Raw genomic sequence first — 144,179 nt, 5'->3', positions numbered from 1 at the left:
TGGGCTCACTTTCATGGTGTATGTTATTTAATGTAGTACTAAGTAAAGAAAAACTAGCATTTTAAATTCTTAGCATGAAATTCATGATTTATCTTTAAATTATACAGTGTCACTTTTAAATGCAAATATAAAAGCATTTAACTTGTATGTGGAATCACCAAAATTACACAATTCATATTTCGTTGCTTACGAGTCCATACGCATTTCATCCTTTCTGGAATTCTGCTGCACAAACCTAACTCAGCTGTTGTTATTTTACTTTGTGAGGCATTCACGATCTAGAACATTTTCTACCTTCCAGTTATTGATGAGTAAGAAAGAAAAAGGAAGAAGAAAAAAGAATTATGGTTGCCCTATCTCCTATCTTGTCTTTTCCTTCTATCTCCGTATTTTCAGCGTAACCGGCTGACTAACACAGGGACGTGATGGGAGTAAGAGAAGATATGAGAGGGTTTCTTGGTAGTTTGTGTTTCTTAGAGTGCTATTTCTTTCTTTCTGTTTTCAAAGCAAATTCTGATATGAAAGGAAAGTGTGGCTTCTTGGTGCTGCCAGCATTCTCACTTGCTGACTCATGGACTTAACATGCTTATGTTGTACTTGCTTTGACTCTTGTTGAACTCCCTCACATCATGGGCCTACTGGAATTCAGTGCTTATGGGCATCACAAGTGCCATTTGCAAAGGGGGCGTCAAGCAAAGGTTAGAAAGATCCATATCCCATTCAGTTCCATTTACAAAACACAAGTTGAAAGATAAAATTAAGAATCTTAACATAGCAGAGCATTAAACCAAGTATGGCCATCCTGAATGAAGGGTCCTATGTGGAGCCTGCATGGTAGCCTACTCATGAACTTTGGCTACAGGGAGCTGGTCTCCATACTACTATCCTCTATGTGTTACTATAAGAGGATAGGCAAGTAGGATCTCCGTGGCTGGCAGATATGGCATATGGTAGGGCTCACCAAAGAATTCTTTGACTTTCTTGTTTCCTCACTTCTCCCTTCTGAAGAAATAGCAGTTCAGCAGACCTTCAAAAAACCTTTGGGATGATCAAATGAGGCAGAATCACTGTAGGAGATAGTGAAAATGATCATTTGCTGTCGCATACTCCTCTTCTGGTGAAAGAATGAGTGATCCTTGGCTGGGTTGGGCTTGGCTTGGTCTCTAGCCGTAGGAAGATATATGTGACTTGCCATGGCCAGTTGTGGCAGCAGGCTTAGGAAGGCTAGTCTAAGGGTTCCAGGGAAGGGAGAAGAGGCCAGTTTCCCAGTCACTGGTGGGAGGAATGCAGCACTTGCCTGTATTTGTCCCTTGTTTTCCTGCTGCTTTTGTTCTCTGAGCTAATTCCTGTTTGAAGAGCTGATATTTAATTCAACAGCCCCCCATGGAGCCTTGCCTGTGATAGAAGTTTCTAAAAATCTCTCAGTCAACAAAATGATAACAGCTGGTCTTTAAAACTCTGGGAGCTCTAGACCAGGGAGGTGCTGGGGGAGGGAGAACCAAGGGAACTAGGGTTTGGGGCTGGGGAATGCACTATTTGTTAAAGATAATGAGGCAAAAATGTGACAGAGGTTTTTATTACAAATAATAGACAGAAGTCTTCAAACAACAGCAGAGAGTCATTAAAAAAAGAAACAGAGTTAAATGATTGTCTAATTAGCAGGCACCAAGAAGGCAAAATTTATTCCATTAGAACTTCTTAAGGGAGAGTCAATAAATTCACAGCTGGGTGTTCACTTTCTCAGGAATGCCGAGAATGTGGATTTTCCTGGTGCCAAATTGTTCTTCCGTCCCTTTGCCAAGCTTCCTTTCTGATTAACTCAAGGTGAGTCTTGCCTCAGCTGCTTAGGCTCAGTTGCTTTACCGAACCATGTTGTTAAGTTCTGGCCCAAATAGTGAGCCTTTAAGGAGTCAGGAACCACAGGGACCACTACTATTAACAGAGCTATCGGCTAACATTCATACAACCAAGCATGTTGACATATATGATTTCATTGAATTCTGGTAGCCGTTCAGTAAGGGAGACTGAGCCTGTGTAAGTGAATGTTTGAGTATGGATGGTGTGTTAGCTTGGGCAGCCATAACAAACTACCATAGACTGTATCACTTAAACAACAGAATTTTATGTTCTCATAGTTCTGGAGGCTAGAAGTCAGAAATCAGGGTGCCAGCATAGTGGGGGGAGGTTTGTATTCCTGGCTTGCAGATGGCTGCTTTCTGTCTGTGTGATGGAGAAAGAGGGAGGGAGGGAGTCAAGGACAGGGGGTAAGAGAGACAGGACAGTGAGAGGGAGGGGAGTCAGGGGGAGGGAGAGGGAAAGGTAGAGAGAGATGTCTTTCTTTTCCTTTTCTTATAAGGCCACCAATCTTATCCGATTAGGACCCCATCCATGTGACCTCATTTAACCTTAATTACCTCCTAAAGGCCTTTCTGCCAAATACAGTCACAGTGATGGTTAGGGCTTCAACATAAGGATTTGGGGGAGACATAATTCAGTCCATACCAGATGGCAGCCACCTGGTGAGAACACAAACCATCTGCAGCTACACAGCTCATGGTCTGCATTAAAATAACCTTATTCCAAGAATCTCTTGCTCAGGAATGTAATGTTACAAATAATTATTATTTGGTTAAGGAACTTTCTGAAAATCCATTTATCTGAGTAAAAGATTATTCAACTAATCTCTCATTAGAGTAGATAACCCCATGTATCAGGACGATACATCACTTTACCAGACTCATCAAACCACTGTTTATTCTTTTAAAAAAATGTTTGTTTGTTTGTTTTTTTTAATTTTTTTTTTCAACGTTTATTTATTTTTGGGACAGAGAGAGACAGAGCATGAACGGGGGAGGGGCAGAGAGAGAGGGAGACACAGAATCGGAAACAGGCTCCAGGCTCTGAGCCATCAGCCCAGAGCCTGACGCGGGGCTCGAACTCACGGACCGCGAGATGGTGACCTGGGTGAAGTCGGATGCTTAACCGACTGCGCCACCCAGGCGCCCCTGTTTTGAGAGGGAGAGCACAAGCAGGGAGGGGGAGAGAGAGAGAGGGAGAGAGAGCATCCCAAGCAGGCTCCATGCTGTCATTACAGAGCCCAATCCCAGGAACCATGAGATCATGACCTGAGTGGAAATCAAGAATTGGATGCTTAACTGACTGAGCCACCCAGGTTCCCACCACTGTTTACTCTGTAAGACTGTCTTGGAACTCTCTCCTTGCTGTTTCAACTAATCCTAAACTATGTCAGGAAGTTGGCCTAATGACATCAGTCCCTTGCATTGAAATACCTGCCTTAAACCAGAACCCCAAATCTCATAAATATCCTTCCTAGAAGGTAAATCTCTGTCAAGAGTGTATTCTTCCTTCCTGCAGTAAGCAATGAACTTCAACTTTGCTTTATCAACAAGTTGATTAGGTGGTTCTATCAGGAAGTCAGCAGTCAACATTTGTTTGCACCTTGGCTGCCTTCAGCACTTCCTAGCTGTATGAGCTTGGTGCCCTCATCCATTTTCTTGATGCGTTCTTCCCCCAAACTAGGCTGCCTGAGAGAAGTAAAATATTATAAACTTTTGACTTACAATGGAATTATTTATCTGATTTCCTCCATTTCTAAAATGTTAGCAATAGTGGCTAACAGACACATGAAAAGATGCTCAGCATCATTCATCATTAGGGAAATACAGATCAAAACCATGATGAGATACCATCTCACACCTGTCATAATGGCTAATATGACTGGTGCAGCCACTCTGGAAACCAGTATGGAGGTTCCTAAAATAATTAAAAATAGAACTACCCTGTGACCTAGCAATTGCACTAGTAGGTATTTATCCAAAAGATACAAAAATGCTGATTCGAAAGGGCACATATACCCCAATGCTTATAGCATTGGCTGAATTATGGAAAGAGCCCAAATTTCCATCTGCTGATGAATGGATAAAGCATATGTAGTATATATGTATATGTAGGTACATACACACACATATATGCATACATACATACATACATGCACACAATGGGATATTACTTGGTGCTCAAAAAGAATGAAATATTGCCATTTCCAACAATGTGGATGGAGCTAGAATTATTATGCTAAGTGAAATAACTCAATTAGAGAAAGAAAAGTATCATATGATTTCACTCATGTGGAATTTCAGAAACAAAGCAGATGACCATAGGGGAAGGGAAGGGAAAATTAAAACAGAGAGGGAGGCAAACCATAAGAGACTCTTAACTATAAAGAACAAACTGAGGTTTCCTAGAGGGGAGGTGGATGAGGGGATGGGCTAAATGGGTGACAGGCATTAAGGAGGGCACTTGCTGGGATGAGCACTGGGTGTTATATGTAAGTATTGAATTACGAAATTCTACTTCTGAAACCAATACTACACTATATGTAACTAACATGAATTTAAATTAAAAAAAAATAAATAAAATGTCATCAACTGTAAAATATAAACTTAAACACGTTGGGGGACAAAAAAAGGAACACTGCTATACTAAGTATACACATTGGTTTTAATATGCATACCAATTTCAGAAATGATAAAATGTAGGAAAAACTGTTTTAAAGATTAAATTTATAGTTTTCTTCTAAAGCCCACAGAGAGCTTTGGTGGGAAGGATGGAGGGTTTTCCTGAGGTACTTTTAAACCCATCACTACAGCTGAGTAGTTTCTGATTCCCTTTTGGGGGCAGGCCAGCCCAGCTTGGGGAAAAAGGCAGTGAGCCTAAAATCATGTCCCATATGTTTGAGTTCCTCATGGATTTTGGTCATGGTCCCTATGTTTGCAGACACTTGGAATGTGTTTGCTGCAGGCTGGAACCGGCGTTTGCTTAAGGGAGGCCTGGGAGAGGGGCCCTCCTCTCACAGAGCTGGCATTATGCTTGGCTGTGCTGACAGAAAGTATTGATTCAGCCATCATTTCCTCTCTTACAGAGGACCTTTGCTCTGTCTCCACTCATTGGTCTCCTTTATTCCTTAGTCTTACCTCATGGCATATTCATGGTCACTGCAGATAATTTGGGCTGTTAAGGCACATCTTATATAGTACTTCCCAAAGAGACATCCACAGAGCAGGACCAGTATGTAAACGATGAGATAAGGATAGAAATTGAGAACATTTAGACATATTATAGTAATTTGACATTACCGTGAAACCCAAGCAGATGATCAGTGACATCATCTTACTGAATATCAGGGTCTAGAAACCAGTTCAGGTGTGTTACACCCATAGTGAGTTGTATTCGCTTCAAGATAACATACTGATCATGTGCAGTAGACCACATACTGGCTTGTAGAGGGCTGAACGTCAAAAACAAACAAAAACAAGAAAAAACGACCCAGAGCCACATATCCCATATGTGGCCTATAACCACAGATATATTGAGATATACTATTATAAAAACTAGTTATTTTTATCTGGAAGCTATACTTGGGATTTCAGCACCTGCTGCTATGTATGTAAGATCTTGGAACACTGACCTAGACACCAAGAGTTCCCAGCTCAGCTGGTTGAGAATGGTTTAAGTTTATAAAAATTTTTTTAACGTTTATTTATTTTTGAGACGGAGACAGAGCATGAACGGGGGAGGGTCAGAAAGAGGGAGACACAGATTCTGAAACAGGCTCCAGGCTCTGAGCTGTTAACGCAGAGCCCGATGCGGGGCTCGAACTCACGGACCGCGAGATCATGACCTGAGCCGAAGTCGGCCGCTCAACCGACTGAGCCACCCAAGCGCCCCAAGAATGGTTAAAGTTTATAATTCACTTGTCATTATTCTGCATACAAAATATGATGCTATATTAAAAACTTTCTAGATGTGGACATATATGGATTGCCTATTCCTCACCTTCATGAAAATATAATTTGAAGCAAGTTTTCAATAAACTGTAGATCTTAGACATAGATCAGCATATTCTCTCTAGCTGTGGTATTGATCAGAACATGACCTTTGACTGTGGCCTCACTGGCCTCACTACCAGAGAGAGTAAGAGGCCTTTCTGGGCTGTCAGGGTTGGTGTTCTTTTGGAGTTAACAAAATAAGTTTTTTTTTTTTTTTTTTGCCATAGGCTTTCCTTTAGCTGTTTTTCTTCATCAAAGCAGAGGGGTAAGATGCCCTTTTAGCAGTCATTGTTTTTACAGGTCAATTTTCTATTTTGTCCTTCTTCCACTAAGAGAAACAAACTGTCACAATGTCTCCTTAGTTAAAATAAAACTACACTTGATTTAAACTGAGCATTCCTATCAGAGTTCTTTCCTTTCTTTATCTCCAGTAATCCTTTAGCATTCTTTAAGTTTCTAACAATACCTGACAAAGTCGTTTGTTATGTAATATCTATAAATTTTCCTGACAGAGTAACTTAAATAGTTTCAAGTAGACTCAAAATGCTCTTAAAAATTTTTTTATAGTGTAATTTCCTTACTTGCCATATCTGTTTTTCCTTCCTTCCCTCCCTTTTATCATATTTACTTGGGAAATTTCTCCTGATCCTTCCAAGACACTCCTTAGGTTGTATAGTGTAATTAAGAACTCGGATTTATCAAGTTCCCACATTTACTAGCTGAGTGACATGTGTAAATTACTGTACTTAGCTTCCCTGTGTCTCCATTTACTTAACAATAAAAAGGAAAGATAATACTACCTACCTAATGGGGATTATTATAAGGGTTAAGTGGGATAATTCTTCTAAACTAATAGATATTAGGGGCCCAATAAATATTAGCTATTCTTACTCTTAGGAAACCTTTCTAATGGGTAAACTTGGCATTGTTTCCTTTCCTCTAAAACTGAGCTCATTGATCCTCCTGGGCTACCACATTGCTCTATTCTTCCTTTTAATGTTCTGCCATGTGTCTGTCTCTCCCACTAGACTTTGAATTTACCCAAAGCAGATTTGTGTTTTCATCTTTGATTCTACAGTATCTTATCACATATCAATGAATATTTGTTGAACTGAATTCAAATGAGCTTCTCTCTTCCATCTTTCCAGCACATTGGCATTTTCAAATGCAAGGCCAGTGGGAATGCTTATTTAAAGACAGATTCCTTGGTCTTCATAGAATCAAAATTTAGGATTACTGAGAATCTTCATCTTTAACAAGCATCTCAGGATTCTTAAGCTCAATAAACCACTGACCTTCGTCTTTTCAGTGTGTCCATGTTGGGCAACTTCTGTATGTCTTAGACCTGTGTCCTAGACTCTGCCCGTAGACTCTGTAGTGATATGCTTCCTCTTAGTCATCATTAATTTACATTGCGTCTGGCTAATTTCAATCCTCATCATCTGTTGGCCACAATCTTGCAGTAGCATTATTTGGCAGACAGACCCTTCGGTCCCCATGATTCTTGCTTCTAAGCATCCATCTTGTTTGTGGACAGGACTTGGGACTTCCTCTAACCAGTAGAATACAGAATCATGATGGGATGAATGTGATTACATTACATAGATGAGTCTCCCTCCTCTGCTGGCTGTGTTGGGAAACCACATGTGCCAAAGAACTGTAGGCAGCCTCAGGGGCTGAAAATGGCCTCTAGGCAACAGCCATCAAGAAACTGAAGCCCTAAACTCTATAATCACAAAGAACTGAATTCTGCCAACAACCTGGGTGAGCTGGGTGGAAACATATTCTCCTTCGCCCATCAAGCCTCAGATAATATCATATCCCTGACAACACCTTGCTTATAGGTTAATTAGACCCTATGTAGAGGACCCATCTGAGTCTGGACTCCTGACCCAGAAAAACTGAAATAATAAATGAGTGTCCATGCAAGCTGTTAGGCTGTGGTAATTTGTTTCATAACCATAGAAAGCTACCACACATTCTAATTAGTGTTCTTAATTTCTTCTCTCTTATTTCCCTTCCATTTCCTATCCATCCCAAAGACTTTCCTTCCTACCACGTATAGAGACTCTGAATAACCAACTCATATTATTTCCTATCCCCAAAATTTTCATAAACTCCTCAATCCCTACAGAAGAAATTACAGACTCTTCAGGGACTGGACTGTACTCTCCTTGTTCTCACCTCAAATGGCCTTTCCAGTTTTGTTTCCCACCAGATATCTCTGTGTCTTGTATCCCAGAGATAATTTATATGTACCTTACACCTTCACATTTGAGGCCTTTGCTCAGATTCATCCCTCAACCTGCAAAGTCTTATCTTTAATTCTTTCCTGTCAGTGTTTTTATACTATATCCATCTTAAATCCTTCCCTCTTCCTTCCATGCAGAATGAGTTGTCATTCTGTGGGGCTTCTGTAAACATTCCTTGTACCTCAGGCTAGCATTTGTTTCATTCTGTCATATTTTCTAATTAGTCATTTGTGAGGCAAATTTATAAGCTCTTTGGGAACAGGGACACTGTTGCCTTCATCCCTTCTGGAGAAGAGCATTCTGCATTTTCTCGGACCTCAGTGTAGACTTCCTGTGTATTCTTTGGCTGATATTTGCTTAATTTACTAATCCAAGTTCTACGAAGATATTTTCAAATATTTTAAAAGCCCAAAAGTCCTTTAAAACTGAGGAAGGGAGTAAAGAGGTATTAAGCCCAGATCTAAGAAAAGCACTGTTATGAACCTAACACTAGAATTACAGTCAATTGTGATTCTCAAAAGCTCAGATTGTTAATAGGTCCAGAAAGAACCAGGGTCTCCACTCTACCATGATGGTATACATACCACATAAATGAGTTCTCCAAGGCTGTTGAACTCCAAGTCAAAAGTGAAGCTAGACCTATGTGGTTGAGTTTCCCTTTTCTCCTGTGTTTGAGAATAAAGCATTAAGAGGGATGTTAAGGAAGTAGTCATAGCATCTAGTATCTTAATAGACAAAATATCAACCTAGGTTTTCATTGGTATTATTAGGGAGTATGATGGTTAATTTTATGTGTCAAGTTGACACATAAAATTGTGCCCATATATTTGGTTAAACATTATTGTGGTTATATCTGTGAGGATGTTTCTGGATAAAATTAATATTTCCATTGGTAGACTAAGTAAAGGAGATTGTCTTTCCCAATGTAGCCTTATCCAATCTGTTGAAGGTCTGAATAGAACACAAGGCTGACTGAAAAGAATTTGCTCTTTCTGCCTGCCTTTGAGCTAGGACAGTGATCTGCCTTCAAATTCAGATTTGGATTGGAACTATACCATCGACTCTCCTAAGTTTCCAGCTTGCTGACATAATTGTGTGAGCCAATTCCTTATAATAAGTCTCTTCTCTTGGGGTAGTAAGTTGTATTCTAGTAACTAGTAACCTGTAACCATCTATATCTATATCATCTCCTATAGGTTCTGTTTCTCTGGAGAACCCTGTAGAGAGGGAACATGGTTTACAGGCTATAGAAACTATTATTTTGATGAATCAAATCAGTTAATCAGTTCTTTTTTTTTTTTTTAATTTTTTTTTTTAACGTTTATTTATTTTTGAGACAGAGAGAGACAGCATGAACGGGGGAGGGTCAGAGAGAGGGAGACACAGAACTGGAAGCAGGCTCCAGGCTCTGAGCCATCAGCCCAGAGCCCGATGCGGGGCTCAAACTCACGGACTGTGAGATCGTGACCTGAGCTGAAGTTGGACGCTTAACCGACTGAGCCACCCAGGCGCCCCAATCAGTTCTTTTTTAACATCTGTTAGATTCAAAGCAATGATATGGACTAAGTACTATATAGGAGGACTGTGAAGATAAAGGAGTTTTCAGCCTTACAGTAAGTTTTTAAACGTGCTCTTAAACTATCATAAGGCAGGGATTTTAAGAGCCATGAGAGAGGTTTCAGTGGAAGGGAAGGCCACTTTGGCCAGCCAGTTAGAGGATGGCTTATAATACAGGCAGCACTAACTTGGGCTCAGTTTTCTGTTAATGTTACTCAATTTTCCAACTACTGTCCTTGTCTTATTTATATGGAAACAGCTTTCAACTCCTCAGGTTAGTGTAAACATTCATAGGACATGTTAAAGTCATGAAGGCACTATTTAAAAAAAATATTTATTTATTTTTGAGAGAGAGAGAGAGAGTGAGGGATGGGCAGAGAGAGGTGGGAACAGAGGATCTGAAGAGGCCTACGCACTGACAGCAGCAGGCCTGATGTGGGGCTCAAACTCAGGAACCATGAGATCATGACCTGAGCCAAAGTTGGATGCTCAACTGACTGAGCCACCCAGGTGCCCCATGAAGGCACTATTCTTAATGAAGTTTTAATAGTCATTCAATCAAATAACAGCATCAAAATAAATAGAGCAAAAACTATCAAGGGGAAATAGACCAAAACACATTAGTACAAGTAGACTTTAATAACTTTTCCCCAGTCCATTGACAAATTAAGTAGACAAGTAATTAAAGATGTAGAAGATCTAGAAAACATAATTAACAAGGTAGACCTAATATAAGTACATCAATCTATAGTGTACCATTTTCTGAAAACAGAAAGTACCTTCTTAACAAGTGCTGTGGAACATTTACAGAAGTCGCCTGTGTTAGGTCCTAAAGAAGGATTCCAAAAACTTTCAAAACCACAGACAACATTCACAGAATCCAATATAATAACATGAAAGATTAATTACTAAACTAGGAAACAAGATATTTCTACCATTTGTACACTGAAGCCTCTTTCTTAAGTTGTTCTTAGGTTAAAAGTAAAATCAAGACTGGAATCAGAAAACATCTAGAAAATGAAGAATATGAAGACATTACATATCAGAACATGAGGAGTATAACTAAAACTAAGCTTACCAAAAAAGGTGTGGTTTTAAATATTCATAGTGATAAAGTGGAAAGAACAAAAAGACAAACATTAGCCATCTGTGAAACTACAGAAAGAACAAAATTAGTAAATACTCCTAAGTAAAACAGAAGGAATTAAGAAATAAATTCAGAATTCAAAAAGTCAAAAACAAAATGATTGACTAATAAATTTAAGAACTGTCTTATAAGTAAACCCATTAAAATAAACAATCAACTAGTTTAATAAAGATATGCAGTAAAGAAAATACCATTTGCTGACATTTCTGTAAGTATAAGAGAAAGTCATGCACAGAGTGATGCTGCAGGCTCAGTTTCTAGGCTCTGTTTGCTGATATGGGTCCTTGTTTTGACTTGTAGCTCCTAGTAGCGTCTTTCTGGATAGGCGTGTGCTGGTTGGTCCTATTTCCCCTTGGGAAAGAAGACATTGGCTGCCCATGCATTACAGGGATTTGATTGTGGATCTCAGCCTCTCGAGGCATCGTGAGCCATCTCTCCTTTCCTCCCTGCCTTTTCTGCTTCTCTGTTCCTCTGATATGAGTGCCACAGAATGAGAAGGCCCTGGAATGGAGATCATGCTGCCTGAGTTCTGATCTGCTACTGTACATTTCTGCTCTTAAAGTGGGTATTCTCAGATCAAAATCTCAAGCAATTGGAACCCAGTTTCCTCTTCTGCAAAATGAAGGAGATCGGATCGATAATTTCTGAAATCGCTTACAGAGATAATGTTTTTAGGTTCAATATCTTTTGATACTCAGTGTCTTATTCTGACTTCAATGGTTACCTGTTCCTCGGTTGCCCTGCAATCTCTTCCTCCTCCAACCTAGTGAAGTGTCGGGCAACCAGCCAGAGGACACCATGGCCTCAGATTTCTTTGACTTGGGTAAAATTGTTTTTAAAAATTTTGTCAGTGAATTTTTTCCCATGAAAATTTGTATGAAAATTTTTTCATTGGTTTGTTGTGCCTGTTGACAGTGAGTTCAATAGGAACTGAGCTAAACTCTAGGTGCTTCTTTTACAAGCCATGAAATGTATTATCATTTCCCTTTATTGAATCCTGCTTCATTCTGCCCATTTTCATGTGAGTTCAGGGTGCCACAATTGACCAGAATGGCCAACCATTCCAGATTGTTTTTCTTCCATACCTAAAGGGGAAGGTATTATATATTATGTATTTGGGACTTTTTCAGAGTTAGTCCACAGACAGTAGAGCTACTATCAAAAACTTAAAAACAAAAGCGCAACCTTCTCTTCTATTCCCGTGAAAAGGTTGGAGGAGGGGCAAGTTCTGCAGACACTGACCTACAAAGGAAGGAGGTCTCGAAAAACAAATAACGCAGTGAAGAAATGGGCAGAAACCATGAATAGACACTTCTCTAAAGAAGACATCCGGATGGCCAACAGGCACATGAAAAGATGCTCAACGTCGCTCCTCATCAGGGAAATACAAATCAAAACCACACTCAGATATCACCTCACACCAGTCAGAGTGGCCAAAATGAACAAAATCAGGAGACTATAGATGCTGGAGAGGATGTGGAGAAATGGGAACCCTCTTGCACTGTTGGTGGGAACGCAAACTGGTGCAGCCACTCTGGAAAACAGTGTGGAGATTCCTCAAAAAATTAAAAATAGACCTACCCTATGACCCAGCAATAGCACTGCTAGGAATTTACCCCAGGGATACAGGAGTACTGATGCATAGGGGCACTTGGACCCCAATGTTTATAGCAGCACTCTCAACAATAGCCAAATTATGGAAAGAGCCTAAATGTCCATCAACTGATGAATGGATAAAGAAATTGTGGTTTATATACACAATGGAGTACTACACAGCAATGAGAAAGAACGAAATATGGCCCTTTGTAGCAACGTGGATGGAACTGGAGAGTGTGATGCTAAGTGAAATAAGCCATACAGAGAAAGACAGATACCATATGGTTTCACTCTTATGTGGATCCTGAGAAACTTAACAGAAACCCATGGGAGAGGGGAAGGAAAAAAAAAAGAGGTTAGAGTGGAAGAGAGCCAAAGCATAAGAGACTCTTAAAAACTGAGAACAAACTGAGGGTTGATGGGGGGTGGGAGGGAGAGGGGGTGGGTGATGGGTATTGAGGAGGGCATCTTTTGGGATGAGCACTGGGTGTTGTATGGCAACCAATTTGACAATAAACTTCATATATTGGAAAAACAAAACAAAACAAAACAAAAACAAAAACAAAAAACAAAGGAAGGAGGTCTTTATGAGAACAGACTTTGCAGCATGTTTAACAGCTCTTCCTCCCAGATTAGGTCTGCTTACTAAGATACTTACCAGTCTTCCTGTGCTAAGGAGCCTGCATCTGTGTCATTATTATTATTATTATTATTATTATTATTATTATTATTACTCTCTACTGAACACGGAGTGCCTGCTCTCCAAGAATACCAGCTCCTTTCTGCAAGGCATCACCTTTTGTGAGCCCTTAATACATGAAAAGAAAGCGGACAAAGAAGGGGAACTCAGTTTGCATTTGGAGAGTGAGATAGGAATAGAGGATAGAAGAGAGTTGACTTAAATTAAAAAAATTATAAAATTCATTTAGACTTGCATGCTGAAGTGTTTCTTTGCTGCTCTTTCTGATTAGAGAGAGTGTCAGGGAATAAGTGATGAGCCAGCAGGCTTTGGGGTGAGGATGTGGCTTGCTCAGTGGTGGGACTGCATTTTCCGCTTTCTTTTACCATCTATGTGAGCTCAGTAACATAACTACTTAGTGTGAGTAGGAGGAGATGGGGAAGGAGACTCTTCTAAATCAGTAGTGTCTGTGAGATTGTTGGTATCGATTTTTCCTCCTGAATGACACAATTTAAGTGACTCTTGACAGGAATTTTCTTCTTGATGACAATTGACTTCTGATTGCCTAGACATCTCACAGCCACTAGCAGGAGAGACAGGGAACACTCAGAGTGCTCACCTGCAAGGGGAAGCTCAGAGTTTCTCCAATTCCTCTCAGGCTTTCCTCACTATGATGCCCCTAAACTGCTCCCATGAGGGCCCAGGTGGCAGCAAAAGAGAATTATGACAAAGGAGACAGGCCTGTCTGTTGTGGACTCTTGCTCTGATGAGCTTGGCAATTCTGATAATTCCCGACACATCTATATTAGTTTATCATCATCGTCATCATCATCATCCTTTAGGGTGGACCTGCAAAATTTCAAAGATATACAGATAGAAAGCAAAAATATTTTTAATCACCAGGGTAGTTTGCTTGCAGGTCACTAAACATAAGAATGGCTGGTGAATCTTTTTTCATTCTGTCCATTTTCATCCAAGTTCAGAGCTATCATGTTTAATGAATAAACTTGGGAATTACTGATTCACATGTCCAGGTGTTATGCAAAGTGGAATTTATATGCAGCTTGCTGGACTCATGACTAACTGGGGAGATGGAAACAGTCAAAAGACTTATTTTCCTGACACTCTCTGGTTAGAATATAAAAGCAGGGATTGAACCATCAGGAATATTGGAGACCCCCTTTGCTTTACTTTTTTGGACAGGACAATGAAAACAGTTATGTATAATGCCTACTCTACTTCCGGTGAGAACCTGAGGCAGCCTAAATTAAAACATGTAAAATAAGAGAGGTAAATCATAGATAAATAAAGAGAGCTCAGAAATCTAGATGAGGGACAAAAGGTGTTGTACTAGAATGCAGTTAATGCAATTGAACACCCACCTTGGCTCTGATGGAAAGCCAATAATAATAGCAGTAGTAATAAGGATAACAGTAATGGTTGCCATTTTTTTGTACCAGGGGTTTTTTAGTCATTATTCTAATCTTTACAACAACTTCATGAACAGCAGTGATAACAACCCAGAGGCTCAGAAAAGACAAGTGATTTGACAAGAGCTACAGATAGAGTAAGTAATGGAGGCAAGATTCAAATTCAGAACTTTACAAGTTCAAAGCACATATTTTATGGTATAAACTGTCTTTGCAGGACACTAGTTGCTGTGTGGGCCACAGGACGAGTTACTGAGATCCGAGATGCCTGGAAGCTCTAGTAAAGGCACAGTGTTGGGAAGAAATACCCAATCTTAGAGCCATTCACTAGTGAGTTGTTTTGGAATGTTGATTGCACATGTGTAAGAGGAGGCTTTCTGGGGTTCTTACTGCTTCAGTTTCTGGGAAGAGAGCCCAACTCTGAAGGCCTTTGGGAAATTATCTTCCAGGGTCCATATTTCCATTGTAGGGAATACAAAAGAACCACCAAAAGTACAGTGGTTAAAAAAGAACCACTAGAAGTACAGTGTGGGTTTCACCAACTCTACAGGGGATGCTTTAGTTGTTCTATGGTGAGATAGGAAGAAAGGCTCACAGCTTGACCTCCACATGATGGTCTGAACAAGAGGAAGCTAAGCCTGGCCTGGTTACCTGATACCACCATCTAGATGGCATAGCTAGCTAAAACCCTACATACCAGAAACTAGGATTATGGTTAATTGGGAGTTGGGGGCTCTCGGTGGCAATGCTTTTTTTTTTTTTGACAAAAATATACATAAATGGTAAGTATGTTTGCAGCCATAAGAGTCTCTGTTCTGTAATAACCATGTTAATGTTCTCATAAAAAGATATGGGGCAAGAGCAAAGTGACAGAAAGGCTGATTAGCATTTTATGACAGAATTAAGCTGCCTGACAAATAACTCACTGGTTTTACAGCCCAGAAAAATCTACTTTCAAATGCCGGAGGTGCTAGGATGTTTTTGTTCATTTATTTGTTTTTTATATTTAACTGTCAAGGTGTCCTGTGTGCAATTTGTAGAAAAACAATGAAATTGTGTTAGTAGTAAATATGACGATTAGTGCTAATACTTATTAATAATCCATTTGCTCCAAAATTTCTGTAAAAGTTACTATCTTCAGCTACAGGATTTTTCAACATACAATGGTTTAGAAGTGGATGAAGATGTTCAGACCACTACTCATCAGTGTCCTGATTCATATGATGGGTTTTACAAAATTGAACACTTCTTCCATATGTTCTCCCCAACTTTGGGGAAATCTCATTGAAGCTGCTATTTTGTGAGTATTAAAGGGAAAACAACTTATGCTTTGCTCAAGATACCAGATTCTAGATTAAGAACTCCTTCTACACTTGCAGTTTTGTTACAGGTAAGGAATGGCAAGGAGTATAAAAAGGAAGACACCTTGCTTAATTCAGCAAAGTAAATGTGTATTAAATAAAAGATTAGGTTTTGTTTCTCAGTAGCTGGTTTTCTCATCTGCAGATAAAGGAATCACCCTAGGTTTCCTTAATTGCTGGTTGTAGATGAGGATATTAGTTCTCATTTACTTCACTGAGAGCATAATATTAATATATCTAAATTATCAACATTAAAAAAGAGTAAAAAACTTGCTCATAATTTTACCCTCCTAATAGAACACTGGTGATATACTACATCATGTATTTGAATACAAAGGGTGCAAAAATTCATCTCCTCTTTGTAATCATCCAACACGTTAGGTAATTGTTGGGGGTCTGCCTTGTGTCTAGCACCATGCCTGGTAGCTAGGGATGCAAGAAGACAATCTAGTGCCTGCTCTCCAAGAATTTCATTCCATTTGGGAAGACGAAATGATTGAATGAAACAATTAGTGAGCAATGCAGGGTTATATAATAAAGTGATATAAGATGTGGATAAAAATTATGCAGTTACTGTGGTCTTCATTGCATATGTAATTTATATATATATATATATGTGTGTGTGTGTGTGTGTGTATATATATATATATATATATATATATATATATATATATATATATAACACTTTATCCATTCTAATTGGTAACAAACACCTACTGGATTGAGAGTCGGGACGGTAGTTCTGGTTGCCACTTTCTGTGACTGAATAATCAGTGAAATGAAAGAATGAAAAGTGGAATACAATTGTAATCATAGTAAATTTGATTAGTTGCTGATATTTATTAATAATCCATTTGCTCAAAAATTTCTGTAAAAATTACCATATTCAGCTATAGATTTTTTCAACATAAAATGGTTTAGAAGTGGAAGAAGAAGTTCAGACTAAGAATAAAAGACCAGTAATAAGCCACTTAACATATCTTTTTTTTCTAGATAAAATGAGGAAGATAGGGAGGTCTAGATGACCTCCAAAGACCCTTCTTGTTTGGTATTTTATAGCTCATGACTCTGGCTATTGTCATTGGGATGATTTCAGTTCTGCAATGATTTCAGTTCTTTCCAGAGAGCCTGGGAAATGGAGACACTTGGAGAGTGCTTCTCTGAGGTAACATGGTCTGTTAATCTTTCCTCATAAGTGGGGTATGGGGCTCCAGACCTAAGAGGTTTAAGATCCTAGCCTGGATAATGATGGGGCTGGAATGGCCCTTGACTGCAGAGTGTGGAACCAAGATAGATCTGGCAACACCAATTCCAGGGCAACATTGGAATGAGGAGTCTAGGAGTCTGATCAACCCAAGTATCAGTTTATAACCAAACAAAGTACCAGTTGGCAGAGATAGAAACTTAATGAGGGGAAACTGGATAGCAATCAGGTAGTGAAACAGAGCAGAGAGTCAGAAGCAGACTCTGAAGAGGTTTTCTGATCCCAGGAATGTAACTATAGGATGAGGAGGAAGCTTTCAATTTTAAGAACAGATGGAAGAGACTGTCGCATAGGCTGGAAGTGTGGTAGCCATCTTCATATGGTGCTTCACATGGACCTGTTTTTTTCTTGCAAGCATGGGACAGACACATTGATTCATGTTTCTTGTCTTATCCCTTCCATGGGCAAAAGCGGGCCTCTGAAATGGTGGTTGTTTGTGGCGGAGGGTGCAGCTCATAGCTTGGGTGTGAAGATTTCTCAGTTCCTACTCCAAGTGTCTTTCTTACCTCATCCAGTCTCCATACTACACTAGCATAGTGATTTTTCTGTAGTATATTGTCTCTGACCTTGCCACTTTTCTGCATGAGAACCTTAATAGCTATCTCTGTCAAAACTTAACATTTTAAGGTCTTCTACAATATGGCTTCAGTTTACTTTTTCAACTGTATCGGCCACTTCTACCATGTAAGTATACCATATATATTTTGGCCAAATTATGGCCCTTAGTGTTTCTCAAATATATATTGTCTTTTTCCACTACTGAGCCTTCATTTATGCCAACCCTCTTTCCTGGAGTGCCTTTTCCCATTCAAAATCTTACCTATGATTCAATCCAATTTCAGTTTTCTCTCGTAAATCTCTTCAGAATGCTTCAATCACATATAGCCTTTCTATCCTTTAAATTTATACGGTCAGTTCTCCTTCCCCTCACTTTGGAATTTATTATTTCTACCTTATATTTCTCTTATTTCTACATTTGCCTTTACTGTCGGATTGTGGCCTTATTTGGGGAGGAATCATGCGTCTTCAGCATCCTATATGACACCTGATACATGGTAAGTTCTTCTATGTCTGTTGAGGTTCTGATCCAGGCTGGGGGCAAGTGGATATACATTAAGAAAAAGGAAAGATAATAATATGAAAGCAAGAAGTACGTCAATTTAGACTTCTCTTTTTGGGGGCATTATTCATTTTTGCAACATTATATCCAGCCTTTCCCCCTCCCTGCCATACATACTTTTGCTATAAAACATAAAACAGTGTAGGAAAAACTGAATTTGTTTTTTTCACAATCACTAAACGTATGCAAATAAATACAAGCCTATCTTGAATTGTTAATCCTTCAGTTGGAACAACTCATTTAAACTGCCCAAACAATTGTGTCCAAACCCATGTGCCTGTTTCAAGCAAATTGCTGGAATGCAAGGGTTTCAGAAGAATAAAAATGCAGCTCATTCCTTTTTCCTTCTCTTCCTCCTCCAGGGAGCACACCTCCAATTATTTTCCAGCATAAATAAGCTGACTTCTTAAAATTAACTTTGTAATGCTTACTTGAGAAACTTCTTTCATTCATCTTTGTGACTCTGCTTTTTGGCCCCCATGTTGTGCTCCCAAATGCTATAAGCCACTTGATGTAATTTTCTCCACAGTCTTCCTCTTCAGACTTCCTGGGTTCAAATCTCACTTCTGCCAAAGTACTGGCCCTGTGACCCTCCACTACCTTGTCTCTCTCTCGCTGCTGCATTTCCTCATCTCTAAAATGGGAATGATGATAATCAGGTTGTGGTCAAAAGAGTACATGAATAGTATGTGCTGTGTAATAAATATTAGCTGCATTAACTCTTACTTATTGTTAAGCTTAGAGCTGACCTAGTCCTCTAGAGCTGTTTAAACTCTAGTGCCATGTGGCTGTTTCTTGGTCCAGTTGTCATCCATGGTGATTTCTAGACTGTCTTTCCCACTTGTCCTACATGGAGCCACTTCTTTTCCATCTTGTATCTGTGCAAGTTTTTTTCTCCCTCTTTTTATTCCCAGAGGTACCACTATCCTCTTATTTGTATGGAGACTTCATTAGGCTCTGACAGGTACCTCCCTTCATTGTCTTAGATTGAGAATAGTAATGGCTAATATCTCATGCTGCACTTTGGGTAAAGGCTAAGAGGAAAATTTCCACTATAAATGGCACTGTGCTATTGGTTAGAGGCATAATGAAACTTTTTACCTTTCCCTGTAGCATTCAGGGAGACGAGGCAGGGCCTTGGTGGAGGAGCATTTTGATTTGAAAGAGCAAATCTAACAACAGCAGAGAGACTGAGGGAAGTGCTGTTAGGCTGCCTTCCAAACACACCATACTGTTGATTCTAACAGTAAAGGGGCTCTCTTTCTAATCACTTGGTTTATATTTCTCAGCCCTCTTGACAGAGGCAGTGGAGATGAAGGCCGCTATTACAGATGCGGCTTGTGTGCTGGAGTTAGCCAACTCCTGAGATTAAAAGTAAATTAGAAAAAAATGTATGTGATTTGTGCTTCTTGGGAAGCTTTTCACTTTTGTCAAGGGGTAAAAATAGCAAAGTTAATGCATGCTCTTTTCCTTTGATCAGTCCTAGTCAGGACTGAAACCAAACTGGATTGGAAACTCTTTGTACCTTTTGACCCAAGACAGAGCTGGGCCCACAGTGGGCACTGAGTGTTAGTTGGCTCTGAGTTGCCTGCCTACCCATTAGCTGTTCAACTCATCCTATTCAGAACAACTTTCATCCTCTTATTTATTAATAGTTCCTAAGCTGCTACAAATGCAGTGTGTATGTAGCATCCTAGGTTTAATCGGTTTTTTAAAGATAAATGATCATCTGTTTTTTTTTTTCTGGAATGCAGTCCCTTTTCTTATGTAATCAAACAAAACAAAACAAAACAACAATGGCCCTTTTTGTTGGAATAGTACATTGAGATTTCATATCTTATTTATATTTATCGCCAACATTCATTCTTACCTATCACTCCCTCGTCCCTTTCAGCCTGTTTTTCTTTCCCAATGACTTTCTGTGCTTTGGAATAATTCTTCCTGAGATGAGGATGTTTTAGTTTATATACAGTTTCCATTTTTTTAAGTTTAGTCTTTTCTTTATGTATTTAAATCCTTAGGGCTTTGTTTTCCATTTCTAAGTTTTCATCATGTGCACTGTTTTCCCATCCAGTATTATCAGCCTTGCTGGCTAATGTCTTCCCATTCCTGGTTCATGCAACTAACTGTGAGCACAGTGGTAGACTCTGAGAAAGCCCCTGGCAAATACTTAGTAATTTGTTAAGTAATAAGCTGAAGGCATGATTAGATCGTTTCCTCTGGGGAGACAGGGAAAATTTTCAGATACAAACTGAGAAGGGGGCATTCCATGGATGGTCAAATCTGCCTTCATCTGTTAAAATTCATAGTGTTACTCATTCTGGCTCTTTTGCCAAAGCCATGGCGCCTGCTCTGATTTCTGGGATTAGGAAGGGTGAAGAGTGAGTGAAGCTAGGTGGAAAGAAAGGGGGTTTGAGGACGAGTGAAGGGATGGTCATAAAAAGATGAGGGTTGGAACTAGGGCCAGCCCTTTCCAACTAAAAGAGACTTCAAATTAATAACATCTGCTCATTCACACTGGCCTCATCAGCCTGGCAGAGCAGAAGAGGAGTTGGTTTTGGAGTGAAACTGCTTGGGTTGGCATTTCAGTCTAGGAACCTGTTAGCTGTATGATCTGGAAAGTAATTTAGACTTATCTTTCTCCCTCCTTTCCTTCTTCTCCTCATCTTTCTTTCTTTCTCTCCTCTTCATTTCCTTCTTTTTGGGAGGAGTTGTTGGAACCTACTTCACTTGCAAGCACACTTTTTCTGAGCTACTGTATATATGTATTTTCCTACCTTCAGACAATCAAACTTTATTCGCATTTTGCATATGAGGTAGCTGTGATCAAGGAAAGTTAACTATTTTTGCTAAAGTCCCCAATCAAATAAGTGGTGGAAGATGGTTTTATTTTATTTTGTTTTGTTTTGTTTTGTTTTTTTAAAGTAAACCTAATACATCCTGTGTGGGGCTCGAACTCATGACCCTGACATCCAGAGTCACATGCTCTACCAACTGAGCCAGGCAGCTGCCCCAAAATGATTCTTTAAACCCAGTGCAATACTTGTATACCATACCATATGGCTTGTATTAATCAGAGAATAGGTTGGGTTATATTGCAGTAACAAACAACCCCTAATCTCACTGGCTTACATCACTGAGGGTTTTCTATTTTTCACCCATGCTACCTTACTCAAGCAGTGGGATTGGGTTTGTTTTGCGAGCCTTTTTTTTTTTAATGTTTATTTATTTTTGAGAGACAAGAGAGAGAGAGAGAGAGGGAGAGGCAGAGTATGAGTGGGAGAAGGCAGAAAGAGAGAGAAACACAGAATCTGAAGCAGGCTCTGAGCTGTCAGCACAGAGCCCAATATGGGGCTCAAACTCATGAACTGTGGGATCATGACCTGACCTGAAGTTGGATGCAGAACCAACTGAGCCACTCAGGCTCCCCTGTTTTTGAATCTTTATTTCTTGACCCATGCTGGTTGAGACACATCTGTCTGGATCATTACTAGTTTTATTGCATAAGGAAAAGAAGTCGTGGAAAGTCAAATGCTTGCTCTTTAAGTTTCTCCCAGAAAATATCACACTTCTGCCCTTTTATTTTTTTTTTTTTATTTTAAAAAAAAAAAATTTTTTTTTCAATGTTTATTTATTTTTGGGACAGAGAGAGACAGAGCATGAACGGGGGAGGCGCAGAGAGAGAGGGAGACACAGAATCGGAAACAGGCTCCAGGCTCTGAGCCATCAGCCCAGAGCCCGACGCGGGGCTCGAACTCCCGGACCGCGAGATCGTGACCTGGCTGAAGTCGGACGCTTAACCGACTGCGCCACCCAGTCGCCCCACTTCTGCCCTTTTAATGGCCAAAGCAACATACATGACCAAGCCTGACATCAACTGGGTTGGGAAAGTATAATCCTTGTCAGAGATGAGCAACATATTTTGGGGAATAATATAATCTCCCAATTTGCTTTTGAAAGTGTGGTCTAAAAAAAAAAAAAAAACAAAGTGTGGTCTATAAACCAATTGATCAATATCACCTGGGAGGTTATGCAAAATTCATGTTCTTAGACTTTGCCTGAAACCTAATAATCAGAATCTGCCTTTTAACAAAATTTCCAGGTAATTCATTGCCATTAGTCTAGCATACTGCACAAATGTTAGTATTTTCTTAAAATTTTTTATTTTTAAGTTTTTTATTTTTATTTTTTATTAAAAATTATTTTTTATTTATTTTTTTAAAATGTTTTCTCATTTTTGAGAGAGAGAGAGAGAGAGAGAGAGAGAGAGACAGAGCGCGATTGGGGGAGGGGCAGAGAGACAGGGAGACCCAGAATCTGAAGCAGGCTCCAGGCTCTGAGCTGTCAGCATAGAGCCCGATGCGGGGCTCAAACTCACAGACTGTGAGATCATTACCTGAGCTGAAGTCAGATGCTTAACTGACTGAGCCACCCAGGCACCCCTAAAAAAATTTTTTTTTAAATGTTTATGTTTTGAGAGAGAGAGAGAGAGACAGACAGACAGAGACAGAGCATGAGCATGGGAAGGGCAGAGAGAGAGGGAAACACAGAATCCAAAGCAGGCTTCAGGCTCTGAGGTGTCAGAACAGAGCCTGATGCGGGGCTTAAACCCACAAACTGCGAGATCATGACCTGAGCTAAAGTCAGAAACTTAACCAACTGAACCATCCAGGCACCCCTAAAAGGTTTTTTTTAAAGAAACGTTGTATATATTTATGTTATATGTATTTTCCAAATTTATGAGATATTTTCAACCAGTAAAAGTACAAAGACTGATGTAATGGAATCCATGGACACACCATCTACTTTGTCTAATTTTAACATTTTGTATTTTTGCTTCGTATATTTAAAAAAAGCATAACAAGTTCAGTTTTAGTACAACGTGTATATTTCCCTATTCCCATTTCTTCTCTCTTTTCCTGAACCTTTCATGGTCATTTTTGCAAATTTTTCTACTTCATGTTTATGGGAAATCAAATAGCTATGTCCTGGGTTAGGAAATTATAGGGAACGCATTGCAAAGCAGAAAACTGCTTTCTGGCCTTGCTGAAACAGCAGCCACACTTCACTTATCTAGTTAATGTATATCTAGGGTGCACTCACTTCGCTTATCTAGTTAATGTATATCTAGGGATTAGGTCCTGCCTATACTCATAAATTCCTTAGACCATGTTATAGCATGGAATATTTTACCCTGTCTTAACTTGTTTTTCTGCACGTTTTCAGTATGTTCTTACTGGCACGTAGCCCACTGACGTATTGCACATTGTTTCCCTAAATGCATGCTCAGTAAATACGGGAGCTTGAGCACAGCTCAGGGAGATTTCCCTTAGCCTCCCTCTCTCCTCTCTTGACTTGCATGGAGTCTTGAGTAATCCTTTCTGCCGTCCTCGGCTTTGCTGGACAAAGCTGAACCCACGCATGTTCATGAATCTGTAAGAATTTATATTTTTAACCTTTATACTAGTAATATCATAGGATAAATATCTGACTGCAGCTTGCCTTTGTTGCTCAACATTGTTTCTGAAATGTATCTTTATGAACATAGTTATAATTCATTCATTCACTCATATTTGTTCATGTTACTGATTGCATAGCATTCCATTTACCTTAGTTTAGAGTAAGGTGATGTTTCTGATGATATACATTTGCTGCTTATAGTTTTTTTATCATTACAAATTTTTGCTATAATAAGTATTTCTGAATATAAATTCTTATATACTTTTGTAACCGTTTCTCTAGGACATTCACCTAGGAGTAGTGTTGTAAGGTTGAAGATACATGTATGTTTAACTATATTGGATTTTACCATATACCTTTCCAAAGTGGTTGTATCAATTTTTATTTCTACCAGCTATGTAACTGAGACTCTTTAAGGTGATAGCTTTGAAATGGGACAATATTATTGTCTTAACTTTCAATTCCTTAAGTACAAGTAAGGTTGAACATTTATTTTGTGTATTATTATGTCTTTTGGTTGGGCTTTCTATGCATTATCTGTTCACAAAAAGAACATGTTACTGGGTCATTTTAAATTGTAATCTACCAATCTTTTTTTTTTTAATTTTTTTTTAATGTTTATTTATTTTTGAGAGACAGAGTGTGAGCGGGAAAGGGGCAGAGAGTGAGAAAAAGACACAGAATCTGAAGAGGCTCCAGGCTCTGAGCTGTCAGTACAGAGCCCGACATGGGGCTCGAACTCACGAGCCGTGAGATCATGACCTGCGCTGAAGTCAGATGCTTAACCGAATGAGCCACCCAGGTGCCCCTACCAATCTTTTAACTAACAATTGTAACACATTTATTGTGATTAATACAATAATTGATTTCATTTCTCCATCTTATATTATGCTTTTTCTTGACTGTTCTTGTCCTGTTTTTTCCCTTTTTTTACTGCCTTATATTGATTGTTATTTTTATCCATTTTCCCTTTTATACTGTTTGAAATTCATGCCTTCTGCTTTCAGTTTTTAAAGGTCATGCTTAACATTTTAAATGCATGTTTGGCTTAACAAAGTCTCTATTCTTTTCCCAACCAACAAAGAATCTTGGAATATAATTGTCCTTTTTCTTTTTGAACATTTATTGTTCAGTTTTAAGATTTGTCTGATTTTATATTCACCAATTATATTATTATTGGTTTTATAATTAATGCTTATTTAGATTAACTGCATTAAAAATTTATTTGGTCATTATTCTTTCACGTAGTTCAGCCCTTCCTTGTGGGTTGAGAATCTTTACTAGAGTACATTATTGGTTCTTTGAGCAAGTATTTGTTGGTGGAAAGCTTTCTGACTTAATGTGCCTAAAGTGGTCTTTATTTGAGTCTGAATGGTGGTCTAGATTGATGAAGAATTCAAGGTTGGCATTATTTTCTTTCAATACTTCAATGATATTATTCCTTTGTCTTTCTGTTTCTACTGTTGCCATTGAGGAACGTATTGTTGGTCTAATTGTTCTTTTGTAGATGACCTGAATTTCTCTCTAGATGCCTTTAACATCTCCTCTTTGCTGTTGTGGAGCTTCACAATGGATATCTAGGCATGAATTTATTTTTACTTATTCTGATCATAAATAATTTTATATCCTGAAGTATGTCTTTCTTCAATACTCGGAAATCCTCTTCTGTTCTCTTTTCAGCTAATGTTTCCCATTTCTCTCTGTTTTCTCTTTTGGGAACTGCCTTTAGATATATGTTGGGCCTTCTCATTTTGTCATCCATATTCCTAACACTGGTTTATATTTTTTATCTCTTTGGTTCTCCAAATGTAATTCTCAGTAATTCCCTCACAGATACTTTCATGGTCATTATTCTTTCTTCAGGTATATCTAATCTGTTTAACCTGTTAACTGAGTTTAAATTAACCATTTAAAATATTTATTTTGTAATTTACCTGACAATTCTATCATTTGAAGATCTTACGAGTCTAATTCTACTATATGTTTTAGATGCTGACTCTTGTTTACTGAGGAGATTTTCTTTACTTATTTTATTATTTTGTAGTTTGTATTGTTACAAGTTTTTATTATAAGCTAATTCAGCAGTGCATTTTCTTTTTTCTTTTTAAAGATTTTATTTCTAAGCAATCTGTACACCTAACACGAGGCTTGAACTTACAACCCTGGGATCAAGAATCACATGCTTCACCAACTGAGCCAGGCAGGTACCCCTCACCAGTGTGTTTTCTATTTGAATCCTATTTGGCCTGGGTGGAAGCCATGTCCCTTTCGTTTGTTTTTCCTTCCAGGTGCTCCAGGGGCATTAATAGCTCAGAAATCATTTTATGGTTCCTGGAGTATGAGAGTGGTAAATTTACACTCAATACACTCACAGAGACACTTAACTGGTTATAAGTTATTAGGGTAAACTTTAATTTATTTCTAACAGTGCCCAGGCCACAACAGAAAAAGCTTTTTTGGTATTTCTCTGTGCTAGTAGATAGGTTTTTTAAGTTCACCCTTTTACTGAATTTATAGCCCATTGAGGTTTCTATTGAGGTTTTATGTGAAGTGACTTAATTCCAACTCTGTGCCTTACTTTATCTCCTGGCGCTATCCGGGCATAAAATCCAAGGGACTGGTTTACAGAAAGCAGGAATCCTCACCACCTCCCAGACTGCTGCTACAGCAGCAGCTCGCGTACTTACTCCTGTGCATTCAGATCCCTCTTCGCTTGTAGTCCTTGGAATTGTCACTTGGTTTGTTACATGCCCAGCTCTTTAACAGATGTTTATATTATTTTAGCCCATATTTTCTGTGTGGTTTTTGGTCAGGAGATTTGTTTGATTTTCTGGTTCCCCAAACAGAACTCCCACTTAACTTCTTTAAGGTACTCTAGTTTATTTTTAAAAAGTCAATACATACTTTGCAGCTTTTCTTAAGGATTGGATATAATATATGCAAAATATCTCTCAGTGTCTGGCAGTGTCTTGCACATAGTAGATATTTGACAAAATGGTTGTTACTATTTTTATTATTCTTAACACATGAATAAAACATGAAAAAATAAGCCATGAAAATATGTTGTGGATTATTTATTATCATTAAGAAAGCACTTCTGGGAATATTCCATGGAGTAATAACTTGGATTGGTGCCCAACTCTTGATTAGCTTTTTTAAAAAAAAATTGTTGAAGGCCTACTGTGGGGTTAGGACTCTTATATTTTATAGGTTTCTCAGTTCTTAGTATGGGATACATTGGCACCTTTAAACCATGTTCTGCTTTTCTTGAGAAATTTTTAAAGTTTACATTGAATTACAAAGCCATTATTAAGGATACCACAGGGATTAACTTTATAATCTATCATTGTGTCTTCACTTAGCTATCTGGCTGTGGTGTCATCTCCTACCCGCTTTGTACTTTCTTTTGCCAATTCAGTAAAACACATTGTGTATTTGTGTGTACCATGTACATATTGTTTAGGGCAATGTGAGGGATACAGGTGTAGCTTAGGAACATGTTTTCATGATATCTTAGAGTCCGTTTGGAAAGATAAGGTATCTAAAATTATAAATAAGAATAATAACTAAAAGTCTATGTACCAGGATCAGCTAGGGGGGTTCCAAGAAGTAGAAAATGTGAGCCTAGGTTTGTTAATAGGGATGAATCATTCTGGTAGGAGAGGAAGAGCGAGATTATTCAGGCCATGGAAACAGTATGAGTGGAGGCAAGAGGGAAGCAGCTTGGTGTCAGGAAAAGGAACTCAGTACCCAGTGATAGAATATTTTGATTGAAGTTCTGGCAGCGTGACCTTTTATGCCCTAATCTGGCTCTAATATTATCCTCTTTGAGGAATTTTGGGGAGGGACATTCTCAAGGCATTGGGTAATATATCAGTATAATTGAGAGAAACCCAATTAAATTTTTTTAATGTATTTATTTTTGAGAGAGCATGAGTGGGAGAGGGGCAGAGAGAGAGAGAGGGGGACAGAGGATCCAAAGCGGGCTTTGCGCTAATAGCAGTGAGCCTGATGTGGGGCTTGAACTCACACATGTGAGATCTTGACACTTAACTGATTGAGCCACCCAGGTGTCCTGAGAGAAAACCCAATTTAAACTAGCTTAAATTAAAAAAAAAAAAAAAGAAACATGTTGGTTTACTTAACTGAAAAGATGGAGGGTCTCCCTTCGTATGTGGTTTGATCCAGAGGCTCATAAAGTACCATCTGGATTTGGTTGTCCTTTATTCCTCAGCTCTCTTTCCCTTAATAGTTGGCTTCAATATCAGGTTCCATATGATAGCTGTTAGGGGAACTGGGTTTCCATCTCATGAGGTTCCAATCTAGTGGAATTCAGTAGATCCAACCAAATATCATTGCACCTCATTAGTCTTGTTTGGATTATTATCCCAAGGGCATATAATAAAATGCCTAGAAATAAACCAAGTAGGTAAAAACCTGTACTCCAAAAGCTATAAAATACTGATGAAAGAAATTGAAGATTGACACAAATGGAAAGATGTTTCATGATCATGGATTGGAAGAACTGATATTGTTAAAATGTTTATATTACCCAAAGCAGTCTGTGGATTCAGTACAGTCCCTATCAAAATACCAACAACATTTTTCACAAGACTAAAACAAATAATACTAAAATTTGTTTGGAGACATAAAAGACCCTGAATAACCAAAGCAATCTTGAGAAAGAAGAACAAGCCCGGAGATAACACAATTCCAGGCTTTAAGATACGCTACAAAGCTGTAGTAATCAAAACAACATGATACTGGCACAAAATAGACACAGATTAATGGAACAGAATAGAGAACTCAGAAATAAATCCTTGCATATATGGACAGTAAATCTGTGGCAGAGGAGGCAAGAACATGCAATAAGGAAAAGACAGTCATTTCAAATGCTGCTAGGAAAACTGGACAGCTACATGCAAAAGAAAGAAACCAGACCACTTTCTTACACTGTATGCAAAAGCAAACTCAAAATGGATTAAAGACCTAAATCTGTGACTTGAAATCATAAAACTCCTAGAAGAAAACATAGACAGTAATATCTTTGACATTGGCTGTAGAAACGTTTTTCTAGATATGTCTCCTCAGGAGAGGGGAATAAAAGCAAAATCAAACTACTGGGACTACATCAAAATAAAAAGCTTTTGCACAGCAAAGGAAACCATCAACAAAACCACAAGACAATCTACTGGATGGAAGAAGGTATTTGCAAATGATGTATTTGGTAAATGGTTAATATCTAAAATCTGTAAAGATTTTATGAGACAACACCAAAAAAAAAAAAAAAACCCAAAACAAAACAACCCAAATAATTTGAGTAAGAAATGGGCAGAGGACCTCAACAGACATTTTCCCAAAAACATGCAAATATCCGCCAGACACATGAAAAGATGCCCAACATTATTACTCATCAGATAAATGCAAATCAAAACTACAATGAGATATTTACACGTGTCAGAATGGCTAAGATAAAAAAAAAGACAAGAGGTAACAAATGTTGGTGAGGATGTAGAGAAAAAAGTCTTTGTGCACTGTTGCACATGAAAACTGGTGTAGCCACTGTGGAAGACACTATGAGGTTCTTCAAAAAATTAAAAATAGAAATACCATATGATCCAGTAATTCCACTATTGGGTATATACCCAAAGAAAATGAAAACACTAATTCAAAAAGATATATGCACCCCTGGTTTTATTGCAGCAGTATTTACAATAGCCAATGTATGGAAACAACCCAAGTGTCCATTGATACATGAGTGGATAAAGAAGATGTGGTGTGTATACACACACACACACACACACACACACACACACACACACACACACACAGTGGAATATCACTCAGCCATAGAAAAGGATGAGATCATGCCATTTACAATAACATGGGTGGACCTAGAGAGTATAATGCTAAGTGAAATAAATTAGAGAAAACCAAATATCATATGGTTTCATTCATGTATGCAATTTAAGAAACAAAAGAACAAAGAGGAAGAGACAAATAAAGGACATGTGATACTCATTAGGCCAGATATGAATCAGAACACTTGGAATGGAGTTCTACTTGAAGCATATGGATTGAGAGAAAAAGAGGGACTAGTTGCTCAGTTGAAATGTTGTCTCTGATTATTTTTAAAGGGGTAGATGGATCCTGGCAGTCAAAATAATGCAGAGAGCGGAAGGGGTTAATATATGGACAAATATTACAGATAAATCCTTATCACATCTTGGGCAACAGTCCCAGTCTCTGTGAGACTCAGTGTTCCTCTTTGTAATGGCCCTTATAAGAAGGCTTGCTTCGAGAACTCAAAGAGCTGGTGAATGGGAAAATATATTTGTAAATTATAAATTACTGTAAAAATATAAGTTGTCTATGTGTTACATGGATAGGAATAGGCAGAAGAAAATGAGGCGGTATGGGTGGACTTTGGATATGCTAAATTAATGTTTTTAGATGTGGCCCCTAGGAATCACTAAAGTCATTGTCATTGCAAAAGACAATGCTGTGTTTATATCATATGGTTGATCATCTTGTTCTCCAGAAATTCTTGTGCTCTGTCTTCTCTCTTCCTCTATTCAGATTTTTTCTCCCTCATGAATGTAGACTAAGCAAACATTAGGGTTCTAGATTATCTTTAGTAATTACCTGGGTCTCTCATATCACCTTGGAATGAATGAAAGATAGGAAGAGAATGGAAAGATTTCTAGGCCCTAGATTTCTCTTTTATTTCTTTTATTCTCTTTTATTCTCTTTTATTTCTTGTTGAAGTTGAAAATGCTGACAGTATGTCCTGTATTGTTTTACAAATAAAGGTGTTTATCCTTTGCTCTACCCTGTTTTCCCAACCTCATTGCTCCTTTATATTCTCTGGATTATAAAGTATTGCTAGATATCCAGGGAGCTGAAACTGCATTATCTGGTTGGCAATCCATAATAGACAGGAAATCAGGTTATTCCTTTGAAAAGATTTCATAGGAAACAAGCCTGTGAGCCAGCTCTTTCAGACTCTGAACTCAGATAAATTGGATAGATTTTCTTTTCTGTCTCCAAACATAAGACAAAATTTGGGATGATTCCATTGGAACAATAGCTATTCTCCTTAGGCAGTTTATATTTTGTATGACTATCCAGCTCTGCCTATGACTCTTAAGATCCTTTTTTCCGATAACCTACAGTGTGCTTCTTGCATTTTGTATCCTGTGTCCTCTGTTCGTTGCAACCATCCCTCCTCTCTCATGCAGATAGGCTCTTTACGTCAGTGAGAAGAGAAGAAGTTATGTGTTTTCTACTCAAGTGTTAAGAGAAGGTAAAATGGATGGCTGTGGGCTGGCTCTTGAGTAGTGGATTGGTTTGAATTGCTGGATGAGTTTGTAGTCTGATTCTGGGTCTCTGGTTTGGAAAACAAACATAACAATTTAATTCTTCACATTTAAAACAGTGTACAAATTTTTTTTTTAATTTCAAACTTTTATTTCAGTCTTGTTTTTCATAGGGCTGAATACTTGGTCATAGTGGTGATATCAAATATTGCTGGTATCCACTTACACAATACTCATTGGCTCTGTGAAGACTGAGTATGGCCTCTGACTCATGGCTGAAGTAGCCAGATGGAACACTAAGAAAGGGAACGTTGCTGATCTGTGGCTCTTAACATGAAGGTAAAAATCAAATGCAGAGTTGCCTGACTGTTGAGGTGGTGGTTTAAGTCACGTGGGCTGAAATGGGATGCCTGGGTGGCTCAGCTGATTAAGCCTCCATCTCTTGATTTCAGCTCTAGGTCATGATCTCACGGTTCATGAGATCGAGCCCTGTGCCAGCCTCTGTGCTGACAATGTGGAGCCTGCTTGAAATTCTCTCTCTCTCTCTCTCTCTCTCTCTCTCTCTCTCTCTCACACACACACACACACACACACACACACACACACACACACACACAGTCTCTCTCTCTCTAAATAAATAAATAAACTTAAAAAAATTAAATCATATGAGCTGACGAATTGAAGCAAGAATAATTTTTGCAAGTTTTTAATCGTAAACCCTCCATTTGCCTATATCTAGGAAGCTGACTATTTGCTGATGCCCACCAGGTTTTCACTCTGGAACTCTGAAAGCCTCTTTTTGGGCTTGGAAGCCACTAAAAAGAAGGAGGAACCTAGGGACTCTCTTGCCCATCTACCACCTAGGCCAGAGGCTGAGAAACTATATTTTGAGTTTAAATCCTGGCTCTGCCACTTACTTACTGGATAACATTGAACTAATTACTTAACCTCTCTCTTAGTTTCTTCACTTGTAAAATGGGGATTATAGTAGTATTGTACCTGTGTTATAAATTGTTAGGATTAAATAAGTACATTCACGTAGAATGCTTGTAAACTAGCACACAGGAAGACCTCAATTGTTTAGTATTAATTGATGTTAGTTGTTATTATTATTGGTTCAGAATCAGAAAATATCCTGTGACATCAGATGGGAGAAGCATTTTTCCTTCCAAGTTCTCAGTTATGTTACATGAAGTCTTTTCTGTTTATTTTCTCATAATAACCTCTTTTACCTGACATGCTTTAATTCAGCATGTGGATGTAAACACACATATGTGTGTGCATGTATGCATACACTTATGCATGTGTATGCTAGTTTTGACAGGGAAATTTTGATTGCAAGAAGAAGGAGAACCTCACCTGAGCTAGCCTAAGAAAAGGGAAATTTGAGTTTGATCACAGCAGGCATTCAAGGGTAGGAAACAGAGGCCACAAGAACACAATCTAGAATGTTATACCGTATCATTGAAGCTACCCCCTTTGTTTCTTTTCTAACTGGATTCTTTCTGTCTCCTGTCCCATGATTTTAAGACTCCATAGATATATTAAAAATTTCTTGTGCATGGGTTTATTCTGGGTTGTTTTTACTGGGTCAGTTAGCTGTGTCTAGGGGAAAGGCAAACAGGCTATAGAAATTTAAGTAGGGGAAGGTTCTCTCTTGGGTGAGTTTCCAGATAAGTAGGACGTTATTGGAACTATTGATGTAACTGGTAATCAGCCAAGCTCCACTGTGAGGTACCAACTTTATAGAATTGTTAGGATTATATGAGTACATAGATACAAAATACTTAGAACACAGCACATAATAAGAGCTCAGGGCTGCTTACTTTCTTTGTGTCTTGGCAAGTTACTCCCTTCCTTCAGTTCTCAGTCCCGTTATCTATAAATGACAGTCTTAGCCTAGGTCCTAGATACTGCTGTGGAGCATGGTTCTACCTAAAGATCAGTTGATGCTTTAAGTGATCAGTGATGTCTGTGTTTCTTCCTCATCTTATACAACTTCCCAGAGTAGGTTCCATTGCTGGGCTTCTCATTAAATTTCTTTCTTTTACTGGTGTGAATAATTAATTGCCACTATCATTTAGACTCCTAGCAACAAAGTTCTGTCCCACATCTCCTGTGGTGCAGCATGTACTTCCTGGGCAGATGAAGAAATAACAGTATGTGAGAAATCTGTTAGCAATTAGCACGGCCAACTGGACTTTCTCAGGAGGATACACAGCATCCCCCCTCCAAGAACAAGGACTCTGCTCCTCCACACCAAAGAGAACCATCTGATGTGCTCAATATTTAATAAATGAACAGAAGCTCTAATGAGGTGGAGACATTATACATGGACAGTTTTCTCCTGAGGGATTAGTGGGGCAAGCTTCCTCCTGAGATCACATCAACTGTGCTGTTATGATTTAACCAGAGGCCTTGCCTCCTCCAGCAGGGGAGAGTTCACAGCTCATTTTTCACCTGTCTGGCATAGCCTAAGATGTGCTCAGTCCTCTAGTCTCAGTTCTAGAGTCTGGCTTGAAAGATGCGGTAGGAACCCTTCACCCTTCCCTGTGGTTGTTAACTTCTCCGTGTGAACTTGATAATTCTCTCTCAGTGGGGAGTTCTCCCTCCATGGTGGAAAATTCCACGTGGGTCAGTGAACACAGGACAATTACGTTATTAAAAAACTTCAAAAGTCTAGTTGTGGGCTGGATATGGGAACAACACAGGACCATGGATAAACTGGTGAAGTTTCTGAGACTAGAACTTGGATGGCTGTGACTATTCAAATGCTGTGGGTCAGCTTTGGTGCACACACATCACTTGGTCTCCTTTCCTACAGGGAATGTTGTGAGCTCTAGGCACACATTTCCTGCCACTTAACTGTCTATGTGTAGGTCCACTGGAAAGCAGGTAAACATGCTGACTCAGAACACTGAACCTTGGGTGACGCTGAGGAGGATCACATGGCTCTTCTGGTTCTTTCTCTTGGTTTTGTTCCATGTTATCCTTCTGTTCTCCTGCCCTGTCCAATTCTTCCCACTGCTCTGGTTTCTTTTCTCCTGCTTTTTACCTTTTGCCAATCATCAAAATCTCAGGACATGCCACTGTTGCGGTGGTGATTGCCAATATGGGAAACCATGGACTATTTTATTGAGGTTTATGTTAAAGAGTTGATTCCCTTGACATCAGGAATGGTGGATATGAGAAAAAGACTGTTTTCTAAGCAAGTTTTAGCATCACCCTTCTATGACTGACAGCTTCTGTCCAAGTTTTGATGATTTTATATGAACTACTTCACACCAGTAATAGGAGTGGTAATGAGGAATCCTTATGTATGTGCAGTGGTGGGGGAAGGAGGGTAGTTTGTGAAGAACTGGGGTGGAAGGGGTAGTGGGGAGTAAAGGTTGCTTATAAGCCTAGGAATTACTTAAGATAATAAACCTCTGTTATTGAAAGTTTGGGATTGAAAAGGGAATAATAAAATAGTAATCAAAAATGTGCTAAAATGAATTTGATGCAAATGAGATGCAGAGAGTGCCCTGGATGTGTTGGAAGAGGATGTCAGATAATTGGAAAGCGTACATTCTGGCCTACGCATGGCCAGTGCCAATCTCTTCAAGAATTCTCTGGAGCCTCTTACTGCAAAACCATTTTAAGCTGAACAGGGACTTTTTTTTTTCTTCCTGTCAGTTAGAGAGTTGTGAATTTTTATCTATTTTAGTGTTTGTTCTATTGGGAAATGGACAAGTTCTGGAGAGGAATCAGGAACAAGTGTTGGCAGGCACTCCATACTCTTCCTGAGTTCAGCCAAGTCACCTTCATCTAGCAACTGCCTGGCATGAGAGAAGACATGGTGGAGGAGAAGGGACATAGGTCTAGGAAAGACCAGACTTAAGGCACCCAGTTCACACTGACCCCTGATCTTTGTTCTGTGTGTGAGGGTTCTTCCTAGGTTGGGCCTGAGGAAGAAGAACAGCTAATTAGATTGGTCAGATTTCTAAGCTGCCTTTAGCAATAGGCAGGGTTCAAGTCATGTAGCCATGTATGGTGTTCTCCCTTATATGACCTCCTGCCACTAAGCTGATTACTAAATTGAGTTTGAGCCTTTCCTGGGAGCATCTATCTCTGTCTGTCTCTATACACATGCCACTGAGACAAGATCATCCTTGTGTCCAGGGAAAAGATAGTAAGCACTTAGCTTTCGGGTATAGGGACAAGGACTTCTGCAGCGATGCAGTTCTCAGCCCTCAAGGTCCAGCCCTGTTTTGTCCAGAGGGCTTTGCGTTGCAGCACCAGGTCCTGGCCACCACTATGCTTCCCCTCTGTCTGCTGTTTCTTAGGTTCCTTTGAGCTTTCCCAAGGGCTGGTGGGTACAGGTGCCTGGCAAAGTAGGATTTAACATAACCCTCTCATTCTTTCTGAAGGCCTGGCAAAATCAGTCCTGCTCTTATCAGCAAAGGACAGAAATTTTGCCAAATTTACTCTCTCCAAAAGGATTAAGTTATTCTAATCTAAAACCAGAGAAAATGGAATGTGATTGAGTTTTAGATATGATAATGTGGTCTGCTAATGTTTATCTAGGCAGAGATAATAAGCCAGGATATAAAGCTGTGGGAACAAATGTGTGAGGGGTCAAAAAAGAAAAAAAAAAAAAAGGATTTCAGACTCAGAGGAAGGCTTTTGGTGCTTACTGGAATGGTTGTATACCAAGGAGAAGGAAATCCTGGTTTAGGGAGATTTGATGGGCAGAGTCCAGGGCAGCCAGCTGTCAAGTCATAATTATAAATCAAACAGTTAAATGGAAAGTGGGTTTTACCTTAGAAGAGAGAATGTTCTTTTCTGGTAACCAAAGGACCTGGGTCCTAGAGAAGAGGCTAGAGGAAAGAAGGAATATGAAGGGAAAACTGGAAAAGGAGATCTGTTTGGGTGTCTGAATCTTTCATAAACCAAGCTCTCTTCCCACTAAGAATAAAGTACTCTGGGTGCTTTAATCTGTAGGGTGTGATTTGTTAATATGCACAGGCTGGGAGGGCACATTTTCCAGAGTAATGGTGCAGTTTGCCAGGATGAAGGGTAGTGATCCCAGGAGCACGGTGTTTGGGAAAGAACAGCTTATACCCTGGGTGAAACCAGAAAGTAACTCAAAATGTAGCCACTGAGTGGTGAAAAGAATCTTAAATCATTTATGGGTTCAAATCTTGACTATGCCAATAATTAAAAAGCACCTTGGAAGAGTTTCATTTCCCTCTCTTGGCATTAGTTCCTTGACTGCAAATGAGGAGCTGGTTATATGACTGTGAAGCTCTCTTTAGCTCTTTCTGTGCTCCTGTAATTTGTTTGGGAGTGCTTTGTCATAGGGATCTTGCATCTTCACTAAGCACACCACAGGCTCTCCATTTCTATTGTCAACTCAGCAGCAGCCCTGCTCCCTTCTGAACACTCAGCGACAACCCCTACCTCCCAACCGTGATTGCATGATTCTGATTCTTTGGAACTATATTTCCCAGATTCCCTTTTCAGCAGGTTCTGTGCTAGATTTGGCTGATGGGAGAGCTACTTTTATAAGATTTAGAAGCCAAAGAGAAAAAGGCCATGAGTTACTGAGGTAGCTGTGAGCAGCATATGGGCTATGTCAGTGGTTTCTTGGCATTCCCCTGAGAATCAACTTCTTTGGTGTTACAGGCAGCTGAGATCATTGGTAGCTACTTCCCTGTGATTCTTGCGCTTGTAGATCTTCTGAAAGCTAGCACCAGCCTCCCGGACCTTTGAACCTCCAGCCCTTAACAACTATTTTGTGAACCTCTAATTCTCCATATTAAATCTCTTCCTGCTTTTGTAGTATCTGATTTCCTGATTGTTACAGTTAGGGTTCTCCACAGAAACAGAACCAGTAAGATGTGTATATGCATAGAAAGAGAATAAGAAATTGGCTTATGTGATTGTGGAGGCTGGTGAATCCAAAATCCATAGTGTGGACTGGTAGGCTGGAGACTAGCAGCACCAATGGTAGAGTTCCAGTCTGAGAGCCAGCAGCCTGAAGACCCAGAATGGGAGATGGTGCAGACAAAGTTCAAAGACAGTCTGCTGGAGAATCAACTTTTGCTTGGGGAGGCTGGTCTCTTAGTTTTATTCAGGCTTTCAACTGACTTGATGAGGCCTGCTTACTTCATAGAGAGCTACCTCCTTACTCATAGTTTCCCAATTAAAATTTTAATCTTATCCTAAAATTCCCTCCAATTTCAACACATAAAATTAACCATCACACTGATGAAATCCTGTTTGATAAGGCTGTAGGATCCAAGAAACAGAACCTGAAATATGAAATGTGGTACTGGTTATCCAATTTAGTTAGACCTGAAATGAGAAATGATCAGGGAAAATTGGAATGCTGGTAGTCTATGGTGTTTGGTGGTAAAAACTTAGTTTTCATTTATACTTTACCATAAATAAGTGCCTATTGGATATAATGCTTCAGGTGACAAAATGTCTGTTGTGATAGAGTGTTATGAAGGAAATAATTAGTTGTACGGCTATGGGGGATGGATGGTTCTCAGTGCATACGAGAGCTTAATGAAGATATGGGATCCTTAGAATAATTGCACATTTGGATGGATTCATTTGAATATTTGGACTTCGAACTCCAAATCATCCTGAACCTCCCTTGTCAGAAGAAGCAGTTCCTTCTTCCATCTCTCTGGTGGTTTGTCTCCTCATTCTTAAAGGTCCTGGAGTAAAATAACCTAAGATAGGAGAAGCTTACCCCCGACTATCTCATTTCCAGTAGACCCAAACTAATATTGGAACTCAGCAGCCTCTGGGGATAAGACACAATCTAAACTTGGAGGAAATTGCATATTCACCAAAAGAAGATTTTATCAGTAGATTCTTTAAACTTTATACCAAGGAGTAAATATTGTGGTGTTGGATTAGGCTGACTTTGTCAAAATAGATTTGAAATTTTATCTCAAACAACTGAAATTGACTTTAACAGTTGCTCACTTGGTGGACTTAAGTGTGGACTCAATTGTGGCTTGTGGTAGATGCAGTTGAGATGCTAGATTTTCCTGACTAAAATGTAGAAGAATAAATCTAAAGGCTTAACAACAGAAATGTTGGATTAGGTTTATACATGACTCCCTTGCTCCTTCATCAGGAGGGCCTAGATAACATTCTCTTAACTGAAGTGTGGGTAAAGGCATTAGTATTTTTGAAAAACTCATTAGTGGTTGTCTTCCATAGGCTGAGAATGGTGCTGGGAAATATCATGATTACAATGAACTCCCTTAAATAAATAGGGATTTAGATCCTGGAATGTCAGGGAGCAAATGATAACGTTTCAACACCAAAGACATGGGGTGAGTGGTTATGGTAATGAACAACAGTGCCAGAGCACTAGTAATCATAATGATTTTATACAGAGAGATTTGGAGGAATAGGTAGTTAATCTTTAGGACTAAAATGGATTAGAAGTCTACTAGAGTCTTACTTGATCTGAATAACTGAAAAACTGTACATCTAGTGAATAGGGAAACCTGACTTGTTTCACAAAAATGGTGATTAAATTCCTTTCACACAATTTCTATGCTGGAGATAGTTGCAGAGCTAATGATGCTTGAATGAAAGGAGGAAGTCTCCCTTTGAGGAGGAACCCTACAGGACTGCCACAAGTATATACATTTGTTAGTCCTCCTGGCCTTCCCCAAAATGTTGTGCAGCCAATTTCTAGGAATTCTGTGCTCTTGGAAAGTGAAAAAAAAACAACATATTTTTTGTAATTCCTAGACTTTAGTTCTGAATTGATACTGTCTACAGGGCTCCAGTGTACTACTGTGATCTCCCAGTTGGAGTAAGGATTTATAAAATCAGTTGGTACATGGATTTTTGGCTTTAGTCACTCTCTCAGTGAGTGCAGTGCATCCACAACCCCACCTGTGGTTAGTTTCTCCAGTTCCTGAATGCATAGTTAGAAATGACATACTTAGCCCCCTGGAAGATCCTTCTTTGGCTACCTAACTTGTAGGGTTAGGACAATTATTGTAGGAAAGGCCAGACAGAAGCCCATGGGACTGTCTCTCCCATACAAATAGTAAACCAAAAGCTATATTCCCTTGGGAAATTAGAGAGTTAGTGCTACTATAAAAGCATTGCAAGATGCTAAAGTGTGATTCTCATGTCATCACCACTTAACATGTGTATTTGTTCTACACAGAACACAACTAGATCTTGAAGAAGGACAATGGATTCTGTTAAACCTAATCAAATAGTAACCCCAGTTTCAGCTACTTTTTTTAGATATAGTCTCTTTCCAAGAGCAGATATCTGCATGTAAAACTATTCTATTTATGGCTTTGGCTCTGTTGTCCTTTTTGGTATTCATATCCATCTTGTTTTTCGTATCTTGTGTGCTCATCGATCCATCCATTGTTTTTCTTTAGCAAAAGACCATTAGATGCTGTTATTTCCCTGACAGGGACAGGAGTATGCCTACTTTTGTGTACCTCATGCCTATGTCAATTCTCAGACTCTCTTATATGGAGTCTGCAGGAACCTTGATCATCTCAGTAACCCATAGGCCATCATATTAATCTTCTACATTGATGACATCCTACCAATCGCTGAGGTGAGTAGAAAATATATTAAGTGTCCTCACCAGCATATGGGCGGTGGAAATATTAGGGTTCATCACTTTAGAGCAGTGTTACAGGAGCTCAGTGATCTGCGATGTTGAGCTGATCAATGTGTTAGACAAGTGGCTGCATTTTAGATTCCCAGTCACTAATAAGGAAATGCAATATTAGTTGACCTCTATGAATACCATGTTTCAGTGTGATGCTTTGACTTTTACTAAATAACTCATAAGACTGCCAGTTTTGAGTGGAGCCCAGCAAGAGAAGGCTGTGCAGCATGCACATACAGACCGTAGTGTTAAGGTGCCCTGCAACTTGAGTCTTAGAAAATCAGATCCTGTGGAGTGTCTGTGACAGATAGAAATGTTTTCTGGAATTCCAGGAAAATACTGAATAGAAAATCACAGGGATGCCTGGGTGGCTCAGTTGGTTAAGCATCTGACTCTTGGTTTCAGCTTAGGTCATGATCTTGAGGTTTGTGAATCTGAGCCCCAAGTCAGGCTCTGTACTGACAGTGTGGAGCCTACTTGAGATTGTCTCTCTCACTCTCTCTCTGCCCCTGTCTCTTTCAAAATAAATTAATTGAATTAAAAAAAATTAAAATCACAGTGCAGGGGCAGCTGGGTTGCTCAGTTGGTTTAGCGTCCAGCTTTGCTCAGGTCATGATATCACATTTTGTGAGTTTGAGCCCCACATCAGGCTCTGTGCTGGCAGCTTGGAGCATGGAGCCTGCTTTGAATTGTGTGTGTGTGTGTCTCTCTCTGCTCCTCCCTGCTCATGCTCTCTCTCTCTCTCTCTCTCTCTCTCAAAATTAAATAAACACTAAAAAATAAATTAATTAGAAAAATCACAATGCAGACCCCTAAAGTTATGAAATACAATCATACCCTGTTGAAAACAACTCTGTTCTTTTACCAGGCCAGGATCTTTGACCACTGGACAGTATGTGACCATGCAACCTGAATTACACATCATATACTGAATGTTTTCTGATTAACCAAGCCATTAAGTTTGGCATGTGTAGCAGCATTCCATAATTAAGTAGAAATGGTATATCTGAGATTGGATTTGAGTAAGTCCCAGAGGTAGGAGTAAGTTGCTTGAGCAAGTGGTTTGAACTCCAGTGGGATCTACTTTTTCCATATTGCTGCCTCTTCATCTCACACATTATGGACTCAAGGAAAGCTTCTTATGATTATTTGACTAGAGAAGGAAAAAAACTGGGGTCTCTGATTTTTGGTGATTCTTTCTGATGTTCTGGTAACAGAGAGGAATGGACTGCTGCTGCATTGCAGGGGTGGCCCGAGAGGACAGTGGGAAGGGAAACCGACCTATGGGAAGAACTTTGATAGATAGTGAGAGGTATAGGTCTGTACTGGGCAGTGGCAAAAATTTTGGCTGGTAGGATCAAGAGTAGAGACTTGGGGATAGGGACCTCTGAGGAAGAGGGCCTTTTGGAAGGCATAGGATTAAGAGTTACCTTAAGGATATCCCATAAGGATTAAGTTGTTACCATGTCACTGTTCACCAAAGGGCAACTGCTGTGGGGAAGACTCTCAGTAATCACAGGGACTAGATGATCTGTTCTGTGATGGCTGTCAGCTTCTTTTCCCAGTTACTTCACAACTTGCTCATCAACAAAGTGGCCATGTTAGCATGGGTAGACATTATTTATTAGCTCAACAACATGGATTTTTCCTCACCAAAGCTGATCTGGCTGCTATTGCTGAGTGCCCAAAATGTCAGCATGTCAATGGCAGAGACCAAAGCAGAGCTCCCAATATGGCAACATTCTCCAGGAGGACCAGCCAGCCACCTGGTGGCAAGTTGATTACATTGGACTCCTTCCATCACTGAGGGGGCAGCAATTTTTGTCTCCCTGGAATAGATGCATAATATGGATGTTGGTCTGATGTCCATTGCTGCCAGCACCACCATCTGTAGACATATTGAATGCATTATTTCACTGTCCTGGTATCACACACAATATTTTTATTCTGACTAAGGACTTTTATTTTGTAGCCAAAATAATAAATAAAAAGAAAGTGAGGGAAAGAGTCACACCCCTGGGATTCACTAGTCTTATCTTGTCCCTCATTCACTCAGAAGCAAAAGCAGTAAATACTCAAAACTAGAAATGCACATATTATACCATTTATCCCACTACCAGAATATAGGTCTAGAAGAACAGTTATTGCTTCCCAGCTCCACACGTTTGGACTCTGCTGATTTAGTAGTCTTAGTTCACAGATCTCTTCACTAGAGGATACAACATTGGTTCTTTCTGAAAGTTGAGATAATAGTCTGACCATTTAGGGACTGTCTCTACCACTGAACAAAGAGACAAAGAAGGGAGTTATTGTATCACTGGTGGTTGATTGTGGGTATGAAGGAGAAATGGGAATACATAAGGGGAATAAAGCAGAGTGTGTCTCGAGCCTAGAGGATTTACTTGTGTACAGTCCATATTCACTGGTTAAGTTAATGTAACTCTACAGTAACCCAATATGGGCACCTTTAGAATGAAATTTGGATCGTTGCAGCAGATAAATAGGTATGACATGCTTAGATGCTGACTTATTATAAAGAGAATATGGAATGGATGGTAGAAGAAGAAAGTTTAACTATGACCTTATGTCCAGTTGTAAAAATGAGGACTGTGATAACTATGTACTTTTTGTTTTTGCTTTGATACCAGTTTTTTCTTTGTATCTTCTCTCTTTTCCGTGGTTTTATATAAGATGTGTTAGTTGGGATTAATTTTATTTTACTATCTGTTTAGTTGTGATTAATTTTATTTTAGTATCTGTTAAAGAAGTTCTGTGAATAAAGGAGAAGAGGAATTAACACTGCCCTGAGACGGATATAGTTGTTTTTTTTTTCCCAGGAGAGGATGAGTGTATCTACATTTGTAAGAGAGGTAGATGCATCATTTTAGGGAGACATGTGAAGTCGTTTCTAACATTGGTTGGAAAATAAATATGGTCAAAAGGATTTTATGGATTTCAGTTGAGAAAAGGGGTAGATTGTCTTGGATAATTTGTTACCGAATCAGCATCAACTTTCCCCTTACACAATCATAGGAAAGCCTGAGAACTGCATTTCCCAGCCTCTCTTACTGGCCTAATCCCAGGTTATATTCTGTCGAGAAGCACTCCTATGGAATTCAGAAGAGGTAGAGAAGGAGAAGCCATTACTCTTTGGCAGCAGCTGTGGGCAGACACATAATCACAACGGTTGTGGACATAGTGTTTAGCCAATGCTCTGGGCATCCTCCTGGGAGTCACACACATTGTGCTGCAGGCAGCTGTGGCCACTGGCAACAGCTTCCTTATGATTCATGCACTCTTGGGTTTTCCAGAATATGACAATGGCCTCCTTGACCTGTACTCTCTCAGCCCTAACAAAAATTGTGCCTTCTTCTAATTCATTTATGAAACCCCCTCTTGCTTTTAATATCTTGAGGCAAGGCTATCTCCAAGAGTTATTACTAAATGAAACCATTTTTGACATGTCTAAAATTAACCTCTTCAAAATGTTGAAAATTAGGATTAGTTTTCCTCATTGGAGCAGTTTCTTTCTTGAGGGCCAGGGCCCCTGGGAGGTCTTGGTTTAATGCTAGGAATTTTGAATCCTTAAGTGTACCAGCTACTATATTTAGAATAAATTAAAAGTAGGGTGGTTGTACAATTATATTCTTTTTCTCTTAACACCTCCCCCCCAACATACATCAACACACAAAGTTTTCAATTTTGTATATTGGGTAATAACAAAAATTTATTTTAAAGCATTATTGACATTATTATAATTTTTCTCATTGATTTTTTTTCAGTTAGTGAATATAAAAATTATGCCTGTTCTGAAGTGCAGATCTTTAAAATATTTTGACTTCAAAAACATTTCCCCATACTAAAATGATTGATTTCTACTGCCCTCAAGTACAAAATATCTGCGTGGTTTCCCTCCCATCCTTGAGTGTGGTGAAGGAAGAGCGCAGCCACTTATAGACAGAAAGCATGAGGTTGTGTTATGTTTCTTGCTTCTTGCGGACTGTGAAATCTTGGATAAGTCACTTTTTCTCCTTGAGGCTCAGTGACCTCTTATACACAGAAGGAATGAAAATAGTTGTTAGAAGTAGCCACATGAAATAAAATATTTAAAAACCATGTAATGCAAGTGTGTTATGCCGTAGTCAACTAGTCCTGGAGAAGTTCTGAGCTGTTTAAACACATATGATAAGCATGTATCGGATTCTTCTCTCATTAACCCAGGTTTACTTCAGCCTGCATTATAGACAAAAATAATCAGGGTAGTGTGAGCAAAGATTGTTTATACCTTATGGTTTGTTTATTTTGCAGTAAGATTTTTTTTTGCTTACTGCTTATTCTTTCCTTGTTGTGTTAAAGTTATTTTGTTTTATATTCTAAGCTAGCACAAAGGGAAAACTTATCATGAGAGTATAGAGAACTTATTATGGATCCCAAGGGCAGGGAAGCAGACTTTAATTAGGGCATTGAATGAGGAATGGAATATTTGTCTCCTTCCAAAAGTCTCTTTGTTTTTCTGGGACCTGCTTCTCTGATCTACATGGAGGAATATGATTCATTCACAGCTCCTCAGTTTACATGTTACTTTTCTAGCAACTGACCTGGAAAAAAAGCTAGATATTCTTAGTCCTAATAACAAATTTTGAATTGAGAAAATCTGATTGAATCTTCTTGGGTCAAATGCCCATCTCTGGTCAAAAAATGTAGCCAAAATGACAGGCTCATGGATTTAAAAAAAAGCTGCTGGAAACCTACTCCAGTGGGTGAACATCAGTAAATGTAGCCAGTGTGAGCCAGAGCACAACCCCAGAGGATCTGTATAAGTACCTGAAAAATCACTCATGGATAGAGATCACAGAATACCCCCTGAAATGCCAGGTCCTCATAATTTATGTGATGAGCTCTGTATTACTCACTTGCACATCCATTCACGTATTTATGTATTTACTGAGAGCTGGCTAAGTGTCAGCACTCTGTTAGACATTGGGAGACTGTCCTGGGGTAAGTATAAAAACCTATCTCACAGTGTTTGTAGCTTCATTGTTGTTTATTAAATTCCAAGCCTACTAGTAATCCTAGGTCTGAGGCATTTTAATTCCCATTTTATAGATAAAGATGTAGAGATGCCAGCTTTCCTGGCACAGAGTCAGGGCCCTTTCTGTTCCACCATAGATGACAGGTTATTTTGTGTACCAACTTTTGATATACCAATTGTAAATCATTTTTGTCACTGCATTCTATCATAGATTGTCCCAAGCAGTTCTTTTCAGAATTATTTTCGTTACTGAATATGTTTGAAACTAATTAAAGTATACTTTTAAAAAGTATTCCATAATTGCACTGGGCCTTCTCCCAAGTTATTTTAAGTTAGTGGGGTCACTATTAATTCAACCAACTATATTAATAAATGCATGAACATTTCTTGTACATCTATCACATCCAACGAGCTCTAAGCTAAAAATCAGATTTTAATATTTTATAGATGGGATAGGATTTTAGCTCCTAATTACTCATTTGCCATGTTCTCTTGTACCGGGAGAAAGAAGTTTATATTATGTTGTAGTGCTCAGTTGTCAAGAGAAAGGAGGAAAGTAATAATGGCAGACTATGATGCCGCATGTAAGCTGAGTCCATATGTATTGTTCCAGACATGATTACTTGTTAACTCTTTGTGCATTCTCTCATTTAATCCTCACAAACCCCAGTGAGGGATTATTATCCCAATTTAATGAATGGGGAAACTATGGTTCAGAAAGATCGAGACAGTTGATCAAGATCAAAGAGTCACAACTTGTAGCAGTTTTTTCCATTACAAAGCTCCCGCTCTCTCCACCACCTGATCGTGATTCTAAGATCTGCAGAGATGAAATTCCAGAAGTCCAGCCAAGAATTTATGAAAAGCTTCTCTCTAGTCAAGAATTTCTCCAGTTCTATATCAGACTATTTCTATGATGCAGACTCCTTTATTTGAGGATTTTCCAGGATTAGTTAGATAGTAGAGTTTTAAAGAGGGACTCTTTTAGAACCCAACTTGAATTAGCTGAAGCAAAAACGGGTCTCTGGAAGGACAAAATGAAGGAATGTTCAATATCCAAGGCAGTGCTGAGTACCTGTCTAATGCTACTTGTGAATCTATGCTGGCATTAAAAAAAAAAAATGATGAGACAGATAAGGCTTCTTTACAAGTTGCTTATGTTGACACTCCTCGTCTCAACTGTCTGCATCAGTCATGGATTTACTTCTTTACAGCATCACAACCAAAGAAGAAAGGGGGTTGAGAGTGAGATGGGACTTCTCTCTCTAAGCTCTGGCTTTTAAAATATTTCAGAAGACCTTTGGTGGGCCCAGTTTGGGTCTCGAGTCTTCTCCTTGGCTTAAGCACTGTAGTGGGTGTAGAGAGGGGAGAAGAGGTGAGGGCCACTGTCTTATCCTGTCTATAGCGGGTGGGGGCTCTACAGTCCGAGGGGAAATGGGTGCTGGGAAGAATGCGCAAGTGTTCCCTATGAGAGCTGAGAAGAGAAAGCTGCGACAGTCTTCCAGGTTACAAGGACATATCTTTGGGTCAGGGAGAATTTGATCAGCAGGAAGTATCTGTGAGGGCCATCTCTGCAGTGTGATGTGCGCACGTCCTGTACCTACTCCCCACTCTAGTGAGCACCTTACGGATTTTTTTTGTAGGGTCAGAGACAAGAACTTCAGTGTTCATTTGAATTTGTGCTTCCCTGATTTTGGCTCTAGCCCTCCCCCCTCCACTCTGTATTCTCTCTCCAAAGGCCTCCAAATGTTCTTAAATTATTTTTTTAAAACCTACAATTAAAACAAATCTGTTTATCTCCGAAGCTTGTTGGTTCATTATGGATTCAGAGAATAGTTTTCTGATTTATTTCCTCTGTTTGGGCTTCTTCTGCCCTGCTAGTGGAATTTGAATCTAATCTTTGTGATCAATTATAATTAATTAGGCAGTATTCTTCCTCAGTAATGGTGACTATAGAACGGTTATGGCGATCTGTGTGTTTCTCTCACTCCAAGCTGTAAGTAGAGATCTGTTTGCTAGATTGCTGTTAATTAATCGTTTAGTTTGTCAAAACAACACAATAGGCTTAAAAATACATATTGATAGTACTGCTGCTGACTGCTACTTGTGAATCTCAGCTGGCACCAAGAAAAAAATTGACGAGAACGATAAGACTTCCTTACAAAGTTGCTGATGTTGGTGTGTAAATCTGTGTCACTTGCTGGAAATGTGTATGGTTCTGAGACTGTATATTTATTTTTAGGACGTACGTGCACGGGAGTCTAACTGATAACTCATGAGGACAAATGTACCATCTGTAATTTATTTCACATGGATGTAAACTGGCAAGTTGCAATACGGCTGTTCTTCAGAGCTCCAGATGATATTCATAGATAATACAAAGACTTCATTTTAATCAACAGTATCGATCTCCTCCCCAATCAGACTTGGAGCCCCAGTACACCGTACCTTACTATATTTTTTCCCAGTCACATTCAGCTCTTGGAGCAGAGGTGCAAGGAAAGAACCCAAGTATTGGCAGAAGCCAGTAGAGGCGAGGAAGAAGCTCTGGGCCCAGGCAGGTCTTGAGCTGGATATCGGACAACAGGGTCATAGCTTTCAGGGGGTTCCTACAACATCTCTACTAAAGAGGAACAATAGCTGTTTCTGGTGTCAGGCAAGGGAGTGGGCCTAATTCCCCTTGCCTACTTTGGGCCGGTGTTCTCTAAGTAGCAGAGAGGGGGGTTTCATAGGCTATTTTTCAAAGCAGTACAAGTCTAGGGCGGACAGAGAAGGAGTGCAGGGCTAAACAGCTTTGGTACCTGCACCTGGTGATGGATACAACTCACATCATTTGACTTGGGGCCTCACAGGATGGAAGGCTACTGGGTAGTGGGGGAGAACTGGGATCACTAGCTTGAGTGAATTGGACCAATCGGTTTGTTAGATGTAGAACGGATAGGTTTACAGAGAATCTGAGGGGACACCTCAGTATATATCAAAGCATGACGTTGGGAGAAGCAAATATCTTCCCCACCCTATTCCAGGATACTGGCCCCATGCCCCTGGAGGTTAAAGTTGTTTTGTGTTTTGATTATTTGTGTTTTATCTTCTTTCACTTTAAATTTTGCTGGGTATTTCAGTCTTAGCTTTATCTCTAATTGCATGTGATAAACACTGTCTCTAGTTCCAGGAATTTCATTCACTACTGGGGGAGTATGGAGTCATGGCTAAGAGCCTGGAGTCTCTGGCCAAATCACCTTGGCATAAATCAAATTGCTTTGGCTTTGAACCTTGCTCATTGCATAAACTTGGACAGAGCAGTTAATACTCCATACTTATTTTCTTCTACTTAAAATACACTTTTAATAATAATGCCTACTTCATAGTGTTCTGTGGATTTAAAACGATTCATGTTGAGGATTTAGACAAATTTCTAGTGTGAAGCCAGTACGATGTGCATATACTAGAGAAGCAATACATTGGAGTGATTGAGAGGGTGGACTCTAGTAGCCGGGCTCCATGGATTCATGAAATCATAGCTCTGCTACCTACCTGCTGTGTGGCCTTGGGTGTGTCACCTAATTTGTGTCATCTGAAAATGAGAGCTGCATCCCAGTGTTGTTGTGAGAATTAAATGCATGAGTATATGTAGAACACTTACAGGAATACTGCCTCAAATATAGGAAACTTAATATATGTTACCTGTTGTGACGGTTATTAAGTAAATATGGGAAGAATTTCTTGATTCCGGGGATTGTGTGGGAGGTGGCATGACAGTGGTGAAGAACATTCGTTCTGGAGATGACTGTTTTCTACCTCAGTTCTGTCATCTGGAAAATGGCAATAAGAGTAGAACTAAACTCAACAGGGGACAATGTGTGGAGTGTGACTAGACCTAGTTGGAAAAAGAAAGCTAGCTAGGTTAATCCATTGCTCTTCCAATTACTGTGGAGGCTGACACCTGCCTCTCCTACCCACAAGGCAGTTCTTAAGTTCTCAAATAGCTCTGGAGCCTTCAATATCCCAGAGTACTCCTGAGCTCCCACATTCCAGAGCACAACTGTCTCTTCACTTCCCTCAGCAAGGGTCTTCTTGGGCCCACCTCTGGAGCCCTTTATGCTCTTGCATGCATATGGCTTTTGGCAGTGTAATCTGGGTTGTTTTTTTGTTTTGTTTTTTGTTTTTTTTAGTTGGAAAAATATCTCAACTGCTCAAAACAATTTAGGGATGCTAGAAGACATATAGGGTTTTGCTAAACAGAATCAAAATCACAATAGCTACTGAGCGCTTACCATATAACAAGTACTGTGGGTATATCCTTTTTAAAATAACCACTTTATTGAGATATAATTTACATACCATAAAAGTTACACTTTTTAAGGTCTGCAATTCAGTGAATTTTAGTATATTCACAGAATTGTGCAACTGCCCCCATATCTCATTTTGGAACATTTCATCACCACAAAATAAACCCTGTAGCCTTAATTTCCATTCCCCCCTCCCCCAAGCCCCTGGAAACCACTAATCTGCTTTCTGTCTGGTTGTATTTGTCTACTCTGAACATTTGGTATAAATGGAATCATATAATACATGGCCTTTGTAGATGGCTCCCCCCCCCCCCCCATTTAGTATAGTGTTGTCAAGATTCATTCATATTATAGCATGGCAGTACTTTATTTACTCTGTTCATTTTTACTTTGGACTAATATTCCATTATATATATAAAGCACATTTTGTTTATCCATTCAGCTGGTAGACATTTAGGTTCTTTCCACTTTTTGGCCACTGTGTATAATACTGCCACAACTATTCATGTACAAGTTTTGTGCAGATGTGTTCTCATTGCTTTTGGATATATACCTAGGAATGGAATTGCCAAGTTGTATGGTAACTCCGTATATGTGATCTTTTGAGGGACCCCAGCATGTACTCCTTTACCTACATCATCTGAGTTGATTCTGACAGTGCTGCTGTGAGGTGGTTGTCGATGGACTCAGTATACACACTAGAAAGCTGAGGCAGAGACTATTTAAGTACCTTGCCCACATTTACACAGCATCGCTGTGTGCTACTTGTGTCTCCGGAGAACTGTTAAGGATTCTGAGAAATTTGGTCACTGTATCAGCTCTAAAGACAATTTGAGGGGAAGGATTTTCAAAGACAAAGGGTATTGGTAGTGGCTGAGGACATAGAGTAACCCTATCTCATGTAAACTTGGGATTTTGAAGGAAATTAAACTTGAAGGAAGGGGGTTGTGTAAAGTACCCTGGGGTGATGTCTACCAAATTAGGCTATTATTTGGAAAATGACCAAATAATTAATAAATGGCTCAAAACATATATGGCTCAGTGTCAGCTTTGGGTTGAGAAATTTAGTATAGAATCTAGGTACCGATATGTTGACAGTTAAAATAGGTTGGAAATATCCTCTCCCAGTTTGTGTTTGTCTTTTAGTTTTCTTTATGGTGTATGATGAAAAAAATATTTTACTTCATTTTTAGAGCAATTTTCGGTTCACAGTAAATTTTAAGGGGAAAGTACAGAGAGTTCCTTTATACCTCCTTTCCTGCACAGCCTCCTGCCTCCACTTTCTCTCTCTCTCTCCTTTTTTTTTTTTGTTTATTCATTTTTGAGAGACAGAGCACGAGCAGGGGAGGGGCAGAGAGAGAGGGAGACATAGAATCCAAAGCAGGCTCTAGGTTTTGAGCTGTCAGCACAGAGCCTGATGCGGGGCTTGAATTTGTGAACTGCGAGATCATGACCTGAGCCAAAGTTGGATGCTTAACTGAATGAGCCACCCAGACGCCCCCTGCACCACTTCTATACCCTGCCCCAGAATGGTACATTAGCTACAATTGATGATCCTACATTGATACATCATTGTCACCCAAAGACTATCCTTTATATTAGAGTTCACTCTTGATGTTGTGCATTCTGTGTATGGGTTTAGATAAATTTATAATGATGTGCACTCATCATTGGATCATACAGAATATTTTCACTGCTCTAAAATCCTCGATGCTCTGCCTATTAAAGTTTGAAATTTTGGTGTAGTCAGATTTGTACATCTTTCCTCAGGGGCACAGACTCTGGAGGCAGGTTTCCTGGATTCAAATTGTAGCACTGCCACTTGCTGGTTGTGTAACTTTGGCCCAGTTATTTAATGTCCTAGTCCTTCAGTTTCCTCATCTATGAAATAGGGATAATCATAGTGTCTACTCAATTGGATATTGGGAGGACTAGATGGGATAATACATGCAAATGCTGATGGTGGTGCCTGGCATATAGGAAATGCTCTTTGAGGGCAGGATTTTATTACTACGTGCTTTGTGGTTTGTACTTTTATTGTCTTGTTTAAGAAACCCTTCTTTACCCTGAGTCATAAAATTTCTCTCTCTTTGATGGTTCCTTATATGTTGTTTAGTTTGTCCTTAGTGAAGTTTTCAAGTCTTACTAGTTGTTTTCTTGCTTATGTTTTTAAGCTTTTACTTGTAAGCACATAATAAATGTAAGTAATTTATATTCTGTCCCTGAATTATATCTAAAGTGTTTGTTGGTAGGTCTGTGGACAGACTCTTGCTTATTTCTACTGGTGTTTTGTTAAGGAGCCTTTTTATCTGTGTGTGTGTGTGTGTGTATGTGTGTGTGTGTGTGTGTGTGTGTGTGTGTGTGTGTGTGTGTGTGTTTTAACTGTGAGCTTATTATTTGTCTTGGAACTTTTACTGCAAGAATTCTTTCAGGCTTGGGTTGAAAATACATTTCCTCTGAAGAGGATTATAGTTCATTCACCCAAGGATTGGGGGTGTTCACCAACCTGGGATCACTTTAAGTCAAAATTTTCTGAGTAAATTTTTCAGATAACATGATTATGAGGGCCGGCTTGTTGTTACAAATGTTCAGGTAATGTGAATTCTTCATATCTATCCAGTGCCAGAATTGAGAGTGGTGGATCTCCTTTTGTATGGCAGCATTAATTTCTCATTTACCATCTCTCTGAGGGGGAGGCTTTTGGAGACTCAGGGTTTTATCCCACGTTCTCCATACCCACTACTCATGTAGCTGATGATGGGGAAGCTTTGCAGAAGCTTAGCGTCTTTAGGGCGCAAGGGAAGGCTTTAAGGAAAAATCTTGTTCTGGTGCTTCCTTATTTTCTAGGATTCTTGATTTCATTTCAGTTTTGGACTTTGTGGATTCTTTTTGTGTCACTTTAGCAGAATGTTTAAAAACGCATTTCTCTCTGGTTCTTGTCTGGTGTTTTAGTTGCTTTTATTAAGAATAGTTATTCAGAGTATTTACTTATGCCAGAAATGGGTTATCTTCATCCTTTCTCTGCTCCTCACTCTCCTTCCTTTTCTTCTGTTCCCCTCTCTTCTTCCTGCCCTCTCCCCTTCCCTCTGTAGCTTGCCTGTAATGGTTCAGCAAAACCAGCCTTATCCTAGAAGAGGAGGTATAAAAATCAAGGCCTTTTATATGGGTGATGGGCTTAATTATCCTAGCACCGATTTTCCTGCAGATGTTTTATTTATTGAATTATGTGTAAATAATGCTCTAACTCCTCTTAGCAAAGTACAGTGCTTTATTCATTATTATATCTACAGTGAACTAGAGAATTATCATAAAGCAATCCACTCAAACTTTCCTTCTGGGTGCGTATAAAAATAAATCACATTTACGGGAATATAAACTGTATAAGTTAACCCTGTCTGTATCCTTAAGCCTTTGACTGTATTCCGTTCCGTTCCTGTGGGCCAGGCTTTCATCTCTCTAATCTTTGGACATTCCAAAGTTTCTTAGGGAATTCTGAAGTCTTTTTCTTTAGAATTATTGTAAACCTTTTCTTTAAAAGTCTTAACCTGTTTTATTCTCAGATCTCTAAATTGACTCCTATCTGGGGATCCGCTTTCTTTCTTTCTTTTTTCCCCCCACCTCTGGGGGTCAGGAGTGAGCATAAAGGCTAGTTGAGTCTGAACTGCAGTGGTTGAATTGCAGTCTTTGCAGCCCCCATGCTATAGGTTTCTCCCAGAAAGACTATCTCGGTGGAGTTGATTTTGTCACCCAGACAGAATGGACTGATTTGACTTTCAGAAACCTTTCAGATAAATTTAGCCTGGAGCTAGGATTGGAAGATCATATGTCACTCATTTGCCAAACATTTATGAAACACACACTGTGTTCCAGGGATTATGGTGCTATGTATGAGGGATTGGAAATGTAGTTATCAGTAAGCCAGATTCCTTGTATCAGTATATCAGATTATCACATTGTATACCTTAAACTTGCACGATGTTATATGTCAGTTATGTCTTAGCAGTGTTAGAAAAAAGTTAGAAAGATTCCCTGATCTCGGAGAGTTATGATTTAAGAGGGATAGCATGTAGAACTCCCTAATACTATGTATTCTAAGAGAAGTACCATCTTCGTCTCCAACTCTCCCGCCCCCTTCCCAAAAAACCTCTGGAGACTTGGTTCAATGAATATGCAGTATTTATAAGGTTGTGATCCCAATAGTGTAACTCTGGTCCCAGAGTAGTTTTGTGTTTAAAAAACCAGGACCTTGAGCTACATTTTGATATTTATTCAATATCATTCTTAAATAGTAAGGATTCTTGGCAATGTCTGCTAAAATGGTTTGTTTATGTTATTTTCTAATCCCCCAACCTTGGAGTGTCTTACTCTTTAATACTCCAGAGACTCCATCTCCCCCATCCTGATAATGCCACCATGTTTATTCAGCCCCCCTCTCCTCCTTTGTGCACACAACTGTCCTGGTAATTATAATTATTTTCCTGATTGCTTTTCTTATGATAACCTTCCTGAGCAGCTTTGGATTTCTATTCAGAGGACAGGGCTTGGAGAAAAGTCTAAGTAGGCAAAGGGGGAAGTTGTGAATAGGAACAAGTTAATTTCTTTATCTTATCATATTTACTTGTATAAAATAAGTCCTCTTCTCAAGTACATGAGTTATGACCTGGTCTTTGTCTTGAGGGGTAATAGTGTATTGTGGCCCATATACAGAAATGTGAATACTCGAAAATGCCAGTTTTCAAGGAGCCTGTGACTCAGTCATCACATTTTGAAAGTAGAGTCATCTTATTGGCCAGTAAGACAGTAGGGAAGGAGGTGTCAACTGTTACTAGGGTGGAGGGGTGGAATATATGGAAGAATGGTCTGGTAGGATTAAGGAAGACAAGGTCTAGAGGGGCATGACTGATAAATTATAAAGTGGATATAGAGAGCCTAGAAAGAGAGACACATGATCAAGGAATTGTCTGCCTGTGGAAATCACAGGGTTATGGACTCCAAGTTTCTTTTTACTTCCAGTGCACATTGCTGTTTTCTAACACAAGGCTCATGTCCCCTTAAGTGCATCTCTGTCCCTGACCTTGACAGACTAGCATGAAGCAGATAAATTTCAGCATTCTTTTCACATAATGGAGATCTGAGGGGACAGAACATTTTACTATATAAATGTACTTGGAAGTAAACTGACATGGTATCTTATGTTTTGGGTAGTGGTGGGCTGTAAACTTCTAACCTTTCCTATATTTAATCACAAGATTCTATGTTTTAGTCTTTTCTTCAGGGTCCCTCCATTGGATCCTACCAGATACATGAAATTACCTGAGTATGTGGGGAACCCTTCCTGGTGAAGTCGTAAGGGTTTCTCACAGTTCTCAGGGAAGACTTGTGCAGGCTATTGTCGCTGTTGACATTGATTATAGACTAGAGGATTCACGTCAGCCCTGTTAGTACTGTTGTTTCAGCCCCTAAAAGTGTGCAGGAAATATATTGCTTCCATGTTCTGTGGTTCTCTTAGCCTGTCAAAGCTACAGCAAAAATATCAGAGACTGGGTGGCTTATAAACAACAAACATTTATTTCTCACAGTTTTGGAGGCTGCTAAGTCCAGGATCATGGCACTGGCAGATTTTGTGTCTAGTAAGAATCTGCTTCCCCAACGAAGGCCATCTTCTCACTGCATCCTCACATGGCAGAAGAGCAGGCTAGCTCTCTGGGTTCTTCTTTATGAGGGTACTAATCTCAACTGTGAGGGCTCTGCCCTCATGACCTAATCAACTGCCAAAGGCTCCACCTCTCTTTATCAACACCTTGAGGGTTAGGATTTCAACATACAGATTTTGGGGGAGACACAAACATTCAGACCATAGCAGTGGTCATTAGCAATGATGGTGACTTCTCTGTCAGCCCCAGAATTTGAGGATACTGCATGTCAGTCCAGAATTGGATGCTCTATGATAGGTACTTAGCTGTGATCATGTAAGAGTTTTAAAAAATGTTTTGAAAAAGTAGGATATGGTTTTAGGAAAATTAGCCATATGTAAAAATATAGAAAATCATCATTTGTATCTGACCCCATGTACCTTACACTAAAATAAATATGAGATGGATTACTTATTTGTGTAGGTAATCAAAAAAGAAACTTGAAACAAGTAGAGGAAATATTTATTGAATTTGTAGGATAGAGAACATTTTTTAACATTATTAATTATTGAAAATGATCACAAAGGAAAAATTAATAGATTTAACTAGATAAAAATTTTAAAGTGTGTGTACACCAAAGAATATAATATAGAGAATGAAAAGGCTCACTAAAAACGTCAATAAATATGATAGAAAAAGTTAGCATTCAAATATATAAAGAACCCATAAAAGGATAAGAGAAATATTAGAACTCAAAAAGTGAAAGAGCTAAAAAAAAGTATGTGAACAAACAAGTTGTGAGAGAGGAAGTAAAACTGTCTATTAAGAAATTGGAAAAAAAGTGTTCACCATTATTAATTACCAGAAAATTACACTTTAGAACAATTATGAAATACTACACTTTGTCCAACAAAATAGAGATTTAACAACAGTAATATAGAATACTGACAGGAACATATTATAACAGAAGGCATTTGATATTACATATTAATTTAATAATTGGTAAAAACTTCTGTAGTATTATCAATGAGTTTCATTGATTCAATTAATAACATAATTAATTGACTTAATATATTTGGGTTCCTCCAAGTTGGGAGCATAAATATTTATAATTGTTAGATCTTGATGGATAGACCCCCTTAATTATGATATAATGCCCTTCTTCATCTCTTGTTATAGTCTTTGTTTTAAAACCTAGTTTGTCTGATAGAAATATGGGTACTCTGGCTTCTTTTGATGTCTTTTAGCATGATAGATGGCTTTCCATCCCTTCACTTTCAATCTACAGGTGTTGTTAGGTCTAAAAGTGAGTCTCTTGTAGGCAGCATATAGATGAATCTTTTTTTTTTTATTAATTCTGATACCCTGTGTCTTTTGATTGGAGCATTTAGTCCATTTAAATTCAGAGTGATTGAGAGATAGGAATTTAGTGCCATTGTGTCACCTGTAGAGTTGGTGTTTCCGGTGATGTTCTCTGGTCCTTTTTGTTGCTTTGGCTTTTCTTTTTTTTTTCTTTCTTTTTTTTTTTTTTTTTGCAGGGCTGGTTTAGTGGTCACAAACTCCCTTAATTTTTGTTTGTCTGGGAAACCCTTTATCTCTCCTTCTATTCTGAATGACATCTTTGCTCAATAAAGAATTCTTGGCTGCATATTTTTCCCATTCAGCACATTGAATATTTTCTGCCACTCCCTTCTGGCCTGCCAAGTTTCAGTGGACAGGTCTGCTGTTAGATTATATGTCTACCCTTGTAGGTTAAGGACCTTTTGTCCCTAGCTGCTTTCAGAATTCTCTTTTTATCTTTGTATTTTGAAAGTTTCACTACGATGTTATGGTGTTGACCTGTTTTCATTGATTTTGAGGGGAGTTCTCTGTGCCTCTTGGATTTAAATGCCTGTTTCACTTCCCAGGTTAGGGAAGTTCTCAGCTATAATTCAAATAAACCTTCTGTCCCCTTTTCTTGCTCTTCTTCTTCTGGGACTCCTATGATATGGATATTGTTTTGCTGTATGTTTTTGCTGTGTTGCCTAAGTCTACCTTTGTGATCTAATAGTTTTCTTTCCCTCTTCTTTTCAGCCTCATTATTTTCCATACTTTTTTCTTCTTTTTTAAAAAAATGTTTATTTACTTAGAGAGAGAGAGAGCAGGAGAGGAGCATAGAGAGAAGGAGAGAGAGAGAATCCCAAGCAGGTGCCTTGCTGTCAGCACAGAGCCTGACACGGGGCTCAAACTCACAGACCGTGAGATCATGACTTGACCCCAAATCAACAATCAGACACTTAACCCACTGAGCCAGCCAGGCACCCCATAATTTTTTCTTTTATATCACCTATTCTTTCCTCTGCTTCTTCAGTCCTTGTTGTGACTATATCCAGTAAGTTTTGCATCTCAGTGATAGTATTTTTTATCTCAGCCTGACTAGTTTTTAGGTCTTTGATGTCTGCAGCAAAGATTTCCCTGATGTCTTCTATGCTTTTTTCGAATCCAGCTAATAGTCTTATGACTGTTCTAAATTCTTGTTTGGATATATTGCTTATATCTGTTTTGAGCAAGTCCCTTGCTATGATTTCTTGACCTTTCTTATGGGGAGAATTCCTCCATCTTGTCATTTTGGCTAAGTTTCTGTCTTTTCATATTTTGAAAGCTTGTTATATTTCCTGCACCTGAGAGTAATGTTGTATTAAAAAGGGATCATACACTGTCCAGGGCCTGGTACTTCAGGAAGTGTTTCTGGTGTATGTTATATGCCCTCTGCTGTTTTGGCTGCTTTTTCCTACTGGTAAGTCTCCTACAGAGCTTCTCTGTTCTTGCAGTGGGGAATGTTTGGATCTTTAACTAGGTGTGCTTTGATTTGTTTGTTAAAATAAGCCCAGAAAAAAGAAGAGAAAAAAAGCCTGCTCCAAAAAAACCCAAAAAACAAAAAAAGAAAAGGAGAAGGAATTAAAAAAATAAAGAAAGAAAATAAGCCTGATTCCAAAGAAAAACAAAGGAAAAAGAAAGAAAAAAAAAATAAAAAGAAAAGAAAAAAGAAGCTGCTCCAAAAGAAAATGCGAAAGGAAATGAAAAAACAAACAAAAAAGGATAAACTTGATTCCAAAGGAAAAAAAAAAAAAAAAGAAAAAAAGAATAAGCTTGTCCTATTTCCACCAGAACCGCAGGTTGACGCTTTGAAGCTCTCTGTTTTCAGTACACTTGGTACACGCAGGTGCTGCCTGTGCTGGTCTTGTGGAGGAGAGGCCTGCTGCGCTGGCTCAGAGTCAGTAAGTGAGCAGTTGCCAAGCACAGGGTGGGTGGGGTTTGGTGTAAGCAGGTCCCGCCTCCACTGGGGCCCATTGTATTATTCTCTGAAGCTTCACCATGTTGGTGTTGAGGGGGAAAATGTTATCACCCCACTCTCCAGTCCCTGAACAGGAGAATCTCACACCCTCCCTGTTCAGGAAGCCCTCACAGAATAGCTAGGGGAGTCCACGTACCCTGTGCCACAGCTTTGGCTCATGCTATACTCTCTTCCATTTATTTATTTATTTATTTATTTATTTATTTATTTATTTATGACAGATCACGTGTGAGTGAGGGAGAGGGGCAGAGGGAGAAAGAGAAAGAGAATCTTAAACAGGTTCCATGCTCAGCACAGATCCCATGACTGTGAAATCTTGACCTGAGCTGAAATCAAGTCAGACACTCAACCAACTGAGCCACCCAGGCACTCCCAACTCTCTTCTCTTCCGAAAGTACTGCATGAAGGGGAGTTCTCTCCTAGTGCGACCCAACACCACGCTATGCACTCTGGGGCCAGCACCCTTTCTCCCAGGAGTTGCATGCCACAGCTTTACCCAGAGAAAGTCATGCACTTCCAAACCTCAGATTTTGAGCTTCACATGCTGTTTGCAAAAAACACTTGCAACGCTCAGTACCTTTTGTTCCCCAGTCTGTGGTTCTGGAGAGGTTTCTCTTCTTGTGTGAACCTGATGCCGCACTCACTCAACCCCTCTCTCTTTCACTCCCTTTTGTCTTCTTGGAAAAGGTTCCCTCCCCTTGGCAGCACTGCAGTTTTTCTCCACCCCAGTTCACTTCTAAGTACCTGGCACCTGCCCTGCTGTCTCCCTCCAACTGTGGAGATCCTTCTGCCAGTCCTCAGATTGATTTCCAGGTTGTTCCTAATGATCTGACCTTAATACAGCTGTGTTTGAGGGACAGGGAAAGCCCAGGGTTCCCCTACTTCTCCATCATCTTACCTCCTCCCCATAGTTGTTAAAAACTTCTGAAAAGTAATTTGGAAATATGTAGCAAGAGCCTTTTAAAAATTGTTATCTCTCATTCCAGTAATTGAGTTTTATGCATTTTATTCTATGGAAATAGTAAATTTTAAAAGCAAATATTAAGCTTCTAGGAAGGTAGATATACTTTTTCCTATTCATCCAACTAAGTACAACATGAAAGCAGTAACCTGGCACTAGTACGTCTCCCAGCCAGATTCATATCAGCAGAGGCTTAGTAGGGAGACTGAACTCCCAACCCTGCCCAGATGAAATGAAGAGCCCATTTACCTGAGTGTCAGTGAAAGCTGAATGGATACCTGGACTCCTAACCCCACCTTGAAGTAAAAAGGTGTGATCTACCCCTTCCCCTGCCAGAACGGTGCCCAGAAAAACTAAGTAAAAGAAATTTTAAATAAGATGCAGAGTCTTATAATATCCAGAATGTTTAGGTTTTAATAGAAGAATCACTTATCATACCAAGAACTAGAAATATCTGAACTGAGAAAATGACAGAGATGTTAGAATTACCTGACAAAGATTTTAAAGTCACCATCATAAAAATGCTTCAAGAAACAATTGTGAACATATTTGAAACAAATGAAAAAATAAAAAGTGTCAGCAAAGAAATAGAAGATATTAAGAGGAGCTAAGTGGAAAATTAGAACTGAAAAATACAGTAACTGAAATAAAAATCTGAATGGATGGGCTCAATAGACGAATGGGGGACACAGGAAAGAAGCAGTGAATTTGATAATAGAACAATAGAAATTAATCTAAATGACAGTGTGAAAAAGCTTAAAAAAATGAACAGAGCCTCGGACCTGCAAGACCAAAACAAAAGTATAACATTTGCCTCATTGGGAGTCCTGAAAAGAAAAGAGAGGATGGGGCTGAAAAAGCACTTAAGGAAATAATGGCCCAAATCCCACAAATTTGGTGAAAGACATAATTTATAGACTCAAGAAGCCGAGTAGATCTCAAATAGAATAAATCTAAAGAAATCCATGGATTTCTAAAGAAATCTAAAGAAAGACACATCATAATAAAAAACTGTGTAAACTGAAACAAAGGAAAAATCTTGAAAATAGTAAGAGAATAATGACAGCTTACCTGTGGGGAAATAACAATTTGAAAGGCAGCATATTTCTTACCAGAAACATGAAGGCCAGAAGGAAGTAGCACAACATTTTTCTAGGGCTGGAAGAAAAGACTTGTGAACCCAGGATTCTATATTCAGTGAATGTATTCTTCAGGAATGAAGAGGAAATCAATACATTCTCAAATGAAGGACCTCTAATAGAATTCATCACCAGAAGACCTACCTAACCATTATGGCTAAGGGAAGTTCTCACTCTAAACAGAAAAGAAATACTAAAAGAAGGTGTCTTGGAATATCAGAAGTGAAGAAAAAACAATGGAAAGAGCAAAAAAGAAGGGTAAATACAGTAGATTTTCCTTCTCTTCTTGAATTTTCTGAGTTATATTTGGTAGTTGAAGCAAAAATTATAACACTATCTGATGTGGTTCTTTTTCCTTTTTTCTTTTCTTTCTTTCTTTCTTTCTTTCTTTCTTTCTTTCTTTCTTTCTTTCCTTTCTCTTTCTTTTCTTTCTTCCTTCCTTCCTTTCTTTCTTTCTTTCTTTCTTTCTTTCTTTCTTTCTTTCTTTCTTTCTTTCTTCTTTCTTTCTAGAGATATAGAGAAATGCATGCATGTGTATGTAGGAGGGGCAGAGGGAGGAGAGAATCTTAAGTAGGCTCCATGCTTAGCACAGAGCCAGATGTAGAGCTTGATCCCATGACTGTGAGATCATGACCTGAGCTGAAATCAAGAGTTGGAAACACTTAATCGACTGAGCCACCCAATTGCCTGTCTGATGTGTTTATAAATGTACACAGAGAAAATATTTATATCAGTTATGCACAGAGGAAATAAAGGGATGTTAAGGTAGGTAAGGTTTCTAAACTTCACTTAAGCTAATAAAAATGTCAGCACCGGTACATTGTGATAATTTGTGTATATATAATGTAGTATCTAGAGCAACCACTAACAAAGCTATGAATCAAGACAGAATTCTAAAAAAAAAATGTTCAGTTAACTCACAGGAAAACAGGAAAAAGATAACAAAGACATGGAAGTTAAAATAAATATACCATAGCAATAAATGGAAAATTTAAGCCCTGACATATCAATAATTTTATCAAATGTAAATGGTCTGAATACACCAATTAAAAGAGATTGGCTGAGTGGATTTAAAAAATCTGACCCCACTATATGCTATATATAAAAATCTCACTTCAAATATAATTATACAGGCAAATTGAGAGTGAAATGATGGAGAAATACATATCATACAGATTTTAATCCCAAAAAGCAGGAGTGGCTATATTGGTATCAGATTAAGTAGTCTATAACACAGAAAGTTACCAGACACAGAAAGCGACATAATATAGTAAGAAAAGAATCATTTACCAAGAAGATATAATAATCCTAAATGTATATGTGCCAAACAATAGAAGGTTGTAATATGTGAAGCACAAACAGGTAGAATTGAAAGGAAGTCTAAATAGACAAATCTGCACTTATAGTTGGAATCCATACATACCCTTTTCTCAACAATTGATAGAACTAGACAGAAAATCAGCAAAGCTTTGGAGGAATTCATTGTCATTAAACAACAAGATCTAATTGACATTTATAAAACACATTATCTTATACCAGTAAAATACATGTTTTTTACAAATGTTCATGGAATATGTCAATATAAACCATATCCTAGGCCATAAAATAAAATTCAAGGTAATTTTATTTTGAGAGAGAGAGAAAGAGAGAGAGAGAAGTGTGAGCAGGGGAGGGGCAGAGGGAGATATAAAGAGAAAATCCTAAGTAGACTCCATGCTCAGTGTGGAGCCTGACTTTGGGCTCAGTCTCATGACTGTGAGATCACGACCTGAGCTGAAATCAAGAGTTAGGCACTTAACTGGTTGAGCCACCCAGGCGCCCCAAAACTCGATAGATTTTAAGTAATTGAAATCGCATAGACTATGTTTTACCATCACAATGGAATCGAAGTAAAAATTATTAATAGAGAATTGAAAAAGATCAAAACATTTAGAAACTAAACCCAATAATTGTAACCCAGATGTCAAAGAGCAATTCTCATTGTCATTAAAAAACCCTGAACTGCATGAAAATTTAAATCTACTATATTGAAGTTTATGGGATGCAGCTAAAGCAGCATTGAGAGAAATATATACCACTAAATGCTTAGATTAGAAATGATAAAATATCTAAAAGCAGTAGTCTAAAGTCCTAGAAAAAGAACAAAATAAACCTAAACTAAGTAGAAATAAATAAATATAATATCAGAAATAGAGAAAATCATTAAAAAGAAAAGCTCATTTTTTTTATTTATTTATTTAAAAAAAATTTTTTTTTTCAACGTTTATTTTTGGGACAGAGAGAGACAGAGCATGAACGGGGGAGGGGCAGAGAGAGAGGGAGACACAGAATCGGAAACAGGCTCCAGGCTCTGAGCCATCAGCCCAGAGCCCGACGCGGAGCTCGAACTCACGGACCGCGAGATCGTGACCTGGCTGAAGTCGGACGCTTAACCGACTGCGCCACCCAGGCGCCCCGAAAAGCTCATTTTAAAAAAGATCAATTATATTCACAAATCTCTGAAAGGTTCTAAAAAACAAGGAGAAAAGAAACAAATTACCAAAATCAGGAATGAAACAGACTGTCACTACAGACCCTAAAGATATTAAAAGGGAAAAAAAAAGGGAATACTATGATCAACTCTGTACACAAAATTTGACAACTTATGTGAAATGGGCCACTTTTTTGAATAGCACAAACCACTACAACTCACCCAAAATGAAATACTGTTGATTCTTGAACAACATAGATTTGAACTGTGTAGGTCCACTTATAAGTGGAGTTTTTGAATGAATACCTGATAGTACTGTAAATGTATTTTCTCTTTCTTATGATTTTCTTTCTTTCCTCTAGCTTACTTTATTATAAGAATACAGTATACTATATATATATATATATATATATATATATATATATATATATATAAAATGTGTTGTTTATGTTATTTATAAGGCTCTGGTCAACAGTAGTAGGCTGTTATTGGTGAGGGTTCTGGTCAACAGTAGCTATTAGTAAATTTTTGGGGGAGTCAAAAGTTATAGTGGATTTTTGCCTCAGCAGGGGGTCAGCACCCCTCACTTCTGTATTGTTCAAGAGACAACTGTAGATGATTCGAATAGCCCAAAAAAGGAAATTGAATTTGTAATTTAAAAACTCTCAAAAAAGAAATCTCCAGGCCTAGATGGTTTCATTGGAGAAATAAATCTACACTAGTTGTGGAATAACATGAGTTTTACATCTTCTACACCTTCTCTTCCAGGAAACAGAATAAGAGGAAAAACTTCTTAATTCATCTTATGAAGCTCGTGTTACCTTGACACCAAAACCAAACGAAACCAAACCAAAACAAAAAACCCCCAACAACTATAGGCCAATGTCCCTCATGGAATGTAGATGTAAAAATATTTAACAAAATATTAGCAAAATGATTCAGCAATATATAAAAATAATTATCACAATGGCTTTATTCCTGGAATGAAGCCTGATTTAGTATTCAGCAATAGTCAAGGTAATTCAGTATACCAAAAGTTAAAGAAGAAAATCATATGAACATATAAATTGTTGCAGAAAAAAATTTGACAAAATCTCCTCTCAAAAAAGGCAGGAATATTAGAATAATTATTGGGAGGATAAAAATACATGGTATAGATTTGGCGAAAATATTCTCAAATCACATATTCAACAAACAACTATTACCTAGAATATATGAAGAACTCTTAAATCTCAACATTAAAAAATCAAATGATCCAAATAGGATATAGTTAAAAATCATGAACACATATTCCGCTGAAGAGTATATGTAACTGGCAAAGAGAGATATGAAAAGATGTTTAGCATCATTATTCATTAAATTAAAACCACAATTACAACCACTACACCAACTCATACGTTGTTAGTGGGAACGTAAAATGGCACAGCCACTTTCGAAACATAGTTTGACAGTTTCTTAAAAGACATGAAGCCACCATATAACCTGGCACTTGAACTCTTAAGGGTTTGTCAAAGATAAATGAAACCTTATGTTCACACACACAAAAAAATCTGTACGTGAATGTTTATCACAGCTTTATTTGTAACAGCTCCAAACTGGGCACACGCCAGATGTACTTCAGTGAGGAATGGTTAAATAAACTGTGGTACATGCATAAACAATGGGATACTACTTAGCAATAAAAAGTGCTGTTGATATGTGGACACTTGGGTGAATCTCCAGGAAATTATACTATGTGCAAAAAGCCAGTCTCAAAATGTTACATATGTGCAGTTCATTTCTTCTTGAAGTCACGTAATTGCGTAAATGGAGAATACAGTAGTGATTGCCAGGGACCAATAAGGAGTGTGTGTATGAGGAGGGAAGTGGAAGCGAAGTGGGCATAGCTATCAAAAGGTCAGCGTGGGGGCGCCTGGGTGGCGCAGTCGGTTAAGCGTCCGACTTCAGCCAGGTCACGATCTCGCGGTCCGTGAGTTCGAGCCCCGCGTCAGGCTCTGGGCTGATGGCTCGGAGCCTGGAGCCTGTTTCCGATTCTGTGTCTCCCTCTCTCTGCCCCTCCCCCGTTCATGCTCTGTCTCTCTCTGTCCCCAAAAAAATAAATAAACGTTGAAAAAAAAAAAAAAAAGTCAGCGTGAAGGATCCTTGTGGGGATGGAAATGTTTAGTACCTTGACTGTATCGGTGTCAGTGTCCTCGTTATGGTATCGTATGATAGTTCTGCAGGATATCACAATTGGGGAAGCTGGGTAAAAGACACATGGAATCCCTCTATTTTTCCTTACAAATGCGTGTTAATCTACAGTGATCACAAATTAAAAAGTTTAATAAAGGAAGCAAATATTATCTCTTCATTACAGTACTATTTATAATGGCAAAAAAGTCGAAGCAATCTGAACGTCCAAAAATGAGGGATGGTAAAGTAAATTAGATTATATTCATATGAAACCTCTTAAAATAATTTCAAGTAAGCATTTTAAGTGATGTTATAGAATATTTCTGCTATAATGTGAAGTGGAAGAACAGTATACGAAATTGTTTATGCCTTATGATCTCAACCATGTTTAAAAATTGCATTAACAAAGCTGAAAGACACAGTACTAGTGTATGAATAGAAAGTATAGGAATAGACCTACATACATATGGAAATTTTGAATACGATAAAGATGTCAAATCACTGGGGCCAAGATGGACTTTTAAAGAAATGATGCTGGAACTATTTGTAGACATTTTGAAAAAGATAAAATTAGGCCTGTACCTCACACTGCACATAAGAATAAACTCCAAATGGTTTAGGGATCTAAATGCAAAAATTGAAATCATGCAAGTACTAGAAGAAAAGATGGACATACTTCTTTTTAATCTTGGTATAACAAAAGACTTTCTAACTATCCCTTAAAATCTAGAGGCGAGAAAGTAAAAGATTGATAAATTTGGCTACATATATTTAAAAAACTGGAAAAAAAAACAACATAAAATTAAAAGACAACTGACAAAGTGGGAGAAAATATTTCCACTACTTACCAGAGACAAAAGCTAGTATATAAAGACCTTTTAAAACTTGAGGAACAAAGGAACAAAAAGGCAAATGACAGGAACAGACAATTCACACACACAAAAATGTATATATGTCTCAATCATATGAAAATCTTCAAACTCACTGATAGAGAAACAGAAATTAACACAAAACTCGAGTTCTCTTTCCTCACATACCAGACTAGCAAAAATTAAAAAGTATAACAACACATTCCTTAGGTGAGACTGTGGAGAAACAAGCACTTTTAAACATTGGCTGCTGGGAATGCTTGAAGTCCAGTAGAGAAAAGATTTGTGTTCCCTAAGTTCTGGGTTCCTCAGATACGACACAAATCTACTATGTGTACAGTATCGCCCTGAACCATTATGCATCATTTTTGTGGGCCTTTGGGGGGCAAATGGAACCAATGCAGACATGAAGCTCATACTGCTTGCTGTGCCTCTAGTAATGAAATCCCTCATCGCTGGCCTAGGGGTCTTGTGTCTTCTTCCAGCATCCATGAAACGGAGGCACCTAGATGTCCATATATAGAAGAGTGATTAAAGAAGTTGTGTCACATCTTTCAAGAACTGTGAAGGGTGTGAGATTTATCTTACTGGCAAGTTAACAAGTTAGTCGGCCACACCACATTTGCATAGATCTGCAAGACATGACACTTCTGAGTCAGAGAAGGACAGTTCATTACTTAGAGCAAACATAGTAGCCAAAGGATACATTTTTTTTGGCATTGGTTTCCTGAGTCCCAGTTCCCCCAGAGCAAAGCTCAGAGTGCCAGATAACACCTGCACATGCAATGACTGCACAGAAAATGAACCCTGAGGTTAGAGAACCTGGATCTTTACAATAGATAGAAAGCATGTCTGCCCTTTGTTCAGAGGGAGATGCTATCTCTATTTTCCAAGGTGGTTGGCCATACAAACACACCTGAAAAGAAGGTCTGGAACAAAGGGCAGTCAATGCCTCGCTCAAAGGGATGTGAAGAAATGCAAAGGGCACCAGCAATATCCACACAATGGAGTACCATACAGCTGTAAAAAAAATAAAGGAAGAAAGAAGAGGAAGTTCTCTGTGAACTGATTTGGGTGATTCTCAGAATACACTGTTAAGTACACATAATAAACTGTGAACACAAAAACCAAAACATTAAAAAACAAACCAGTTTGCTACCCTCCATATAAGGAAGATGAAGATTAAAAAAATATATACAGGTATCTACACATTTGTGCAAAAAACTCATATGGATAGATGGTAGGGATGAGGAGGAGTCAACACTTTGCTGAGTTTACATTTTTATATAGCTTTGACATACCACAGTTATGTTTCACATTTTCATCCCCCTGCCCCATAACCAGATTTAACCAGGATGTGGAGGGAATCCAAAATAAATACAGTGACTAATGAAACTACCTGTTTTTACAAGCAAATAACAACCACAGTGAATAGAATTGGGGAAGAGAATAATCTAAGTAACTTTGGAAAATAGTATTTTGGCTGGATATTCTAAGACTGAAGACAAGAAGAATGGTACATAGATAATGTTTTCCAGCTAGTAAATCTGTTTCTCCCAGCAGTGCATATCAACAAATCTGTAACTACTTTATATGTGTCCTAGGACTAGATACATACGTGACTATATTGTAGATAATGAAAGCCAGGTATCTAACTGTTGGAGAAAGAAGTTACGAATAAGGAAAGGGGAAAGGCTAGAAAAAACATGTGGTGTTACATTAGAATTGGAGATAACAAGTATGAATTCATACATACTCATATACATGAGTATACATATCACATATATGTGTAAATATATACAAAGACAGATATAAAATAAATATGTATGTATGCATAGGTTATTTTATACATACATGTTTTTCCAAGCTCTGTCCACTGGGAGTGCACTAAAAGTGGAGGCATACCTCATTTTATTGTGCTTTGCAGAGACTGGCATACCTCATTTTATTGGGTTTTGCAAATGCCGTGTCTTTATTTTTTTTTACTTTTATTTTTTTTACAAATGGAAGGTTTGTGGCAACCCTGGAGCAAGTCTGTCAGTACCATTTTTCCAGCAGCATTTGTGTACTTTTTTTCTCTGTCACATTTTGGTAACTCTCAATATTTCAAACTTTTTCATTATTATTTGTTATGGTGATCTGCAGTCATCTCTGGAAGCTCAGATGATGGTTAACATTTTTTGGCAATAAAGTATTTTATAACTAAGGTATGTGTGGTTTTTTTTTAAACATAATATTGCATACCTAATAGACTATGGTATAGTCTATTATAAACTTATATTATAATACATTATTACAGTATAATACATTATTATACATAAACTTAACTTCTATATGCACTGGGAATATTCAATTGACTTGCTTTATTGTGATATTTACTTTATTGTGGTGGTCTAGAGGCAAACCCCAGTATCTCTGAGATATGCCTGTAATCAGCCCCACCTCCCAAACTGTTACAGGCTTGAGCATACTGAGAACTGTGATCTTGGTTTTCTAAATGCTGTTTTTCAGTAAAAGGAACCACGTTCAGTAAATGAATGCTTGATCCAGGGAAAAAGTAGGAAAAATACAAAATGAGCATTATGGTACCAGAAGTACTTGAAAAATGATGGTGGGGGTCATGTCAAAAGGGCACAGGAACCAAACTGAGGGAGCTCCCAACAGCCAATACTGAAACAATATGACCAACAGAATAAATAATGATAGTATTGGATAACCCATATCACAGCATAACCTATGGAATAAATAAATGCCATTGAGTCATACTCATCCAAATCTGTAATTGAATATGTAAATAAATGTGGGAAAAGTGGTAGCTCTTTTTTACAGAAATTCCAATTAATAAATACAGGAGGAATGAGAGGAAAAAATGACTAGACGAACACCATAGTAATAATTGTTGCAAGCAAAATCTAATGGATGCTGCCATCAGTGGGTGAAAGTTTATGAGGAAACAGAATACTAACAGAGTTTCAAAGTGTCCTACCCAATATATCACTTATAAATGGGAAAAGAGTAATTTTACAGTGAAGAGATGTAACAGACACCATCTTGACTGAGTGTTCAAGATTAACATCACCAGTAGTAAGATACAGTAAAATTTTAAAAAATTCAAATGAAAAGAAAACAAAATATCAACACTGTTATTCTCGGGGTAGTGATAAAGTTTTATTTATTGACTATATATTTTTGAATTTTTCAAATTTATGTATTATTTGAAAATATTAAATAATTCAAATGCATTGAAAAGTAGAAAAAATACATTAGACAACCACATACCATCCAAATTTAATGATGTGAATATTTTGCCATATTTACTTTAGTATTTTTTTAAGGATGTAAAATATTAGAGACATCCGAAGACCTTCTTTGTCATTCTGATCTTGTTCAACTTCCTTCTTTCCAGAGGTAAACATTACTCTGAAGTCAGATGTATTTTTACACCCACATTTTACACTCTTGATTTTTATATAGATAGATCTGTATAATCTATTTCAATATTAAATGTCTCCAAGCAGTGCTTAACATTGCTAGGTGTATTTAAAATATATATAAATAATATTATAACGTAAAAATCTTTCTACAACTTTTTTCATTATGTTTTCAAGATTTCTCTAGGTTCTGTTCATTTTACGTGTTAATACTATTTCCTTGCATAGTTATATGCATTTAGCCATGCTTCTATCAAAAGAACGCGTCTCTCTTCCCACATTTTTGTGATTGTAAGTCATGTTCCAGTTACATCATGGACGAAACTTCTTGTGAGCCTGTGTGCGTATGTGGAAGTTTTGTAATAAACCTCATAAATAGGAAGTTCTAAGTTATAGGGTATATGCTTCTTGAACATTGCTAAATTTTGCCAAATTTCTCTCCAAAGTGGTTAAACTCATTTGTCCTCCTACTGTCAGGGTACAAGTTCCAATTCCTCCACATCCTCACCAATACTTCTATCATCAGACTTTTAAAATCTGCCAATCCAATCAGTGTGAAGTGGCATTTTTGTTTTAATTTGCATTTTTCTGCTTAGCGATGAGATTGAACATCTTTTTGTATGATTTTTGGTCATTTGTGTTACCTGTTCTGGAAATTACTTTATCATATCTATTTTTTATGATAACTTTATATGTGCTGATAACAAAGAATGGGACTAGAAAATGGATGGAATCACGGGTGGTGCAGTGTTTGCATTGGCTGAGATAAAGCATCAATGGTCTTGGAGTACTGTGTTTTGTTCCAGGTATCTATACAAAGACTAGTTTGGAGAATGGTTAAGGGCCTAGAAATCATGAAATAGGAGAAATTATTGCCGCACTAAGGAGTGTTTCACCTGAAGCAGTATCTTGAGAGGGATGTGACAGCTGTTTAAAAAAAAAATCAACAAAGTCTCGGGGGCAGAACTACTACGTATTAATACTGTTTTGGGGAAGCTAAAGCCAGTGGTAGAAATTTTGAGGATGCATATTTGAATTCAAGATCAAGGACACTTCATTTTTTAACAACTAAATTTATTGTTGTATGGAATTGGTTACCTGGTCCCCGAGCATGTTCAAGTTGTTTGTGGGCCCCTATGAATGTAGTTAGATTCCTCTGTAGGGAAGGACCCTGATTGGGTGATCTGTAGTCCAGCTGAAATGTCTGTGCTTCTATGTAGTAAACAATTCATAGAATGAAGTTCTAGGAAATCCACAAGTGAGTCATTTTTAGAGTTTATAATTATTGCTTTGCTTGAGGTAATGGTGAGTCAGTCTTCAATTTTTCTAAAATTCCTCAGCTAAACAAATAAGCATAAATTGGGTAATCCAAAGTGGAACATCAACTCCAAATTCGAACTTGATTTCCATCATGACACCTCATCCTTACCCCATTCCTTCTTTTGCTCCAGGTGGTATTCTGCCTTTCGAGTCCTATGATTCCAGGAGCCAGATACTGTATATACCCAGTGGTGTTGTTTTATGGTTTGTACTGAAGGATGGGGAAGCATAAGAGATAAATAGTAAATGGAAGACACTTTAGGGAAAGGGGAAAGTTACAGCATTAGGCAGAGTGTAAAGAGTTGTGTTTGAGCAACTAAAGGGCCCTTTATAAATGGCCTTGGAGTGTAGCATGAGGATTTTAGGTAGAGGGAGAATTTTCTGATGGATTTTCAAAAACACTTTAATGAGTGTTTAATGGAAGTTGAGGAATCCTTTCTGAAGCTGTTTAGAGAGAGGTACTATGGGTTAGGGTTTAGGTGTCTTCCTGGAAATCCACTTTTTGCTGGAATGACCCCCGACAGGCCCTGCGTGGCCTCTAACACTTGAAGGTCTTGTATGTTCTAGGGTCACAAGTGCTTCCTCTCCAGGATAGCTGTTTGGAATTATAACTAAAGGGTCCCGAGTCCAGGCACCCTACACTGACTCTTCCTCCAGTATTGTTCATGAAGTTGCCCACGGAGTTCCTTATGCTCCCAAACACCCTGTTGCAGTGTAGGATTATGTTTTCTGTTTTCTCTTCTGGGCCAGATGAGGGCTGGTCCAGCTTGTGGTTTAGACTGCTGGGTTTCTCTTATGCAGTGGGTTTCGGCAGTGATGCCTGGTACACTTGTCTCAGACAGATGCACTGCCACTGTTTCTTTATTTTTGCACGTTGGCAGGAAGCCTTTGGAGGAAGAGCAAGACCAGAAGGTAATGTGGGCAGATGACTACCCCCTCCCCAATTGAGCCCTCATTCTGTCTTCTGTTAGAAAAATCTTTCCATATACTTCTTCCAGGAAGGCTTACCTCCCCAGCTTTCCAGATAGGCCCAGAAATATCAAGATGCTGGTATAGGCACAGTTTGAGCTCCTGAGGTGAGCCCTACTTCCTAGGGGCTCCTGAAAGTGGGTAGATGTTAGGAGTTTTGCGGAAATATTCTGGGGTTAGGATGCACAATAGTTGAAGGGAGAATCCCAGTGAGGAAACAGAAGTAGGAACCAGCTGGGAAGAAATGTACCAGAGTACGACTGCCTACACACCAAGAGGATTGGGAAATTAAAGGGATTGAGTGAAGGGAAAAAAAAATTGAAAATGTATGTAAATACAGAGAATCAAAGAAGACTTTGAGAAGAGATTAACATAATTATGATTCCAAGAGTGTAAGATTTTGGCTAGATCATTAATTTGGATTCACTGGCGGCAGTAAGTGAAGAAGCTAGGAGGGAGTTTGCTGAATAAATGTGCCTGGAGTTGATTGGAATGTTTTGTTTTTGTTTTTGTTTTTGTTTTCTCAGTCTTGTTTTGTGGCACATTCCTGCTTGCTCTCTTCCCTTCCTGTAGGGTGCACTTGGTGTGACTTGAACTGTGAGCCCAGAAAGACCTAAAATGTGCGGGGCACCAACATTTGTGTATCTGTCTTATTTTCTCCTAAAAATCTAAATGATCTTTTGCCATTTGTAATGATTCCAAATGTTTGAAGAAGGCAGTTCACAAACATAAAAACATGCATAGAAAAGAGACTAGGAAACTGGGGGGTCAGAGAAGTAGTTAGAGAGAAAAATGCTACTCCCCTGTAAGCAGCTGTAGTGGTTTGGAAAAGGACTAATTGCTTTCTGTATTTCTGAGCTGGTGGTGTCCTCTGTGCACATTGGACCAATGGCTGATTTAAAACATTCCATCGATGTCTGATTTAAAACATTAAGCCATATCAGACCGTAAAAAGCCTTGCTTTCGGATGCCACATGACAAGATGTGAGAGGAATCTGAGAAAGGCATTGTTACCCAACAGTACTTTCCCTAGGGGACCAGTAAAATGTCAGAATAGAGAAGGACCTTACAGAGGGTCCAGACCAGTGTTTCTCAACAGGGGGCTTAGGCATTCGAGTCAGGATAGGTACTCTTTCATCATTGTGACAACCCAAAATGCCTGCTGTCCACATTTCTCTATGCTCCCTGGGAGAGTAGCACATGTGGTTAAAAACCACACAGTTCTAGTTCAACCTCTTTATGGGGTGGAAGTGGAAGCCCAAAGAGGTTAAGTGACTTGCCCAAGTTCCATACAGTATAATAGCACCAGAGCCAAAACTGGAACTTATTTCCACAGTTTCTTCCACAGTGTGGAGCTGCACCCTCACCACGCTCTTCACTTCACTAGCAAAGATTCACTCCTTTAGGATTAGGTTTTGCATTTTCAGCAGTCCTCACCAATGTCAAGTGGCATAGGAAGTATGAACTAGTTACTAGTGACTAGTTGAGTAACCCTTGAGTTACTTTGGGAACTGAAAAATATCAGGACAAAAAATGTTGAAAGAGAAGGATGGGATGGAAAAAACAAAAGAGAAGTTGAATGCAAAGGGTGCTGCTCAGGAAGGACAAGCGCATGGATGGCCAAGAACTGGTGCCAGGGCCCATGGTCACATGCAGGTACAGTCTGTGTTCGTAAGTGATGTGACCACAACTTGGGGTTGCATGGCTATAAGGCATTGGGACTGGCTATTAGGTGGGGCTGTGGAGTCCGTCAGTCTTTTGACTTCAGTTTATAGTCACCCCTTGTAGAACTTATACCCTGAATTCATCTTCAGGGCAGCTCTTTTCTAGTACACTTGTTCATTCTGGATTTATTTCTAGCTTCTCAAACTCAACCCACTCTACATCCAGGAGTCCAGTGTGAGTCTTCAATAAATCCTTTCTTGACATGAGACAGCATGGGGCAAGCACTTAGAGGAGCATAGACTTGGCATTCAGCCAGAGCTGTGGATGATCTCACTTCCCTAGTAGCTGGGACTTTGGGCACATCTTAGTGTCTCCAGTGCTCTGGTTCCTTCTCTGTAAAATGGGGTGGCTCAATGATTTACAAGGAGAGTGTGCATAATATAGGCAGTATTTAGGTGTTACCAAATGTTGATATCCAGCCCTCTCTGCCTAATCGTAAGTGATCTTGGATAAAATTCCTTTTCCATTTCAAAATTCCTATGGCTTTCCCAGTTTTCTCCTTGGCCAGTTTTTCTGTTGTTTTTTAAGTGTGTGTGAAGAGCCGTTTTGTTTCATATGACAAAATCTTCAACAGCTTACATACATATTCAAGTGCATTCAGAGGAGCTCAGTTTGTCACTGAGCTTCTTGGGTTCTACACTGCCACTAATTCTACAAGATACATTTGCACAGGGTGCTCAGAGACCACGATAGCTCCTTAAAATCCACAATGAGATGTACTAACCGTTCAGTTTTGCCCTCCCAAATTTATAGGACACTATACCAAATTACTCAGCTTGTTCAGGATGAATTCCTTATAAGGCTCCATTCTGCTGCTTCATCCTCACAAAAGTCAATCTGTCATATTGCACTCCAGGGATGCCTGGAGGGATCAATTACTTTTAGTGAAAGGGAACCCCTTCAGGAAGTTTTCCTTATGGGCCCTGGGTTTTAGATATGCCCTGTGCTCCTGAGACAGGCCGCTGATTTGCATCTGTGTTATGACAGGGTGATTATGCATGTTGTGAATAAACATGTTTGTGTATGCATGTGTGCTGTCACAGCAATGAGTAGCATCCAATAAATACCGGGTTAAGAGCATGCCAACATCTTCTCAACAGCTGGCACAGCTGAAAACTCGCTTGCCTTATTAACACTCCACTTATCTGGAATCTGCTCACTGAGCAGAAACAACTTCATAAATTTCTGCAGTTTGCATCTGCCTCACCATTGCTCATTACCAGCGACCTCACTCCCTCCACTACTGGAGTGGACTGGCCTCCCAAGGTCCTGCCAGCTAGATGTCTCTCACCTCTGTCCACTGACATCAGAGGCAGAGTCTGGTTTAAAGCTTGTTGCTGCTGCCAGGGCTGAGAAGGAAGCATGACAAATTTTTTCCTCCATTCTTGAGAGAGTAACATTTTCAGATTCCCTTCTTCCTCCTGTTTGTAACCTCTTCCTTCTAAGGCAGATTAAAATGGAGATGTCCAAACCTCCTTCCAAATGGGAGAGAAAGAAAGAGGCAGGCAGAAATTTGATTGTCCAAAGAAATATTCAAATTTCCTCTCGGTGTCTTTCAAGGATTAGTCAGTTGTGTTCTGGATGTGTGTTGGTTTCTCTTAATCATTCTAATCTACTTCCCCAGCCTTTTAACCTTTCTCTCCTTTGCCCTGGCTCTTTTACTCCATGTTGTCCTGTCAGCTGTTTCATTAGCCACAGTTCACAACTCATGGCATTCGCTAAATGTTTTCAGGCCAGGTGCCTTTTCTTACTGGGGAAGCTGATTCCTTCTCTCTCCTTCTACACCCCCCTCCCCTGAAAACACTTTATCCTTGACTGAAAATGGTGATCTGCCTGCTGTCTGAGGTCCCTCTCCAACTGACCTCGCCTACCCACCATCCCTGAACCCTTGTGGACCAGAGAGGCAGCTTCTAAATGCAGCAGAACCTCCCAGCAGCGGCCTCATTAAAAACCACATCACGGACTTGGTTTTATTTTTTTTTTCCCTCCCTGACTTGATGAAAACAAAACAAGAAGAGGTGGGGAGGAAGGAAGGAGGAGAGATAGAAGTGAATTGCTTAATGGAGACACTCAGTCTGAATATTTAATATGCTGATTTTATTGAATAAAAGGTGAAAAAGTGGTTCTTGTTTGTTGCTTGCCTGTCAAACCATGGCAAACAAGCATTCTTTTCCCTGACTGGAGCTTTTTATTACTGTATGGATTCTGGAGTGTAATTATGCCCTATATCTGAGCTGCATTATACACACAATTATAATTCCCCAGCTGAACTATTTATTTATTACCAAGGGAGATATTTGTTCAGTTTCCTTGGAGGATTTTTTTTTGGTGGTGCCTCTCATTGTCTTGTCCTTCAAGATGGAGTGTCCAGGAGGAGCCCCTTGCTCTGAGCCCCTAGCTTGTCTGTTGACAGTTTGGACAAACTTTCCAGCCACATTTATTCATGCTGTTGGAGAAAGACGCTGGGCAAAAGAAATTTCAGGGTTATAAATGTTTGAGAATGTTTGCAGTGTTTTCAGAGCTTTCCCTGGGAAGGACTTTTTATTCTAGCTATTATCATCTTATGAAATCTGATTTGGAATCATTTTCGAAAATAGCTTTCTCTAGGTACAGCCTGCCTGCCTAGCAGTTCATAAAGAAAGAGCCCACAGCTAAATGGAATTCACGTCAATAAACATTTGTTGAGGACCTTACCATGAGCCAGACACTAGGACACAGACGAGGAAGACTCAATCCATACCCTGGAAGATCTCACAGTTAATCATGAGAAACATCCATCATTAATTATGTGAGAAATGGAGTAAGTGCTACAATATTGGCTCATACATTCATTTAAATTTTTGCTGATTTCATACTATGTGTGAACAGTAGGCAGGGAATATAGATATAATTGGGAGTGCAGATAAGGCCTTTACCCTTAGGTGTGGTCTCTACCCTTACTGTAGAAAGGTGAAGGGAGACCAGACAGACAATAATAAAGTCTGCAGGTAATATTAGATATTGATGATAGCCATAAAAATGAAGCAGGAAAATGTGGTTGACAGTGTCTGGAGGTGGTAAAGGAGGATATAGGTGGTTAGAGAAGATCTCTTTAGAAGGTGTCATTGGAGCTGAGACTTGAGTGATAGGAGGGAGTTGGGCATGGGATGAACTAGGGGATGTCCTGGGGGAAGAGCTCTCTGGGCAGAGGGAACAGTAAGTGCAAGAGTTTGGAGGCCGGGATTAGGAGAAGAGCATGCGGTTGGAGCATTGGGAGGGCGGGAAGAGCAGAGGGAGGTGAGGCTTCAGAGGCAGCGGGGACTGGGTCATTTATATCCTGTGGGCTGTGGGAAGGAGTTTGGGGTTAGGAGATTATAGTCAAGGGTACCATTTTCCTTAGCTTAGATAGCAGCACAACTGCCAAATTAGGCAACGGGGTTTTCCCTTCCTAGAGCAGAAGGAGGAGAAAGTGAATGAAAATGTCTGGAATTCTCTATTTGTCCTTCCTTCAGGCTTAGGGCAGTTCCTGCAGGTATCTTATTTATCACTTGACACTATCTTGGGCTTTGTCCATTTTCAAGTTCCCATGATTCTGAACCTCAAAATTACTTCACACCAATTTCTTTTGAATTAAATTAACAAGGTTTTGTTGCAACCAAGGAAATCAAACTGAGACAAGAGATACTTAATACCTCCCTCCTTGTTATGTGGGCTCAATCTTACCCTGTCATCCTTGAATGTAGTGACAAAATATCCCAGATCCTTGGTTTTCTGGTGTTCTATGCTTTAGTCTTTCTCTGTGTCTTCATTGGTATTTTGGTGGTAAATTGGAAAAAGCTGGGTGAAGAATTTATTTTAAACTTTAAGTTTCAAATTGAGCTGCTTTTAGAGATCAAATTAATAAGAGAATTGTTAAATTTTTATTTCTTTCTGTACTACATTGGTCCAAGTTGTCTCATGTGAAATTTTGGTCTGCCTCCTAAAAGTTGCCTAGGCAATGTAGTCAGGCTACTGTATTGGGCATGTGGGGAATTTAAGAGAACCCGGACCGAGGGAAATTTTGAAATGGACAGAAAAGAGAAGAAACATTTTCGGCAATCTGATTTTCTTTTTCTATCTTGTCTGTAAACAACTTACATCTAAGCCTTATTCCTTTTCTAGGTCTTGGGATTTAAACATTGATGTCTGCTTCCTAATGATTTTCTGATTCTTTTATATCTTTTTTTTTATTTTTGTAAAAATGTGTCCAGATGGTGCCAGAATAATTTTCTTATTGCTATGGCTGCAAAGTTCAGTGCTTAATTGTGAAGAATTTGTTATTTCAATCTTTTTACTTCTAGATATCTATTCTTTCCCCAAGTCTCTCAAATCTTCTTTTCTTTCTTCTTAGTTTTTGTCTCTCAAACTTACAATAACCTTTTTGAAATCTGATTACTTTAAAAAGAAATCAACCCTTTTAATTAGGATTTAAATACATTTTCCCATTTGAATATTTTTTTTCTCCAGCATTTTGCTTTAATTAAGATGACACACATTTGCAAATAGGTTCTCATCATTTCTCTTGTTCATTTCCGTTTTTAGTTTGTGAATAAACTTGGGCCGTGAAGGCCAAAGACCAATGATATATGGATCCTTGGTACTCCTAATATCTTTCTTTTCTCTAGAGGTATGTTATTTAGTCAAGTGTGTATTAAAAAGTTAGGAGAGAAGGAAGAGGTAGGTGTAATTAGCTGTGGGACTGTACTTACTATGAAGGTCATGACATTAATTGAGGATTTTTGAAGTGTTTTAGGGATAAGCAGTGCTTTATTGGTACCATTTTGTACTCCTTTAGTACCTTTATTTTGAAGGCTGACTTTTTATTTTTTAACCAAAGAGAGTTAAGTTATTCAGAAATCCTAAACCATAAAAAAATCATATAAAGCCATGCAAAAGATGCCTTGACCAGCAGCAAAGCTATAGCATCCATGGGTGGGAATAGATAAGCAGATAGTAGTTATAATACAAGCTGGTAAGTGATATTGCGAATTAAGTACAAGATGCTTAGTATAGGAGAGACCTATTCCAGTCTTGGGGTAGGGCGTGGTTCTCAAAGGAAGAGAGGTTTAAATGAGCCCCGAAGGTAAGAGTTAGCCAGCCAGAAACAGAGTGGAGTTCTAGGTAGAGGGAACTATGTTTATCTACAAAGTCCTCCAGAAGAGCACATGGGGTACCTTGGCACCTTCAGTGTGGCTGGAGCATGACCCAGTGAGGGATGATGATGGAGAGGCAACTAGAAAGTGCTACAATATGCATAAGGCTATCATCATGTGAAAAGTAGATTTGGCCTTCTTATCGTCTCTTCCCCAGTGATCACTCTGGCTTTGGGTCTTGGTTTCTCACTGTTCTAGAGTAAATATTACTATCTTCTTGACAAGGCTGTGCTTAGGACTGAATGATAGAGTATATACATGATGTAGAGGATGATATAGGTATGGAAGGGAGAATTTCAAGATTCCCCTAAAGGTTTTCTGTTCTGTTCTTCAGGATTATAAATATGCTGAGTTATCACACCTATGAATATGTTACATTATATCCCAAAGGCATTTTGCAGATGTAATTCAGTTTATTAATCAGTTAGCTTTGAGTTAACAGGAAGATTTTCCATGTAGTTCCAGTGTAAATCATGAGTCATTTAAAAACAGAGTTTTTATCATCTGGGAGCAGAAGTCAGAGAGATTCCAAGTGTGAGAAGGATTCAATGCAACATTGCTAGCTTGAAAATGGAAGTTCCTGTGGAATCCCCAAGGAACAAGGGAGGACTTTAGAAGCTGAGAACAGACCTCCCTTGGCTGACAGCCAGCAAAGAAATGGGGATGTTTGTCTTACAGCCTCAAAGAATTGAATTCTGCCAACTACCGGAATCAGCTCCAAAGTACATTCTTCCCCAGAGTTTCCAAATAAGAGCCCAGTGCAGGTGACACTTTGATGCCAGCTTGTGAGATTCTAAGTAGATGACCCGGTGGAGCCCACACAGGCTTCTGACCTATAGAACTGTGAGATAATAAAGGGGAGTCAGGTTGTGCCAATTGTTATGCACTGATAGAAAAGGAATACAATGGGCATTAAATTTATAGTGCTTTGGAATTCAAGTCCTAAGTCTTCCACTCATTGTTCTCTGATTATGGGCAAGTTACTTAACCTCTTTGAGCCTCAGATTCCTCACCCATAAAAAGGAATAGCAATACTGTTTTCTTTATATAATTAGCAGGAAGACCACCTGAGGGAATGTGTGGAAAATGCTTACCTCAGAGTAAATGTGCAGTAAATGTTAGTTGTTTTTGCCCTGGCTTTGGTACTACTATTTCTGCTTTATAAAAGATTTATCAGAATATCCAGCCCATAGTAGGTGCTTAATCAGTGCTAGTAGTGCCTTTCAGCTTTCTTTTATCTTCCCACAGTTCCTTCAAAGCCCCCGTTCTGCTCATTGCTGCATTCCCGCCTATCTTCTCCACTTTGTGAATATTGATTTTGAGACTGGAAGGGAAACATTTATCATTCTTAATTGCAATAAAATCATTACAATGGTGTTAAACATTCAAATAGAAATTAAGTTCCACTGCATAATGCAAAGACAACTATTAATCTGTGCCTGTAGCCAAACCCAGGAAAAGTGATATGGATAAAATGGATGTGATGTATTAATAACATCATGATGCTAGGGAGGGACTTCGATCCGAGCAAAATAGTTATACTTTACAGGCAAGTCTTTCTGTTTCAGAATGGAAAATCGGCAGATAAATTCCTCCAGCAAAATCGCAAAGTAGAAGGAAAACTTAAAAAAAAAAAAAGGCATTTAATTCCAAGTAATTATCAGCACTGTCCATGGAAGATAAAGATATGTGTTCATTCTCATACAAATTAGGAATAATACTGATTAATTAACATATTCTCTGTGCTTCTATTTCTGACTAAATACAATTTGAGCCCTTAAGACTGGCAGGCAAGATTGTCACCTGGGGTCACATGCAGGTTTTGGGGGCCCTGAAGCTAAGATCACTTTTGAAGCCCTCTTTAAGAAAAAGGTAAAATAAAAATTCAAAATTAGGTAGAAAAGTGACAATTTACTCATCCTAAATAAGAAAAGAAATCTAAGGGCTCTTGGGAGGCTCAGATTAAGCGTCCAACTTGGGCTCAGGTCATGATCTCATAGTTTGTTGGTTCGAGCCCTGCATCAGGCTCTGTGTTGACAGCCCAGAATGTAGAGCCTGCTTCGGATTCTGTTTCCCTCTCTCTCTGCCCATTCCCTGCTTGCGCACTCTCTCTCTCTCTCTCTCTCTTAAAAATAAATAAACATTAAAAAAAGAAAAGAAATCCAGCCGTTACAAATTTTAAAATAGAAATATCACAGTCATCTCAAAACTCAAGAAAATGGCTTATTATTGTTAATTTCCTGCCTACCACACCACTATAATTCTCTTTCTCTATATGTTAGGTTGCATGCTCTTCTTTGATCATCTCTTTATACAATAGCATTTTGTTATTTTCAATAGAGAAAATTCAGTTTTCTTCCAGCCTGGTTGATAGACATTTGTTTCTGACTGTTTAAAAAAGAGTTTCCTGTTTCAGAACTTGATCTTGGGAATGCTGCATCTATAACTTCCTTTGCAGGATCTTCCTCAGAAGTTACTTTCTCACCCTAGGGTAAGCCTTGGAGAAGCCCATTCTTTTATCCCTCATGGCATGTCTTTCAGAGCTGCTGCTGCAGTGGCTGGTCTTGCCCCTCAGATCCTCAATGCCCATCCTTTAGCCAGTGTCTTCCTTCTGGATGTCAAAGAGCTGCATCTCTTTTAGACCCTTCTTCTTTGAATCAAAGATGGTGTCCAAATGCTCGTTAAGGTCTACCAATGGCAATTTTTTTTTTTCAACGTTTATTTATTTTTGGGACAGAGAGAGACAGAGCATGAACGGGGGAGGGGCAGAGAGAGAGGGAGACACAGAATCGGAAGCAGGCTCCAGGCTCTGAGCCATCAGCCCAGAGCCCGACGCGGGGCTCGAACTCACGGACCGCGAGATCGTGACCTGGCTGAAGTCGGACGCTTAACCGACTGTGCCACCCAGGCGCCCCTACCAATGGCAATTTTTGTTGGATGGTAGTCAGATGTGTGAGTACTGCTGGAAGTGAAATCCCACGACACCATAAGAGGGTGACCTCCAGGCTGGGATAGCATTCCAGGCCTCTGGGGGCTGCTAAGGTTGCTGCTTCCTCCTTGTGTCTCTGGAGCAGAACCTCACCAGTCTTCTTAGAAGGGGCCAAGCAAATGAAGTCTGAAGTTTAAACTTCATTAGCTTGAAGTGAAATCCACCTCTTCTCTCAGTCTATCCTTAATCTATCTTTCTTTCTTTCTTTCTTTCTTTCTTTCTTTCTTTCTTTCTTTCTTTCTTTCTTTCTTTCAATTTGAAACTTATTGTCAAATTGGTTTCCATACAACACCCCGTGGTCATCCCAACAGGTGCCCTCCTAAATGCCCATCACCCAACCTCCCCTCCCTCCCACCCCCCATCAGCCCTCAGTTTGTTCTCAGTTTTTAAGAGTCTCTTATGGTTTGGCTCCTTCCATCTCTAACTTTTTTTTTCCTTCCCCTCCCCCATCGTCTTCTGTTAAGTTTCTCAGGATCCACATAAGAGTGAAAACATATGGTATCTGTCTTTCTCTGTATGACTTATTTCACTTAGCATAACACTTTCCAGTTCCATCCACGTTGCTACAAAAGGCCATATTTCATTCTTTCTCATTGCCAAGTAGTATTCCATTGTGTATATAAACCACAATTTCTTTATCCATTCATCCATTGGTGGACATTTAGGCTCTTTCCATAATTTGGCTATTGTTGAAAGTGCTGCTATAAACATTTGGGTACAAGTGCCCCTATGCATCTGCACTCCTGTATTCTTGGGTAAGTTCCTAGCAGTGCTATTGCTGGGTCATAGGGTAGATCTATTTTTAACTTTTTGAGGAACCTCCACACTATTTTCTAGAGGAGCTGCACCAGTTTGCATTCCCACCAACAGTGCAAGAGGGTTGCCATTTCTCCACATCCTCTCCAGCATCTATAGTCTCCTGATTTGTTCATTTTTGCCACTCTGACTGGCGTGAGGTGATATCTCAGTGTGGTTTTGATTTGTATATCCCTGATCAGGAGTGACATTGAGCATCTTTTCATGTGCCTGTTGGCCCTCTGGATGTGTTCTTTAGAGAAGTGTCTATTCATGTTTTCTGCCCATTTCTTCACTGGATTATTTGTTTTTCAGGTGTGGAGTTTGGTGAGTTCTTTATACATTTTGGATACTAGCCTTTTGTCTGATATGTGATTTGCAAATATCTTTTCCCATTCTGTTGGTTGCCTTTTAGTTTTGTTGATTGTTTCCTTTGCTGTGCAGAAGCTTTTTATCTTCACGAGGTCTCAATAGTTCATGTTTGCTTTTAATTCCCTTGCCTTTGGAGATGTGTCAAGAAATTGCTGTGGCTGAGGTGAGAGAGGTTTTTTCCTGCTTTCTCCTCTAGGGTTTTGATGGTTTCCTGTCTCACATTCAGGTCCTTTATCCATTTTGAGTTTATTTTTGTGAATGGTGTGAGAAAGTGGTCTAGTTTCATTCTTCTGCATGTTGCTGTCCAGTTCTCCCAGCATCATTTGTTAAAGAGACTGTCTTTTTTCCATTGGATATTCTTTCCTGCTTTGTCCAAGATTAGTTGGCCATACTTTTGTGGGTCCAATTTGGAGGCTCTATTCCATTCCATTGGTCTATGTGTCTGTTTCTGTGCCAATACCATGCTGTCTTGATGATTACAGCTTTGTAGTAGAGGCTAAAGTCTGGGATTGTGATGCTTTGGTCTTCTTCTTCAGTATCAGTAGCATGTAAAAAGAATTATTCACCATGATCAAGTGGGATTCATTCCTGTGCTGCAGGGCTGGTTCAACATTCGCAAATCAATCAATGTGATACATCACATTAATAAAAAAGATAAGAACCATATGATCCTGTCAATTGATGCAGAAAAAACATTTGACAATTTCAGCATCCTTTCTTAATAAAAACCCTCGAGAAAGTCGGGATAGAAGGAACATACTTAAACATCATAAAAGCCATTTATTAAAAGCCCACAGCTAATATCATCCTCAATGGGGAAAAACTGAGAACTTTCCCCCTGAGATCAGGAATACGACAGGAATGTCCACTCTCACCGCTGTTGTTTAACATAGTGTTGGAAGTTCTAGCATCAGCAGTCACACAACAAAAGGAAATCGAAGGCATCAAAATTGGCAAAGATGAAGTCAAGCTTTCACTTTTTGCAGATGACATGATATTATACATGGAAAACCCAATAGACTCCACCAAAAGTCTGCTAGAACTGATACATGAATTCAGCAAAGTCTCAGGATACAAAATTCATGTACAGAAATCAGTTGCATTCTTGTACACTAATAATGAAGCAACAGAAAGACAAATAAAGAAACTGATCCCATTCACAACTGCACCAAGAATCATAAAATACCTAGGAATAAACCTAACCAAAGATGTAAACGATCTGTATGCTGAAAATTATAGAAAGCTTATGAAGGAAATTGAAGATATAAAGAAATGGAAAAACATTCCGTGCTCATAGATTGGGAGAATAAATATTGTTAAAATGTCAATACTACCCAAAGCACTCTACACATTCAATGTAATCCCAATGAAAATTACATCAGAATTCTTCTCGAAGCTAGAACAAGCAATCCTAAAATTTGTATGGAACCACAAAAGACCCCGAATAGTTAATATATCTTTCTGACTTGCAAACTTGACTAATAATTTTTCTTCAAAGATGCCTTTATCTTTCCCAGTTCTGGCTCTTAATTATTCCATTACCTATTCCTAGAATGCCTTCCCCCAACATTCACCTATTGAGATTTCTGACAGCCTAGGTCAAATGCTTCTTTTCTATGAAACCTTTTCTGATTCCCTTTACCAGATTAAATATTGCCTATGTCTGAACCCTTTTAGTATCTACTGGCCTCAGTTTTTCATGGGGACTTTTCCAAAATTTCTTTGCATATTGTTAATGTATACCTTCATATATTCATGGAAAATGAGCAGAAAATTTCTCCAGCTAAATAAAAAAGAAGCCAAAAAGAAAGATAAAAGCATTTAATTTTCAAGTTTTGAAGTATTCATTCATTCAACCTACGTTTCCCATTCTAAAACTGGAGCCACAATAATGAATGAGTCAAAGTTCTACCCTTCTTGAGATTATAGCTTGTGGGAGGCCAACATTAATTTCAGTTACCATGGGGTTAAGGGCTTTGAAGGAAAAGGACTGTCATTATAAGCTGGTTACAGGGCTCCTGGGTGTGTCCCTATGGAACTGGAGGATATTAGATTAAAGGATGAATAGCAGTTAGATAAAGGAGAGGAAGCATTCCTGTCAGGAGAAATAGCATGCAGAAGGCCCTAAGCTAGGAAGGAGGATCTTGTGCATTTCAGAACCCTCAAGAATGCTTATTATTAGGTTGCGAGCATTTGTTTTTTTTAAAAAAAAATTTTTTTTAACGTTTATTTATTATTGAGAGACAAAGAGACACAGAGCGTGAGCAGTAGAGGGTCAGAGAGAGAGACACAGAATCTGAAGCAGGCTCCAGGCTCTGAGCTGTCAGCACAGAGCCCGACGCGGGGCTCGAACTCATGAACCGTGAGATCATGACCTGAGCCGAAGTCGGTTGCTTAACCAACTGAGCCACCCAGGTGCCCCTATATTGTGAACATTTCTATTGCAATTCTTTGTTTCTGTGGCTGTCTCCTTCACCCTTTAAATTCCTAGTAGACAGAGTGGAGTTTCTAAGCATATCTACATCCCCCTGCCTATCACAGCACCTATCACATGCTCATTAAATGTTTGCCTAACTGATTCAAACCTTGTTTGTTAAATGAAGGACAGCAGAGAGCCCATGTCAGAGCATACAGGATGATCAAACTAATTTTTCATGTTTCATTGATTCTAAGATGCACAGATCTTCACAATTTAACATCTTTGAAATTGGGATGCTTTTTATAGCCGATAACATCTTACAATTACATTTGGCATGTTTTTTCCTTCCTTAGTAGTACATAAAACAATGATGTGTTTTACAATTAATGGTGTGTTATAGTCAATGAAATGTGGTAGATGTCTTCATATGGCTAAATTCCTTATTGTTCATTTGAAGAAATAAGTGAATGATTTTCAAAATTTTTATTGTTGCCAACTGATTTTTCATATTAATGATGTATTTGAATCCATTGGTGGATAAAGCCTTACTCTGGATTGATAGAACTGCAGAGGCAGAAGAATGTTAAAAGAAATTGGTTCTACTTTTTACCTATTCTGGCGTATTGAGAAGACCTGTTTTTTTGTCTGTCCTGAAGTACCCCGTGGATTTCTTCCCACTTCTAGGAATTTCTGCCTTCTTCCCTGAGACACTGGCCCCCTCCTTTAATTCTCTTCAGTGGTTACTCTAGGAAAGACAACGTTAATACAGTGGGATCCTGATTCCTGACCACATTTGATTGGTCCAGATTGCAGTTGAACCAAGCATAGTTAGTTCCTTATAGAGAAATTTGGATTTGTGACAACCAGAGAACCCATACAAGTTATCAATTTGGGTACCTGGGCTTGTAAGGTATAAAATTTGTAAAGATTTGGGGTTCACATTCTTCCATGGAAACTGAGGAGCAGAGATGGCCTTTCTGTGGCCAGAGAGAAGAGAGAAGCAGACATGCAGCAATGGGTGAAATATATATATAAGTGATGGCACTGGGGTCCTGTTTGCTTTCCTATCCATGGCCTTTAGTATGGTGCATTCTCTTTTAGATCAACTTCTTTGTAATTGCAACAGAATTGCAATCAATTAAAGCCAAAAGAGGCTCAATTAATATTTATACTATTCCCAGAAGGTGGTCATTCAGTACCTGCTTTAGTGTCTCCAATGATAGGGAACCTAACCATCTTCCATGGACTTCATTCCACTGTGGGGAAATGGTGAATATTTGTCAATTCTGTTCATATTGAGATGAAATAGCTTTGTGTGAATTTCACAAGTGGTTACTAGTTTTGTATTCCAGTCCAAACAGAATGAATCAATTCTGCCTCCTACTTCATAGCCCCTCACCCTTGATAATGACTATTCAATATTTAAGCCTTCTTTATTGATGAGAGATATCTCAGGTTCAGCAAATTATGTTTGTTTTCTTTGTTAATTTGGAAAAATAGAGGAAAAGTAAGTGTTAAAACAACAATAACAACAAGGAAAACAACAACACAATATTTAACTTTTGGAGTGCATTTATTTTTGGATAAGGCACTGAGCTATATGCTTTAGTACTTTAATTCACTGAATCCGCACAACAACCTTACAAGATAAAGACTGTTACTGTTCTAAATTTGCTGATAAGGAAACTGAGGCTTAGGAAGATGGATTTACCCAAAGTCACTCAGCTAGTAAGTAGCACAACCTGCATTTGAACTTGAGAGATATAATTTCATTGTTAAGGGATAGCATTGCCCAGGCCTGCTTTGGTGAAAGGAAACTTCTTCAAAGAGCTCAGTAGTAGTCTTTTAAAATCCTGTGACATGCAACTAAAAAGTGGTCTCAGCAAAATAACACATTATGAAATGAATTTACCTCTCAGAATCCCCCATTTCCCTGGGGAAAATGTTCCTCAAGATGTGACAGAATCTGCCAGTCCCAGAATAGACTCATCTGTTATCTTGGATCTTCTGGACAAGATTTTTATGGAAGGCATCCTTCTCATCCCTGTGAGACATTACTGAACAGAATTTTGTTTTATTTTTCACATTTGTTAATCACCCTCAAGATGCTGAGTGTTGAGCAAACCAGCTATAAAGAGGCAGCTACCCAGTTAAGAACATGAATGCACATATGTTTTATAAAAAGAAAAAAAAAAAAACTTCTGCTGTGGTTCTCCTTTTCCCTGGTATGAACATGTTGAGGAGGTAAAATGTACCCAGGGAAAGGTAGGGAAAGTAGGTAGAAGGTGACAACAGAGAGATATTTTTAGGATGGCAATGTTTTATATTTCTCCTTAAGAAGAGAAAATCCTCTAGCAAAATAATTGCTATTTTTGGAACACTCAAGTCCTAGGTCAGGTTCCCAGATACAGACCCTGACACAAGGATTCATGTGAAGTCATTAAGTCAGTGATTCCAGGAAAAGACAAGGAGAATAGGGGAAGCCTGACAGGAAATGGGGAAGAAACCAAGCAAGATATGATTAAGGTGATTTTCTCACCATAGCTTGGTGCCCTGGGGAGCTTGGAAGTCCAAGTTTGACCTCAGAGTTTGTCTTACAAGCAAAGGAGCCAGGCTCTTACATCCCTACACCAGTCAGTTATTGGCCATAACGACCTCAGTGAGGACTTGAAATCTTTGCACTCTCTGTGCTTAGGCCAGAGCTGCTCCAGTAATCTCCAAAGTGGTCCTCAGAGAGAAATCATGGATGCCAGCTATAGAACTAAAGTACTCGGAAGCTGGGGGATGGGCACACAGAACAAATAACTGGCATCCAAGGGCATTAGGTGGGATAACCACTATTATCACTTCAACTCATCGTGTACCATGTGCTGTGCATTCCTGGTAGTTAATTTACATTAATTTAGCAAGGTGGGGATGAATATCTCATTTCGCAGGGGCAGAAGTACTTTGTAAGAAGTTAAGTAATAATTGTCTAAGGTTTCATAGCTGGTATGTGGCACAGTTGCAATTTGACCTTGAGTTAGTCTCCAGCCAAAGCTCATGCCCTTCCCACTGTGTCCCATAAAACCTCTCTGTAGGCAGTTTCTGCTACCCACAACACCGACCCTCAACTAAATTTCATTTCAATGAGCACCATCTCTTTAACACTTACCATGTGTCCAATGTTCTATTTGGCATCATCGATGTAAAGATAAATAAGAGTTAAACTTGCCCTTGGGAGATTGCTTTCTTGCAGGGATGATATATAGATGCACAGAGCTGAATAACATGTGAAATGCCACAGTAAGTTTATTAATTAAATATTGAAGATCGTGGAAGAAGGAACTAGTAACATTGCCTAGGGACAGATATAGGGGAGGAGGGAGGCCTCAATGAGGGGCTGTCATTTCAGTTAAGCTTTTATGTGTAAGAAGGATTTAAGCAAGTCAAACGGTGACTCTCAGGACCTATAAGGAAGCAATTGGAATGGGGACAAGGAGGGGCAGTTCAATTTTGGGCGATTATACCACTTTTATACATGTTCCAAACTATTACTCTGGCCCTTCACAAACTTATGTCTTAACTTCTCTCAGGCAGACATTCATCAACTAGTCTTTCTTACTTCTAGTCATAGGATTATCTGCTTATTCCCAGTCATAATGCAGACCTTTCTGATGAGGACTTTGAGGAATGCTGAAGGCCTGAAACAAGTGAACAGGTAATTAAACTGATGAGGGCCAAGACCAGGGTCAAAGGTCAAGGACAGTGGGGGTTCTGGAAGCCAAGAATAAGTGGAATTGGAACTGACCAAATGATAAGTGAAGGAAAGGAAGTGGTCAAGAAAGAGGAGAGGCTGGCCAAGAACCATCCTGAACCCTCTTTCTCCTACTTCAAGACCTGGATTTGACATTGCCATTGGGAGGATCCTCGGGTCACAAAGACAGCTTACCTCTTCCTTTAATCAGTTGGGCAATCAGCCAACTCTCTTACATACCCTTTCTTTAGTCAACACTTGTGGGAAGGAAATATCTGTTATTGCCACTTAGAATTGATCAGAATTATATAGTGTTCAAGGCTGATTCCTAGGATTCGGGGGATGGGAGGCACGTCTCTGCTCTGAAGTTCCTAGATGTTCTTATTACAATAAGGACCAATTATTATAAAAATGAATGACTGAAGGGGAAAAAAAGTGGCTGAGGAGAAGGGATTTGCCTGAGTACTGGAAAAGGTGAATTAAAAAAAAAAAAAAAGAATCACAAGAATGAAAGGAACATTAAGAAAACTTTTCATTCTTTCTCTTGCCTCCAGGCTTTACTGTGCTGAAATGACATGATAAATGTTGTTTTTGAGAACTATAACTTGAAGTCATTTACTAGAAATCCTTGCGTGCGGGCTATTGCCTCCTCTCAGTAGTAGGTAAACAGACCCACAACACACTGTGTCCTTTGTGGTAGGAGGATGGGATACATATACATGAGTATTTTCAATTCGAGTTTTGACTGCTTAAGGGACATACATTTCATTATCTTTACCAAGCAAATTAAAGTTCACATCATAGAAAAATAATTAGTAAATTTTTGACTGTTGTTTCCACCACCATATCTATGCTTTCTACTTTAAAATTAGCTATTGGGGTTAAGGAAACCTTGGTTTTTATTAAAGGGTTTGTTGTGGAGTAGTATTTGAAGATCTGGCTCCTTGCTGAGAAATGAAAAATATGTAAAATTTATACATGCAGATTTATAACCCTACCTCATTCAAATTTATATATGTTAGTTTGGGGAATAGACATATATGAAAAAGCCCAATTAATTTGATTATTGCTCCTCTCCATTAAGGACCTCAGCAGACAAACTGAAGGTTTAAAAATCATGAATATACCCACACAGAGTTAAAATGTAAGACATTCTTATAGAAGGGAAGCCGTTACCTATAAACACCAAAATACTAACCATAACTACCAATAAGGTCTATTTTGTCTAGATAGCTATTTATAGTAATGCCTGGAGCTCTTTGAGATTTTGTAAAGATAATTTTATTTCAGAAACACTTCGGCATTATAGAGTAAGAGTTCTACCGTTTACTATATGCAGTTATCTTCAGCATACTGTAGTGGATTGTACGGTTCATAATCAGCAACCGTGCCTGAGGAGGATTATATATTCATACCCTTTTGAACTCAAACAGAGCCATTTGACTTGCCTGGGCCATCACAATGAGTGATGCATGTCACTTCTGAGCAGAAGCTTTATGAGGCAGCGGGAGGCCTGCCATATTCTTTTCCTGTCTAACATGACTACTAGCAAAGTTCCACTTGGAAGTTACTCTATCAGCCTGAGACTGGGAGTAGTTAAGTACTGTAGCTACTTTCTGATGGACAAATAGTACGAAGAAGAAATCAACCCTTGTTGAGAGATTTAGGAATAATTTGTTATCGTAGTATAACAGCCTGTCTTGATTGATATACACATGAGGCAGAGTACAATTACATATTCATGTCATAGGACAATATGAATTTTCCAAAGCTGGTAAACCAAGGAAATGGGTCACCTCTTGCTGCATTGTGCTAAGAATTATTTGTCACGGGCTTAATATACTTTATATTTGTTTCTGACTTATTAATCCCTTTATTCTGTATCCTTTTCCGTTTTTATTCAGTAATTGATCACTTGAGTGGTCATTCAAGAGACTTGGTGTTAATTACATAGAACACAGATATTTTTATTGTTATATCTTCAAGTTCATATTTTGAGGAGAATCTTTTCCAACTCTTTTTATAGCCCCAGTTAACTCTTTTTATTTGCGTGGAATTTAATTTTATTTGCATGGAATTTCTTTGCACCAGTTTTTTTTCTTGCATCTGAAGACTACAAAATGGATGGCCTCAATTACATAATTATTTCTTCAGAAATGTCTTTCTTTATCTGTGTGATGTTGCAGTTTTCTTTTTTCTTTTTACGTGGCATTTTGTATTTTGCCACATAGAGCTATAGTATTGAGGTAAGGAATCATTTCTCTGTCTCTCTCTCTGTCTCTCTCTCTCTCTTTTTTTTTTTTTTGACTAAAAGAAAGATTTCTAAGCCTAAATTTAACCTACAGAAGGATTTCATCAATGATCAGAGTTATGGGTGCCATATTGCTTTCTGTATATATGTTCTCCCAGATGAAGCTTTCCAAGGCTCTTACTATTTAATCTTTTTATGTTCACTTTGATAGTTGCACTTAGGGTATTAAATAATATGTCTAATAGAAATACTTCTAAGGTAAATTCAAAACTCAAAGGAAACATGATCATTTGGAAAATGTTAAGAGTAGCTGCTACTTCTTAGATATTTCTGTCCTCAACCTTTTCCCCCCAGCTTTATTGTGGCATCATTGACAAATCAAAATGATATATATTTAAGTCCTCAATATGATATTTTGATTTATGTATACATTGTGAAATGATTATCACAACCAAACTAGTTAACACATCCATCACATAGCTAGTTAACACATCCACACATCCATCACTAGTTAACACATCCATCACATCACACACACATAGTGTGTGTGTGTGTGTGTGTGTGTGTGTGTGAGAGAGAGAGAGAGAGAGAGAGAGAAACAATTTAGATATAGTCTTAGTAAATTTCAAGTATATAGTATATTATCAGTAACAGTCACTATGTTGTACCTTAGATCTCCAGGACTTATTCATCTGATAGCTTTAACTTTGTACCCTCTACCCAAGTCTCCCCGTTTTCTCCATCCCCATTCCCCAGCCACTGGTAATGGCCATTCTATTCTGTTACCATGAAGGTGACTCTTTTAAATTTCACATAAAAGTGAGATGATGCAGTATTTGTCTTTGTCTTACTTATTTCTCTTAGCATAATGTCCTCCAGGTTAATTTATGTTGTCACTAATGACAGAATTTCCTTCTTTTGTAAGGGTGAATAAGAATCCATTGTGTGTGTGTATCACAGTTTTTAAAATCCATTTATCCACTGACAGGATTGTTTGCATATCTTGGCTACTGTAAATAATGCTGCATGTGCACAGGAGTGTGGATATCTCTTTGACATAGTGGTTTTGTTTCCTTTGGTTATATTCCTAGAAGTGGAACTGCTGGGACATGTTTTATTTCTATTTTTAATTTTTTGAGGCACTTTCATATTATTTTCTATATGCTCATACCAATTTACATTCCTACCAACAGTGCACAAGTGTTCCCCTTTCTCCACATCCTCCTTGTCAACATTTATCATCTTTTGACTTTTTCATAATAGCTATCCAAAAAGGTTTGAGGTGATATCTCATTGAGGTTTGAATTTGCATTTCCTTGATGATTATGGATTTTGAGCATCTTTTCATATCCCTGTTGATCATTTATATGTCTTTGGAAAAATGTCTATTCATGTCCTTTGCCCATTTTTAAATCAGCATATTTGGTTTTCTTACTATTGAGTTGTATGAGTTCTTTATATATTTTGGATATTGACCCCTTATCCTTATAGTTTGGAAATATTTTTTTCCCATTCTGTAGGTTGCCTTTTTATTTCGTTGACTGTTTCCTCTACTGTGCAGAAACTTTTTAATATGATGTGGTCCTACTTGTTTGTTTTTGGTTTTGTTGTCAGTGCTTTTGATGTCAAATCCAAAAATCATTGCAAGACCAGTGTCAAAGAGCTTTTCTGTTATGTTTTCTTATAAGAGTTTTATAATTTCAGTTTTTATATTTAAGTGTTCAATCTATTTTGAGTTGGCTTTGTGTATGATGGAAAAGAAGGTCCAATTTCATTATTTTGCATGTGGATATACAGTTTTCCCAGCACCATTTATTGAAGAGACTATCTTTTCCTCATTATGTATTCTTGGTGCCTTCGTCAAAGATAATTGACCATGTATGCATGAATTTATTTCTGGACTCTCTGTTCTATTGATCTATGTGTCTGCTTTTGTAACAGTACTGTACTGCTGTAATATAATTGTCATATAATTTGAAATCAGGAAGTGTGATGCCTCCAGCTTTGTTCTTGCCCAAGATTGCTTTAGTGATTTGGGATTTTTGTGTTTCCCTATGAATTTTAGGATTGTTTTTCCTTATTTGTGAAAAATGCCATTGGAATTTTGATACAGATTGCACTGATTCTGTAGATTGCTTTGCTAGTATGGACATTTTAGCCGTATTAATTCTTCTAATCCACATACATGGGATTTGTGTCTTCAATTTCTTTTATCAATGTCTTACAGTTTTCAGCATGCGAATCTTCCATTCATTTGGTAACATTTATTTCTAAGTATTTTTTTGCTGCTACTGCAAATGGAGTTATTTTCTTAATTCCCTTTTTGGATAGCTCTTTGTTAGAGTATAGAAATGTAACTGATTTTTAATTGTTGATTTTGTGTCCTGAAACTTTATTAAATTTATTAGTTCTAACAGGTGTTTGGTGGAGTCTTTAGGATTTTCTATTTGTAAGATTATGTCACCTGCAAGCAGAGAACATTTTACTTCTCCTTTTCCAATCTGGATGCCTTTCATTTCTTTTTCTTGTCTAATTACTTTGGCCTGGACTTCCAGTACTATGTTGAATAGAAGTGGTGAGAGTAGACATCCTGTCTTATTCCTGATCTTAGAAGAAAAGCTTTTAGCTTTTTAGTATTGAGTGTGATGCTATCTGGAGGCTTGTCATGTATGGGCTTTATTGCATTTTTAAACCTACTTTGTTGAGAATTTTTATCATGAAAGCATATTGAGTTTTTTCAATGCTTTTTCTGCATCTATTGAGGTAATTATATGATTTTTATCCTTCATTCTGTTAGTGTGACATACGACATTGATTGATTTGTGGATGTCAAACTATCTTTGCATCCCAGAGATAAATTGCACATGATTTTATATCTTTTTAAAATAATGTTTGTTTATTTATTTATTTTAAGTGGGGAGAGGGACAGAGAGAGAGGGAGACAGAGGATCCCAAGCAGGCTCCGCACTATCAGCACAGAGCCTGACACATGAGATGAGAAACCATGAGATCATGACCTGATCTGAGACCAAGAGTTGGACACAACCAACTGAGCCATCCAGGTGCCCCTATCAAGGCCGCTATCAAGTGATCTTAATGCACTGTTGAATTCAGTTTACTAATACTTTGTTCAGGACTTTTGCATCAGTATTCATCAAGGATATTGGCCTGTAATTTTTTTTCTTCTTCTAGAGCCCTTGTCTGGCTTTAGTATCAGAGTAATGCAACCTTGTCAAAGAATTTGGAAATGTTTCCTCCTTGATTTTTTGGAAGAGTTTGAGAAAAATTGGTATCTGTTCATTAAATGATAGAATTCACTGGTGAACCCACTAGGCTTTTCTTCATTGGGAGGTTTTTGGTTACTGATTCAGTTTTCTTTTTTTTTTTTATTTTTTTTTAACCTTTATTCTTGAGAGACAGAGAGACACAGAGCATAAGCAGGGGAGGGGTAGAGAGAGGGGGAGACACAGAATCTGAAGTAGGCTCCAGGCTCTGAGCTGTCAGCACAGAGCCTGACGCGGGGCTCAGACTCACAAACCATGAGATCATGACCTGAGCCGAAGTTGGATGCTTAATCGACTGAGCCACCCAGGTGCCCCACTGATTCAGTTTTCTTATTCATTATTGGTCTGTTTGAATTTTTTATTTCTTCATGATTTATTCTCACTAGGTTGCATGTTTCTAGGATTTTATCCATTTCTTCTAGTTGTTCAATTTGTTGACATGTAATTGTTCATAGTAGTGTCTTATGGTCGTTGTTATCAATTGTAATGTCTCCTCTTTCATTTTTTATTTTACTTTTTTGAGTTCTTTTTCTTAGTTTAGTTGAAATTTTGTCCATTTTGTTTATCTTTTCAAAAAGCCAACTCTTAGTTTTGTTAGTCTTTTCTATTGCTTTTTAGTCTTGACTTCATTTATTTCTGTGCTGATGTCTATTATTTCTTTCTTTGTAATAACTTTGGGTATAGTTCTTCCTTTCTTTCTTTCTTTCTTTCTTTCTTTCTTTCTTTCTTTCTTTCTTTCTTTCTTTCTTTCTTTCTTTCTGTATTTTAGTTCCTTGAGGTGTAAAGGAAAGGAAAGAAGTTTTTTATTTAATTTTTTTTTGAGAGAGAGTCAGAGCATGAGTGGGAGAAGGGCAGAGAAAGAGGGGGACACAGAATCTGAAGTAGGCTCCAGGCTCTGAGCTTCAGCACAGAGCCTTATGTGGGGCTCGAACTCACAAGCAGTGAGATCGTGACCTGAGCTGAAGTCGGATACTTAACCAACTGAGCCACCCAGGTGCCCCCCCCTTTTTTTTTTTTTGATGTAAGCATTTGTCACTATAGACTTCCCTCTTGGAAATGCTTTTGCTCTGTCTCTTAAGCTTTGGTATGCTGCATTATGTTTTCATTTGTCTTGAGATCTTTTAAATTTCCCTTTCTATTTCCTCTTAGACTCATTAAATGTTCAGTAGCATGTTGTTTAATATCCACATATTTGAGAACTATCCAGTTCCCTTCCTTTTGTTGATTTCCAGTTTAGTACAATTATGGTTAGAAAAGATACTTGATATCATTTCAGTCTCTTAAATTTGGGCTTAAATTAGAACTTGTTTTGTGATCTATTCTGGCTGTGTGCACTTGGGGAGAATGTGTATTCTTTTGCTATTATATGGACTGTTCTGTATATATCTGTTACATATGTGTCACTCTTTTCATTTTATTTTTCTTTTTTCTCTTGTGGATAATTCCAAATAATGTATCTTCAAGTAAACAGTTTCTTCTGCTTGATCAAGTCTGATGTTGACGCATTATTGCATTTCTCATTTTATTCATTGTATTATTCAACTTCAGATTTTCTGTTTTTTTTTAATGATTTCTATTTTTTGAACTTCCATGGATTTTTTTTTCATGTATTATTTTCCTGGTGTCATTGTATTGTCTGTGTTCTTTGGTAGCTCTCTGAGCTTCTTTAAAGCAATTATTTTGAATTCTTTTTCAGCCAATTTGTAGATCTCTATTTCTTTTTTTTTTTTTTTTTAATTTTTTTTTTTTTAACGTTTATTTATTTTGGGGACAGAGAGAGACAGAGCATGAACGGGGGAGGGACAGAGAGAGAGTGGGAGACACAGAATCGGAAACAGGCTCCAGGCTCTGAGCCATCAGCCCAGAGCCTGACGCGGGGCTCGAACTCACGGACCGCGAGATCGTGACCTGGCTGAAGTCGGATGCTTAACCGACTGCGCCACCCAGGCGCCCCTAGATCTCTATTTCTTTGGGGTTGGTTACTAGAAAATTATTTTGTTCCTTTGGTGTTGTCATGTTTCCTTGATTTTTCCTGTTTTTTTTTTTTTTTTTATGTCTTATATTAGTATCTTTGCATTTGAAAGAAAGAGTTACTTCTTCCAGTCTTGACCCACTGACTCACCAGTAAATCTGGCCAGGGATTCTAATGCTTTCTCAAACCTATTCTATGGATGCAGCTACTCTACACTTCCTATTTCCCTCTTGAGGGAGGAATTCTTAAGATTGTATGACTTCTCTTGATCCTGCAAAACCACGTTGGGTGCTTAGAGCCTCCTGTTTGTTTTTTTCCAGGGCAGTGACCTTAATTGCTCAGGTTTGTGTGCTTTCTTCCAGTCTTGCAGAGTTGGCCAGGCTTTCTGTATGTGCTTATGAGCTGTCTGCAAATCTTTGCACTTGCAGTCCACAGGGGGACATGGAGAGCCAGCCATGGGTGGGTGGACTATGCTGAGCATTGGATATAACCATTGGGGGATCTGCAGGCAAGGCATCTCAAGTGGCTCATGAGAAAGCTTCCTGATGGAGTCTGTGAAACAGCTAATAAGACCCACAGCCTTTTGATGATTTCTGAGCCCTGGTTGCTGTGCTCCCAGCCTCTCCTAACCCTTCAATTAAAGGGATCACCTCTGTATTCTTGGTGAGGGGAGAAAGAACTAGATATGTTTGCAACATCCTGCATGCCTGGGAAGCTGGTTACTCATTCACTGTGCTCTCACTTTTCCCTATGGGAGAAATTACAGGCTGAGGGGGTCTCTCTTGGCACTGAACTGTGACACCTTTGGTGGGGAGTGATACAGATAAAGCAATGCTGCTGTTCTTATCCTCTTCAACGCATCTGTTGTCAGAACTCTGCTCCATTGATGTGCAGAGATTTTTCTGCTGGACTCCTGGACTCTCACAAAGGTACTTTTGTCTGTGGGTGGTTGTTAAAATACATATTCTGTGGAGGGGAGATGGTGGAAAACTCAAATTCTACCATCTTGCTGATGTCAGTCCCCTCTGTCCTCAACTTTAAACTTTCTTCAGACTTCAAAATTTTATTCAGATTTTGTAAAATTTCATCCTCCATTTCTCTAAAACATCATCTCAGAGAAGTGTGGTTTGTGAAAGAGAGACTCTAATTTCAGAGTCTAGTCCTTCCACTTCTCATAATGACCATGCGTAGGATGAGAGTGTAATGAGCGACTGCGGGAATTTCTGTACTAAAGTGACATTTGCTTGTCAAATGGTGCTGAATTGGGAATGTTATTCACCAAAATGCATTCTAGAAAACTTTAAAGACAGGCACACACTTCAGGTTTTAATACTAATTAGAGGCATCCATTTCCCATTGTAAGGTGTTTATCTTGAGAAGAGGGAGCAAGTAAAGCACAGAAGAAGCATGCTGGAGCACCAATAAACCAATAAATGATTGAGTGGATTCCAGAAAGGAAAAAAAAGTAGAGGAGATAAAATAAGACATGGTGAATACGAAGAGCCGGGAGAACAACTCTAGCATGCTTCTGCTCATGAGGCTGAAAATAATGCGAATGTGTGCCACATTGCCTGATTTTGTATTCAAATTCCTTTTTTTTTAATAACCTCAAGTTGTTTTGTTTGTTTGCTTTTTGTTTGTTTTTGTTTTTGCTTTTTGTCGAGGCCATATTTAGTTAAAAAATGTACTTTTGTGTAAAACTTTTGAGCCCTAGGAGGGCTGATGAATCTACGTACTTACCTGTACATTGCTAAATCTATCTCTTCTTTATTCATGTTCAGCACCTACTTACAAAGAACCCTGCAAACAAGAAACACCAGTCTCATACTCTCCTATCCTGAAAGTTGAAGCCAATAGAAGTAGCTTCACTTGGCATACAGCAAAAGAATAGCTGACTTGGGAAAGAGCTTAAATGTCTATGTGTTTTCCTAGGTTTTCCTGAGGTGTTTTGCCCTAGTGTCAGTGAACACCATGTGATGGCAACTGTGGGTGATTTGGGATTTAGAGACCTGAGTTCTAGCCTTTGTTCTGCCTGTTTCTAGCTGTGTGACTCTATGGAATTCAATGTTAGTTTATTTGCAAAATAAAGATTTATGAACATTACCTTTAAGGTTTCTACCATGTCAGTTGTTTCATTGCAAAAACTCTTGATTCAATTTAATTCTTGACATAAGACAAATCTAAAATATCCTGATCTCATATAACTCACTATGGGAAAGATGCAACAGGAGAGAAATGTCCCAGGAAGACTTTACTGTGGACAAGGTGCTGATTAATCCTATCTGGGAAGATTAGGGAAGATTTTGCAATAAAGGTGATATTGGAGCATAATTGTGAAGGATAAATGAGAGTCATCATGAAGACTAAGTCTTCCAGGCCCTTCCCTACAATATGACCGCTTCCCTACAATACTGAGGCCCTGATTCCATCCTATGCAGAGGTCTATCAAGCCCTCAACAGAAGTGTGTGTGTGTGTGTGTGTGTGTGTGTGTGTGTGTGTGAGTGTTCATTAGGTAGGGGACATTCATTCTCTCCTAAGTTGTTGTGCCCTGAAGAATGCATTTTTTTTTTCTGGCAGTAACCTTAGCTCTCAGAACCTGGAGCTGTCACTCTTGCCTCTCTAGCCTACCTTTTTCTTCTTTCATCTAGCCAAACACCAGTAGTACAAAGTTATTAAGCACATACAACTTTTGCTGAAGGTTTGGGGAAAATGGATGCTAATTATTGATAGTAGAGGAGGGTAACTTTAGAGTATATGTTGTGGAAATGTGTATCATAGAGAATTTTTCACTAGCTCTTGCTTCCAATTACAGGGGCTTCTCTCATTCCTTCTCTTCAAGTCTCCACCTTTGTCCCTCAGGTGTTCCTTATAAATCCCCAGATTCCTAACACTTTATTAAGTAGAGCAATTCAATTTCTTGTTATCACCCCATGGCAATGCCTAAGTAGCCTGACTTTATTTACTAAAAGCATCCATTAAGATTTGGTAAGTAGAACAAAAAGTAGAAGCACATTTACCTCTTTGTCTTAGTAGTTAAAAATAAAATATAAAATAAAATTTACTTAAACTAGATATATATTTTCCCTCTCATGTTAAAATGAGATAGTTCATGGGTGCAATGGTGGCCTTGTTTCAGAAAGTTTGTCGAGAGCCCGGCTGTTTCTGACTTATTGCTTCCCTGACTGTGACCTAAATTCTCAAGGTCATCCCATGATCCAACATGGCACCTGAGTTCCAGCTGTTATATCTGTATTCAAAGATAACAGAATGAAGAAGAGGCAATGAGTAAGACACAGCTTTCTCTTAAAGAAGGTTTATGGAAATTGCCATGCCATTAGCTGGAATTAGCTATTTATATCCCATTAGCCAGAATTTAGCTCCGTGGCCACACATCACACATAGCTAGCTATAAAGGAGGCTGGGGAACAGAGCCTTTTCTCTTGTCACATGCCCAGCTAAAACTTTAAGGTTCTGTTGCTACAGAAGAAGGAAAGAATGGGTATTAAGGGACATTCAAACGTCTTAGTCACAGTGCCTTTTCTGTGATGCAGAAAGTGGAAAGTGAAGACTCTAAGTAGTTTTAGTTTGTCTTCATATTTAATCCTATTTAATCTTATTAACAAGATTCTCTGTAGATCCTTCAAAGTTACTCCACATTCCTCTTAAAAGTTGGTTATCAAAACTAGGCACAGAGTTGTAATAAGAACCTCACCAAATCCTTAATCTCTGTTTCATCATTTGCCAAATATGAGCCTTCCTGTTACCATCATTGGGATTAGAGTCTGGTCTTTTAAAGAGCATGAATGAGTCATCTGTTTTTGACAGTCTAATTTTTCTGCTGTTGTTATTTTTGTGTTGTGTGACTCTAATAATGTTTTCTTGGAAGACTGTCTCATATATTCTTTTTTTTTAATTTAATTTTGTGTTGTTTCCCTTCAAGCTCTTTTTAATGAGAGCATTAAATCTGAACAAGAGCTAAATTGTAAGGGATTTAACAGAGTAAGTATCATAACAGCATTAATAAGGCCATTCTGTGAGAGCCTGCAGGATATATTTGGTATTTGCCTAGATATAATGATTCCTTGATTCTTTTATTCATTCAAGAGATATATGTTGAGTGCCTACATTTTGTGTTTATACAATACCTGCCAGGGCCTGGAAATTTAAAAGCGTCAAGAGACATGGCTCCTGACCTCATGGATCTTACTTTCTAGCAGAAGGGAGATAGTAACAAATAAAAACAAAGAAGTTAATTATTTATGTCTTGTAATAGGAGTTCTAAAGAAATGAAAAAAGCGTTCTGAAAGAGAGTAATGAGGATGGAGGTCTACCTTAGGGAGGATGATATCCACATAGGGCTCTCTAAAGAGATGGCATTAAAACTGAGGCTTGAAAGATGAGAGAAGCCAGCTGTGTGAAGAAACTGGGGAGAGCGATCCAAGCAGAGTGAATAGCAAATTTGAAGGGGAAGACTTTGGCCTGATAGAGATGGTGAACACAGGACAGCATGGATGGTGTGCTGGGAGGGTTAGTAGCTCTGCTGTGATGCTTGCTTTCAAAATGCAAATTTGTTCCAACACGACCCAGAGGGAACAACTTGAACATAACACGGATTTTGCATTTGCCTATGTGAGATTTTGTCTGTGGGGAATACTAGTGAATGTAGAAAACTGCGTCCTGCTTAGCCAGTGTAGGAATATCCTAAGTGCACACATGCTTATACCTCAGACATGTACCAGCTGCCTCAGTTCACCGCGTGTGTGTGAGTCACACCCATCCATCCATCTGGTGTTACAACTTTTCCTTCCGATTTCAGATAACTCTCCTGCCGTCTCTTGGCAATAGTTCACAGGCTGCAACTCTTCTGCACCTACTTTCATAAGCAAATTTCAAGTCTTTGCAAGGTTAAGTGTCGTATTTATTGTAGTATTGATGTGTCTCTTACCCATTTAAAACGTGTAAAACTGTGCCACTATTTTCATTTGTTCCTGCCTTTTCTTAAAGTGCCACTGATGATGTTTTTTAGTGTCTTCTCCATCCACATTTCCCCCATAAGCTCTGTGGTTGTTTTTGCATGATTTTGCATAGTGTAGCAAGTTTTAGGAGTACATATGTACCAGGGGAGGTTGGAGTTGGCAGGGGCCAGATCCTTATACATAGCTGTACATACTATGTAAAGAACTTGTATTTTTTTCCTCGTTGTAATGAGAAGCCCTCAAAAGATTTTAAACAGAGGAGTAACATGATCTGACTTGTGTGGTGGTATGGTTTAGAGTAAGGGCTAAGAGTTGAAGCAGAGAGAATAGCTGGGAGGCTATTGTAATGGCCCAGGGGAGAGATGGATATAATTTGGACCAATGGGGAGCACTGAAGTTAGAGAGGAGTTTTTGGAATTCAGCTCTGGTTTGACTAATTGTATGGATGCTTGTCAGTTCTTGCTTAAGGGTCAACACCAATTTCTAACATGTGAACAGCATCATTGACTCAAAACCTCTACAATCTGTGGTTAATGTGGCCCCATCTAAAAAGAGACACCAGCCATTTATGAGGGAATCTAGGGCATTCTGTTGTTTCTCTGCTCCTGTATTACTACACAATGCAAGATCACTTTCAAGAAATGAGAATGCCCTTGAAGGTATCTTTTGTAATCAAAAATGCTAATTTATTTTCATTAATTTCTATCCTTTTTTTTAAGATACACTCAGGATTAATAAAATAAATTACAAGATACAATGACTTGAATCCTGGGATGCTTAAGGAATTAACTGAAACAAAACCTTCTGAAAACTCTGAGAGGCTTGCCAAGGGGCCCATGATACCAGATGCCATAAACCAGGCAACATAATGTTCATATCTAGAAATACAGGAATAATAGGAGGATTAATTTTCAAAGTCTGAGAGGGATTACAGAGTAGTGGGGGAAAATCAAAATGACTCTTAAAAGAACTAATCTTGTCAAACTAATATAACTTTTTTCTACAACAGCATGAAAATTATAATGTGCCTTGGTGCTTATTGTGCTTTTGATTATGCATTTGAATGGTATTTTCCTCAACAGTCTGGGCAAAGGGAATTTAAATATTTTCTCCCTTGGGGGTACCCGGAGCGGAAGGAGGCCTAGCCTCACAGAGTGAGGATTCCAGTCATCAGTGGTGGGAAGGTCTGGCTCTGAGTAAATGGAGAGTAAAAAGTCTACATTGAGGATGCACTTTGTGAGTAATAGCAGACAGGCCAGACTGGGCTGTGAACATCTGTAGTTATTGAATCTCATTAAGGTAGTAAGGAGTTGAGATGGAAGTCATGACTGGGCTCCAGGGTGTGGGGAGTGGGCAACAGGATGTCAAAGACTGAAGATTCTGCACTTTTGGGTTTGGCCCACTGTCCTCTAAAAGAACAGGGAACACTGTTGTGGAGAACTAGATACGCAGAAAGTAGGAACTTGGGATGACCTTGGCATACTTCTAGGGTGTACTTGTGTTTTCCCCTTATGTAGTTGAAATTGATCACTAATAAAGTCAGGCAGGATAACAAACAACCTTAATGAATAAGTAAGAGTCATTTGTGATTAAATTAACACTATCCGATTACATACAAATAATTAAAGTGCAAAGGATTTTTAACGGTTTGTACTCTGTACTCTGTAACAGGGTAAAAGAAGGGAAAATACTGCTTTTTTCATTTCTTCATCTCTTCTTTTTCATGCTTTAAGTTAAATTTGTAATTGTGATTATAACACCTGGTTTAAATCATTCTTAGCAACAATATTATATAGTCTGTAAGATGGGGTTATGGTTTTCATAAAACAAAGAAATGCCTTTTGGGGGGGGATAAAATAAGTAATAATAATTACAATTCATTAAATACTTATTATGTCCTATACCCTATGTTAAGCATGTTTTCCTTATTATTTAATTTAATTTAATTTTTATTCTCTAATATAGGGATTAGGACACTGGTGCTCAGAGAGGTTCTATAATGTACTCAAAGTCCCAGAGTTAGGAAATGGCTAATGTAAATGAATTCACAACTGGTTCACCCCAGCATGCAAAGTAAAAAAAGAAAACAAGCCTCTTCTCTGAATACTGTGAACACTTTTGGAAGTGGTACCAACTATTGGTCTCTTCCATTATTCTGAGGACAGGTTACTTTTAATGTCTGGGAATTTTTTTTTTCTTGAGAACAGAAGTAGTTTATGGCCCCTGTGATATCTATGACTATTTTGGGGCCATTGTTTGGCTCTTCTGGCTCCCTATTTTCTGGGAAAGTCAGAGGCTTACTGTTGGGTCTTAGGAGTGAGTAGTCTGAAGTGTGGAAATGTATATGGGTAATCCTTGCAGCCTGTGCTTGTGATCAGGTTCAGACCAGTCACAGTCAACACCCCACATCTCATACCTCACCCCACCTGAGAAATCTTAACCACACACCAAAAATCTTAACCACACGGCCCTGATTGGTCCGTCTTCTGTAAGGCCGTTCTAAGGAGGCAAGAGCTGCTTGCTGGTGTGCTTATTTCCTGCCAAAATGCAGTAAAAGGAGTAGAGGCAGTAATTCCTATTTGTTCAGCTGTTTTATCTTTTTTGCTAGAGACAGGATTTTGATTTCTAAGGGTTTGTTAGGCCTTAGGAATAAAAATATTCTTTTAGGTAGGTGTTGCTGAATAATGCAGAGTTATCTTTCATTAACTGTTTATTTTAAACTAACTCATATTATGTTTAAAATATATCCATTGTAAATATTAGTTCTAAATATGGTCACTATGGTTTCATTTCTGGCAATACCTGCCCATGTACTCCCTGTCCTCAAACCTGGAGAGATGATCCTGAGAAATTTTTCCAAACCCAAGAAGCCATCTATTTTTATTTGTTGTCATTCTACCCTTATTAAGAGATTATGGTTACAAAGAGAGTTTTAAGAATTCTCTTTCAAGTAGCAGAGCTGGGGGGTTTGAACTTTGGTGTAGCTAATGTTGAAGTCTTGTTATTAACCATTATTCTTTTCTACCTTCTGATGAGATGACTGTCCGTTAGGTTCCTTAGATTTTAGATTATACAACTAGAAGTTGAAGCTTTCATTTACTGAATATAAGTGAGACCAAAACTGAACATTATATGAATATGTGTATAAAACTCTTCATGTAAGTTTATGACATATTGGTAGACATGTGTATATATCAATGCAGAGGTTCTCTCCCTCCACCTCCTGCTAGGATAGTGTGTGTGTGTGTGTGTGTGTGTGTGTGTGAGTTAATTCTTTACATGCCAGGATTTTGAAAAACAATGAATTTTATTTGTAAAATTGCACTTAGATTTGTTTAATGAATCAGAGATTTATATAAAGCTGAACATCTTTTTAGCATTTTTCTAAGTATACAAAATGAGAGCAAGGGAGCCTCTTTTTATTGGAATCTCAAGATTTGAGTTCTTGTTTGGCTAAGCCACTAACTGGCTGGAGGAGTTTGAGTGAATCATTTTACCTTTATGTAGGCTAGTAAATTTTTAGAGTTAGATTAAATGTTTCTAAGGTGACTTTGAGTTCTAAACATTCATACATTTGTGGAAATAATTATCTCCACCATGAACAAAAGAAATCTATTTTGATATAGGAAAGTGAGGTTTATTGACACAATGCAGGAAAGGGGACACCACACAGGCAACTTTGAAATGGCAGCACATTAGGGAAATAATGTTTTTTTATTGCTTATGAGTTGGGGGTCAGAAGTTCTTAGGGTAGAATATCAGAAGTGGGTCTTTGAAGTGATTGATTTCTGAAGGTGAAGGTTGATGTCACTGGATAAAGAAGTTAGTGTTATGTGAATTATAAGATGTTCTGTAGCTTTCATTGTATAACTAATGCACATGATTGTTCCAGTTTTCACTTATCCTCTGTAGTAGTCTGGGTTCTCCAGAGAAACAGAACTAATGTATACACATACACACAAAATATATGCTAACATATAATGTATACTTGTATAATATGTTTATTATAGAATTAATTAATTAATTATAAGGATTTGGCTGATGTGATAGTGGAAGCTAAGAAATCTTAAGACCTGTGATTTTGCCAGTCACAGGAGGGCTGGAAATCCAGAAGGGTTGATGAGATAAATTCTAGTCCTAGTCTGAGTCTAAAGGCAGAAGACAGATGATGTCCCTAGTCAGTCAGATACACGGAATGAATTCTCCCTTACTCTTCTTTTTTGTTCTCCTCTGGTCCTCAGTGGTTTTGATGAGGCCCATTCACCTTGCGGAGGGTCTCCTGCTTTACTCAGTCTACCAATTCAAATGTTAATCTTATCTGTAGTCATCTTCATTGACACACCCAGAATATTTAATTAAATACCTGGGCACCCTGTAGCCCAGTTAAGTTGACACATAACTTAAGCATTGCACATACTATGTTTTGACAAACTGCACATTTCTCTGTGACTTCTTAGTGACATAAATTGTGACTGGCTAATACCTAATGTGTGCATAGGACCTGGCGTATCTATCTGTAGTAGGTGCTTAATACATATTTGTTAAAGAGGAAACAAATGAGTGAAAAGAAATTGAAAAGAGTGTTTTAATTTAGGTTAGATTAGGGATGGGTAAGTGTGGGAGTTGGGTAGAAGTTGAGTTTTTTGCCTTATAGCAATTTGATTTCATTATCTTTTAAGGAAGGGGAAACCTTTCAAAACTGCTTCATTTACTGTTGCTTATTTGAATAGATGTGACATTCCAAAGTTGATATTCCTTAATAGCTGTGATTAGCATATCTAAATACTTCTCCAATGACTTCTGAAGCATTTTTCTTTTGTTTGAAGTTTTATTACAATTTCAACGGGTAGTTTTCAGGAGCCAGGCTGTAAATTTTATTCTTATTCTTGGTGATTGAAACATCATTGTGTAAATAGATGGGGTATTCTCTCCTCCAAGGAAAAGAATCAGTTCAAAATCCCTGTAATTGAGAAAACATAATTTGAAATACAATTTATGATTAAAAAATCCTGGTAGGTCCCATAAGGAAATCAACTCTACTCAGGGTCTCCCCTTAAGCATAAATTGAGTTTAATTTTCTTGGCCAAGCTTTTCTCCATGCATACTGCAAAGGGAAACTTCAGATCAGCCCAGACCTTGTCACAGTGCTCAATTAAAAGTCTGAACTAATAAAGCTGTCTTAATTGGTCTGACAGAACTAGCAATATGACCTCATCACCCAGCTACACCTCTCTGATCTCCTGGATTTAAATTTCCGTAAAGGACAGATAGGAATTAGCAAATTCCTGATTTCTTAATAACATACCACATTCACAGTTATAACATTCAGTGCCCCAGCTCACAACTTTATCTACCAATCTAGAATATGTTCTGGAGCTAGTTCAATTAACTTAGCTATCAAAATGCTAAGCTTGATAGCTCATTTATCTTTCTGTCCCACAACTCGACATTACAATACGGTGGTGATTGATCTTGCATCTTCCAGGTACCATATAGTATAAAAACTAAGAGAAGATTAATTAAAAGCTGTCTTACCCAGACAGGTTTTTAAATAAGTTTTAGATTTACACTATATATCAGCTGAAGCAGAAAGAGATTCTAAGACCAGGAGCTCTGTAACACCAATTGGATTTTTCTTTTATGTAGAATATGTATGCCGTAGTCCTGATGACCATTATTATTCTTTCATACGTCTTGAATACCAAAATAAAGCAGAAAGACCCTGCAACAAATGTCCTCTAGCTGTCTCCGTTCCAGTGTAGCATAACACATAGCACACGTGGAGAACATGTTGCACAAATAACCCACATGCACAGTTACCACCACCTAGAAGTTAGTCCTGTATTTTTTCTAGGAATTTGGAAGTTTGAGAAATGTTAAGTGAATATGGGGGAAAATGAAACCTAGCACTGGGAAAAAGGAAAAATGTAAATCTTACATTTAAGGGAGAGTCTTTTATGAATTGGTAAAAGGTACCTACAATAATCATTGTAGCTACCACTGAGTGATTTACTGTGTCACATAACTTATTTACATGATTTCCAATCTTTATAATAATTAAGAGTTAATTATTTGTGCCCATTTTACAGATGTCCTCAAGTGTTAAGTTTCATGGCCAAAGCCTAGCAGTCAGTAATCAGCAGAATGGGGATTTACATTACAGGCCAGTTTACTTGACTCCAAAGGCCACTGCACCATGCTACCTTCTACCTCCCTGCAGAGCAGCAAATGCACCCACATACATTTTCTGTGTTAGGTTGTTTGGGCTATTATGACAAAATACCACAGATGGGGTAGCTTATAAACAACAGAAATTTATTTATGATCTGGAGATTGGAAATCTAAGATTATGGTGTGGTGAGGGTCCTCTTCTGGGTATCTCATTGTGTTCTTACGTGGTGGAAGGGGTTGGAGAATCTCTCTTTTATAAGGGCACTGATGTCATTCATGAGGACTCCACTCTCATGACCCAAGAATTTCCCAAAGTCCCTACTTCCTAACACTGTGAGATTGGGGGTTAAGATTTGAGCATGTTAATTTGGGGGTAGGAGAACATTCATTCAGACCAGACCAGCACCAGCATATCACCAGCAGAACTTTTGAGAGACAAAAAAATATTTGATTCATTGTAGGCTATTCAAGCTTAAGTTCTCTCTTTATAGAAATTTGTGGCTTCAATGGAATATGCCTCATCTCCAAATCAGTGTTTCTTTCTAGTCGCCCAGGGGATTCCTTGTGGACTTGAGACCCCCAAATTATATAACAGCCTTAATGGGTGAAATTTTCCAGTTTTCATTTAAATGTTTTAAGTTTTTTTTTTTTTTTCCAACGTTTATTTATTTTTTGGGGCAGAGAGAGACAGAGCATGAACGGGGGAGGGGCAGAGAGAGAGGGAGACACAGAATCGGAAACAGGCTCCAGGCTCTGAGCCATCAGCCCAGAGCCCGACGCGGGGCTCGAACTCCCGGACCACGAGATCGTGACCTGGCTGAAGTCGGACGCTTAACCGACTGCGCCACCCAGGCGCCCCTGTTTTAAGTTTTTTGACAAAAACATCACTAAGTTCTATTTTTTTCCTACATTTAAAATGAATAGCTGAGCTCTCCTTACAAAGCTTTAAATTTATAATCCCAAAGATTCTTAAAAATTACTGTATAGGAAGTACTGTTAACAGTCAAACCCTTACAATCATAAACACTTATCATATGCCTTGAGTGATTACACTGATAACATCTATAGGTTTTACTTTTAAGAAGGGAAGCCACCTTCTCTTGTTTTTATCTAGAGGGAAAGGAAAGGAAAATAAAATTTAATGTTAACACCTCAGAATAGTAAACAGTGGTCCTTGCAGCCTAATTAATGTCAAATAATTAACTGAATTCATCAAACATTTACTGAGTATCTTCTGAATGTCAGGCACTGTGCTAGGCACTATTGTGACCACAAAGATTTTTTAAGGAACAGATCTTTTCCTGAAGGATCTCCTAGTCTAATAGGAGAATAAGTTTACATTTGCACATAAAACAAATAGGTAAAATAATTATTCAAGGATATGATCTATGAGAAAATAATTTTCTTCAATAACCTAGACATTTGTCATTAAAAAAAAAATTAATGTTTATGAGAGAGAGAGTGAGAGAGAACGAGCTGAGGAGGGGCAGAGAGAGAGGGAGACACATTCCAAAGCAGGCTTCAGGCTCTGAGCTGTCAGCACAGAGCCTGAGGCAGGGCTTGAACCCACAAACTGTGAGACCACGACCTGAATCAAAGTTGGACACTCAACCAACTGAGTCACCCAGGTGCCCCTACCTGGGCATTTGTCTTGTTGACTGGGTCTCAAGTTAGAATTTGGATGCATGTCCATGAGGTAGTGAATCCTGGACCCTGCCCACAGTAGGATTTCTTCTTAGGGACGAAGCTTACCAATAGATACGGTGCAGCAAGGGTGTAGAGCAAATCCCAGGGTTCTCTGGAGATAGAAAAATAGTCCCCAAATTATGTGTATGGATAGGGGGGTATGATAACATGTACATTTTAGGAATCATTGACCTTTGGGAATCAAGTGAAATTCTAACCTTCTGTGGTAAGCAGAATTCTAAAGATGTCCCCTTTATCCCACCTCCCTGGAGAGATTTCTAATCCCTGTTTATTCAATCAAATGTTAATCTACATATTTCTGTGAAGGAACTTTGCAGATATAATTAAATCCCCAAGTCCCTTGACCTTTAAACACAAGAGATTATCTGGGTGGACCTTTATCAGATGAAACTTCGAAAAGCAGAAAGTTTTCTCTGGCTAGCAGCAGAAGAGGAAGTCATTGCTGGCTTAAAGATGGAGGGAGCCAATGACAAGGAGGGGGTATGACCTTTAGAAGCTGTGAGTGGTTCCCAACTGACAACTAGCAGGGAAATGGGGACCTCAGTTCCAAATCACAAGGAACTGGATTCTGCCAACAACGTGGATAAGGATTGGAAGATTTATTCTCAGAATGTCAGCAGGAGAGTCCAGCCTGGTTAATACCTTGATTGCAATCTTGTGATACCCTGAGCACAGAACCCAGTGGAACCCACCTGGATTTTTGGTGTACAGAGTTGTGAACTATTAAATGGATATTTGTATAGATTGCTGGGGTAATTTGTTATACAGCAAAGGAAACAGGTACACCATTAAAACTCATGGAGGCTCTGTGCCTAATATTTCCAAGTTAAGGAGATGTCAGAGCCTCTGCACTCAGGGACTATGTTTTCTCTGATGAATGGGAGGATCAAAGCTTTGTTTTATATGACAGTCAACACGGAGTAAAAGGAAGATCCTAATCTTTGGGATCTCACAACCTGGATTCAAGTCCTAGCTCTGTGATTTATCAACTGTGTTACCTGGCACAACCTCTCCCAGTCATGTTGGCTACATCTGCAAAATAGGCTTAATCTTTCTTGGCAGCAGTATCAGGCAGATGAAATGAGATAATAACATGAAATATAGTAAATGCTCAATAAAAGCTATCTTTAATAGTGTTATTTGGTTAATTGATTTTCAGCATTTCTTCTTGAACTGTGTAACTGTGTGGAGAAGCACCTCATCAAGGTGCTAATAGCTAGAGAGTCAGTATCATAAAGTTCTCAGATTTCATGGGAATAGGTGGCCAAGGGTAACCTCTTTAAAATTTCCCCCCAAGGAGGAAAGGAAGTTCATTTCCCTGTTATTTATGATACTTCTTATAACTAGTTTAATCTGGGTATTTACCAGGTGCTGGGTGGTCAGGATTTACATTGTTTCATTTTCTGAATTTACGTCTGAGTTAGTCTCCTGGTGGGTGGTGATAAGGGTTTATTAAATATGTTTTTGAGGAAATAACTATTTTTTGAATTATGAATATATCTCAGCACAGTTTGAAAATTGAGGAAGAATATTGCAGGGAATTTTTATTCATCTCTACTCTGGAAATTCCCTAAGCAGTGGTCTTCAAAGTGCATTCCCTAGAATTCCTTTAAAATGTCCAATCTTGGGCCTGACCCCAGGCCTACTGAGTTAGAACTCTTGGGGGTAGGGCCTTGAAATCTGTATTGTAACAAGGTCTCTTTGTGATGCATCTCAGACTTGGAAACCACTGCCCTAAGAGATTAGGGTGACTCCTAGCATGTCCTCAAAATTTTAAGTAGAATTCTTATTTTTAAAATGATGAACACATTACAGAGCATTAATGAGAAAGATAATGAATGATGCAATCCTATAAGAAACTGAGCACAATCTTAGTTGATATGCCTCCTAAATTTTGCATGTGTATTAAAATTTTGTAAAATGAACCACTGTATAAGTGTATTAGGAAACTAGTTGTTTTTTTTTTTTTTTTTTTAATTTTTTTTTTCAACTTTTATTTATTTTTGGGGGACAGAGAGAGACAGAGCATGAACGGGGGGAGGGGCAGAGAGAGAGGGAGACACAGAATCGGAACCAGGCTCCAGGCTCTGAGCCATCAGCCCAGAGCCTGACGCGGGGCTCGAACTCACGGACCGCGAGATCGTGACCTGGCTGAAGTCGGACGCTTAACCGACTGCGCCACCCAGGCGCCCCAGGAAACTAGTTTTTTAAAGAAAAAAAATTAGGTGGCAAATTCTTTTGTAAAGTTAAAACTCTGATTTATCTGTTTTGTAAGCAGATTTTCATGTATTGAATTTTCTTAGGAGAAGGCAGATTGTATCTGGTGGTTTTATGCATTGGAAATGCTTCTGAAGAAATATTTGATTAGTTGATATGGGAGTCAAAATATGCTAGGTTGTAGAAAACTGAGAAAATTGCCATTTTTACTGTAAATGCTTTTAAAATGGAATTTGATACTTCTTCCATAGTTTAATTTCCAAAGCTTCCCCTACCCCCTCTGAAAGTGGTGCAGAGAAGGGTAAAGTAGCATGATTTACTGCTAAGAAGGTGAGCCAGTGTTCTGGGTTCTCCCACTTACCAGCTTTGTGACCTTGGGCAAGTTCAATAAGGAGATTGTCAGGTTGTGGTCAAGCTTCTCTAGGCCAGTGTTTCTCAAATTTGAGCATGCATCAGAATGACTTGCTGAGCTGGTTGAAGCACAGATTGTCTGGGGAGGGGGGTCTGTAGCAGTAGCCCTCTCTGCTCATGTCTCGGCATTGGCTAATAGCCCAATTTTAGTTTGAGCTGGAGAAAATAGCTGGTTGCTGTGTTCCATGATCTGCCTCAGGAATATGGCAGGAGGATGGGTCACAGACTGGTTTAAGGAACCGCTTCCTAAGAAAATCCCTATGGTTAAAGGAGACACTGTGTCTTTTTTTGTGAATGAAAGCAGTTGATACAGGAAGTATCTCTGTAATACTTTGTCCTTCAGGGGACTGCGGGCTGAATAAATACATGTACAGTAACCTTTCCAACACTATTGTAGTGCAAGAAGTGTAAAATATATATGAAATTGTTTCAACAAGTCAATTGATAATAATGTGTAATATAATATTTTTTAAAAAATTACTTATAAATTTTAATTTACATTTAAGCCTTACTCTGAATTGGGAGGTTCTAATTTACTGACCTGATATTACTAAGGAAAAAGCAGAGAAGTAAAGGTATCTCCTCCAATATAGAAAGCACATTGGGTTATTAGGCATTGCAATATAAAAACATAAATTCCTGTGGCTAGGGTTCTATTTACTAGTCCATTGCTGTCTCTCACAAATAGTATCAAGTATGCTAATAAGCAATTATAATAGCTCATATAGAGTGCTTACTATGTACCAGGCATTTTTCTAAGTGTACATTTGCTCATTCATTTAATCTATGCAACAACCCTTTGAAGTAGGTGCTAGCCTTACTTCTGAGAGAAGAAGGGTTGAAATATTTGCCCAAAGTCACAGAGCTGCTAAGTGACAGAGCCAGGGTTTGAGCTCAGAAAGTCTTTCTTGAGAGCCCCTGTTCTAAACCCTTGTTCTGTATCAAGCTCTTGGAGCAGAATGATTTCTGCTTTAGTGCTCTGTGACTTGGTCAGGCAGATCTTCCATCTCCAGGAGGCCAGCGTGCCTCACAAAGAGCTTCCTTTTCCTGGCCTGTGCCACACACAGACCTTTCCACTGCAATGCCATCTATCAACTAGTGATACTTAACATATGTACATATGTACTGTTCTCATCACATTAATTTACTGCATTAATTTATCCTTTTGCTTTGGAACTTTCTCTAACTTTGGGAACCTGTTCACCTCAAATCTATGTCTAAACCAGGCCCCTTGCCCTGTGGGGTCAGGGCGCACAGAACAGAGCCAGTATCTCTTGCCTGTCTCTATGACTCCTGGAGTCTTTTCCCTTTATTTCACCCTTGCTCTTACCCTGCCATCTCACTGACTGCCAGCTCTTCTCTCTGGTCTCACCCCCTGTATCTACCTGCATCCACCTGCATCCTAACCCTCCCTGGACTTGAAGATAAAAATAGCTCCCCTCATTTGCCTCTTGATCCTTGGTAAAGACTTTGGATTTACTAACTGAATCCTGTCCTTCTGAGCCACTTGAGGGAAATATCCACACAGGACCTAGTTCTGTCCCATTGTGGTCCTATGCAAGGGGCAGGAAGGAGACAGGGATGTAGAATCTCATTCAAACAAAGTTGTTAATAACTTCACATCACCTCCTCCCTGCGTAAGTACATGAGCATTTTAACAGTGGCCTGCCATGGTCCAGTGGTTTATTGGAGGCACAGAACAGACTCCAGGAAGGTCAAGTTAGTGGCACGTTTTCCAGTGAGTATCCTTCAATTCAGACGTAGTCTAACATGCATAAGGCATCTCTGAAGCTGACTCTTAATATATATATATACACATATGTATATGTATGTATATATATGTGTGTGTGTGTGTATATATATATATATAATTTTTTTTTAATTAATGGAAGTGGAAATGATCTAACATCACGATTTAAATGATATTTTGTTAAATTAATTTGTCCTGTAGGGATTCTCTGATAGATCGAACAAACCTGGCCTAGGAGCAGTCTTTCCTAAATCTTTTGAGTCAGGCATTCACAAGACCTGGAAAAGGAAATGATGGACAAATTACATCTAAAGTTCCTTTGTTTGTTCAGGTCATTCAGGATATCATTATCACATTAATGGAATTTTCTTATTTCTATTTGCAGATCCTTTTGTGTGCACACTGTGATCTGATTTGAAGCGAAGAGGGAAAAAACCCTCCTTCATTTTCATCTTTTCTGAAAGCTTAGCTCAACCTAGATGTGTTGAGCCAACAGATTTATTGGTTATCATGAAAGAGATGCCCTTTACTTTTTCATTTCTGCTGCCTCTAATTTTCTGACTTTTATTTAATTCTTATTTTGTCAATTGATTATAACTTATCCATGTCCTGGTGTATGCTTGGGGGAAGACCCTACAGGTCCCTTTAGTCTAAGGTAGGAAGTAAAAGCTAAACCTAGTTTCTTCAGTGTTTAGGGATAACTCGGGCAAAAAAAGTATGTTTAATTTTAACTGTATTTAAGTGTGTGCCTTCTCACTCCATCAAAGTAGTTAAATTGACTGTAAGGATAGTCCCAGGTTCACTGCAAAAGAACTTAATTCTTCATTTGATGTTACCCAGAGAGAACATTTTTATAGCGTTGTGATTCAGGAATGATCATTTCATTCGCAAATGGTGTGTTTTAAGCAGTAAACAAATATTACTTTCCAGACCCAAAGATAAGTTTAGGCAAAGCTCAAATCATCTGGTGCTAAATCTGGAGCCCAATTTCAAACAGGTTGACTGTGTTTCTTTATGGTGCAATATGACTGTGTCAGGATGTGGAAATTTTATCCTGTGCTAGCAATGATAAGAGGGAGCAACAACCTTAACAAGAGTTGATCAAAGGTTCCAATCAAATACCATGTCCGCACTCTTGGAAAATTACAGCTCGTATAACAGATCTTATAGAAAATCTTTTCATTTCTATGAATTTCACTAAATCATAGAATTTCCTTGCTACTTTATTTGGTTTCCTTCCTTCCGTAAGTAATTACTCTTTATTTTAAGTGACAGAATCACTTTAATTTTGCATTTTTTCATCTTTATATAGACTTTGGCAAAGATTAATCTGTCCAGAATATTCTGGGTACTTGGCTCCAGTGTTCCAGGACTGTAAATGGGATACAGCAAGCAGCTTGCCTTTCCTGCCTTTTAGTTTTACTTGAATGTAAATTATATGACAAAAGGGTGTCCCCTTGCACCTTCTCAGTCCTTCCTGAAGACAGAAAGAACTGTGCTCAGAGTTGTTGCATGTCCACCAATAAACTTGCTACTACCCTGCTGGGGCTTAGGAAATACCTGATGCTGTGAGAAAAAAAGTCAGTAAAAAATTCACCCATGGCTAATTCCTTCTCTCGTCCATTGTCTTGACTGTTTGTCTCTCCTCTTGCAATCTCGTTCCTCTTCTCATTTTTTTTCCATTTGATCTCCTCGTTAGTTTTCCTTTTTAAAAAGTTTAAGTTTATTTATTTTTGAGACAGAGAGAGAGAGAGAGAGAGAGAGAGAGAGAGAGAGAGAGAATCCAAACAGTGCAGAGCCCTATGCGGGGCTTGAGCCCACAAACTGTGAGATCACGACCAGAGCTGAAATCGAGAGTCAGACACTTAACTGACTGATCCACCCAGACACCTCTGGTTTTCCTTTTTAAAAGATTTTTTTTTCTGAATACTTTTCCTGTCCCCTTTAAGTTAGTCCTTCTTCTTTTTGGGCCCCATCTCCCATTCTTCCTCCTTGATTCTGTTTAACCCTTTCTCTTAATCAGGAGCAGAGATGCTTTTACTCTTGTGATCTGAAGTGAACTGGATTGGTGTGAAGGCTTCACTAAAAATCAACTTCCATGCCCAAACCCTCCCCAACCAGTCTGTTCCCTCTATGGTATTTGACCAGTCTGTTCCCTCTGTGTGTGCATATACATGTCCTAAGGAGCGTGTGTATGAGTGTCATGTGTGCATGTGCATGTATGTGTGTGTTGGGAAAATGGGAAGCAAGGAAAGAAAGTAGCATGAGGTTGATCGCACCATCTCCTTTTGGGTACCAAGTAAGTGGGTCAGAGTCCTTGGGGGTAGTTAGTAGCCCTAGTCTAACATGTTTATTTTGCTCTTGGGGTAAATGGGAAGAGGACGACCCTTTAGCCTCTTCTCTGTATCTTCTTGGCTTTGGATTTATACGTGTCTTCTTGTTCCTACTCAAGCCATCAAGATGCTTCATCATTTAGAAGCATGGGTTTAAACTTTAGATAATGCTGTAGTTTGTATACTTTGGAAGGTGCTAGAGACAGAGAGTAACTGCCTTCCTTGAACTGGTCACACTTAATGGCTTTACCTCCTGAGGTGGTTTTGGCTTTTGGGAGGTGGTCCAAACCTACAGAATCCCATCACTTTCATTTTCCTTTACCCTCAACCTGAATCTCTCTTTTTTTTCACATACACATAGTTTCACTCTGTGTCCTTATAGAATTTTAGAATTTGAAGGCAAGAATAGAGTTAACTTAGAACTTCATTTTATACATAAGGATATTGATTTATATAAAGATTAATTTATTTAAGATCATTCAGGAAATTGGTAGTAATTACAAGGACTATACTTTCCAATCTAAAACTGAGACTCATAATCTGACAGTAATGGTCATAATAACAACAAAGACAAACAACAACAGTAATTATCACTGTTAATTGATCATTTATATTGCCAGGCATTACACAAGGTACATGTTTTAAAAAATTATTCATTAGGATGCCTGGATGTCTCAGTCAGTTAAGTGTCTGACTTTGGCCCATGTCATGATCTCATGGTTTGTGAGTTTGAGCCCCACGTCGGGCTCTGTGCTAACAGCTCAGAGCCTGGAGCCTGCTTTGGAATCTGTGTCCCCATCTCTGTCTGCTCCTCCCGCTGTTTGCACTCTCTGTCTCTCTCTCAAAAATGAATAAACATTAAAAAAATATTCATTATTATTATTATTTATTTAAAAAATTTTATATTGAGGTACGGTTGACATATAACATTGTATTAGTTTCAGGTGTACAATGTACTGATTTGTTATTTGTATACATTGGGAAATGCTCACCACAATGTCTAGTTAACATCCATCACTACACATGGTTACAAAGTTTTTTTTTCACGTGATGAGAACTTTTAAGACCTGCTTTTTTAGCAACTTTCAACTATGCAATACAGTATTATTAGTAGTAGTTGCCATGCTGTACATTATATCCCCACAGTGTATCTTATTTGATCCTCCTCCAACAACCCTCTGTGTGGTAGGTTATTATTTCTTATTACAGTTTTATAGATAATGGAGGCTTAAACAGAAATCCACTTCATAAATAATAAAAGAGCAAGTCTGTGTTGTAAACCCAAGTCTCTCCAGTTCCAAAATGTGTGTCCTGCACAGTGGTATACGTATGGGAGCCATCTTGTACTCTGTCATAAGAGCAGATTGTTGGCATCTCCTTCCAACTCTCATTGTTCAGTGGCTTGAAATCAACCATGATAGAAGCATTTACACCATGGAAATTGGCAAAAACCACATATCAGGGCATGATTTTTATTTTACCATAGAGCTGAGACTTGTTCAGCATTTATCAACTTACTGCTGCCTACAAGTGTTTTTATAATGTGCTTTTAACAATGTAATGAAATTTTTAAACATCATGACTTGTCTAGAAAATCTGGATTATCTGATCACTGTAGTGTTGGTAGAAAAATCTAAACTAAAAATCACATGTCTGCACACTCCTGAGTTAGTGTTGTTTTTGCCATCCCTTGCTGGAATTTATTTTCTGTTGTGATCTTAAGTCCACTAGTTACGTGTTAGCCAAGGCACCTTTGGTTGAAGGAACCAGGAACCCATTGAATAAGTGTAAGCTGATCAGGGAAAATGTATTGGGAAGATCCAGGGGCCCTGGGGATCTGCCCCATAGGGTCCTACCACAGGAAGTATAGCTTCCTAATGGAGTGGGGCATGGACTAGAAGGGCAGTCCTGCACCTTTACTTCCTTACTGCTGAACTTCCTGCTTTGTGTCGTCGTATCTGTCTGTACATCCATGTCTGTGAGCTGCCTTTTCTGCTTTGGTGTGACATACCTGATTCACCAAGATTCTCAGTCTAAGCAAGGACAAGCAGCCTTAGTCTTTTTAACTCCATTTCCCATTTTCTAGGAGAGAAACACCTTTCAGCCCCACACGAGTCATTTGTCTAATTGTCATGGACAGGTGTAAAAAAACAAACAAACAAAAAAACAGAGCATCTTATACTCCAGGCTGTGGACAAGGAGGTTTCTCTAAGAAGAGAAGACAGGAACAGGGAGGAGAGGATTCCCAACTTTAGTAAGTTTGATTGGGAGGGGGAGGGTGCAGAATGAAGAGGAAGAAAGACTACATTGTAAGCCATTTGAGGGGAGAACCTGGGTTTTTACTCATTTCAAAATATCTGTTACCTTGCCTTATACTTGTATTTAAAAGGAAATAGGGGCTGAAAGAAGAAGTGACTCTTCTCGACAAGAATACATTTCTCCAAACTATGAAAAAGAGCCCTTCAGTAAGAGAGAAAGAAGACTTAAGAAATATTCTACACACAAAACTGTTGGTGTAGATTGTTACCAATCTGCATGGATCTGTATTGGTCATCAAAGAGCTTGTGATGTCACTTCCAACATTCCGATGTGACTTTCTGTTGGGAGTCCACTTCAACATAAATGTTTAATATTTTCAGATACCCTCCCACATTGCTTTACCCCCTTACAAGGTTATGACTAAAACAGAACCAGTCTAAATATAATCATTTTATGAAATTACATACAAATAGAAGAAATCATACCCAAATTGAGGAAAATGACCATGTTTTTCATAGTCAATCTTTAGAAAATAGCTTTTAAAATAAGTGCAAAACCATCCTTACTTTTTTATAAAAGTTAACGAGGAGCAAAATAACGTGCCCTCAGGATCAGGAGCTCTAGAGTTCAAATGATCAATGCAATTGGAAAAACTTCTTAGCCCGCATATTGGACTTAAAATCTCATAAGGATTTGTTTGTGTTGTTAGAATGTTACTGTCTAATGCTTTCACTTGTCCTGGGAAGTGTTGTTAAGATTAAAAATAATTGCACAAAAGCCAGTCTGAATTTTCCAAGATTTTAGGAAGAACAACAGTTTAGTCTGAAGGCTTGAATTTATTTTATCCTTTGCAATATATGAATTTATTATTAATACATTATCTTTGAAATGCTTTAAATATAATACAATCGTCTGTTAATTTGTGAAGTGCTGATTATCCACATCGAGATTTACTCACAGCACATCTTATTTCTAACGTCTCCGTAACGTAACCTTTTCTGCTTAAGCAACTCCTCTAGTGACATTATCACGATCTCACTAAGTTTATTCTTACATGGAATTGCAGCCTGCTAGGAACTGGAGGAGGTACGTTCTAGTTGATTTGTCGTAAGATAAAATAAAACAGTGACTCTAGTTTTACTAATTTCTCTTTCCCTTTCTCTTCCTCTTATTGCCCACCTTTTCCTTGCCAGATGTGAGACAGATGGCCATGCGGTGGGGTATAAATAAAGGTCCCTATAATCCAGCTGGTGCTTTTTTCCTTTCATACCTGTGGTGTTGCATTTATCCAGCCACTAGTGAGGATCAGGGAGAACTGCGTGGCAGGAATAGGTGAGGACACATACTGGACTGATATTCCCCCCTGTTGTACACTGCAATGGCCATGCAAGTTGTTAAAATACCAAAATACTTTCGTACTTACTGACAAACACTCATTGGTCTCAGCCCCTTCGCATATAACTGCTCCTTTTATCTACCACTCTGGCTTCTAGTGTTCCATCTCTGGGATATCCTGAACTTTCCCACAGTCAGTAGGATTGATCTTTGGTGTAGAAAGGGGCCTTAGGACTTCTTTGACTGCTTTTTAAGCGACTCTGTTTGTTTTTATCCTATGTGCAATCCAACCTAATCCTTGTATATTTCAGACACGTGGTCAAAGCGTAACTCCACTAATATGCATGATTGTTCTAGTATTAAGTCCAGTTTATCTTCTTTAAGGAACTGAAGAAATACTTGACCATGTTTTAAGTGAGATATTTCTGCCCACACTCTGTCCAGATCATCTCCTTCTTGCGCTTTGGTTCTGACTTGGTCATTGTTTCAGCTAGAACACTCTCCATTGCAAGTGACAGAATACCTAATTCAAATTCATCTGTGTCATGCAAGTAAGCAGCTACAGGGAAAGGCATAAGTTGTGGCTTGGTCCACATGATGTCACCAGGATTCATATTATCTTTTTCTGTTTTGGCCTCACTTCCTTTGTAATAAGCCCCCACCTGTTCTCAGGGTCATTACAGCAGCTCTCTCTTTTATTTCCTGAGAGAGAGAGAGACCAGGAACATTCCTCTAATGTTTCCAAATGAATGCTTTAAAATTAATTGAGTCTTTTTGACCCTTCTTGGCTTGATGTAAGTCCAGCGTCCATCCCTGAACTAATGTGACCAGAGGAATGGTGTGTTCTGATTTGTTTAACCTGGTTCATGTGGTCCACTTTGATATCTGGGATTGGAGATGCTTCACTGAAAATACACAGATTGATGTGGGGAGGGTGGATCCTTAAAAGAAGGGGGTTCTCACTGATTAGCACTTGAGGGTAGTAGATGCTGATAGGAATGTGTCCTGTGTTGGTAAAGAAGTCTCTTTTTTTTCCATATTATTTATATCCTGTCTCTAAATGGACAGTTGTTTGTATGGGTAATTTTACTCTAACTATAAAGAATTTTCAGTCTGTTATAACCACTCAGAATAATACCCTAACTGAAAAACTTCATAAACTATGTTACTTTTTTTTTAATATGAAATTTATTGTCAAATTGGTTTCCGTACAACACCCAGTGCTCATCCCAACAGGTGCCCTCCTCAATGCCCATCACCCACCCACTCCTCCCTCCCACCCCCCATCAACCCTCAGTTTGTTCTCAGTTTTTAACAGTCTCTTATGGTTTCGCTCCCTCCCTCTCTCTTTTTTTTCCCTTCCCCTCCCCCATGGGTTTCTTTAAGTTTCTCAGGATCCACATAAGAGTGAAAACATATGGTATCTGTCTTTCTCTGTATGACTTATTTCACTTAGCTTAACACTCTCCAGTTTCATCCTGGAGGCCGTATTTCATTCTTTCTCATTGCCAAGTAGTATTCCATTGTGTATATAAACCACAGTTTCTTTATCCATTCATCACTTGATGGACATTTAGGCTCTTTCCATAATTTGGCCATTGTTGAAAGTGCTGCTATAAACATTGGGGTACAAGTGCCTCTATGCATCAGCACTCCTTCATCCCTTGGATAAATTCCTAGCAGTGCTATTGCTGGGTCATAGGGTAGATCTATTTTTAATTTTTGAGGAACCTGCACACTGTTTTCCAGAGTGGCTGCACCAGTTTGCATTCCCACCAAAGGTGCAAGAGGGTTCCCATTTCTCCACATCCTCTCCAGCATCTATAGTCTCCTGATTTGTTCATTTTAGCCATTCTGACTGGCATGAGGTGGTATCGCAATGTGGGTTTGATTTGTATTTCCCTGATGAGGAGTGACGTTGAGCATCTTTTCATGTGCCTCTTGGCCCTCTGGATGTCTTCTTTAGAGAAGTGTCTATTCATGTTTTCTGCCCATTTCTTCACTGTATTATTTGTTTTTCGGGTATGGAGTTTGGTGAGTTCTTTATAGACTTTGGATACTAGCCCTTTGTCTGATATGTGATTTGCAAATATCTTTTCCCATTCTGGTGGTTGCCTTTTAGTTTTGTTGAATGCTGGTGCGATGACATGATATTATACATGGAAAATCTGATAGACTCCACCAAAAGTCTGCTAGAACCAATACATGGATTCAGCAAAGTTGCAGGACACAAAATCAATGTACAGAAATCAGTTGCATTCTTACACACTAATAATGAAGCAACAGAAAGACAAATAAAGAAACTGATCCCATTCACAATTGCACCAAGAAGCATAAAATACCTAGGAATAAATCTAACCAAAGATGTACAAGATCTGTATGCTGAAAAGTATAGAAAGCTTATGAAGGTAATTGAAGAAGACATAAAGAAATGGAAAAACCTTCCATGCTCATGGGTTGGAAGAATAAATATTGTTAAAATGTCAATACTACCCAAAGCTATCTACACAGTCAGTGCAATCCCAATCAAAATTGCACCAGCATTCTTCTCGAAGCTAGAACAAGCAATCCTAAAATTCGTATGGAACCACAAAAGGCCCCGAATAGCCAAAGTAATATTGAAGAGGAAGACCAAAGCGGGAGGCACCACAATCCCAGACTTTAGCCTCTACTACAAAGCTGTAATCATCAAGACAGCATGGTATTGGCACAGAAACAGACACATAGACCAATGGAATAGAATAGAGCCTCCAAAATTGGACCCACAAAAGTATGGCCAACTAATCTTGGACAAAGCAGGAAAGAATATCCAATGGAAAAAAGACAGCCTCTTTAACAAATGGTGCTGGGAGAACTGGACAGCAACATGCAGAAGAATGAAACTAGACCACTTTCTCACACCATTCACAAAAATAAACTCAAAATGGATAAAGGACCTGAATGTGAGACAGGAAACCATCAAAACCCTAGAGGAGAAAGCAGGAAAAGACCTCTCTGACCTCAGCCACAGCAATTTCTTACTTGACACATCCCCAAAGGCAAGGGAAACATGAACTATTGGGACCTCATGAAGATAAAAAGCTTCTGCACAGCAAAGGAAACAATCAACAAAACTAAAAGGCAACCAACAGAATGGGAAAAGATATTTGCAAATCACATATCAGACAAAGGGCTAGTATCCAAAATCTATAAAGAGCTCACCAAACTCCACACCCAAAAACAAATAACCCAGTGAAGAAATGGGCAGAAAACATGAATAGACACTTCTCTAAAGAAGACATCCAGATGGCCAACAGGCACATGAAAAGATGCTCAACGTCGCTCCTCATCAGGGAAATACAAATCAAAACCACACTCAGATATCACCTCACGCCAGTCAAAGTGGCCAAAATGAACAAATCAGGAGACTATAGATGCTGGAGAGGATGTGGAGAAATGGGAACCCTCTTGCACCTTTGGTGGGAATGCAAACTGGTGCAGCCACTCTGGAAAACAGTGTGCAGGTTCCTCAAAAATTAAAAATAGATCTACCCTATGACCCAGCAGTAGCACTGCTAGGAATTTATCCAAGGGATGCAGGAGTGCTGATGCATAGAGGCACTTGTACCCCAATGTTTATAGCAGCACTCTCAACAATAGCCAAATTGTGGAAAAAGGCTAAATTTCCATCAACTGATGAATGGATAGAGAAATTGTGGTTTATATACACAATGGAGTACTACGTGGCAATGAGAAAGAATGAAATATGGCCCTTTTTAGCAACGTGGATGGAACTGGAGAGTGTGATGCTAAGTGAAATAAGCCATACAGAGAAAGACAGATACCATAAGTTTTCACTCTTATGTGGATCCTGAGAAACTTAACAGAGACCCATGGGGGAGGGGAAGGAAAAAGAAAAATGAGTTTAGAGTAGGAGAGAGCCAAAGCATTAAGATACTCTTAAAAACTGAGAATAAACTGAGGGTTGATGGGGGGTGGAAGGGAGGGGAGGGTAGGTGATGGGCATTGAAGAGGGCATCTTTTGGGATGAGCACTGGGTGTTGTATGGAAACCAATTTGACAATAAGTTTCATATATTAAAAAAATAAAAATTAAAAAAATTAAAAAAAGAAGAATGCTGATGCAATATTGATTGGGATTGCATTGAATGTGTAGAGTGCTTTGGGTAGTATTGACATTTTAACAATATTTATTCTTCCAATCCATGAGCACGGAAGGTTTTTCCATTTCTTTATATCTTCTTCAGTTTCCTTCATAAGCTTCCTATAGTTTTCAGCATACAGATCTTTTACATCTTTGGTTAGGTTTATTCCTAGGTATTTTATGATTCTTGGTGCAGTTGTGAATGGGATCAGTTTCTTTATTTGTCTTTCTGTTGCTTCATTATTAGTGTATAAGAATGCAACTGATTTCTGTACATTAATTTTGCATCTTGAGATTTTGCTGAATTCATGTATCTGTTCTAGCAGACTTTTGGTGGAATCTATCTGGTTTTCCATGTATATCATGTCATCTGCAAAAAGCGAAAGCTTGACTTCATCTTTGCCAATTTTGGTGCCTTTGATTTTTTTTTTTTGTTGTCTGATTGCTGATGCTAGAACTTCCAACACTATGTTAAACAACAGCTGTGAGAGTGGAGATCCCTGTCGTTCATAAACTATGTTTCTATATTGTTAATTTGCTACTGTGCAGATTGCACAATGTCAGACCTGCAGGAGCTAAAATAATAAGGTATATGGTGCAGGGACCTTGTCCAAGTGCTTCTCTGTTTTGTCCCCAGTACTTAGGGGACAAATAAATACTTGAGAAAATACAGGTTTCCTCTCTCTCTGCACTTTCTGCAAGTGGAATGCCGCTGCAGTGTATGTTGTCTGTCTGTCACTGCACTGGGAGTTGGTGGTAGGATGAGTTATATAAATCGCCTTGATGTTTGGTAAGAACACACTTCTTACAGGCAGGGATACTTGAAAAGTGCTCATTTTATATGGAAGTCACTCACTTTGTTACTTCTTGTGTCTTAGACATAACAGATAACTACCTTTCCTGTAGTTCCTCTGGGGTTTCACTATTTAACTTTCTCATGTACACTAACAGTGAGCTATATCACCTGAGCTCAGATCCATTGCTAGAAGGAATACCTTTTGTAGTGACACTGATGGTTTTCTGGACTTGAGGGCAGGAAGAAAATGGGACCTTGCACTTTTGAACGTATTGTCAGTAAATGCAGTTATTTATATGCAGGGTTTGTGTGTGTGTGTGTGTGTGTGTGTGTGTGTGTGTGTGTGTGAATCTTACAGTTTCATATAATTTTCTTCCATGTATCAATAATAGGCCAATAAAGGAGTGCTGGAGGAGGCATGTGGTTTTCATCCATAGGTTGGGAATTCATGGAGGTTTCTTTGATTTCTGGTTGTATAAGATCTTGCCACTATTGTCAGCCCCAGAATGAGCCACAAAGTGGCAAACTGCAAGATCTCTCTTGTTGAGCTGTGTCCCTGATTGGCACATGGCACATCATGGCTTACACAACACTCATACACCACTGCACTGGTTCTTTCGATCCTTATAACAGCCTCATGAGGGAGCTGGGGGCAGGGATTGTCCTGCTCATTTTACAAATCAGAAAACTGAGATTCAGACAGAAGTCATGTGATCTATTGGAACCTCACAGTTAAAGCTGTGCAGAATTGGATCCAACCCAGGTTTTTAGACTTCTAATCTAGTAGCTTTTCCTTGTTTCATTTGGCATCAGACTTGGGTCTTTTATTTCTAGAGCTGAGTCTATGCTGCTGAAAGAAGGGCCCTGTGGATATTCACTCTGTAGCCCTCAGGACATCATACCTAGCTGTGTATGCATCTGAACTTGGGTCTCTGCTGCCAAACTGGAACTGAAGCAGCAGGAAGGTCTGGAATGAGGTTCTGCTTGGTCCCGGAGAAGACCCACTCACTGCTTCTCCATCATGTCCACCTGCAGTTCGAAACCTTTGCGCTGATCATCTTCCATGTGAGTCCATATGCCCTGTTTGCTCTTTCTTCCTTCTGTTGTGTGATCTCAGGTCTCCCCCTTCGTTTATTGTTGGAAGCCAGTGTGAATGAGAGAGAGGTGTGGCAGTGCATTCTTACCTGTGGCCTAATGGGATATCCAGCTCACTGACATCCAGGGAAATATGTTGATTCATTTATTTTTGAATTTTTCACTATAGTGTGAATATATCGAAAAATTCCCATTACTGAGAATTTAGAAAATTGACTTTCTTTTTCCATAGACATATTGTCAGAGTTGTAATAAGCAAGCATGCGTATTTGTGTGAGACATATTCCGTCTAATTTTATTTTGTAAGCATTTTTATACATTTCTATGCAGTTAGCATAGAGTGCCTACTATGTGCGAGGTGCTACTCTGAGCTATTTTTACTGGTCTCTTCAGCCAATGGACTATGATTTACTCAACCATTTATCTATAGATGTACATTTTCCTCTCAATTTTCCTGCTATTATAAATAGATGTGCAATGAATATATTTGAGTATACAGCTTTTTCTATATTTTTTAAGGATGGACTTCAATAAGTGGAATTATTGGGTCAAAGAGCATAAATATTTTTATGGTTCCTTAGTACTTATTGGTAAATTGTTTTCCAGAAAGGCTGTTCAAATTTACAGTGCCATTGGCATTGTAGAAAAATATCAATTTCACTGGACCCTCATCAACATCTAATTTTATCATTTAACAGAATGCTAAGAGGCAAAAACAATGGCATAGTATATATTTTTTAAGATTGCATTTTGTTACTTAACTTGGAAAGGGTTGAACATTTTTTGCATACTGTGCTTTCTAGTTTGTGAATTGTCTGTTTTCTTTTAGGACCGTGGATGTATAAGTTGTGCCACTGCAGGTCAGATAACTGCAGCAGCCAAGTTCTTGGAGGTGACTAGCCTTCCCAGGTTACAATATTAGTTCCTTCCCTTGCCCTCCCCCTGTTACAGGCTAATAGGACAGTGGCATTTGTTGCATCTGATTATTTCTAGAAAGATGTTAATGGTCTCTTTACCTTCTGCTTTGACAAAGCAGCTGTGAAAGAGCCAGGATGCCAGTGTGCAGGGCTGCTGTAGGATAAAAACCCACAGTGGCAGGAAATTACCCTAATAGGGTGAAAATTAAGAAACAACCAATGACACAGCCTGTTTCCAGGATACGGGTAGTAGTTTCACGCCTTGGAATTATTCCCTGAGAATCAATTTGGTGGTTCTTTAAAAAAAAATTAGATTTGAACCTGAAGGGGGTTAAAGAGAAAAGAATAAAAGCTTGGAAAATATTTAATATTGTTTCATAAAGAAATTATTCTCATCTTCCCCATTGAGTAGAAAATGCAGCTCTTTTAAACTTTTTCTTGGTCTTCCCTATTTTGTGCAAAAGCAGATTGTCTCATTTTAGGTTATACATTTTTGGGGCTTAGGGAGAGGGTAGACACCTGCAAAAGGAAAGGACCAGAGTCTTTTGATTCTTCACTTGCAGGAAAAATACCAAGGGTGTCAAGCCACTGATTGGCACAGGTGTTTGGTGGCCCACGAATTAGCTGTCCTTGGGTTGGGAGGTGGAGTGGAGGGTGCTGAGTGGCCGCTGCTTCAGCGGTTGAGGGGCAGGTGTGTTTGCATCTACCTTCTTATGTGTCAGGATGTAGGGCCTGAGTCCCTTAATGCTCTTTCTCCTCATCCCCAATCACTGTCTTGCACAAGTGCCATTAAGACTTATGTGGAAAGGGCCACTCAGTTGTGTCTATTTTATCTACCCCTTTTTGATTTGGGTTTATAAGTCTTGGACTGACTGAAGAATCTAGCAAGCACTGAAAAAATACTTTTCTCATGTATGGAAAATAGTCAATACTTATTTTTTATTTCATTTATTCTATGAATTTTGGGGGCACACAATAACTCTGAGGAGTTAAAAGTGAAAGCATCCTTCCTTCAGCTTCTAAGATAAGATCTATTTTGTTGGTTAAGGATATAGATATCTAACAGGGGATACTGATAGTAGTTACTAGATGAAGAAAGATGCTTCCTTGAGACAGGTCATGCCTTGCTTATCTCTGTGAATCTGCATTCTTGGCACAGAGGAGATGCTCAGTCCTTGGTTATTAAACTGAGGGAAGTACCCTGAAGGGCTTCTTTTTTATTCCCTGAAGCTTTCCTCCAGAGGACAAGGAGACTGCCATTAGTGTAGTCAGTAGATCCAATTTGATTTTAACAAATTTGTAGAAATTCTGCCCACTTACGGCATCACTGATTTCAGAGTTTGAAGAGATCTTGGAGCTCCAGTTCTCTAAATTTGCAGTCTGTGATCTGTCAGAACTGATCTAAAAAAAAAAGTCTCAGAATCCAGAAGCAATGGGTAAAACTAACAAGATGGGATTTAATAGGGATTCAGCCAACATTTTGTAAACAATTTTTGAATATATCCTTTGTGAAAAACCAGTGGGGAATGACATTGCAGTCTTTGATGTCAGTTTCTTAATAAGAAGTAATAGGGGTAGATATAAAAAATTTGACCCCAATGTTACAAAAGAAAAAATCAGTTATACTCATTTGTTAATTTGTTCATGTACTCAGTTATATGATTTACTCATTAACAATGTGAATTGAGCATTTAATAATACAGGCCCAGTAGATGATGGAGATCTGCCCAAGTAGATAAGAACCAGGGGCTCTAGTCAATCAGTTGGGCTTGAATGCTTTCAGGGATGGGCTGCTCTTTTTTATATACATGTAAAAATTTATATATTATAAATATATAATTTATTGTCAGTTTGGCTTACATACACCACCCATTGCTGATCCCAACAAGCACCCTCCTCACTGAGGGATGGGCTGCTCTTTGCCTCCCTGAGCGGGCCATTCATTTTAAAACAGCTCCCTAAAAAATTCTTATTAAATATGAACTTTAATACATTGGTCATAATTCTACTATGTGAAAAGCCACAAAAAATAGAATTCCTTTCTAAATTATAGCCCTGAAAATAATTGTCTGAGGCTCCTGCTTATCTTTAAAAACTTAATTTGAACATCATCTCCTCCATGAAACTCCTCAGGAGTTGTTTCTTCTCCTTTATTACTCTAGGCATGAAGTCCTAAAACTTACTGTTCTTATTAGAACATCCTAGGGGATAATTAAAAATATAGATTCTAGAACTACATTCCAGTATATTAAGAAAGCTCCCCAGAAAGTCCTGAGGCACTTGGTTCACAGGCCAGCATTTGTTAACTGCTGTGTGGAGGGTATGAACTTGTACTTACGGAGCACTTACTATGTGCTTTGGTATTTCTTTGTTTAGTTATCCTATCTATGCATTTTTATTTTCCTGTAACTATCGCTACTTTACCTATTAATTATAATTTCACTGTCTCATTATCTGTCTATATTCTCCACCATACTGAAAGATTTTAATTCATTTTTTATTTTCCCAAGGATTATAACAGCGCATTGTACCTGATAGGTACAATCACAGCGCATTGTACCTGATAGGATCACCGTAACTGATTATCCAATGTATGAATGAGTGGAGTGTCAGGAACAAATTTAACAGTAACATTTGTACCACACTCTGAGGTGGGAAAATTAAACGAAGGTTTTCATAAAAGCTTTAGGTTACATCTTCATTACTACATCTAGGTCAGAGGGCTAGAGGGAATAGGACATCGCCGTAATTGGGAAACTTGGCTCATAGTCACAGCTTGGCCAAAGAATAACTGCTGAGGCCCAAGGTTTTTTGTTTGTAAAAAGAAGGGATTTGCCTGTATAGTCTGTTGGCTTCTTTCTAGCAACATGATTTCTTTAGAGTCCCTGATATCAGCGTCTGGACCAGTGTAAGGAGGAGGGTAACTTGTTCAGTGGAACAGATGGTATGGGCTCAAGGGGAGGGAAGGGAAGTGATGTGAGAGAGGGGGTAGGGGTAAGATATTGATAGAGGAACGTTCTTGAGGCTTTTGGAAGAGTGTTAGTAAGAGGTATTGACCCATGTGTCTAATGGCATCCTGCTGCAGACAGAGGAGTGAAGAATATTCAAAAACTCTTCTCTCTCCCCTTATTCTAGTAGAGGGAGTAGGAGGGAGAATGTGGATTGGTCAACTAAATCAGGTCGTTCTGAGATCTTTAGATATTCTTTATCATCTGTGGGTCATCAGATCAATAAAGATTCACTGAAGGTTTCACGGAAGGTGCAGTGGGCTTTTCATTTCAGAGACTTGCTTCGAATGGCTTGAAATAGTTACCACCTAATGGCTCTGCTATATTCCTGGAGCCCTGAGCATCTGTTTAACATTCAAGCTGCGTTGTGCCAGTGAGAGCTCCCAACAGAAAAGGGAATTAACTGTTTGGTGTGTTTTAATAAGTGAGTGAGCAAAGATCATGTGAATCGATTATCAATTTGGCTAACTTTCTTGCAGGGCTTGTGTAGAAGAATTAAATGCAAACAGACTGCATGTTTACCAAAGAGGAATACACCTTGAAGTGGATATTAGGATTCTCAAAAGTGATTTTTGTAATGTGTTGGAGCTTTTTCTCCCCTTTCCTTATTTCTGTCAAGAACATGTATTGGAGATGAAGGTGGAAATCACTTTAAAAATGATTAGATACAGGACTAGCATACAAAGGATCTATTCCTCCAATAGGTTTGTTTGAGACCATCCCATTACCTTCCTGTTAGTCCAGAGGTCATTGCCAGAACTTGAGGCTCCAGGGACACTTGAGGATGACACTTAGTTTGTACTGACACTGAGTGCTTTTACCTAAGAGTAGTCCCGTTTATTTCATTTTACTTGCTTTAAGGAAAGGAAGAGAAAGAGTACTTGCTTGGCAAAGACATACCACTGAAAAGCTGAATTGATCTGGTTTGATCTACAGGATGTTCAGTGTTAGATAATAACTAGCAAAGTGGACTTAGAGTGAGCTTTGATTCTAGTTCTTCCCGCCTCTTTCTCCTCTACCTCCCTCATCTTCATTCTTTGCTTTCTAACAGGGAAACACCGTTGTTTGTGTATTCGTGGCTGGTGAATGTTTTTCCTCTAGTTGAGAAGCCAGCTTGGGGAGAGAGAGAGAAGGCAAGAGAGAGACATGGACCTGTGAGAAGGAAGGACCCAAGCCCTTGGCCACGTACTTTTTTGAACCAGCATCCTCCTCTGTTTCCCCTTTCTACTTGGGGACATCTCTGTGATGACACCTGTCATCTGTCTATTACTTACTGCTATTCTCTGAGCACAGTGCCAGGCACATAGCAGCTACTCAATCACTGTTGTTGAATGACTGAATGAATAACCTCTCTTGAACTATGAAGTGCTTTTTGTTTTGTTTTGTTTTGTTTTCAACTGTTGGATCTTTCCTGGTATTCATAAATTTCTGGGCTCTGTTGTCAAGCACTGGCTTTCAGCTGCCTGACTGTCAAGTTGAATCTTAAAAGTGCAAAGATTTAATGGATTACTTCATTACTATTGGGTCCAGTAAACTGGAAGGCCAGAAACTTACTGGGTCCAAGGAGGAGAAGCTGATCTTAATAAAACATGAGTGTTGAACTGACAGCAACATGTTGCATTCTTTGTATCCTCGATAAGTAAACACAGATAACCTAAAGCAGCAAATTCACAGTAAAGTGATGGAATTTCCAAAAGGAGTTTGGACAAGACAGTGGAGGAAAGGAACTATTGTATTTTTGCAGGTTGATAACATAATGGAGGTTGTGTGCGGGGCTGGCTCTGGACAATGGAACGGTCAGGGTTTGCAATCACTGTCCTGTCAGCATCCTCTGCTGCTCCAAGTGCCTGTTATGTCAGGTCCCACAGGGTCATAACACTAATGCCCAGAAGGCTTGGCTCCTATTTCCTGAATCTTTACTACCTGGCTTGTCACAACTCACCGACTTGTGTCTGCCTCCCTAGGGCCTGCTTGGTTGACCAAATTGCTTATATTTGATGAATTAAATTGTAGTAAGACCTGAAGGTTTGGTATTTACTTTCTAGGGTTATTTGCATTTTAACTGGGTATGCATGGACTCTTGGTCTAGCTCAAAGAAATAGATTACTGATGCTTGAATTCCCAACCAGGCAGGTAGGTGAAACAGATATTTTTCTTGGATTTGTGTTCCAGTGTCAGCCCTCAAATCATTTGAGGGCTAGCACATTTCTTTGCCTTCCTCTTTTCACTTTTTCTTCTCCCTCTTTACCTTTCCTTCTTCTACCTCCTCCTCTTCTTCCTTCTGCTCTTCTTCTTCTTTTTCTTCAAATTATTCTTCTTAAAGATCTAAGTAGACCGAGTCAGAAGTTTTATTCAGTATTGCTTTGTAGTTAAAGGAAAGCTTGCCCAGTGTCCTTGGCTTTAGAACTATACGGGCAAATGAAGGTCGTTGTGAGCGAGTTGGCAGAGGAAGCCCTGAGACTGAATGCGATTTGGATTTGGCCCTTCGAAATCATCATCACCTTTGTACTTGGGTGAATTGAGAATGTCCTTGGAGTTACCTGCTTACTGATGTGGAGAGTTATTATGTGGAAGATTTGGGTCACTGTGTCTCTCCTCTGTGGAAGACAGAATCAGAAGAATGGGGTTAAATTCAGCAGTATGGAAGGTTAACACAAATGGAAAACTTTGTGATAGGTAAGGTTTGAAGACATGATTGTACATGGTACTGATAGCATAACCATTTCTATTCTAGATCTATATCGTTCAATAGAGTAGCCACTAGCCACAGTGGTTGCTGAGCATCTGAAATGTGGCTAGCCCAAACTGAACTGTGCTACAAGTGTAAAATACACTGGGTTTTGAAGGCTTTCTTTTAAAAAAAAGTAAAACATGGGGTGCCTGGGTGGCTCAGTCAGTTAAGTGTCTGACTTCCTCTCAGGTCATGGTCTCATGGTCTGTGAGTTTGAGCCCCACGTCGGGCTCTGTGGTGACAGCTTGGAGCCTGGAGCCTGCTTCCGATTCTGTGTTTCCCTCTTTCTCTGCCCCTCTCCCACTCCCTCTCTCTCCGTCTCTCTCTCTCAAGAATAAACATTAAAGGGGAGCCTGGGTGGCTCAGTTGGTTAAGCGTCTGACTTCGGCTCAGGTCATGATCTCACGGTCTGTGAGTTCGAGCCCCGCGTCAGGCTCTGTGCTGACAGCTCAGAGCCTGGAGCCTGTTTCAGATTCTGTGTCTCCCTCTCTCTCTGCTCCTCCCCTGTTCACGCTCTGTCTCTCTCTGTCTCAAAAATAAATAAACGTTAAAAAAAAATTAAAAAAAAAAGAATAAACATTAAAAAAGTAAAATATGTTGTTTTTTAGTTGGATTATACTGTGTAATGTTTATAATATCTCTGAAATTCAGTTAAATAAAAGATACTGTTAAAATTATTTTTAATTATTTCTTTTGCTTTCTTTCAGTGGAGTTACTAGAAAATTTAAAATTACATATGTGGTTGGCATTAAAATTCTATTGGACACTACTGATATGGATCAATCATCTTTTCAATGTACATGTTTTCTTTAATCATTGGTAAGATATTAAGTTATATTTTACATTTATCCATTTTGTTGGATGAGTTTCCTCATTACCCCTGAAGTTTGCTTTGTAATCAGTACAAGGACTCTGGTGACAGGCCTGTTGGATATCACTTCTTGGAAATGTTTTGAGACACAGGATCTCTTGGGTATACATTGGGGTGTGTGCTCAGAAGGATTTGATGGGCTTCTCTGTCCTTCAGGAAGCAGCATGGAAACTTTAAAGGACAGGATTTTGCCTGTGGATAAAATATCTTATTTTGTGGGGAAGAGAACATCTTATTTTACATGTTACAAGATAGATTGTATCTTTAATGAAAATGACAAGAGTTCCTTAGATCAACAATGAAGGATGAGAGACTCTTACCTCAGGACAATTCAGATCCTCATTCCTATTCAGGATTTCTTCTCTGCTATAGGTCATTAAAATTATTACCTTCCTAGGTAGCCAGTTAGGCTACAAGAACTATGCTATAATCTCTGTGTATTACTTAAGATTGAATTTGGCTGTAAGTAACTATAAAACCCAACAAATAGGGGCTTTAAAAAGATAGAAGTCTACTTCTCTCCTATATGAAACATGGTGTGATGGAGTCCTGAGTTGGTATAGTGGCTTTTGTTTCATTGTGTCCTCAGGGACCTAAGCTTTTTTTAGCTCCTACTTGGCCATCCCTACTGTGACTCTCTCTCTTATGCTACCAGATGACATCCTCCACATTCTAGCAGGTGAGGAAGAGGAAGGAACAAAAGAGAAGGACAGACTTTGTGTAATAGCTGCTTCTTCAAGTTTCAGAAGCTGCCACACGACAATTGTACTTTTATCTTATTGGCCAGACCGTAGTCTGAGTGGCCATATGCTGAGCTAAAATTTCACAGCTGTGAGAGAAAGGCAGAATGGATATTGTGGGACAATTAGTAGTCTTTGCACAGTGCGTTGTTACACATAGGCATTACTTTACTACATATTGCATGTTCTATTACTTCAGTGCTCTGCAACATGGCTACTTCTTATGGCTCAGTGTAGGAAAGCAGGAAAACTTGTTTCATATTTGGCCCTGATCTTTAAGAAGAGCCAAGCTACTTCTGGAGAATAGCTGTTGTATATGGTAAAATAATGGTAATAACATTTTACATCTGGGGAGGGATGGAGCTGTTAACCTGAAACCTAATTTTGTGCACTCAGGAAACCAGGATCTTGACATTAATAGTCACGTAGGGTCTACATAGTCCCTATTAATATTTAGAGGGGATCCTTTACCGTGGGAATTAATGAATATGACAAAAGGATTTGCTGAGCATGCCTGAACTCACCTTTTAGAGTGAGAAATAAATGTATTTGGCATGATTACTGGCTTAAGCCTAGGTCAGGCAAGCTTCGACACATCTATCAGACTGATGGGACCAGAATGCCAAATGTCTTGTATTTGCATGGAGGTTTCAGGGTCTGAGAAAAGAGTACTGAATACATGTGTGTTCATCCCTGCTGTCGGTGTAGGTTCCATGTGCATAGCCAAGGGCATTGTGTTGCTACTAGGAAGGAGACCCATGTTAGAGGTCACCAAGGTTCCACTGGAACCTTAGCTTTTTCTTTGTACTTGACTTTCCTGGGAGCCGTGGCTTTCTGCCTATGCTGGCTGCTGTACACAAAGTTTCCCATAATTCCATAAGCATTTGTAGAATTTGAACTTTCTTTTCAATAGGAGTAAACCCTGCAGTTTCCTTTCTCCAGCTTCTTCAAAAGGACTCTAAAATCTTATTCCTGAGCACTTTGTTAAGGGATCAGGTTTTTCTTTCCCACTTGCCAAGATTATTTTCTTTTCATAAATTATTGCGTTAAAGCTTTGAAGGAAAAGCCATACCCTTTAATGTTACATAAAGCATATTTATAGCTCCTTTAAAAGATCCCCACTTTAACAAATTTGTGTAATTTCACAAGCTTCACACACATTTTCCCAGATATTTATTATAGTATATGTCGAGAAGTCATGTGGAATTTTGAGTCAGACTAATTTTGGTTTGAATACTCTACAGTTTTACTGGGTTTGCTACCTTACTAGCTGTGTGGCCTTGGTCAAGTCACTGAACTGTTCTTAGTCCTCGCTGTGAAGTCATTTTCCTGATATCCATCTTGTGGGTTATTGTGAAGATGCAACGGATCTGTGTGACGCATTTAAGGTAATGCCTGGTATTAAAAAGAAGCTCAGTGAGCTCTATAGTTATTCTTTTATGCACCAGTTCCCACTCTACATGATTTTACAGACTCCCCCCACCCCCAGTTTATACGCTGATATTCCTTTCCTCTCTTTCTTGTTCCTCCTTTTCACCCTTCATTTCTTCCTTTTTTTTATTTTTCTTTCTCCTTTCTTCTCTTCCTTTTTTATTTTTTTACTTTTGGGGTTTCATTCCAGATATAAGAACCTCTTTTTTTTTTTAATTTTACCCCAGTGGTTCAGTATTTCCTTTATCACAACATCCCTTTGGTATTAGACTAGGACTCCATAACTGGATTTCAGATACTAAGAACGTCAGATCATCCTTTGATTTTATTCAGCTGTAATTGTCAGTTTACACTTTATAACTTCATGGTGTAGGGGTTAAGCTGAGTGAAGCCAGGCTTGGATTTTCTCCTGGTATTGACGAAGAGATCAGACCCTGAGCCTTTAGTACTCTCCTGCTTCTTGTTTCTTTGCCTTGGGGGTTGGGGAAGCAACTAGCAAGTTAAGGCAATGGATGGAGCAGGGTAGGTGTAAAGAGCGAGAGCCCAGGCGCTGCTGAGTCCCGTTGCTAGGCAACAGCATACAGGGAGCTGACACTAGCACATGCCTGCTAGCATCCTGTTGTCTTAGCAACAGAACATTTGGGTGGAGGACTGGGGGAGGAGGGGAAACTGGGTTCAAATTATTCAAAGTTCCCTACATCCTAGGGTACCCTCAGGCCTGATCCCCATGTATTCATTGTCTTACTCTCACCACATTGACTGGAACTGAGGTTTCATGTTTTTTTTTTTTTTTTAGTTCATTGCCCAACATTTGTACAAGGTTTTTTCTCCGAGCTCTACATTACCCAAATCACATGGCAGCTCATTAGAGCCCATCCATTTCCAAGTTCTCTTGTGCTCTGCATGGCAGGGCCTATTCTATGGAATTTTAAAATGATCCCTTGCTCCAAGTACAGCCCTGTGGGACATAAATTAAATGTTCACTTGTATGAAAATTTAAATTCTAGTTGTTTGGTATGTGAAATGTTGCTAAGTCATTATCATTAGATCCAAGTACTGTCACGTGTGAACTTTGCATTTGGTTACAAAGAATAAGGAAAAGAATAGAGGTTAGGATGGCTTCTCTTCGCCTGTTGAACTCTGTGATATTCAGGAACTATTGCATTTTGTCCTGTCTACCCATCAGTACTTCACACGTGACCATATTCCCCTAAGTGTTGGTGCCATGATTTCTTCATCTCTAAGCTCTTTGTCTCTACGTGCTTCATCCATGCCATGGGTCCTAGCCCATGCTAAGTGAATTTATTCAGTGAATGACCTGGGAACCCACACAATATAGCTAAAATTTTAGCTTTGCCTATCTTCCCCAGAGCCCTTGTAACCAGCCGTTGTCTGAGATTCTACCTTCAGTTTTCTTAATGTTCCCTTTTGGCTCTTCTTCTGCATTTTGCTTTATCCTAGAACCACCACCATTTTGTTCCACAGTCTCATATATATCAGTAATCACAGGACTCTTCGAAGCCATTTGCTTGTCTCGGCTCCCACCTGTTGTCTATTTGTGCATCTTCTGTGGATGCCTGGTACTCACCCTGGGAGGTACTTAATGCTTAATTTTAGATCTTTTTCCACTGCAGCTAATCCTTACATTTTGGGGTGTGTCTAATCTTCTTTTATATTATGATAGCAACTTTGGCCCTGACACCTGTCCACTTACCCTCCTTTTCAATGGAGGAGGTCATGCAATTTTATTTTGTTTATAAAACAGAATAAAACAAAACTTTTCAATCATATGATCTAGTTGAGAACTCAATTATTTACTGCCTTATGCTATTGTTTTTTTTTATCACAAAGATATATGCCATTAGATGTAGAAAAAAACACCATGTTTTAAAAACACTTTTGAATATCTAGCACAGGGTTAAGCATATAGTATTTAACTAAGATATGGTTTTTGAATTAAATTGAATGTAGGTTTTAATATTTACCATTGAGATAGAACTTTTACTAAGACTTTGAATTTCTTCCAGTGTGGAAGTTACCAGCATATGGCCCAGTATCTCAATGAAATTATTTGGATCCTAGATAGCAGAGAAAAGACTAGTTCTCTTGAAGTGGTATTTTTTTTATACCAGCTTTACATTTGGGTTCTATATGCCCTGGATTAGTGTGCATCTTTGTAATGGAAACTACTGATATTCTAGTCTAAACATGCCTGAGTGATTCTCTCAAATAGCCCTAATGGGGGCCCTATCATAAATAGCTGCATGTAAGGTAAAATGTAAGATAAGACAACATGTCTGGAATTAGTAATCCTGGCAGGCTGAAAATCCAATGGCTCATTCAAGGGAGATTTTCATTTAGAACAAATTGGAAGTTGTGTAAACCATAATCAAATCCCGCTAAATAGTAAAGATCTTCTGAGTCAAGTTTATACAGACACACACACACACACACACACACACACACACACACCAAAACATACATGTCAGTATGTATATATATTTCATATATATGTTTCATATATATTTCATCTATATATACACTTCATATATATGTGTATACTTCATATATATATATATATATATATATATATATATATATATAGCATGAAAACTTATTTCTTCATTAGACTTGAACAAGAGAAAGGCATGTATCTGTAAGTAAACCACTGACTCACTGATTACTGAACATCTTAAAGGAGGAAAGTGAACCTGCCGCAGGCTGTCCAGATATTCCTGTTCCTCCTTCTTGACCTTCTTCTCTCTCCTACCAACTTCCTTATTCTAGTAGAATAGATTCCCACTGCAGTTTTCTTAATCCTTCTTCAGATGATCCAGCAGATACTCTCCTCGATTTTAAAGAGACATTAGCTCACAAGTAAGGGTGAAGCTTGACTATTGTCCATGATCAGATCCCCTAAAGGTGGCCTATGGTGTCGGGTAAGCCAGAGTTGGAGCAAGGTGGAGACATTGATACTGTTTAGGCAAGGATTGTGGTATCATTGGTCTGGGTAGGAGTAGGAATTTTTCTACCCTAACATTGTGCTAACCTTAAGGTCCCTTCTGGAGGACTCTATTTTGCAGAAGAATGCTTGAAAGAAGTAGGTAGAACAGCTTTCTGATGTTGTTGATCTACTGAAATAAAACAAGGCTCTTCTTCTCTGGGTACTTATGTACATACATAGCTGATGTCTCCAAGGAATTTGACTAGACAAGCTGGAATCGCTCCTGTTGTGAAAGGTCTGTTCTGCTCACTCAGGGGAATATGTGACTCAAGGTCCCGGCTGCTGCCTGCAAATCACCACCACATTTTCACTGAAGAAAGTACCCTGCATGACCTCAAGTTCCTGCCTTTCAAATAATGAAGAGAATCCAAGCTTGTGGCCATCATTAAAATCTCCTTTCTGTAATTGAAATATGATTTGAAAAGATTTCCATGATCCTTCTTATCAACAGCTATGAAATAAACCAGGGCTGTCTCTTTGTTTGTTTTCCAGTCAACTAAGACTGCTCAGGGTGGTAAGGAGGAATTAGGCATGAATGCCAGGGCACTCTTGAGAGTCCTCCAGAATGATGGAGAATCACATTCCCTGTCCCAAACTTGGGAGCATATTGTACCTTTGCCACATAACAGTAGAGACATTTCCAGGGCATGGTGTTGCTGGAGTGGTGGTGGGGTTTCCTTAAACCCCCTGCTTCCTTACTTCTTCCCAATGCGCAGGGCTCTGGCAGTACCGACAGGGCTCTGCAATGCTCACCTCCAGAATAGAGCTGTAGGGTGCCCTTGGTGGGTAGTGCTGTCATAGATACTCCAGTTCATGAATTGAAGATCCTTAGAGGATGCCTGTGTCTTCAGTACTCAGATTTGGCTTTACTTGATGCTCTTCTTAAGTTGCATGTAGGACATGAAACAACTGCTGTGTAGGATCAGGAGCACCCACAGTAAGAGAGAGACCCTCGTCTCTTGGAAATGCCTTTATGTACCTAGTGATAAGCTGTGACTTGTTCTCTGTGTAGGACCTGGGAAATGTGACCACCTTGTTGCTTGTCACATTCCATCCAACTAACTGTAGTACGCATGGAGATCGCTGTCCATAACGTTTCTCTCTCCTGATTCTGTATGACGAAATCACCAGTTCATTCATCACTCATCAATCATTTCCCTCAGTGACTCATCATCGGAAAGTTTCATTCCTCAGTCCCCCTTTCTGAGGCTGGTAAATAACATGTCATTCCAGCAAAAGGCAGAGGGGGCGGCAGCCCATCTGGACCCTCAAGTTTGATTTCATATTTATGAAACAGCTTAAATGTCATTTTGAGTGAAAAATGACACCTTCTCTAGCTTCTCCCAGTAGTGCCTGTGGCTGCCACTGAATGATTCCTTCTTACTCTTTCTTTCTTTTTTTTTTTAAAGGCAGCACTTGGCTTCCCTACTTGGTTCCTTCAAGGCAATAATGGAAATGGAATGGATGGATAGATGGATGGGTAAGATCCCAAGTAGGTATCCTCACCAGAGAGGAGAAAGATAGAAGGTGGGAAAAACAAAACAAAGATCAAATAGAAGAAATATTTTGGTTTTGTAGGGAATTTTGAACAGTGGTGAGGATCTTGAGACATTCTTGTGTTATTTGCTCTCTATGCTTTAGGTTGAAGAAAGTAAATATAAAAATTCATAAAATAGGGATTCAAAAAATAAATCATCTATAATTTCACTACTCTAACAATTGTAATGATCATTTGGATAAATTTCTTCCAACTCATTTTTTAAAATATACATGTGGTTTTCTAAAGTTCAAAATAAAATGTGCATATGAAGGACCTGGGACTCCACAACCGCTGAGGATTTTAGTAATATCTTAGCTTTTGACCCAAGGAAGGCTGCCTGGGAAAAAGGCAAGCAAAGTCATGAGGGAATGTCTTCAACAAAGTTTCTATGTGGCCCCCTAGGAGTTTAAAACAGTCTCATTAATGAGGGATTTTCTTCTTGCCAGAGGCTGGGAAATTTGTGCAGCATTGAAAATTGACCCAGTAATGATGCATAGGGGTTTGCATATCCAGGTGCACACCTCCTAAATGGGGTCTTTGTATTTCCTGGACACCCTGGCAGAATGGGAATGAGAGGGAGCTCAGCCTTGCTGGAGCCTCAGCAGGTTCTGAGTTCTATCAAGATGAATGAACTGCCTTTCTTCAGCCATCCACTGGGGGGAAGCCTCAACAGGGAGTAGAAATACTGTTTCTCCTACAAGTACCTTGAGAAATAGAAAAAAGCTTAGCTACCTTAATGAGAGGTTTTAAGAACTTTCTGGTGGAACACAGAATAGAACAGCAAAGCTAAGGAGTGGTGAAGAACAGAGGAGGCAGTAGGTCTGGCAGTAGGCCTGAAAGGGATCCCTCCACCTTTGGTCAAAGCAAGTATAGCCTTATTCAGACCTTTCCCAGTGGTAGCCCCTGGCATTGCCAGACAAGAGATATTAGCTCCAAGAGGCAGTGGAAAATCCCTTCCTGCATGACTGCCTGATTGGAACATACAGGTCCCTGAAGACTTGCTAACTCCATTGTACAAGACAGCTGGGGTGGGAAGGAATAGTGCCCGCCCAAGGTGCAGGCAGATCCAGGGAGAGACTCTGGGGCACAGATTGTTGGGATAGTGGTAGATTTTGGTTTTGAATTTTCTTTGTTCAAAGTAGAGCTATTTGGGTGGGAGGAAAGAGAGAGCCTTCGCCATGTTTGTGTCATGGAGCTGTCTTTGTCTTCTCTAGGAGGAGGTCACCATTCTGCTGGGGTGGGCTAAGAGAGAAGGAAGGAAACTTCCCCTCAGTTCACAAATGGGTAGTAAGATCCTTCAATACTGGAACTTTTAGGACTGTTAATTTAAGCACCTTTTTATTGGAGCTTGCATATATTCCAAACTAATGAAAGTAACTAACTGGAGGGAAAAATGATGCTTTACTTTATAATCTCTACTTGTTCTTCCAGATTTTTCTTGTGCCCTTTTACTTGGAAGTCATTTAAGCACTGTTTTTTTCCTCATTTGAATTGTATTTAAATATTTGCCCATTGCTACCTAGTCTTAGTCATTAATTTTAATATCTGTAGTTAAAAAATTATTTCATGGATGTGCCTTATTTAAGTATTTCCCAATGGCAGGTCCCTTTTGTTACTTTAATTTTTGCTATTACAAATTATGCTCAGTGAATGTCTCATAACATACTCCATGCTTCTACCCCAAGTTTTAGACCTTTTTTGGGGAGCTCTATTTCCAGAAATGGAATATTGAGTCAAAGGGTATAAATATTGTTGACTTCTTGATATATAAGAGATGAAGGGGCCAAAAAAAACCTCACAGGACTAGTGTTTGTTGAGGATATTTGCATAAAGGAGCCAGAGAAGGTAAACCCAGAAAGTATAATCAGTATCAAGCTTTAGAATTCTGACAGAATTCTTTCTTACTTAAATAACCATGTTGGCCCCCAACTTCTACTTGCATGTGGACCCAGGAAGAAAATTGGCTCTTGGCAGTTGCATGGTAGTGATTAAAACATTGTTAAAGCCAGCATTTTGCTAGGGCAAGGCCTGACAAAGGAAAAGAAAAAGAGAGAGAGCCCCTGGCTTATAAAGGCCTAACAGAAGCAGAAAGTAGACAATAGCAGCAGCAGTGGGAAAGAGAAAACTATACCCTTTGCCCTACTTGGTACACAGAGGGGTGCAATCTTGAGGAGCAGGCAGCACAGCAGGTGGCAGGAGTGGGGAAGAAGAACCAAACTGAAGCCGAGTCTTAGTGGGACACACCCAATAAGAAAGGAAATAATGGGGCACCTGGGTGCTGAGTCAGTTAAGCGTGTGACTCTTGATTTCGGTTCAGGACATGATCTCCCAAGTCGTGAAATCAAGCTCCACGCTCAGTGCAGAGCTTGCTTAAGATTCTCTCTCTCCTTCTCCCTGTCTCTTCCCATCTCATGCTCTCACTCACTTGCTCTCGCTTGCTCTCTCAAAGAAAGGAAGAAAGAAAGAAAGAAAGAAAGAAAGAAAGAAAGAAAGAAAGAAAGAAAGGAAAGTTAATCTAGCATCAAACTCTCTGGAGTGATTCAGAGATTAGGGTATTCTGATCGATATTTTAAGAAAATGAACAGGCAATTTATAGTATCATTTTTTATGATATCCATATCCATTCTACAGAGCATTTAGAAAGTATAGACAAATATAAAGAAGAAAAACAGAAAATATCACAATTCTCATACCAGAAATAATTGTTAGGATTTCTATTTATTTCCTCCTCAGTCATGTATGTGTATACTTACACACAAACACATACACAAATGAAATCATATTGCGTATAGGGTTCTGTAGATTATTATACCTATAGATGCACTAGAAGATATTTAAACTTGTTATATTGTTGGCATTTATGTTACTTTAAAAATTTTATTATATCTAGCAATAAGATGAATACTTTTACATTAATTTTTTAAAATCTTTTGAAAATTTCTGCAGACTATATTCGTTAACTTGAAATTATTGGGTCAAAGAATAAAGGCAGTATTTCTTACATTAATTTATTAATTAAAAAAATTTTTTTAACGTTTATTTATTTTTGAGACAGAGAGAGACAGCATGAATGGGGGAGGGTCAGAGAGAGGGAGACACAGAATCTGAAACAGGCTCCAGGCTCTGAGCTGTCAGCACAGAGCCCCATGCGGGGCTTGAGCTCACCGACCGCGAGATCATGACCTGAGCAGAAGTTGGCCGCTTAACCGACTGAGCCACCCAGGCGCCCCTTAATTGATTAATTTTTTTTTAATTTTTTTTATTTTTTTATTATTATTATTATTTTTTAATTTTTTTTTTCAACGTTTATTTATTTTTGGGACAGAGAGAGACAGAGCATGAACGGGGGAGGGGCAGAGAGAGAGGGAGACACAGAATCGGAAACAGGCTCCAGGCTCTGAGCCATCAGCCCAGAGCCCGACGCGGGGCTCGAACTCACGGGCCGCGAGATCGTGACCTGGCTGAAGTCGGACGCTTAACCGACTGCGCCACCCAGGCGCCCCCAATTTTTAAAATTCAGGTATGATTAACATACAGTGTTATATTTGTTTCAGGTATGCAATATAATGATTCAACAATTGTAAACATTACTCAGCGCTCATCATGTTAAGTGTATTCTTAATTCAGGATAAGGGCAATTTTAAGGCTCTGTCATGTTTTGGCCAGCAGTAGGATGAGCACAAGGACCTTACCACACCCTTGCCAACAAAGGGTTTTGTTTGGTTTTCAAAATCTCCAAAAGTGGTGGATGCTAATCCCCTTCCTACCCTCTACCTCTCCAAACCAGTCTTGACTCTGAAGTTAATTTTTTTTTTTTAAGATAAAAGGGAAAAAGAAGTTTCAAGGAAAGCCAGTGTTAGATGGCTATAGCAAGAATATGTGCTGGAACAGGATTGAAAGTAGATTAAAAAACTCAGAAGAGGTTGATTTCCTCAATACTTTAAATTATTGAAAAGCTTCAAGTGACAATAAAGAAAAGGAGCTCTCAAGACCTATTCATCTTGTTATATTATGGGGGGAGGGGAGGGAGAGAGATTGAGAGTCAACTTTGATCTATAAAAGAATGCTGCCTCAGATCCATTTTGGAAATGGATGGGATATAAACCACAGAAAATATCAATAAGTAATTATGCTTGTAATTTATGTAAACTCAGAATCTTCTGGCTAACTAGCATTTTTATTAGGAGATCCAAATATTAGAAAATGCAGCCCTCACAGTTTTGAATATCACCACAATTATATTTAAATATGGTCTATAACACCATTCAGAGTTATGCCTTTTGTTTTCATTTTACAATTTTTGTTTGTAAGTCTAATACCAAAGGAGTGCTTTTCTGGAATTGGCTGACTTTTTCATCTGTTGATGACAGATCATTTTATTTATAGTCTTGTTTGAGAAACAGTTCTCCAGGACTTTGACCACACACACACACACACACACCCACACACACCCACACACACCCACACGTGCACGCCAGCACTTTCTCAAAGCAACTAAATAAACACAATAGAACTAGGATTACTAATGTGGGTCCCTTCTCACTTTCCTTAATTGTTCTCAGTCACCTTGGTTTCATCCCTAGACTTTGATTACAATTTTCATTTCATACTTATGCAATCCAATCATATATTCACATGTCTCTTTGGATCACTGTATGGTTCTCTGTCTTCAGGCTAAATTTGTCTTCAGAAAGCCTCTGGCTTCTTTCTACTG

The sequence above is a fragment of the Leopardus geoffroyi genome, chromosome C2, assembly GCF_018350155.1.
Source record: "Leopardus geoffroyi isolate Oge1 chromosome C2, O.geoffroyi_Oge1_pat1.0, whole genome shotgun sequence".
Classification (NCBI taxonomy): Eukaryota; Metazoa; Chordata; class Mammalia; order Carnivora; family Felidae; genus Leopardus; species Leopardus geoffroyi.
Note: the sequence above shows the minus strand (reverse complement) of the source record.